We start from the raw sequence: 143,553 nt of genomic DNA, 5'->3' as shown, positions 1-143,553 counted from the left end.
ACCTTATTGTACATAGGTTGGATTGATTATGATCTATTAGTGGTGTACTTGTATGGATCATATTGCATTACTTCATACAAATTGGATTGATTCAATTTAGTAATCGAGACGTAACGTTGATTGATGGATCTAATTGTTAAGAAAAGAGATAACATTACACTATATGATTTGGATTGAATTAATTAAACTATGATATAAAGTTGGGACGAATATAATATTTTACAAAATAGTAAGATTTATGCAAATTATATGTAAAATTTGTCCATAAATCACTCCTCAATGTAATAAAAAGAGACAAAAGACAGAACATGAGTATGAAGTGTGTAGTAAAAAAAAAAGTAAATCCCAAGACAAAACACATAAAAAGCAGGATCAACTTGAGAGTTTCCTCACCTTTTTCACCTTGTTATGTTCCAAAAGAAAATACAAAGAACACATTTTTACGCTCAAAGATTCAACTTTCAAAGCTCTTTGATTTGAGGCGCCAACTCAAAAAGTAAAATCCAAACCCCCCCACCCCCTCGAAAAAAAAAAAAAAAAAAAAAAACCCTAATGAGTCAGTGAGTGTGTGAAGAAGAAAATATTACTTGAGTTGAGCCCCACTGTGTCAGTTTCTCCGCAGACTCTTAATCTGAATCTGTGAAAAGAGTCTTTGCTTCCCATCTGAACAAACCTTTTAAACTCAATAAATGTCTCTGCTTGTTCTTGATTAAAGTTTCAATTTTGAATGATTTTGTGTGTCTGATTGATGAAATGGGAATGTGGGTATTGTTGTGAGGTGAGTTTTGGTTAGTGGGTAGTTTTTGATCTTTTGTTGGTTTGAGATTAAGAATGGCTGAAATGAGAGGCAGGATTCAGTTGAGGAGAGAGCTGACTCAAATAAAGAAAGCATCCAGGGTTTTGCGTGATCCGGGGACAACTTCATCTTGGAAGTCACCATTGAGTTCATCCAGATCTATAGCAGCAGCAGTAGCAGCAGCTTCGGGGTCTGGTTCTTCTGGTTGGAAGAACAACAAGCAATTGGTTGATGAAAACACCAATGTGAATGTGAATGGGAGTGGGAGAGAGAAGAAGGTGTTTCTGTATAATTGGAAGAATCACAAGTCCTCAAGTGAAACAAGTGTAATTGCAAGAAATGATGAAGAAGAAGATGATGTTGATGAGGACGATGAGGATGAAGGGTCTTCTTCAGTTATTGAGAGTTTTGATGATAGTTTGAGTGATGCAAGAAATGGTGGTGGTGGTGGTGGCGGCATTGATTCAAAGAGTGACACTTATTTGGGCGATAAGAGGTATTCTTCAATGATTTTCAGGTGTAGAGATGTAAATCTTGTCTCTTTGGCAACTCCATCTATGAGAAGAGCTATGGGAGCTAAGAGGAAGAGTAAGATAACTAATTCCCATTTAGATTCTTTATCTAGATATCATAAAAAACAACTTGTTCTTGCTAGGAATTCAGTTAATTCTAATTCAAGACTGCGAGCAGATCATCCTTCAATGGCATTAGGTTTAGGCAGGGATGAATCTGTTGAGCAATCTGATGATACTGAAGACTATTGTAATTCGGAAGACTTACGTAAATATAAATATTCGGGGGCTTCCCCATTTCTTTTAAAACTTAAGCATAAGAATTGGTCACATTCATCATCTAAATTTTTGAGAAGTAGCAGGAGAGAAGACTCTTCTTATTCTTATAGTACACCTGCATTGTCAACTAGTTCTTATAGTAGGTATGTTAATCGAAATCCAAGCGCTATTGGATCTTGGGATGCCACAACAGCATCATTGAATGATAATGATGATGAAGTGGATGATCATTTGGATTTTCCGGGTCGTCAAGGATGTGGGATTCCCTGCTATTGGTCTAAGAGGACGCCGAAACATAGAGGGGTCTGTGGGAGTTGTTGCTCTCCTTCCCTTTCAGATACTTTACGGAGGAAAGGGAGTAGCATATTCTGTGGGAGTCAGAGTATGTATCATGGAAGAAGACGTTTGTCATCCATTTCTAATAAACGGAGAATGGCTTCTAGAAGCGCTCAAGGTATTCTGCCATTACTTACCAACAGTGGTGATAGGAGAGCAGGGTCATCCATAGGAACTGGGCATAGTGATGACGAGCTCTCAATGAACTATGGGGAGCTGGATTTGGAAGCATTAAGTAGACTGGATGGAAGGAGGTGGTCATCAAGCTGTAGGAGTCAAGATGGGCTTGAGATTGTGGCCCTAAATGGAGGAGGAGAAGAGGATGGTACACTGGAAAACATAAGGAGTCTGAGCCAGAAATATAAGCCAATGTTCTTTGATGAATTGATTGGACAGAGTATTGTGGTTCAATCGCTTGCAAATGCTGTTTTAAGGGGAAGAATTGCTCCTGTTTATCTATTTCAAGGTCCTCGAGGGACTGGGAAAACATCAACAGCTAAGATCTTTGCTGCAGCTCTAAATTGTCTGGCTACTGAAGAAACAAAGCCATGTGGGTTCTGTAGAGAATGCACAGATTTCATCTCTGGAAAAAGCAGGGATTTCTTTGAAGTTGATGGCACTAATAAGAAAGGAATTGATAGAGTTAGGTTCCTTTTGAAAAACCTGTCAATTGAGCCCCCATTGGCCTCTTCACGGTATAGGGTTTTTGTTATTGATGAGTGTCACTTGTTGCCCTCTAAGACATGGCTGGCATTTCTCAAATTTCTTGAAGAACCACCACAGCGAGTTGTGTTCATATTCATAACAACTGATATTGACAATGTGCCCCGAACCATACAATCACGGTGTCAGAAGTACCTTTTCAACAAAATAAAAGATGGTGACATTGTAACCAGGTTGAGGAAAATTTCTGCTGAAGAGAATCTGGATGTTGAATTGGACGCATTGAATTTGATTGCTTTGAATGCTGATGGTTCTCTTCGAGATGCAGAAACAATGTTAGACCAGCTGAGTTTGCTGGGAAAAAGAATAACTACATCTCTTGTAAACGAACTTGTGAGTTTCTCAACATTCCTCTTTTGACACGTTTTGCTTCAGTTTTTGTTTTTAACTTTTCTGCAAAAAGATCAGTTGAAGAAACAATAACTATTTCATCAGTTGAAGAAACAATAACTATTTATGAGAAAAATAAAAGCAACTCTAATGTATAAAAATGCTTTTCTTTTCGTAGTCATTTAGTTGTACATTTAAATGGTTTGAACTTAGTAATCTGTTGTCTTCTCTACAGGTCGGGGTTGTTTCAGATGAGAAGTTACTGGAACTTTTGGAATTGGCAATGTCATCTGACACTGCTGAAACGGTAAAAAGAGCCAGAGAGTTGATGGACTCTGGGGTCGATCCAATGGTTTTGATGTCTCAACTGGCCAGCCTTATAATGGATATCATTGCTGGAACTTACAACATTGGTGGAAGGAGTTGTGAGTATCATCCACTTTAGCTATTTTACTTTTGTTTCTGATAGAGGACAAGCTCTCAAGAGATAGCTAATTCATTCTCTAATAGGATCAATCTGTTGCGTTTGAGATGGCATTTAAAACAATTTATGTAAGGTAATATGGAATCACCATGAACAACAGGATATCATTAATGTCATAAATTGATAACCTGCGTTCAGACAAGGAGAAACATTTGATTCCTTATTAATAGGGTCTAAACTTTTAGGGACTCAGATACTGGCAAACCATATTGTTTTGTGTCTGTAAATAACTTTAGAAGGTGAGTTTTAAGTTATAACAATTTGCCTAAATGTATATCTTCCTTAATAATTTTCATGGACTTGTAGTCAATTAAGCTTAAAATCTAGTGTTCATCAACATTGCTTTTAGAACCTTGGATTGTTGGCTATGATTTTATATATTGTATTAACAGTACCCACCTTCCATCTGTGCTACACTATTTTCTTTTCTTTTTTTGATTTAGCCTCAATTGGAACACGGCATTTCTGATGTAATTTAAACCACCAACATTAAAGAGTCATGCCCTGCTGCAAAGTTAGATTTATATTTTAGTGCTGCTGAAGGTTCTTTCATTCTCAACTCAATTGAGGTTTCTCCAAACTTTTATGTGATAGTCCATTTGTGAATCTTGGAGAAAAAGATAATGATCTCTCCTCATTTCATCCTTTTTGGGAACTCCTTGAGTTTGCTAACTTGTCTCTATTCTAATGCCTGTACATCCGTATAGTTCTGATTTGAATGGTTGGCGTCATTTTCCAGTAACTGAAGCGGAGTTGGAGAGGTTAAAGCATGCTCTGAAGCTTCTTTCAGAGGCTGAGAAACAGCTAAGGGTTTCAAGTGAACGCTCGACATGGTTCACAGCAACTTTATTGCAGCTTGGTTCAGTGCCTTCTCCAGAACTCTCTCTGTCGGGTAGCAGCAGGAGGCAGAGCTCTAAAACAACTGAGGAAGATCCATCAAGCACTTCAAGAGAAGCTACTGTTTACCAGCGGAAATCAGGTGGTGCTCAATATATGCATTGTGGTTCAGCTTCTCCTGCTTCTGTGCAAGAACTATTAAATGGAAATCGCATCCATCAAGGGGAATTATTATCACGGATTGATGATCATAATTCTTATTCCAAGCCATCACATAGCCAATTGAAGGACAGTGGTGCCTTGGCTGCTTCAAATGATAATAGTACAGTTGGCAATAATATTATTACATGCAGAAATTCAGAAAAGCTTGGAGTTATCTGGGCTAAGTGTATCGAAAGGTGCCACTCAAAGACACTGAAGCAGCTATTGTGGGCCCATGGAAAGCTTTTGTCTATCTCTGAAGTCGATGGTAAGCCCATAACTATTCCAGTGAGATTAAATTACAAAAATGCAAAAGAATTTAATATGTAGATGTATGTATGTATCCATACTCTTTTTATTTTAATTAAACCCATTTCTCTTGAACCTCAAGTAGCCGCCTAGGTGCTTCCAGGAAATTTTGATGAAAAGATATGCCTTTGGGCTAAAGATTTTATATATTGGTGAAAGCATTGTAGTTCTGTTGTCTATGCAGTCACTATCTACCAATTTATTTTAGTTCTGTAGATAACTGAATTAAAGATGGGTTCTGGCTAAAATATCACCTCTGTATTGTTTACCGTTCCCTGTAAAGAAAACTTGTCATCAAGCTTACTATCTGGAGTAATACCCTTTAGGTTTTTCCCATCGTTTTCAATTCTTTTTGTAAATGAAGATGGGATCTCACGATTATTAAGTGTAAAATTTCAACTAATATGGCTTCTAATTTGTAGAGTAACATGAGCCATGGTGTACACTGCTTTATCAATTGTAATATCGCCAACTCTTATTTATTGTTTAAATGCAACTTTTAACTGTCATATAATGCTTCACATAGTTCAAATCAGCAAAACTGCAGATAGTGTTGTACAAGAAATTAATCTTGAAGGACAATATTTATGGTCCCCAAAGTTTAATAAAACACTCGGGCTGCAATTGTTTGCAAGGATTTACACATCTGACTTTCAAAAGATTTTTTTGTCATTTGTACATTTCATATCTTTATCCATTTCTGATTCCCTCTTAATGGTTCTCCTTGCAGGTGTTTTAGTTGCCTTCGTTGCGTTTGGAAACAGGGATATTAAATCTAGAGTAGAAAGATTTTTGAGCAGCATTACCAATTCAATCGAAATTGTTCTGAGACGAAATGTAGAGGTTAGAATAGTCCTTTTGCCAGATGGTGAGGTTTCTATAAATGGTGGAATTTTGAGTGATCTACCAAAAGGTCTGAAGCAGACACAAAAAGCGGTAGCAGTTGAGAGAGAAAGAAAGGCAATTTGTTCAAATGCAAACGACAACTATTCTGATTCGGACTCACAACCGATGCCCCGCAAATTATCGAGAGGAAGTTTTAATGAGTTGGAAGGTAAACTTAAAGGATCAGAAGATTATTCTAATTGTTCTCCATTTCAAGCTGGAAATTTTCAATCTACTGGTGGATCATTGGAGTTTCTGGCTGGGGGCAATTGTGAACTTAGTTGTACAAAGGAGAGGAGGCCGGAGATTCCAATGCAGAGAATAGAATCCATTATCCGTGAGCAGAGGTTAGAAACCGCTTGGTTACAGACTGCAGAGAAAGGCACACCTGGATCATTGAGTCATTTGAGACCTGAGAAGAATCAAGTACTGCCTCAGGAGGGTATCTATCAACAAAATCATATAGAATCCATTCTTTCATCAGGATTGCCGTCACAGCAATGGGAAGATGAACTAAATCAGGAACTCAAAGCATTGAAGCTTGAAGATGAAAGAGTGCTTCAAAAGGACCAGAATGGTAAAAGGAGTGATCATTACCCTATGTCGCCAAGCTTATTGCATGATAGCAGCTTTATGGGCAATTTCAGCAAAGAGAGCCTGTAAGTATTTCACTGTTCTATATACTAATTGTATTCTTACGTTTTTTGCTATCCTCTACAAACTCCTATAGGCCTCAAATGATTCGAATGACGTAAGTCTAGAAATTGACCACAGTTAGCTTCCTTGAAAACTTGTTGAACTACTTGCTAGTTTGTTTCCAATATCTAGTTTAAGTTTAGTTCTGCATTCTTGCTTCTTTCTGTTAGATTATTGCATAACACCGTGGATTAGTGTTCCATGTATGGTAATAATTTCTCCCAAATGCTTAATAGCCTTGGGAGAAGCACATTTAAGTTTTAGAAAAAAATTCTTAATAATGTCATCCAAAATAATTGTTTCTTGTGTTCATAAACTCTAAATAATATGGCATGGTCTTTTTCTTTAGAATTTAAGAAAAAAAATTAACTTGTATCGAAAGATAATAGTCGCGGGTTTTTCATTTAGGCTGTATTCAGTTTACGCTAAATCCTGGTGTTTCTTTTAGGGGATATGAATCAGGCTCAGCAGCTGGAGGTTGCAGTGGGCTTTTCTGTTGGAATAATGGCAAACCTTATAAGAGGGGAAAGGTAAGCTATCCCTATCCCCATAATTCCCTCCTTTTTTTTTTTCATTCCCTCCTTCTTAGTACTTTGAATAGCTTGCAGAATGTGTTATTGCTGTTTGTGAATTAATAGGTCAAAGGAACCCCTGTTCGAGCACGCAAAGGTGGGCGATTTTCATTATTTGGTGAGTGTGCAAAGGGAAAGAAAAGTGAGAGCAGACTTAGAAGATAAATGGAAAGTTTCAATAGTTTGGAGTCAAAAGGCCTTCTTGTTTCATTACCTATATATAATAATTTTCTGTGTATTCTAGTTAAGTCATTCTTCAAGAAATGAAAAGCTTATGTGGTTGGACTTCTGCATTTCTTTAGCTCCAGCCAATACTTGTGCAATGAATAAAAGAAATGTGGGGTTAAGTTGAATATACAAATGGGAACTTTACTTTGTTGGGGCATTTGGGGTGCTTTGCTTTGAAAGGGTGGTGCTGAGTTGCATTCTTTGGGATGATAAGGGACTGTGATGAGACCTCCCATTAATAAAGTCTATCAATATAAAGGGCAGTAGGGTGCTGGGTGTGTGAGTGGACATGTGTGCTTGTGGGAGTTGGTTGGGAAATATTCGCGTGTTGGGGAATCAAGTTGTTAGTGGGAGGAATATTCTAGTTAAGGGATTAGTATATAAAGGGAGGGGACTTTAGGGAAGGAGAGGCATATTTTCAAAGGGTCATTAAGGGAGGTCCCTAGCTCCTCAAACTACTGGGAATTATCTATTCTTTTGGCTTGTTACTATTTCTATTTTGTTTTGTTAAAATCTCATTTCTATTTGATCAATACAATACAATTTTAATTCTAGAATTGGATTGCCATATTTTGCATTTTGGACTATTTTGTGGTTGGGTTTGTTTTAAATTGACAGAGGTTCCCATCAGACTGCTCACTGCTCATGCAGACTTGTAATACTTAGGATGCTTATCTAGCTCTTGTTGCTTAGATCTCTTTATGGGACACTAGAAGCACTGTTTTAAAAATTGACCCGATGAGAGACCCGGCAAGACGACCGGGTCTTGGGTCAATCGATTGGACCAGTTGGTTGGACCGATGACATCAGCATACTGATATCATGCTCAGATAAGAAATAAAAGATGAACCTGGAAATTTTAAATCCATTTTTATTATTCAATATAAAGTTAGGAAATTAAATTAAATAGAAGAAAAAACAAGAAGAAAGACACGAATTTACAATCCAAAACAGCCACCTAAACTAACCTCAAAGAGGTCTATACCAAAAAGATGGCAGCACAAGACCTTTGGAGGACTTCAGGAGAACAAAAAAAAACTGCACATGCTATACACAAACAACAAAGCCCCCAAAAAAGAGCCCAACACCAGCACCACAAAAGCAAACTCCAACAAAGGGTTGCAACTCCAAACCGAAGGAATCCTAAAGCCACAATTGCAGACTTCCAACAGCAGAGAGCTTGGCACCACAACGGCAAAAATCCGCAAAGAATTGCAGCCCCCAACAAACGCAAAGATCAACACCACAATTGCATGAATCTAGAGCAGAGAGCTACAGAATTGAAGACTCCAGACACGCAAAAGAAGAAGAAGCTGAGGGGAAAAGCCAATACAACCAGCATACCCAAACAGAAAACTCTTAACCAAGAGGGGAACATACCCAGGCATCAGCACAAAGAAAAATCCAAAAAGCTATTGATGTTGGATGGGTGTTCTGGTGTTTGTTTCTTTGCTTGTTACTCTACCAGTCTTTGAACTTAAAGAAAAACTGACCTTGATGAGTTTGATCTCCTTCCTAGTTCGTTCTCCCTACTCGCGTGGTGTCGGTATTGCCAAAGTCACGATGAAAGAGGATGCTGCACTTTGGAGATGAAAATGGAAGCTGCAGTTTGCGGTTTGGAGAAGAGAAGAACGAAATGAAGCAAATTAAGTTTAGGAATTGGTTTTTTAGGGATTAGATTTGCTAGTTGGTGAACCGGTTTAAGCCCTAGGCCGGTCGGACCAGCGGATTGACACTATTCATCCAGTCACCAGAGTTAAGACCGGGTCCCAATCGAACCAGTCGAATCGGACGGTCCGGTCCGGCTTTTAAAACAGTGACTAGAAGTTGAATTTTTTGGTTTCATTACATTTAACAGCTATGCTTACATGTGTATATTACTAAAATGATACGTACAATTCATTTTGTGTTACTATTACATTGATTGTATACCCCGTCCTTATTGGGATCCTGACTATATTGAATGGATGACGTGGTACAAATAGTTGTACTTCAGAGTTTCCTGGAATTACCCAATGGATTTACTCACTTTATATGGTGCTGTTGGTTGGATGGACTTTTGACCCTCAAAAGAAAAACAGAAGGATGAAGTGTATGTTCAATGAAATGATCTGCAAGACTAGAAGTGCTGAAAGTGGATTTGCATTAATATTCAAACTTTTGCATGAATCTTTTCTCTCCTTATTTCCCTTCTTTTCATCGTCTTACTACATCTTTCTCTATGCTTGCCAAGGGAGAATTTTGCACATATGTATCCTAATACAAGGCTTACGGATTCAAAATTATTCTAATATGTAGTTCAAACTGAATGGAAACGTGAATACAAAAAGATAGAGAATGAACTAAACTTTATTTGCAGGCTCCAACCTCATATTCAAGATTCTCTCTGCAAGTAACAAATCATCGGGGGTTGTAACCTGCATGCCAGAAACACAAAATCAATGTGATTACTTTTTTCATGCATAGTGTGAATTGATACATGTTTTGGAAACTAATATATAGAATAGAGCTCCCCCTTCCTTGATGTTTGTGTAAGATCCTTCAGTGATGTATACAGGATGTTTAAGATGCTCTACGATTGACACATCATCGGTAACTTCAAGACCTTCGCTGTAATTAAGTAGAAATTCTAAGAACTTATTTTAGTTTAGGATGTGATTATAGAATTCATAAACTTCCATTTATAACTATTATTTCTAGGTATAAATTTAATGAAACGAGTTAAACACTAGCAGTCTGAACAGGGAAACCAAGAATCATTAGTACCTATTAACAAGTTCAAAACCTTTTTTAAGCAATTCAGGTTTAATCACCTGCACATAAAGACTTAACAGAAGTTACCACAAAGACATATTGGATACAGTGAATGATGAAGTGTGTAACAAGAATATGAATAATATATTATTTCTTTCAACAGCAAACCTGAGGCGTTTGCATTTCCCAAAGTGTTTTCCGGTCAAGGGTTCTGACTACAAATGATTCACTGTTTGCCTGCGCATGGGCCAGGATATAAATTTTTTATCTATAATAACAATGAATCAAGAAAGTTTAAACATTATACTGTATTACAAAATTATGTATCAAAGAAGATCAATCTAGCTGACAGTACATCCTATAGAATATGCAACTGCTTTTATGATGGTATATCACAGGGCTAAAGGAAAAGAAAAGAATTTCTTGTCTAGCAGATTTGCAATTTCACTTAAATCAGAACAAAAAGAAAACCGTGGTGTTTGAATATCTACAGAAGTCCTGAATATGACAACGAAAATCCCTTGCCGAAAAGAGCGAACAACAAGAGTGTGGCATCAACCATCCAAACTTCCTGGCGGCCCCAAAAATATTGTGACATCAACAAGAATGCAAGACTTATATCTACCTCTTTAATTGTAGCTTTGGAAGGAACACCAAGCGCAGCTGCTCCAATCAGCCATCCATCCTTAAGGACCTAATAAGCAGTTGAACACAATAAGCCTCTTACACAGAAAGTCCTAAGGAACAAAGATGAAATAGTAACAACCCGTTGTCCAGTCCAACATAACCATCTCTTTTTTCCATTTTTTAACATCCCTCGCTACTAGAATTGTAAATGGACAGTGATTATCATCAATGACTATAAATTCAGCATATAAAATGTAAAATTAATAAACAACTAAAGCCCTTGTAGCACAAAGTTTTCCAATTCATACCTTTTCTACATCACCAGATGTTACCAGAGGTCTTGCAGAATCATGGATACAAACAAGCTCAGAATTCGAATCAATTGCCTGGAAACAAAAGTATCATATTTTGGTTTGAGCATATTTTATCATCAAGAATAATACTGTGTATATCAGTCACTAATAGCACAGCAAGCCATCGAGTAAAGGAAAAAAATAAATAGATAAGGTACAATGGTACGATAATATGATCATGGAAATTGGTCCACAAGGCAACCGAAAAAGCAAGTACATATTATGACCAAAACAAACTTTTCTTAATCAATGAGCATAATTCATGCACCTGAAATCCACTGTATACAGAATCCTGCCTCTCCTTCCCAGGCAGTGAGAATTTAAGGTCTACACTGATATTTTCTTTGGAGTCTAAGAACAAAATGAACACATTAGTTTATACATCTCCTGCAGTACTGCTACAAATTCAAAGCAATGTTACAGAGAGGAATACAAACTTGTCTGAGCATGCATACACAGATGAGTGCAGTGTGCTCAAGTGGGAGTATACACACACACACACACACACACACACACACAATGAGATAGAGAGAGAGAAAGATAGACAGACAGACAGAGATGAAACCTTCAAAGATATCTTGGTAGGATGGATCACAAACTACAACAATTTCCTTCACTTCAGGCATGTGTGAGAAAGTATAGAAACTAGACAGAAAAAGAAAAATAAAGCATGTATTAGTTTCAGCATCAAATGAACAACATATCCTAGACTTCACCTAATAAAATTGGGAACACTGACGTAACAAAGTAATGCCACTTCTATGTCAGATCCCAATGTCTGTGGTCCCAGTAAGGACACCTCTCACATAATATTTGATTCTTCATATTAACTATAACCAACAGATAATTTACTGTAATCAAGTGGTATAAGAATAATGCATCAATTGAATGTTCTATCTACAGGCCATACAACATTTATCTGTTTTCTAATCAAAATAGATCTTCCAATTGTGACCTCTTGAACCATGAATCGAATATAATTTGTTGGCCTGTTTTATGATTGCCAGATATTTGGTTACCAAGTCTTGCAAGTAAAAGTAGCTAATGCAAAGATACATGGTCCAGCAAATGCAATAATGTTGTATAGTTGGTTCAATTTATTGCTATTTACCTATACAATGCAATAGGTTGGCCCAAGAGTGGTAGATACTGCTTTGGCATGTTCGCCTATTTGAACAAACATAACAAAACCATCATCTGGAAGAAGAAAACAGAGAACTATAGATAATGAAGTAAATGGAAAACTTGAGCCTATAATATGCATATGCATACTGGTTGTGCAAAACACCAACATTAAGAATATACATATAGAGATACCAAAACGTTAATGCATGAATACAGAAAATAACAATCAATTAAACAAAGAGATAACACTTGACACATAAATGTGCACTCTTGATACCAATAGCATACATAAATTTTGTTGGGTAAACTTTTGCGACAAAGAAAAAAGAAATGAATCCAGAAAGTGGAACAACAACTTATTAAGTAAGGTCCTGTGAAAGCTTAAAGCTATCTGCATTGCATCATCATGATTACTTTATGAAGAGTCAAATTGTCCAAATTTATGTCAAATTGCATTGACCTAATAACTCTGACTTAATAGATAAATTATCCTTTGTTGGTTGCTATAACCAACCATCTTACATATCTAATCCAATTAAACAAAGAATTTGCATGAAAATAACAACTTATAAACATGCAATTTCCAAACAACTTAAGAGGAAACAATTATTGAATATGACCTTTGAATTCAAACAAGATTTAACATATTAAAAGAAGTAAACAAATGAAAATAATATGAGCATTAAATTGACATATGCAATAATAAATCAAACGACAATGGAATATTCCGATGATATATCGAATGCTAAAACACCCTTTTCTTCGTGCAATACAAGAATAAAAATTCAAACAAGATGAGACTTACACCCATTCTCTTGCCCTTCCCTCCAGCCAAAAGAACAACTGAGACACTTTTCTTTTTCACGACAACAGAACTCTGTCACAGAACAACACAACCAAAGTTACTCAATATAAAAAACATAATTCAGTAAGTATTATCTGCTTATTTTTTTACAATATTACACATTTTGGTTATATGTTAAATTGTTTAAGGTAACCAAAACATTGTACGCGTAACGTTACTGGGCTGGTATTGTAGCAAAACCCCATTATCAAGAGAATTAAACAAGCCAAACCCACTTTGCATATACGCTTCTAATTTCGATAAAACTACTCAAAATCAAGTAATCCCACTTACATTATCAAGCTTTGCAGAACAACTAATCCTGGATGGCGCAATTTTTGCCTTCCTTGGAAAGCCAAAGATTTGCTTTTTATGGCCTGAAACAACACCAAATTCAATAAAAATCAAACATGTTATGACACACACAAAGTACAGAATCCTCGTTTAAATGGATACCAGATTTGGTGAGAGATGGATGAGGTTTTGGAAAGAGTGAAAGAGAAGGAGAAGTGAAGTTGAGTTGAAGAAGCCCCATGTTCTTCGTTTGTTTGTGAACTTCAACTCACTCACTCCGTGAGTCAGACTTAAATCAGAGAGCCAAAAAAATACAGAAATTGAAACGTGAAAAGGGTATTTAGAAGGTGTTGATTCTGTGGAGAATCAGACAAAACATAAGGATCATGTTACACGTAACAACGAAGTCGTGTAACATGTTTGTTTATCGAAAACTCATTTTTGGATTTATAAATGTTTTTTTTTTTTTTTTGGATTAAAATCTTTTTCTTTCTTTATTTTTTTCTTCAATTTTGATACCTTCTTCAATAACTTTTGAGTGATCAAAACGTTTAGGTAGAAAAAAAGGTTAAAAATGATCAAATACTTCACTTGGCTTGTGTCGGATGGCAAAACCTGGTCTTGTGTTCGAATTTCACTTAATACCACCGATCTTAGGGATGGACATTTGATCCACTAAGTTCTATAACCATTTGGAGAAAAAAAAGCATCAAAATCATACGGGGAATTAGTGGGTGGGATGGGGACGGGTGATCCGCCAAGGTCGAGGATGTGGTTGAAGAGTTGGGTCCCTACCCTCAACCTATCTTGCGCCCATCTTGACCAATCATATTTGTGAATTGGCTCCGACTCGACCATAAAAAAAGAAAAAAGAAAATTTATCAAATACTTAACTTTTTTTTTTTTTTTTTTTTTTTTTTTTTTTTTTCTAATGATATTGTTATCATATATAACTCATTATTCATTCGTCAATCAAATAAATAAACTGTACTATTTTAATTTAACCATAAATTAATTATTTATAGGTAAAATATGTATATAAGAGAGAATTACATTTTTGAACGAATTTATTAGTAATTCATGTTATTAATATAATATTATTGGATATAACCCGATATTGAGTCTTATAAACTCTTTTCAGCTTTTAAGCATCATGTATTAGAATTAAGACACTATTTAAACTAAAACCACAGGTAATTATTTTGAGCAAAAAATTGGATTAAGATAAAGATAGCATCAAGTGTGGTCCTTTTGCAAGTGTATCTGGTTTGATATTTGTATTTGTATAAATTCAGATAATGAAAACTCATATAATCTATACAAAGAGACAAAGACAGTTGATCAGTTAATATCAAAATCATAATTCTTGCTGAGACAATCCTAACCCTAATCCTAATCCTAATCCAAAACCTAGTTAGTAAAAACGCGTATTAGACGCGAATTATACGGACAACTGTATAATTCGTGTATAAAACGTACGTATACGTATTTTATAAAATCTATCGTATAATTTTCGTATAATAAAGCTTCTTGTATAATTCACGAATTATTCGAGAATAAATCGCGAACTATTGAAAAAAAAACAAAATCTCACCCTCAAAACGATGTCGTTTTAGTGGGTTTTTTACTAAAATTTAAAACAGATCACAAAACCTCCTCTTTTTCGCTCAAATTGGAAACCCAAAACAGTTGACAAACTCCCACAAATTTCCACAAGTAATCAACTTCCACAATCAACACACAACAATCAACTCCAACAAACAAGCTATCAACTCCCACAACCGACTCTAACAAACAAATTTTCATAAGACAGAAGAAAAGGGAGAGAAGCGAAGGGAAAAGAAACAAAATAGACATAAGTTTATACAAAAGAGACGAAGGTTTAAGAAGGAAGCGAAGAGAAGGCAGAGAAATCAAAGAGACAAAAGAGATGAAACTTACACAAAAAAGAGAAAACAAAGAAGAAAGTTTTGAAAAGAAGAAAGAGAGAAGAAAGTTTTGAAAAAAACGAGAAAATGAAAGAGAAGAGAAAGGAGAGAGAAAATTTAATAAAATATATAGTTTTACTTTTAGTTGGTAGTTTGTAATTTTTGTAAATTGACTATGTGTGTATTTGTAATTTTTGTAAATAATTAGTTTTGTTATAACTGTGTTTGATTTGAGATTATAGTTAAATTTTGATTAAATATTATGTTTGAGTTTGGAGATTATAATTTTGAATATCAGTTATATTTATATATTGTGTATTTGTGTTATTGGTTAATTGAATACTTTATATTTGAAATGTTATATTGATTTTAACCAGGTAGTCCATAAAAATATTAAAACTAAGATTGATATTGCTGTATTTTTCAAAACGTATTAGTAATAATGTACTATATTAAACCCGTATATGCCCGTTCTATATTTTTCCCGTATCTAAATTTTATGACCAAATTTTTATAAACGTATTTTTTACTGTTTATCATATTATACTCATAAAATTTTCCTACCCTTTTTTTACCGTACCCATATTTCATATTTACTAATTAGGATCTAAAATATCTTTATCCATTAAAATAATATATTAATATCATACTCTAATAATACATTGCCAAAATACAGCCACAGTCAAAACTAGAGCCAGTAATGACTGAGCCAAGCAAGGAAGCAGTGTGTGTGACTGGAGCCAACGGGTTCATTGGCTCATGGCTGGTCCAGACCCTTTTGACCACCGGCTACACTACTATTCAAGCCACCATCTACCCTGGCTCTGACCCATCTCATCTCTTTACTCTCCAAGCTGCCTCCAAAGCCAACCTCAAAGTCTTCGAGGCTGACATTCTGGATGACGTGGCAGTTTCAAGGGCAGTGGAGGGCTGCACGGGGGTCTTCCACGTGGCATCTCCTTGAGCCAAAAAATTGATTAAGATAGCATCAAGTGTCCTTTTGCAAGTGTACTGGTTTGATATTGTTATTTGATAAATTCAGATAATGAAAACTCATATAATCTTACAAGAGACAAAGACAGTTGATCAGTTAATATCAAATCATAATTCTCGCTAGACAATCCTAATCCCTAATCCAAATATCCTATCCATATTAGTAAAAACGCGTATTAACGCGAATTATAATTTGATTATTTATATCACTTAATCGATTTTCTTTAAATTAAATTAGTTCTTTTACATCTATATTAAACATATATGATGTAGAATGTTTACGTCTATATTAAACATATATGGTGTACAATTAGTTCAATGGACCATGACCATGATTATATTTTAATTAAATTAGTTCTTTTACATCTATATTAAACATGATCCATAAACTTTGAAAAGAAATATTGAAGTAAATTACCCTTAATTGCTTAAGCGATATAAGGTGTCGCTTAAGCGATCCCGTCTATTTAGCCTTGGTTGCTTAAGCGATATGGAGATCCTGTATATTTAGCCTTAGTTGCTTAAGCAATAATAAATCGCTTAAGTGATTTTGTCAAAGGCAGAATAAAGGTCATCCGAGTACAGTGGATCGTTTAAGCGATCCTAGGTCTCTCTTAAGCGATCCAATATGTTCAGAATTAGTTGCTTAAGCGATCACGTCCAATCGCTTAAGTGATTACGTACAAGCGAGGATCAGGATCACTTAAGCGACGCTTCACTTTTACCCTTGGTCATGTAAAAGGCAGAATCAATAAGTGTCCAGATGCACGATCACTTAAGCAATTTACTTTGTCGCTTAAGCGATTTACGCTTTTACCCTTGGTCGCTTAGGCGATATAAAATCGCTTAAGCGATCAAGTCCGATGCAGAATCAAGATTTGCCCAGATGCACAATCGCTTAAGTGATTTATGGTCTCGCTTCGCTTAAATGATCTACGATCACTTAAGCGATCAAGTCTGAGGCATAATCAAGATCTGCCCAGTTGCACGATCGCTTAAGCGATTTACGATCTCGCTTAGGCAATTCTTCGCTTTTACCCTTGGTCGCTTAATCGATTATAGCTATTAAGTCCGAGGCAGAATCAATATCTACCTAGATGCACAATCGCTTAAGCAATTTATGTTATCGCTTAAGCGATTATTTGCTTTTACCCTTGGTCGCTTAAGCGATACAAAATCGGTTAAGCAATCAAGTCCATGACAGTATAAACATTTGTCCAGATGCACCATCACTTAAGCGATTTATTTTCTTGCTTAAGCGATCCTTTATGAAAAACCTTTTGTCGCTTAAGCGATATATGTAGTCGCTTATATATCGCTTAAGCGATCATGGGCAATAAATATTTTTTTCCAGCTTTTCTCCTGAATTTTAACAAACTAAAATCACCAAAACATATTAATTCCATACTTTCTCTTGAATTTGACAACCTAATTGCATCAACATATTAACGCCATGTAACAAGAATACTAAATATAATTGATGATTTATTCAAGGTAACAATAAAATTTAAAACATAAAAAATTGAAAACAACAACTCTTCAACAGTTGGCCTTGGCAACTCTCTCGATTTCATTCTTCTTCGAACCTAATTTTCTAAATCTACATGTGATTGATTCTGGCAACTGCTTCTTTTGTGGCCAGATTGCTTGCAAATTGAGCACTTATTCATCCTCCAGGGAACCTCAGAGGCTGATAGAATACGCTTAACTCTTTTTGTCTCATTTTCTGTCTTCTTGAATGGCAAATGTATGATAATGTCAGCCAACTCTAGCGGCACCACCCACTGCTCTTCCGGAGGAACTGAATATATTGTTTCTGAATAAGTCAGCATGTAGTGATTTGCCATATAGAGAGGGGAGCAAAGTTCTATGTAAATTCTTGAACCAAAATCTGGCTTCTGTTAGTGTTTTAGTGCTGCTAATGCATGAGGACAAGGTAAACGTTGAATGTCAAGTACTTTACAACTGCAAGTTTTACTAACAAGGTTAACTAGGGCATCTAGACCATTGTCGCACACGGTGAACTCTTGAACATTAAGAGGATAGGCAAACAATGTATTTAACAGTTACATACGTTCTCGTAATAATTTTTCAGCTGATGGAACAAGGGTTGTAGCAAAATTATCTGATTTTGTATGACTCTCATGGAACCACTGTAACAATGTCCTTTGGATTGCATCAAAAAGGGTAACTATTGGAAACTCTCTTTCTATTAACAACTTCGAATTTATAGATTTGACTATGTTCGTGGTCATGACATCAAACATTGTTTCAGGAAAGTAAGCTCTACTCCATCGCTCGAAACCAACATCATGCTCAAGATACTTAGCAATTCTATCATCCTTGATTCGAATTTGCCGGAACTGTTCCTCTAACTCATCAATTCGATAAGCTTTTGTTGTCATGTACGTAGTATGTCTGAAGGAGGCCGATACACTTAAACTTTTGTTTTATGTTCTCACCAAGGTGTCTCGTACATAATGATATAACCCTGATATTGATCTTATTAAACTTTTTTTTTTTGAAAGAATTTTATTAGTAATTCATGTTATTAATATAATATTATTGGATATAACCCCGATATTGATCTTATTAAACTCTTTTCAGCTTTTAAGCATCATGTATTAGAATTAAGACCCTATTTAAACTAAAACCATAGGTAATTATTTTGAGCAAAAAATTGGATTAAGATAGCATCATGATCCTTTTGCAAGTGTATCTGGTTTGATATTTGTATTTGGATAAATTCAGATAATGAAAACTCATCTAATCTATACTAAGAGACAAAGACAGTTCATCAGTTAATATCAAAATCATAATTCTCACGTAAGACAATCCTAATCCTAATCCAAAATATCTTTATCCATTAAAATAATATATTAATATCACTAATAGTCTAATAATACATTGCCAAAATACAGCCAGAGCCAAAACTAGAGCCAGTAATGGCTGAGCCAAGCAAGGAAGCAGTGTGTGTGACTGGAGCCAACGGGTTCATCGGCTCATGGCTGGTCCAGACCCTTTTGACCACCGGCTACACTACCATTCACGCCACCATCTACCCTGGCTCTGACCCATCTCATCTCTTTACTCTCCAAGCTGCTTCCAAAGCCAACCTCAAAGTCTTCGAGGCTGACATTCTAGATGACGTGGCAGTTTCAAGGGCAGTGGAGGGCTGCACGGGGGTCTTCCACGTGGCATCTCCTTGTACCTTGGAAGATCCCCAGGATCCACAAAAGGAACTTGTGTTGCCTGCTGTACAAGGTACTCTTAATGTGTTGGAGGCTGCTAAGAAGTTCAAGGTGAGGCGTGTGGTGCTCACGAGCTCTATTTCTGCTCTTGTGCCTAACCCCGGTTGGCCTCAAGATAAAGTGTTTGATGAGACTTCGTGGACTGACCTTGATTATTGCAAGTCTCGTCAGGTATTCTTACAAACTGGGTAACCGTTTCTTTAATTGATTTTGGCTTAAAGTTGTGTTTTTTTTCAATGAATACTGGATAAAGTTTTGATTTTTATCTGTTTTAGTACGAGATTGCTGATTATCTTTTGATTGATCTAGTATTTAATTTAATTCTTGCTCTGTGAGATTATTGAAAGAAGTAAAGTTCTCTTTTTTTTTTTTTTTAATGGAGTAATGGTTAAAGTTCTGATTTTTATATTTTTGAAATGAGATAGCTGATTATGATTTGTTTTGGCTTGGTAGAAGTTCAAATGGGAATTCAATAGCAATGTATCACTTTTCTAAGCTTCTATGCTTTTGGTTTAGTGGTTACTTAAAATGATAACTCGGACCTGTCATTTGTCTTAATGTGCATCTGCATTGTATATTGGTGTCTCTGTTGTTTTGGTCTTCGTTAAGAAACGTTATACCATGTATATACTTCTTTGTGTGATTAAAACTACCCTGTCGGATTATAAGCTCCACTTTGTGAGGGTGTTTTATGCATGAACTGAGGTTGGCTTTGTGCTGCATTTGTTTTAATGTTGTTTGGCTATGGCAGAAATGGTATCCAGTGTCAAAGACATTGGCAGAGAAAGCAGCATGGGAATTTGCTGAGAAGAATGGGATTGATGTTGTGGCTATCCACCCAGCTACATGTCTAGGTCCACTTCTGCAACCTTATTTGAATGCGAGCTGTGCTGTGTTACAGCAGTTGTTGCAGGGTTCAAAAGATACTCAAGAGTATCACTGGTTAGGAGCTGTGCATGTCAAAGATGTTGCAAAGGCGCAAGTGTTGCTATTTGAGTCTCCTGCTGCTTCTGGTAGATATCTTTGCACCAATGGTATCTATCAGTTTGGTGAATTTGCTGAAAGAGTCTCCAAACTCTTCCCTAAATTTCCGGTTCACAGGTTTGTATCTCGTACAACCTTATGCTATGTATCTAGGCTTGCTGTATCAAAATACAATATCCTAGTTACTTGTAATACAGACAAACAACACATGCATCCATATCTGAAAAGGTGCTATTCCCACTATATAATTTAGTGGCTGCTTGATGTGAAGTTTTGTAGTTGCCATTTCCAACTGCAAGAAAAGATCCCAATCAAATCTAATCAGAACAGCCTACATTAAAGCTGATCTGGTAACCAACGTCTATAATTTGACCTGCTAGCACTTTTAATCTATGTTTGAATTATGATAATTTAGTCATAATAGTTTTTAGATACATTCTCTGATGTACTTGGATATGGTTAATTGTTGGTGGTGGTAACCCGGGAAAAGTGTCACTAATGGCGGGAGAGATCATGAGAATAGTTGAAGCTTCATTCTTTGTTTTTAAGTCAGTGACATGGATTGGTATATATCCCTTGTCAGGGCCACATGCTTCAATTATATTGTTAACTTTTCAGATTCCTTGTCCAGAATGTTACTTTGTAGGAATTTAGGTTTGCTGCCTATTTAGTGGTCGCTTACCCTCATCATCTCTTCAACATTGAGACTATTGACAAGACCATCTTAAGCGTCTAATAGGGGAAATTAAATTTTTTTGTTCTTTTTTTGATGGTAAAACAAAAGTGGGGGAGAATTGAAAAATAATATAATTTGGAAAGCAACACTAAAGTGCTCATTTATAAAGGCCTTGGTGGAGAATTAGTCATATATTTTGAGCTTTAGATAATCTATAGATTCAAACATGGTGACCCTAGTTGGGGGTCATTATTGCACTCTATGTGGTGCATAGGTTGACAGAAATTCAAGTTTTATCACTTAAATGATCATGACTTTCTAGTGCCGCCTATCTTGTCATCTTGCTTCCTACTCTTTGTAATTGTCCTGTCATGGTGGCTCCCCTGCAGAAAGATAGGAGCTTCTTTAGTTGGAAGTTTGTTTCTTTCAAATATAATGTACCTCAAGTATTTTCACTTAATTTTTTCAACACGGTTTCTTTTTCTAGGATTTAAAGAGTCTCCCTTTATTGCTTATACGTGTCCACTTAAACTTGGTGGAGCTTTTCTTTTACTTCTGGTCCAATGGAGCTCCACTTCAGTTTTGAATGGCTATCATACAACAAAAGATTCCTCTTCAGATAATTCTGCCAGATTTTTTATTTTGTGTAGTATCGGATGCTCTCTATTTGGCCTTGTTGAACAAGCTTTACATTCTAGATGTGGTCCTGGAGTTCTTTTGAAGCTTCGATGTGTTATTATACTTTCATGATTTTTATTGATCCATCATAGTTCAGATTGATAGATCACATAAAGATACTGCTTTTTACAAAGTTAAAGAAGACAAACCTAAAGATAAATTGTTCCGTATACTATTTCTTGCTTTAATACTCATTACACGGGTATTACTTGAATACGCAAATTACTCTACACACTGTTACTGTTCGTGTCTCAAGTAATTCCTTGTTACCATTGGCTTCCTCTCTGGATTTTTGCTGCTGGTGAATAGTGAATGAGCTATAGAATGTTTAAATTTTAAACATGATGTGCATCAAATCAATGATTTTCTTCCTTTTGCTTCTTGTGGGCCTCCTTATGGTTCCAAATTGGATTAATCTTATCATTATTAATCATTGAATGTATTTTCAACTAATTTGTTGATTCATTACTTGTCATTTATCATTGTTTTGAGATGAAGTTTCATTATTTTCAAAAAAATGCTTCCATGATCTGTTGTTGTATAGATTGACATGAGAATAAATTCCTTTATATCTCAAGGAATTCAAGAGAAATGCCAGTTGCTGATGTGTGTCTCAAAGAAACAGGACAGCCTGGAGGTCTAGTTATACATGAACCAAAACATAAAGAAATAATGTATGGAGCATCTAGAAGTTATCATTGTTATTATTGGCCATTTTGAACTTTCTCATTCTTTGTTAGGACCTTTATAACTTTCTTGATTTTAATAATAATTTCTTCCTCTTTTGCCTTCAATTGCAAAGGCGTTGCGAGACTCTTCTTTTTTTCTTTATACATCTTAATTTGTATGAACATATAATTTTTGTCGAGAGAGAGGAGGGTACTTGCCCCTCCTTTGAGTTTATGCGCACACTGATATTCCTGTTCACTCTTGTAACTTTATATCGTGTAGTATTCCAAAATTTATATCCTAACTGATGTATATTTTTTTCTGGCATTTATGTGTAGGTATGTATATTTTTCTTTTGTTTCTTTTAATATGAAATCATTGTACAATGCAGATCACTGAGTTCCTTAAGAGAAATTTTTTCACCTAAAGATTTGACAACATGCTGTAAGAACTGGCTATTATTACCGGTGAGGATTAAATCATCAACGTACACCAGCACATATAGTAAAACTCCATCCTGATTAAAGATAAATAAGGAGTTGTCAGACTTGGAATTACAGAAACCCAACTCAAGAACGCTGGAGTGCAATGCATTGTACCAGGCTCTAGGCGCCTGCTTGAGACCATAAATGGATTTCTGGAGAGAACAAACATGATGAGGGTGGGACTGATCGATGAAGCCTGTAGGTTGCTGCATAAATACTTGCTCAGTTAACTGGCCATAAACAAACACGTTATTGACGTCAATTTGCTTGAGGGGCCAATTTTTTGACAGAGCCAGTGAGAGAATGAGTCGAATGGTGGTTGGTTTTATAACAAGGCTGAAAGTCTCAGCATAATCGACACCTGGGCGTTGATTGAACCCCTTTGCTACAAGACGGGCCTTAAACCGATCCATTGTACCATCTGGATGACGCTTAATCCGAAACACCCATTTAGAGTCAATTAAATTGGAAGCTGAAGGCTTAGGAACCAGTTTCCAAGTACCATGTGAGATTAATGCAGTAAATTCATCTGCCATGGCTTTACGCCACTTGGGGTCCTTGAGAGCCTAGGAGACACAAGTTGGTTCCAACGGTGGTGCAAGAGGATGCTTGGGATAGAAAATATTATTCTGAGCCCGAGTGACCATGGGATGAGTGCGAGTAGGAGGTGTAGGTGCTATGGGCAAAGGCGACTCCGAGGAAGGTGGATTACTAGTAGGAGAAGATGAGACCATACCTGGTGTAGGAGACGAAGTCACGGTTGCCGTGTCATCAGGCGCTGTAGGTGTAACAGGGTGATCATCCAATGGAACCATGCAAACCGGGGGAATAGGAGTGGGATTGGAAGAAGGAGGACACGGTGTAGCAACTGTTGTAGGAACAGAGGTAGTCGCTTTTGTGAAGGGAAAAATGTTTTCAACAAAAGTGACATGACGAGAGAGATAAATCTTACCCGTGTGAAGGTCCAGACATTGAAAAGCATGTTGAGACAGGGAGTAACCGAGAAAAACACAAGGTTGGGACTTGGGTTGAAATTTATTTGCATGATAGGGAACAAGCCAAGGGTAGCATTGACAGCCAAAGGTGCGCAACTTATGATAGTCGGGAACCCGTCCAAATAACACTTCAAAGGGACTTTGACGTGAGTGTAATTGAGTAGGAAGACGATTAATAAGGTAAACTGCTGTGGCCAAGGCATATGACCAATAAGTGGAAGGAGCCGAGGCATGATGTAAAAGGGTCATTCCCGTTTCAACGATATGGCGATGGCGACGTTCGACAATGCCATTTTGCTGGGGAGTATGCAGGGTTGTGGTGAAATGGCTAATGCCACGAGCAGCCAGAAGTGGTCTGAGTTTGATAAATTCACCACCGTTGTCGGAATAAAATTTTTTAATTTTTCCGGCGAATTGGTTTTCAACCATGGCAATAAATTGGTCAAAAATAGAAGACACATCCGACTTATTACGCATAGGATAAAACCAACAGTACTTTGTGAAATGATCAACAAGAAGTACATAATAGCGGTAGCCATCAACAGAAGGAACCGGGGATAGTCCCCAAACATCGGCATATAAATATTCAAGAGGAGCATGGCTCGTAAGGGAAGTGACACTAAAGGGCAATCGATGCGACTTATTACAATGACATGAAATACAGGACAATAAGGACTTAGAGGAGGACACATGCAAGTTATAGCTACGGAGAAGAAATGATAAAAGCTTTGGAGCAGGGTGACCCAGCCGATGATGCCAACGATCAACTGAAGTACGGGTTCCAGCTAAAGTGACAGCATGAGCTTGAGGTGAGGACCGACATAGTTCCATAGGATAAACACCACCTTCACATCTACCGCGCATGAGCACCGCTCCCGTCATCCGATCCTTCACAAGGTAAAAGGAGGGGTGAAATTCAACAATAACATTGTTATCATGAGTAAACTTGTGAACGGAGATTAAATTTTGGTGAATAAGAGGCACATGCAAAGTTTCTTTTAAAGTAAGTGAACAAGAAGGGGATGAAATGGTAGTGGAACCGATGTTAGCAACTTGCAAACCTGTACCATCTCCAAGAACAACCTTATCTTGTCCATCATATTTTGAATGAATGGAGAGATTAGCCAAATCAGACGCAATGTTATGAGAAGCAGTGGAATCAAGAAGCCATTTGCCATTCGATGGAGTTGTAGAAGTAGTGTAGTTGGCAACAGGTCGAGACTGCAGTTTGACACAATTCTTTGCAGTGTGACCGGGGTGATTGCAGATTTGGCACACAACAGAGGACTTCTTTGAAGGAGCTTTGTTGGAGAAATTTTGTTTGGGATGATTCTTCTTGTTTTTGGACCGAGGATTTGATGGCTTCTGTTGGGAGGAATTTGCAGTGACAACCAGGGTTGAAGAATTTCCGTCCATGCGTTTGAGATAGTGTTCATGACCGAGTAATAGATCATGCAACTCTGCAAAAGACAAGGCAGTTTCTCTCGTACAGATGGGAGCCACCATATCTCGAAACTCAGAGCCAAGGCCATTAAGCACATATAACGTCAAATCATCATTTGAAATAGGTGCATCAATCAACGAAAGTTCATCAGCAATTACCTTAACTGCATGAAGGAACTCAGACACCGTTAGGGAACCCCTTTGAATAAGGGTAAGATCTTCCTTCAACTGCATGATCCGGGCTCGAGATTTGCTAGCAAACAAGCGGGCGAGATGCTGCCAGGCATCACGACTTGTAGTTGCCATAGCAATAAGGGGCATAACTGCTTCAGAAACTGAAGCAAAAATGGCATTCAGCAATAACTGATCCTGTCGGTACCAGTGCGCATAGAGTGCCACAGCAGAGGTAGAAGAATCCGCAGTAGGTGGAGGAGGACGCCTAAGGGTGCCGTCCACATTTCATTAGATCATATCCAATGAGAATGGTGAGGAAAGTTGCACGCCAGGAAGGATAATTTGAGGAAGTGAGTTTGTAGGGCAATTGGCTGGAAGTGTTGATCGTAACGAGAGGAAGTGTAGATGCAGAGTTGGAGCCAGTGGGCTCTGGGGTAGGAGAGTTAACACCAGACGACATGGATTTGGAAGAGGTTTCTAGTCTCGTGGGAGAAGAATGCTTTGATACCATATAGAGATTACGCAAGTGATTTGGTAAAATTCAGAATAATACTTTGCATTACAACGAGTCTTAATATATTACAAGACTACGGCTAATTAAGGAATGTACAACCATAAACAGAGCTACAGCCATTTAAGGTAGGGGTGTTCAAAAGCGGTTAACCGAACCGGTTTTTCGGTTCGGGAAAATTCCCGAACCGAAACCGAACCGATTTGGAGGGACGGTTTTCCCTTTTTTTTTATAAAACTTATTTTTTTTATTTTTTCCTAAATTAAATTATAAATATAAATAATACATATCCAAATAAAAATTAGACATTCATATATATCTATTGACCACTACTAACAATACATTAAAAATATTATTATTTTTTATTTAATATATAATATTTATTTTTATTTAATATATAATATATATATATTTTTGTAAAACCGGTTCAAAAAATCGGTTTCGGTTAATCGCTTTTTATTTTTTTCCGAACTGGTAACCGAACAGAAATTCGGTTTTTTGAATTTTTCGAACTGTAACCGAACCGTTTTTTCGGTTAACTGGTTTTTCGGTTCGGTTATCAGTTCAGTTACTGGTTCGGTTCGGTTTTTGCATTTTTTTGAACATCCTTAATTTAAGGAATATAGCATCAAAGAATATAGGGTTGCTATACAAAGGTATTGACAGAGAGGAAATCACGGATAAACGTGATTTATGTAGGTTCCCTTATAGAAGATGCTGTTTCTGAGACGGTTGAAAGTCTTAAAGCTAAAGGCTGCCTGGTGCAGAAAATGTCACATTCTTAAGCCATTTTCTCTTTTATTTTTGTGGTTTGAGGTGGGGACCTGTGTTTTGATTACTCAAGATCTTTTCTGATTCATTTCACAATGTAATTAGTTGTCAGCAATAATGAAAACAATAAAAACATGTCCGTTTTCTGATAAATTAATCCCTCTCTTTCATCATTCATCTCTCTTTAAATCTTCCAAAAGAAACTTTATTCCTTGATCTTATTATTGCTACTTAAAAAATAATGTAATATTTTATGTAATCTGATCATGAACCTTTGTTGTAACTTCTGCAATCCAATGAATCGTGAGTTCCAAGAAAATTAAACTCTCTTTTGTGTCTTCTAGTTTTCCATAACATTATCCTGCAACCATGTGAAATTCAGCAGAATGGGTCAAACATTCTGTTTGCCACTTTGTAGTAAACAATTAAAGATTAAATTTTCTTCTCAAATCAAATATGAATCTGTCTACTAGATATTGAGGATAAATCTGTGATTTCAGAATCACTCAACCTAATTTTATTAATCGAAATAACATGGTTTTACAAGAGATGCATCATTTGCGTAATTGGTTAAGCTTTATTCTTGGTTGTATAACACTCGGACCATTAAAGTTTTGGATTTACTCAATAATACTAGCTAAACCATTAAAGTGTATCAAAGTTATACATGCATATTATAGCGACTCATAGTTTCGGACCCATGCATGTGCCAACAAAGAGTCGATCCTATGTTAAAAACACTGTTAATACATGCATATATTTACATTTCACACCTTGAGGTCGTTCCAGTATCTTTAAAGTTCACACCTTTAGGTCGTCTCAATATATCTACAATTTACACTTTAAGGTCATCCCAGTTTATTTGCAATTCACATCTTGAGGTCATCGTAATATATTTACAATTTATACTTTGATGTTGTCCAGTGTATCTACAATTCACACCTTGAAGTCGTTCTATTATATTTAGTTATTTACAGTTCACATCTTCAAGTTGTCCTAATGAATTTACAGTTCACACGTTGAGATCGTCCATTCCAGATTAATGCTCTAGGGGAAATAATACTTTACTACTACTTGCACAGAGAGAGACGTCAAAAGCAAACAGGTTGAGGCCACCCTGATGCAAATAAAGAAAGCCACGGCACGTGATAAGGTGACCTTACGAAGCTGTTTGAATAGTCTTTGTAATCAGGCAAGTTTATTAGTTAATCCACTGAGTTGAAGCCCCTCTCTAATAGTCTTTGTATTGGTTCTCAGTTATTTTTCCATTCTCTCTTGTTTTAAAAAGCCACCAACACTCCATGTGCATCATCTTCCTGCTTTTTTCCAAGCAAAGAATCTCTCTTTTATCTCCAAACAGAAGAAAGAGACTCTTGTACTTCTAATCATGGACCTTCTTCTGGCATTCCATGTGCTACAATCACTTCACCCCACTTCCCACCTGTTGATGCGCGATTTGCAACACCAACTAATCGACACGTGTGTAGCATTGGTTGGTCAAGATACACACGTGATTATGGACAGAATGTAGAATAAATGCAATGAGAGCTTTTAAAGTGGTTCGGATGCTAAGGTAGCAAGTCCTACGTTCACTGATTTGTATTAGTATTGTGGGTCAGGTCGCAGCAGCGGGCTGACTTACAAGTGATAAGGGAAAAGTAAATACAAAGTTTACAAGAGAGAGAGAGGGGTAGCTCAGAGTGTAAAATGGCCGAATCCCTTCAATAAAGGGGTCTTCCTCTTTTTATAGCGAGATGAATGCAAGTAATCATCATTAAATCCATGGGTTGGTGTGGATGTCAGGACTAAATCCGGCTTTATGTCACATTGCCCACATTCCAAGCTGACTTCACGCGATTTGGAGCGGGTAGATGAACACGTGGGAGCCCCATAGCGTCTGGCAGGCCTGACGTGTGCTTAACGTTTTGACGGGAGTAGGTCACCCCCCATCACGTGATTTCCCACGTCAGCCCTTGAATTTCCCAAGCGTAACAGAAGTCCCCTAGTTTTTAAGGTTTGAGGATCGAACCTTGGAAACTAAGTCATGCCGTGATTGGGGGTCCTGATAATTTCGACCTGAATGGAAGAAGCTCGGGGCAAGGCCTGTTGCGAACACGACCTCGCACAAACTTTGGCCAAACGACCTGACAATCATCACCCTAATGACCTGGATTCATCAGGCGTTTCTTACCGTGCCTCAGGGTTGGAGATTTAATTAGCCTGTTTCCGCGCTGTCAGGCGCTCTGTACATGTTAAAGCGTCCGGCAGGCGCATTAAATGCGTTGTGTGCTGACCCAGCGTTGTTTTGACAGAGCATTAATTGCATGAGACACTCGAAACGACAACCCTCATCACAACATTGAATGCGACGTGGGGCGCATTTAATGCGGAGAGAGAGAAGGCTGTCGTTTCGATTCCGAGGGGTGGTAACCGTCAGTTCGTAGTCCATATAAAAGCCCAAATTTTTCAGATGATGCCACCAGAGTCCTTTCTGCCTCGAGCGGAAAATCTTTGCAACCCAAAAGTTCTTCTTTTCCGATTGGCATTTCTCCGATATCCGAAACAAAAACCGTCCTCGGCCACGCGCCCCAGAAGGTAAGGTTTTTTTTTTGTTTTTTTTTGGGGTGCAATGGCGTTGGGTCTCCTGGTGTTTCATCAGAGACGCGACGCCGGCGTCGGATTCGAGCCGTGGATGGCGGCTCGAGTTACTGTTAGGGTTTAAGGAATTTGTTCCATGCCGTCGTGCGAGGCAACGCACGATGGCTAAAATGACCTTCTGTCTGTCGGTGTTGCAGACTATGGAATGGAACCTTCAACGTCCAGACCTGAGGAAGGAGCCGGTTCGTCTTCGCGGGACGTTCCCGCAGATGCATCCCTGGATGTCTTCTCGGTTCTTACCCAAGAGGAGCTCGGAAGGATAAAAAGACAATACGACGTCCGCGCAGAGGTGTTCCTCGATGCCACTCGGTCGTCGCAGCATCCTTGCGATGGCCTAGCTGCGATCTCCGAAGAGATCTTTAAGGGTGGAGGGATGATTCCTTTCCACCCTTTCATTAGGTCGGTCCTGGATCACTTCGGGATCGCACCTATGCAGTTGACGCCAAACGCGTATGTCATCGCCGTTGTGATGTACATCGCGTGCCGCGAGAATGGCTTGGGCGAGCTAACGGCGGTGGAGCTTGGTGTCGCCTATTTTCTGAAGAAGAGTAAGGACAAGGACTCCTATTACTTGTCCCGACGACCTACCATCGCCGAAGGGATACACAGCTATCCTAGCAACGCGGGGGCCTACGAGACGAAGTTCTTCTTTTTCTGCTATGACGGCTACTGCCGCTTTCAGAAACCAAGTAGGTTCTTCTTCGCTAGGTTCATTGGCTGTACGTTTCCTTTATTATAACGACCTACGTTCTTTTGCAGTTAACAAGACGACCAGCCAAGACCTGCTCACCGACCCGGATAGGCTTGTGTCATTTGGAGTCCTTCTCGAGGAAAGTCGGGACGCGAGGAAGCTTGTGACGATCGCGAACTTACGGAAGTACGATTTTTTTAGTAACAACGCGTCTTTGGAGCCCCCAGAATGTAAGTTACACTGATTCACTCCTGGTCGTAGAATAATTTTTGTTTAGTTACTAATGTTCTTGCATGCAGTGACCATGCCTCCGAAAGAATCCGAGCAGCCTCGACGAGCGCCATGCAATTTTTCTCGCTCGAGGAGGGCCAGAGGAGCCGAGGCTGCCTCCCCCGCAGAGGCACAGCCGATGCGAGCTGTCCCGCCTCCCCAGCCTCGTCTTGAAGAGACGACCAGGACAGAACAGGTCGCTCAGCCATCGCCTGCTCGCCCGAGGCGTAAGGCAATTTCTCAGCGGTCGAAGAAGAGGAAGCAGATTCAGGTCGACGAGTTAGAGACCGAATCTGAGGACGAGCCTCTGAGGTCGCGAAGGAACGTCGGTAGGAGGTCGGACAAGGAATCCGAGGAAGAGGCGGTGGCTGTCGACCAGGTGAAGAGCACACCAGTGCGGGACGCGCTCGGAAACCTACCCGAATACTTGCAGCCGATAGTCTACTATCTACTTGAGTGTGGGCTATCGGAGTCATATGATCAGTTCGCCGGTTTGGGCGACGTTAACCTGATGACCACGTCGTTTCAACATTTGAGCAAGGTAAATGAATCGTCTTTGAAGAATGTCCGCTTTTTTTTTTTTTTTTTTTTTTCGATTTAACCATTTTTTGCTTGCAGGCTCTGCTCGCCATGAGAATGTCCCTAGAGAAAGCTCGGCTGAGGGCCGCGAAAGGGGAAAGCGACCTGAAAGATGAGATCACGAAGCTCAAACAGAGCCTAGAGGATGTCGAAGCGGAAAGAGCACTGTCCGCTAAGGCCGCGAACAGATATTTGAACCAAAAGACGGCCGCTCAGTGCACAGTTGACTTTCAAAAGACAGAGCTTGAGCGACGTGCTGAGGAAGTCAAAGAGCTTTAAAGGACAACCGCCAAACTTTCCAAGGAAGTCGGGGAGAAAGAGCAGGAGCTTCAAACGGCCTTAACACGGGCTCAGCGAGCAGAAGAAGAAAGGAAGGCCTCCGAAAAGGGAAGGCTGGACCTTGAGGCCGAACTCCAAGAGAGTCGGGGAAAAGTTGCTTCCCTGACTGAAAAAATTCGGGTCCAATCAGAGGAGATCGAGGATAAGGCCGCCGACTGGGCGATCGGGTCCATTTATGCCCTGCAACCAAAGAACCCAGATCTGGAAATGTTCGACCTCTCGAGGGATTGGCAGGAAGCCTTGCAGATCTTGGCGAGGGAAGACGATGAAGCAGCAGCCACCCGAGGATCTGACCAGGCAGGGGGTTCGGGTCTTGCTTCGGAAGATCCCCTCGACCAGGCATAGTGCAATGGGACTGACCCATTAGAACTAATGGGGTCTTAACAATTTTTGTTGTAAATAAATGGAGATACATTTTGCTTTCAATCGCTGTTCGCTTTTTCATACATAAGTGCAGTTTACAATTCAGTTTTACATGGGCAATATTACATTCGAATTGTTACAAGTGAACATAAAAAATGCGAACTGTTTTCAGCGAACAGAATAATACTTTACAACAAAGAGACTTAACAAAATCAAAAACTAATTTATAATGAGCTGAGTTCGGGCTTACTGGTAGTATGCCCTCATAAGTGCTTCGTTTTCAACCTCATCGTACAAGTCTCTCCGAAGAGAACCAGTTCCTACTTCCACAAAAATCATTGCTTCGCAGCCATAAGCTAGCAAAAAGGGCGTCTCTGAGGTGGAGGTTCTTGGAGTTGTCCTGTACGCCTATAAGACTCCGGAGAGATCGTCGACCCAATTTCCCTTGGCTGCCCCAAGTTTGGCCTTTAGAGTGTGCTTGATGGTCTTGTTGACAGCTTCAACTTGGCCATTCGCTTGCGGTCTAGCGACTGAGGCAAATTTTTTATGAATGCCTAGCTCGTCGCAGAAGTGCTTGAACTCCTTGTTGTCGAATTGCTTTCCATTATCCGAAATGAGGGTGTGAGGAATTCCGTAGCGGCACATTATGTTCTTGAAAACGAAGTCTTTCAGCTTTCTGGTTGTGATCGCAGCCAGCGGCTCAGCTTCCACCTATTTTGTGAATAGTCTACCGCGACCACGGCATACTTAACTCCCCCTTTTCCGACTGGCATGGGTCCGATAAGGTCGATCCCCCACATGGAAAATGGCCATGGGTTAGACATCGTTACCAGCTCGTGAGAGGGGGCTTGCGGAATGTTCGCGAACCGTTGACACTTGTCACATCTCTTAACAAAATTGCGAGTATCTTCTTGGATTTGGGGCCAATAATACTCTTGGCAAACAATCTTGTTCGCGAGAGATTGTGCGGCGGTGTGATTACCGCATATCCCTTCATGGATTTCTCTCATGATATAATCTGCCTCTTCACTGGTTACACATTGGAGGAGAGGGGTACTGAATCCCCTCCTGTACAACTGGTCCCTGATGAGTGTATAGCGAGCAGATCTTGTTTGCAGGACCCGTGCCTCGACCTTGTCATCGGGCAAGATCCCATCCTTGAGATACCTGTAAATGGGCGTCATCCAGGAGTTTGATTGCGTTACACTTACGGCCTGTTCGGTTGAACTGATGCTTGGGGTCTCGATGAACCGAACAGGAATGCTACCAGGTGCCTCTGAGTCCAACGATGAGGCTATCTTTGCCAAGGCGTCCGCCATAGAGTTACTATCTCTGGGGATCTGGGTGATCGTGAAATGCTTGAATGGCTCGAATGCGACCTTAGCTTCTTTTAGATAACGGATCATGATTTCTTCCTTGGCTTGGTATTCTCCCAAGATTTGATTGACGACCAGCATAGAGTCGCTGTGGACGCTGATCGCGGTTGCGCCCATTTCTCTGGCCAACCGTAGTCCGGCAAGCAGACCTTCGTACTCAGCTTCGTTATTGGTTGCCTTGAATCCGAACCGGAGAATGCCATGAATTCGAGCCCCCTCGGGGCTTACAAGGAGAAGACCCGTACCGGCTCTTTTTCTGTTTGATGACCCGTCGACGTAGAGGTTCCAAGTCAACATGTTCTGAATACTTTCCTGGATGACTTCGCTAGGCTGTTGCTTGCTTGGAAGATAGGAAAAGTCTAAGATGAAGTCGGCAACAACTTGCCCTTTGATGGTCGACCTGAACTTGTACTTCAGGTCGAACTGGCTTAATTCCATGGCCCACTTGAGCAGTTTACCTGAGGCTTCTGGCTTCTAGAGGACCTGCCTAAGGGGGTAATTAGTCATTACATGGATCGTATAGGCGTGGAAGTAAGGTCGCAGCTTTCTGGAGGCGATCAGTAGAGCATAGGCTAATCATTCCATTTCTGGATACCGCATCTCGGCATCCGACAGGCACTTGCTCGCATAGTATACTAGCTATTGTGCCTTATCCTCTTCTCGTACTAGAGCTGCACTGACCGCGAACTGAGAGACGGACAGATAGAGGAGCATGATTTCTTGTGGAAGGGGTTTAGAGAGAAGAGGTGGCCTCCCGAGGTGTTCTTTTATGCTCTGGAATGCCTGTTCGCATTTGAGAGTCCATTCGAATTTCTTATTAGCCTTCAAAACATTGAAAAATGGCAAGCAACGGTCTGTTAGCCTCGATATGAAGCGACTAAATGCTACTATTCGCCCATTTAGGCTCATGACCTGTTTTTTGCTGGTCGGGCTCTCCATATCCAGCAGAGCTTGAATCTTCTCGGGGTCTACTTCTATCCCTCGCTGATTAACCATGTACCCTAGGAACTTTCCTGACGATACTCCGAATGAACACTTGAGGGGATTCAACTTCATTCTGTACAGCCGAAGGATGTTAAACATCTCAGCGAGATGTGCGATGTGTTCTGAGGCGACCTGGGATTTGACCAGCATGTCATCCATATAGACCTCCATTATTCTTCCAATCTGGTCAGAGAGCATACGGTTGACCAGCCGCTGGTAGGTCGCGCCAGCATTCTTGAGGCCAAAAGGCATAACTTTGTAACAATACAGCCCCCGGTCTATAATGAAGGACGTATGCTCCTCGTCTGGGCCATACATAGGGATCTGATTGTATCCCGAGTATGCATCCATGAAACTTAGCAGCTCGTGCCCCGAGGTGGCATCCACGAGTTGGTCGATTCTCAACAGAGGGAAGCTATCTTTTGGGCAAGCCTTGTTGAGGTCACTGAAATCAATGCAGGTCTGCCACTTGCCGTTTGGCTTCTTTACCAGGACCAGATTGGCAACCCAGGTCGGGTAGAGTGCCTCTCGGATGGACCCGTTCCGGAGGAGGTTTTCCACTTCTGATTTTAATGCGGCATACCGTTCCAGATCCATTGCTCTTCTGTTTTGGCGAACTGGTTTTGCCTCGCTGTCGACGTTTAATGCATGGCAAATAACGTCCGGGCTGATCCCGACCATATCTGCATGCGACCAGGCAAACACGTCGATGTTTTCTCTTAAGAAGCTTATCAGTTCGGACGCGAGCTGAGGGTTGAGGCTGCTCCCAACCCTTAGTATCCGGCTTGGCTCTTTCGGGTCGACCGACACTTCAGACAAGTCCCCAACTGGGCCGCTGGAAGGGATCTCCTGAATACGAGGATCCAAATTATCCTCTACTGGGCCAGGCTGCGGCTCGATCCTGCTGATCGCCATAGCCTGGTGGGGCGCACTTCGCGGAATGCCCTTTCCTTTACTTGCCATCTGCACCGCTCTTACGTAGCAGTCTCGAGATGCGCTTTGCGATCCGTTCACCTCCCCTATTCCTGTTGGGGTGGGGAACTTCATCTTGAGGTGGTATATGGAAGTGACTGCCTTGAAGCTTCTCAAAAGAGGTCGCCCCAAGATTCCATTGAAGGCCGATGGGCAATCCACGACCAAGAATTCAGTAAGCCTAGTTACCTCGTCATAGTCACCGAGCGTGACTGGGAGCTGGATCGTTCCTTTAGGGATCAGGTGGTCTCCTGTAAAGCCATAGAGGGGGATCGAGGCGGGCTTCAGGTCGGCCTCATCCAGGTTCATTCTTTTGAAAGCGATTTAGAACAGGATGTTCACAGCGCTTCCGTTGTCCACAAGCATTCTGCAGACGTTACGGCGCCCTATGAGGGGCGTGATCACTAGGGCGTCGTAGTGAGGATGGTGCAGGCGGGCTGATTCCTTTTCATAGAAGGTGATCGGCTTATCTTTTCGAGCCTTTTGTGGTCGCTGCGACGTGTTCATTACCCTGATCGGTTAGTGATATGCTTCGCGAGTGCACCTTTCCTGCGCGCCTCGCGTGTTTCCCGCGAGGTGCGGGCCTTCGAAGATTATGTTAACACTACTATATCCACTGCGATCACGACGCTTCTTACTTGGCTCCCCCCGATCTTTCTCTTTTGAGGGGGCAGAGTCATCGATGTATTCCTTGAAGTGCCCCTTCTTGATAAGTTCTACGATTGCTTGTTTTAGGGCTCGGCACTCGTCAGTATGGTGCCCATTGTCCCGATGATAGCGACAATACTTTTTATTTTTTCTGGCTGTCATAGGGTTTTCATCGGTTCAGGTTTTCCGAGCAGATTGGCTTCTTCGGATTTATCAAGAATGGCAGATATAGAGGCGTTCAGCGGAGTATATTGGGGCCTGTCGTGGTCGCGACGAGGAACGAGAGCATAGGACTTTTTGTGCTCGTAGCGGGGTTTCTTCCTTTTTCACTGATTGTCAATGTCTCTTTTGCGATCAACTCTTCTAATTTCTCCTTGACCAGACATACTACCCGAAGAGCCGTGATCGCGACGACGTAGTGCCACCAATGAATTTTCTATACGGAGATACTTTTTCGCTGGGTTATAGAATCTGGTGAGGGAAACATCATCCTCAGCCTGTAATTCTTTCCACAGGTCGGTTTGCGGGCGAACTCCAGCTATTATGAGTGTTCGGATTGACTCTTCGGGGGTGTGAGCCACCTTGTTGAGTTCCCTGTGAAAACGGTCGATATAAGATTGTAGGGACTCGTCTCTTTCTTGCCTTATGTTGCTTAGATAGCTCAAAGGTATCGAGAACTTCCAATTTGCTTGGAAATGCCGTAGGAACGTCGTGCTCATCTGAGGCCACGAACTGATCGATCCCGCTGGGAGAGACCTTAACCACCGCTTGGCATGAGAAGTCAGCGTCACGGCCAAACAACGGCATTTTGCAAGATCCGAAACCTGGTGGAGCTCCATCAGGTTGTTGAACTCATACAAATGATCCTGCGGGTCATGGTTCCTATCGAACGACTGCATGTCGGGCATTTTGAAACCTGGTGGGAGTGGAGCAGCTAACACTTCGAGAGAGAAGGGGGATGTAGAGGCGACCTGGGTCTGCTCGTTTTGCTGCTCTCTCAGCTTGTCCAGAGCTCGCTGCAACTCCTCAATTTGTGGTAATGGAGCCAGTTGGGGATTGCTTTCACCCATGCGAGTCCGGCCCTCGCGATTACGGTTTAGGAGAGTCCGGAGGTCGGACCTTTCTTTGCCTCGGCCGGCACTTTCGGCCGCTCTCGACACACGCTGGCTAGAGGCGTGTGAAGGCGATGGACGGTGCGGGGTATTTTCACGACCCTCGCGGTGGTATGAACCGTCCCGCGAGGTGTAAGGATCACCCTCACGATGGCGATCATGTTCGCTCTGCTGGCGGTGATAAGAATCGCCCCGCCCAGCACTTTTGCTTGGGTTCACTTGCGACGTGGCATGGGACAGCTCGAGATTTATTTTTTCGCCGAGTCTCAGCTTTGCCGGCACCCTAGTCGGGGCACGGTTTGTGTTCGCTGGCCTTTTGGAGCCCGTAGGCTTGCTTTTTGCCACTTGCTTACCCTTACGTCTACGCGCTACAGTGCTCACGGCACGGCTATTTCCCTTTGCCGCGCTTTCGCGCGACCTGCAGGCGTTTTTGGCGGTTGCACCGCCCCAACTATTCTGAATGGCACGCTTTGGTCCAAACAGTCCAGCCTTTGGTTGACCGTCTGGAGGGTGTTGTCGAACCTCTCCAGGTAGCTTCTAATGGCGGGGTCAAGCTGCGAAGCGGCTGGGATATCTACCACAGCATTTTGCGGAACTGGAAGTATTCTGGAAGAGGTATCCCCTTGGGTCAAGGGGACTCCCTCAATGCACTGGTTGGCTTGCTCAGGTTCAGATAGGCGGGCCATTTGCTGCTGTAGGACCAGTAGGTTAGAGATTCTCCTGATGAAGGATGAACACTAAATCAGGCCCTCCTTCTAGCGCCAAACTGTTGATGCGCGATTTGCCACACCAACTAATCGACACGTGTGTAGCGTTGGTTGGTCAAGAGACACGTGATTATGGACAGAATGTAGAATAAATGCAATGAGAGCTTTTAAAGTGGTTTGGATGCGAAGGTAGCAAGTCCTACGTCCACTGATTTGTATTAGTATTGTGGGTCAGGTCGCAACAGCGGGCTGACTTACAAGTGATAAGGGAAAAGTAAATATAAAGTTTACAAGAGAGAGAGAGAGGGGTAGCTTAGAGTGTAAAATGGCCGAATCCCTTCAATAAAGGGGTCTTCCTCTTTTTATAGCGAGATGAATGCAAGTAATCATCATTAAATCCATGGGTTGGTGTAGATGTCAGGACTAAATCCGGCTTTATGTCACATTGCCCACATTCCAAGCTGACTTCATGCGATTTGGAGCGGGTGGATGAACACGTGGGAGCCCCATAGTGTCTGGCAGGCCAGACATGTGCTTAACGTTCTGACGGGAGCAGGTCACCCCCCATCACGTGATTTCCCACGTCAGCCCTTGAATTTCCCAGGCGTAACACCACCATTTTACTTCCCCTCCTTTTAACCATTCTTTAACCTCTCCTCTTCAATATATATGACGCCATCCAGGTTATGTCTCCTGACTAGGTGTCATCCTTATTATTATTATTATTTTTTTTTTTTCACAAAATAATTTTTCTTGTACCGTCGAGGCTCTCAAAATGAACAGTCCAACACCTTGCAGCAGGTCCTGGTGAGTATACATATATCTACACTTTTTAGTACTGTTTTAGGTTTTCATTCTTACTTGGCTTTGGAATTTGTGAAGGTCTATAAGTGAAGGTTCATTGAAAAGATATGTGCACTTTGCAAGCGAGAGTTGCATACAGGAGTCGCGATCAGCTTCAGACTCAAACAGGTTTGGAAATGGAAATGATGGGTGGAAAATTGTTACTCTTGACAATGGAGTTGAAATTTCCAAAAGAAGATCAGGGTCACTTCACACTTTTAGAAGCAGGTGGCTGCTGAAATCAGTCTCTCCCCAGCAATTCATCACCGTTGCAAATGCCATAGATGCTGCCAAGGTGACCAATTCATGCCCTTACGTATGAAAATTAATCAATAAAGGCTATTAATTTGTGGAGCTATAAAAATATTGAAAAAAATAAAAGTAAAAAGAATTAATCTGTCTGTTGGATATTGGTTATAGTACAATTATAGTTACATATAGATACAAAGTGAGTTGGATTATGGTCCAAGGCCTTGAAAAGATGAGTTTTGTCCTTAGCATTTATGTGATTCATTTCTTTTTATGTTTAGTTGTCTTTATCAGCATGACAAAATATACAGCTACGTTGATTCCATTGTGCAAAAATATTTATGGCATTTTATTTGTTCTGTATTAGCTCTTGGAATTATTCACAATCACAGTATGTTACAGGGATAACGCTTCCTATTCATCTGAACCATTAGATCATAATTTAACTGATTTCTGGATTATTATTCAAGGGTCCAGCTGAGGAAAATTTTAGCTTTATCGAAATATTCTTTTAACAAAGGAGTAATTTTTTTTGGGACCAGCAATGGGATGGTGATCCAGTGGAAGCAAAGTACATAAAAGATCTTGAAGATAATCTCAGTATAATTCGACTCAGATTCGGGGAGAATTCGAAACCTCTTTTCAGAAACAGAGAATTCATTGTCTATGAACGACGTGAAACGATGGAAGATGGCACTCTTGTAAGTACTAGACGCAGAATTTTAGTGCTTGATCATAGACAGAAGACTGGAAAAATGTTAAGGATTTAATTAGAGTGTGCTGAAATTGGGGGTTGCAGGTGGTTGCAGTAGCTTCACTGCCAAAAGAGATAGCTGCTGGATTGCATCTAAAGCAAAACAATGCAATAAGGGGACTTTTGCTTCAATCAGGATGGGTTGTGGAGAAGCTTGAAGATGACTCATGTATGGTCACTTACGTTGTTCAGGTATTAATAATTTAACCGAGCTTCATTAAATGATAATTGAGTTCATTGTGCTCGACATATTTGATGACATGATTATTCGGTGTACTGATTTATTGAGTACTATCAAACGCTATGCTGAAAAAAGATATAAGTAAGAGCGTTCAACAACACTCAACAATCTTGTTATCGAATATGTCAAACATCCTTTACTCAATAGTAAAGATAGTGTTAAAAAATACCACAAATTAAATGATTATTTTCAACCATTTTGTTTTTATTTGTCTAATGTGCTCGACACATTTGATGACATGATTGTTAAGGTGTATTGAACACCACAAAACGCTATGCTAAAAGAAGATATAAGAGTGAGCACTCAACAGTTATGTCATCGAGCATGTCGATCAAATTGTTAAGAAATATGGGTTATTTTGTTTTATTGTTTATTAAGGGTAGATTTGTCTTTTCATTATTTCCTTTATTTAGCCTATATATATATCTTTGTATTTAGGTTAAATCATACTTTTTGTATTCAATTGAATTGTGCAATATCAATGAAACCCTAGCCTCCTCTTTTTATTATTTTCTTTGGATTGTTTAACACAAATATCCAACTTAGTGGTAATTGATTAAACCAAAAGTTCTAATTTTGTTTTTGTTTTTTCAGTTAGATCCTGCAGGATGGGTGCCAAAGTGCTTTGTGAATCGGCTGAACACAAAACTTGTTATGATCATTGAAAACCTTAGGACGCTAGCAGAAGCTTGTCCAAAAAATGGTGTGACTGTGAGTACACAAGAATGAAACTCTGTAAAATTATGAAAAATTTCAAGATATAGTAATGTTGATAGTGATGAAAATGATTGAAACTCTATTAATTTCTCTCCAAGTTCTACCTACTTGGAATTATGCTTTGCTGGTATAAGTTAAGTGTGGTCCTAATTAATATTAATTATCATTAAACTCAACATGGTGAAGATCAAAATTAATGAATAATTTTAATATTTCAACCTCCATGTGTAAGTTGTAAAGCTGTCTATTTTATGTTGAAGATAAAGAATTGTGGTCAAACTGGGCTCTGAAGATTTTAATGTGTTGAAGGATCTGATCCCAAATTATTAAATGACCCTGAGATGATGCAGAGATCATACTCACCTAACACTATCTGTTTTAATGATCTTTCAGTAAGTGGACCTTTCTGATTTGGATCCTGGCATCATCCCCGGCCCCAAAAAATTAGGATTTTCGTCTGAAATGAGAAAATTTGATTGAATTTTTATCGTTTTGTATTAGATGACTTGTTATCAACATCATCTAAGAAGGTTTTGATCTTAATAAAACGTGAGTATGAACGTTTATGAGAGAGACAATACTTTTATCTCAAGGTTTGGATTGCGTTGAATCTGATAGAAAAGATGACAGCAGAAATGAAACTTACCAAAGTTCTGAGGAGCAAGTGATTAATGGAACTTATAATAATAACATTAAATTTCATGATGTGAACTTTCCATTGAAACATGACATGTGACAACAGCCAACATGGAGGAGGCAAGCTGCCTGCTTTGATTTGCTTGAAATGCAATGAAGAAATTTATATTTAATTCATAACCATTTATTAGATTTGTGCTCCATCTGCATTGAAAATTTATTAATTTTTCTAGCCTAGTTCCAATGTGTCAACCCTTATTATAATATTAAAATAAATAAATGCAAAAATCCCACAACTAGGGTTATGATCTTGATGACTATTGCAACTAACATCTTAATGACAAGCTGGATCTTTCACTAGAATGAATGGCTGAAATTCAAGGTTTGCCTTATCAAGTTCAGATCTTGTAAAAATTTTCAGGTGCAGATTTAAAGTTTGATCCTGTTTAAAAATAAGTGTACATAAAATCGTCTATAACATCTCAGCTTTAACTAAGTAAATATTATCCGGTTAAGTTTTAGATCACTACGAATTTGTTTATGAGTTTCATGTAAGATCTGGAAACACTTAATTTTTCAGTCACAATTTTAGTGAGATCCAAAGTACATAGGAAATAACTTGCTTGTAAAATCATCAAGAAGAAAAGAAGATATTTTTCTTGAGGTGAGAACTTTTGACTTAAGTCAAATGCCTTGCGTAATCAAACTTAGAATAGTATTTTTTGTCTCATCAGTTTCTTTTTAATTTCTTAAACCTTGACCAAATAACGAAAATTTTTAAGCAGATAAAGAAGAAAAAGTTCGAAAGTATGTCCATATAAATTTGATTTTAGAGCTTCATCAAGTGTTCATTTAAAACATAGTTTACTTAATTACGAGAACCTAAACTTTATAAATTGAATCTCAGACTCACTTGTTAACGATGTGAAATGTGACAAAAGAACTAAAAAATACAGACATGCAGAAGAAGAAAGATTGTTGCATTCTACAGAGCTTGGCAACTTGCCAGAAATGAACTAAAATGCTGCAGTAGCCAAGTCACTGAAGATGACAAGAGTCAAGATCCAAAGAGTGTGCAAAGTTGACATTGTATTGCTTTGCATGTTCTGTAATAAAGTTCTTGAACGTCCAAACCGACGAATAACAATGGCCAAAGTCCCTTTTGAACATGAACTTCTGCCTTTCTCTTCACTTATCATTCCCTTTATAACTTTCAAACTTCATTCAATTCAATCTTTTTCTTGAGCACAAGATGGGAAATGAAGCCCATGACGATTATGCTAAAAAGCAGGCACAACAACAGCCCCATAACAAGTACAAGCTCAAGATTCTTTTGTTTGTTATTGTTACAAATATTCCCACAATCTACATCTTCTGTGGCTCTTCTTTGAATTTGAATTTAACTGGGCACAACAACCATTTGTCTCTCCCTCTTTGGGACTCTCCCACTCTTGTGCATGAGCTCAACTCTACTAAATTTGAGCTTGCAGCTAGTCATTCCTTCTTTGTTGAGTTGCAGCAGCAGCTTAACTCTACTAATTTGTTGGTAGATGCCTTGTTGATTGAGCTTATAAGAGAACATGAACGCTTGACTCAGAAGGTAGCGAGTGTGCCTGGTGGAAAGTTCAATGCTGACTTGAGCATCAGATTGTCTGATGAAATGAGGGTTGCATTAGGCCCTCACAAGCTTCCCTTAGGAAAGTCCCCAATGACGGGATTGGATGAAGTAATCGCGCCGGTTGGGGTAGGCTGCTTCAAGTTGCAAGAGGAGTTGGTTCAGTATATGACATATGAGATTGGTGCAGAGTGTCTTGTGGATGATGTATTTGCGCAGAGGCTTTTGCTTAAAGGGTGTGAACCGTTGCCTCGTTGGAGATGCCATCCAAAGTCCACCTCTGAATTATGTTGAGCCAACACCATTTCCATTTTTGTATGGTACTTTTCAGCTCTGCTGGAGAAACCAATGACCTGAGGTATGCATTTATATACTAAAATGGCAAGATGAACACTTTGTGTAACAAAGGCAAGAGACTTCAATACACATCTTTAATGGTTTTTGTATAATGTATTATACAGTTTATTATGGTGCATGTTACAAATGAATTCAGATATGTGTTCCCGCTTCTCCTAGGAAGTAAGAAATAGAGAAATGGAAAGTTTACCAAAAAGAATCGAAAAATGGAAGAGGAGAATTATATTTTCAATAATAGAATACAATCAATTTAATCAAAAGATGTTGAAATGTTGGCAAATCAGGTGCCAAAAGACCAGGTCAAAATCAGTTGGAATAACTGCAAATTGCAGCAGACTTATTCATCAATCTACATATATGATTTTGCTTGATTTTAGCTATAATTTATTTATGATTTTTCAGCTGTAACAGCCCTTGATCTTTGCATCTAGCTTAGGCTAATTTGTTATCTAATGAACACCCAACCTGCAAATCCACAACAAAACCAACAATCTACCCACAACAAAGCCAATACACATACTCAAATGAGAAAATACCCTATTATATTACCAATCACACAGCACATTACATTCAGATAGATACACCCAGTAGCAATGTCCTATCAGTACTCAGATAGCAATTAACACAAATAAAATAACAAAGTATACTAAGAAAATGGTAAACATAAGACTGACTTTGAGGGTTAGCCACCTCCACATTTACTGACTTTGAGGGTCAGCAACCTCCCTTCCAAAATGACTCAATAATTGTCAATGTCCTCTCTTTCGTTCCTGCCCTTTTTATTCTCTCCTGACACCTTTTGATTTCTAACATAATTCTCTTCTCTCCTACTCTTATCAAGCCACCTGTCCCCTCATAACAAATTCTAACCTCCTGCCTAACAAATATTCCCCTGCTTCTTACCACTTTTCTTCCTACGGTATACCATTCCCCTTAGTTGCTCATCATTACCCTCCTTAAGGAGAGCCACCTTGTCCTCAAGGTGGAAAGAAGGAAACTGACAGCGGATAGTTTCAAAGTCTTCTCAAGTGTTTTCAAATGGGGGAAGGCCTTTCCATTGAATGAGCACCTCCTACTGTCCATTAAGGAGTTTACTTTTTTGGAGTACTGCTTCCGGTTCAAGTTGTAATATGAGATCTTCATTGAGAGCTACCGGTAGAGGTTGACTATTGGGAATTGGAAAAGTTGCCTTTTTTAATTGTGAAACATGAAAAACATCATGAATACGAGATGAGGGTGGAAGTGCCAGCCGGTATGCAACTGCCCCAATTCTGTCTGTGATGACAAATGGACCGTAAAACCGCGGGCTAAGTTTCTCATTAAGTCGACGAGCGAGAGATCGCAATCTGTATGGCTACAACTTTAAATAAACATAGTCCCCAACCTCAAACGTAATTTCCCGGCGATGACGATCAGCATAAGACTTCATGCGGTGTTGAGCCTTGAGGAGATGCTCTTTTAAATGATCTAAAACACCGTTGCGTTGCTGAAGTTGCTGGTCCACTTCTTTGACTGAAGAGGTATGGTCCGAATAATGCAAAACTGTGGGGGGATCACGACCATAGAGGGCCTTAAAAGGACACATTCCTGTGGAGCGGTTATAAGTAGTGTTGAACCAAAATTCCGCCCATGGAATCCATTTGGGCCACAACTATGGCTGTCCACTGACAAAACATCGAAGATAAGTCTCTAGGCAACAGTTTACTACCTCTGTCTGACCATCTGTCCGCGGATGGTATGCGGAACTCATATGTAAGTGGGTACCCGATTGTTTAAATAGTTCGCTCCAAAAGTTGCTCATGAAAATCCTATCTTGATCGGAAACAATGGTACGGGGAAACCCATGCAAGCGAACCACTTATTTGATAAACAGATCCGCTACTACTTGGCTGTGTACGGATGCTTGAGAGGTAAAAAATGGCTATATTTAGTCAGACGATCCACAACTATCAAAATTGTATCGACCCTTTTTGCTTTGGGAAGGCCTATGATGAAGTCCATATAAATGTCTTCCCACACTTAGTGAGGGATGGGTAACGGCTGAAGCAAACCCGCTGAACTCATGGCGTCATATTTATTCTGTTGGCAAACAGGGCAAGCAGCCACAAATTCTTTGATGTCGTGTTTCATGCCCTCCCAAAATACCACATTTGTGAGACGCTTATACGTCCGAAAGAACCCCGAATGGCCCCCAATGGGCGATGCATGAAATTCCTATAAAATTTGTTTGGTGTGAGGCCCGGACTTAGGTAGCACCAACCTGTTATGTTACAGCAGATGGCGGCCCACCAATCTGAAGGGATAATGACTGTTGGGGTTGATTAGGAGCTGTTGCATGATCCCACGTAATCTGTCATCACTCTGAATAACATCTTCCAAACTATCCAGCCCAGAAAAATAGCCCACCAAGATAGCATAAAGGTCTACCACATCTAGCATCCTAGAAAGAGCATCTGTTGCCCTGTTCTACGGTCTTGGTTTATACTGAATCATGAAGTCGAACCCCAGCAACTTGATAACCAATTTTTGTTGATTCTCACTCAATAATTTCTGATCAGTTAGAAAATGAAGACTGCGCTGATCCGTTCGAATAACAAAACGTCTACCCAACAAACAATGGCGCCACTTTTGCACTGCCAGAACTACGGCCATTAATTCCGTTTCATAGACTGACTTCAGCTTTGAATTGAGGGACAAACCTTTGTTGAGAAAAGCAATCGATTGTCCTTTTTGCATTAGCACCGCACCCAACCCACTTCCGGAATCATCAGTTTCTATGACAAACTCTTGAGTGAAGTTAGGCATCCGGAGAACTAGAACGCTGGTCATGATCTGTTTTAGTTCGTCAAAAGCCCCTTGAGCTGCTGCATTCCACACAAACAAGTCCTTCTTTAACAAGGCAATGAGTGGAAGGGCGATTTTTCCGTAATCGCGAACAAATATGCGATAGTATCCTATCAGCCCGAGGAACCCTCTTAGTGCCCTGATGTCTCTCGGTGCTGGCCATTTGACAATACTCTCAATCTTTGAAGGGTCAACGAACACCCCTTCAACTGAAACCACGTGCCTCAAATATTCCAATTGTGACTGCCCAAAATTACACTTTTTTTTATTGACCACTAGCTGATTGTCTAAGAGCACTTGCAAGGTAATGCGTAGATGCTTCGTGTGCTCGCCCATCCCTTACTATATATTAGGATATCGTCAAAGAAAACCAACAAAAATTTCCTTAGATAAGGCTTGAAAACGTCATTCATGACTGCTTGGAAGGTAGCCAGTGCATTGGTGAGGCCGAAGGGCATTACCATAAACTCATAGTGCCCTTCGTGCGTCTGGAAGGCCGTTTTAAGGGTGTCCTCTGGTTTTACTCGGATTTGGTGATAGCCCGATTTCAAATCAAGCTTAGAAAATACTGTCACACCGTCTAACTCATCAAATAATTCGTCGATGGCTGGAATCGGAAACTGATCCGGAACCATCACTTTGTTAACTGCCCTATAATCAACACAGAATCTCCACCCCTATCCTTTTTTTTCACCAACAAAACTGGACTTGAGAATGGACTGATGCTGGGCTTTATTATTCCCGAAGCTAGCATTTCCTTGACGATACGCTCTATTTCGTTTTTCTGGTAGTAAGGGTACTTATAAGGTCGGAGATTTGGTGGTTGAGTCCCTGGCACTAACTGAATGGCATGGTCTCTGGTTCTGGCGGGTGGTAATCCAGGGAGTGGATCAAAAACTCTACTAAATTTTTGCAATACTTCCAACAACCAATCATCCACATCCTCACTATTAGCACTCTGTTTCTGAGTCTGTCCAAACTCTATTAAACACTCCTGTCCCTCACTCTGCAATGCCTTGATCATAGCCTTGAGTGAAACCATGGTTTTGCTGAGAGATGGGTCCCCGCGCAAACACACAATATGGTCTCCCAATTTAAACCTCATGGTTTGCTTCCTCCAGTCCGTGGTCGTTTCACCTAAAGTCTCCAGCCATGCAATCCCCAAAACAACGTTAGCACTGCTCATATCAAATGGAAAGAAATTTTGGATAATCGTTACCCCTTATAGTTCCATGCAAACATCTCTACATTCTCCCTCACATCTCACACTATACCCATCACCTACTTGGACCCCAAAGGACTGAGTTCCCACCACAGAAATACCCAAACACTCCACCACCTTTGAACTAATAAAATTGTGGGAAGCCCCACTATCAATCAACACTATCAGCTCCTTACCACGGACTCTGCCCTTGAGCTTCATGGTCTTTGGACCGTGAATCCCCACAACGGAGCTAAGCGAAATCTCAACCTGTTCCTGCTGTGGCTCCATTCCAGATTCGATGGACTCTCCTCCACCAATTGGATTTGGATCCTCCTCCTCTTCATCGATTAAGATAATCTGAAACTGCTTTTCCCCACATTTGTGACCAAATGAAAACTTACCATCACATATGAAGCAAAGACCTTTCTCTTTTTTCTTTTGGATTTCCGCATCTGTCATTCGACGGAATGGGAACTCGCATTGTTAGAAGTTTGGTCGTTCGTAGGGCCGAAAGGACGATGGTGTTTGGTCACGATTGGAAGAGTTGGTCGACGAGCCACGGATTGATGATTCTGGCGATTGTCGATTGAAAAAGGAATTAGGATTTGATTTTAGGGATTCTCCGTTATTTGGGAATTTTGAGTTTGGGTGAGTATCGGGTCGGGTCAAGTTTCTGGATCCATAGGAATACCCCGACCCATTAACATGTGAATGTCTAATTGTTCCCACGTGGGATTCTTCAATCACGTTATTTCTCTCCTCAATGCGTTGGGCCAGATCGATTATTTGAGTTAAAGATGTGGGCTGGGCTAAACGGACTTCAGCCCTCACCTCCACTTTCAGCCCATTGATAAAGGCTGCTCGTAAAATCTCCTCCTTCTCCCTTACCAGCAGAGCAGCGATGGCTTCAAATTGACGTCAAAACTCCATTACTGACCCAGTCTGCTTCATGGCCCTTAACGACTCATAGGGGTTGAGTTCTTGAGATCCACTAAACCTTTGAAGGAGTGCCAGCTTAAACATGGCCCACGACGTCGCCAGAGTTCTGGATTCCGTCCACTGGAACCAGTTTATGGCTTCACCCTCCATACAAACAACTGTTGCTGTTAATTTCCCTTCCTCAGTTATTCCATTGAGGTGAAAATAACGCTCAACCCTAAAGATCCATCCATAAGGATCTTCGCCAGAAAATATCGGCATCTCTAATTTTCTCTCACTCATTTCACTGCGACTTTGGTTACTGGTGCCGGACCCACTCACCCCATTTGGATTTTCTTCCTGGTGAGATCGGACATTTTCAAATGAACGCATCTCGGTTCTACCTGCTTCTTCTTCATCCTTTCTTCGCACCCATGACTATAATTCAACCAGACACTCTCGAATAGTACCCATCTCCACTCCCAACTTCGTAACCTCTCTTTCCACATTATCCAGTATAGAGTCCATTCTCGTCAATACCATAACCCAGAACGCAAGGCTCTGATACTAATTGATGAACACCCAACCTACAAATCCACAACAAAACCAACAATCTACCCACAACAAAGCCAATACGCACACTCAAATGAGAAAATACCCTGTTGTATTACCAATCACACAGCACATTACATTCAGATAGATACACCCAGTAGTAATGTCCTATCAGTACTCAGATAGCAATTAACACAGATAAAATAACAAAGTATACTAAGAAAATGGTAAACATAAGACTGACTTCGAGGGTCAGCCACCTCCACATTTACTGACTTCGAGGGTCAGCAACCTCCCTTCCAAAATGACTCGATAATTCTCAATGTCATCTCTTTCGTTCCTGCCCTTTTTATTCTCTCCTGACACCTTTTGATTTCTAACAGAATTCTCTTCTCTCCTACTCTTATCAAACCACCTATCCCCTCATAACAAATTCTAACCTCCTGCCTAACAAATATTCCCCTGCTTCTTACCACTCTTCTTCCTACGGTATACCATTCCCCTTAGTTGCTCATCATTATCTCAAACATGTATAAATAGCTTGATGTGGATGAAGCAAATAAGAATAGTTTTTCAGCTTCAATTCATTTGCTTCACATTATATTAGCTTTGCCTATTGTCTACTTTCAATCTAGAAACACTCTTAACTTTAGCAAAGCAATATTAACTACCCAGAAATTCCAAAAAAAGAGCCTATATCAGATTTACACCAAGTTTCTGCAGTCTCCCTTTCGGCAAAAGAAGCAAAAATCATATGCTTAGTGTAATAGAGAAGGCTACTCCAATAGAAGTACAAATGCTCTTCTTATACACAGTTTTTTCTGTCATATATTCACAGCCAAAGATCTAAAATTGCATTTCTAGCCATTTAGTACAAACAACAATGTTGATCCAAACCTCTACCCAAAGTAAATACCAAACATAGGGACATCCATTTCTTACCAAGTTCAACATTGAAAACTTCAAGTGATACTCATTTAGGCTCAACCTTTGAAGGTGGAAAGCCACCACTATATTGGAAAGCCTCGTCGTCATTGCCATATGGGTGCTTCAAAGTATCTTTACTTGCATTGTTGTAACTCGCTGAACTGGATGCTGATGCTGCATTGGGATTCAGACCAGCAATCTGCACAATATTCTCAATCTCCTTCAGCAATTCACTCATTGTAGGTCTGTCAGCTCCGGATTCTTGGACATCATTGCCAAATCCACATACTGCGCAAAACCTTTCAGTGTTGTACCCAAACCAATGGTTGGGTCAAGAAGTTCATATAGGTTATACAGATCTTTTTTCTTGTCCATTGCAGTCTTTCCCTCTCTTACAATGTACTTGCCTCGCTTTATCGGCCTTCTTCTGGTTATTAGCTCCAACATCAGCACTCCAAAACTATAAACATCACTCTTTTCAGTCAATTGTTGTGTCAAGATACAAGTAACCCTGCATACAAAAAAAAAAGAATCCATACTTAGGATATATAGCATCGGTTTAGAATATTCAGTGAACTTTTCAGGGATTCACATAAAACTATTAAACTAAACATCCTTAGTGGTATCAAGTTGCATACTTGTTTCACTAAAATAATCTAGATTAAGCAGTTTCCGTAATTTTCGCAGCAGAGATCAACAAAAAGGGGTAATGAAATGATATTCTTCTAGAGCAAGTGTATGCATGGAGGTATTTACCATTGTCCCCTTAACTTGAGTAGAGACATGACCCTTATCACTATCAATCATAGCTCTAGACAGACCAAAATCAGCAACTTTTGCATTTAAGCTTTCATGTAGTAGTATGTTTGTTGATTTGATATCCCTGTGTATGATTGGAGGGTTCGCAAGCTCATGCAGATAGGCCAGCCCTCTGGCTGCTTCAAGGCTTATTTTATGTCTTCTTAACCAATCCATTCTGATGCCAGTCTTTCCTGCAAATATAGCATGTAATTTTTTCAGAAATCAGACAGAGCATGATATAAACAGGGAAGAATTTTGATTTTTCTAACAATAGATGGTCTGTTCCATTTAGAGGGTAGCTCATTGTGCATCAAAGCTTGAAAAGAATAATTTGTCAGCTCTATAATATTCATTGTTTTTACAACATAGCTTGATGATATTCACTATGTTTTGCCATGGTTCTTTGGAGACTGAATATTAATATTGTGGACACTGAAAATTGTCATATCATTAAATAAGAAGAGTGCAATTTAAGAATCAAAGTGTACAAGAATTCTTGCATTGGTGGAGAAGGTGAAGAAACGGAGGCGAATACCTGATAGACTATCTGTTGCGAATCTACCCAGATTTCTCAATCATTCACACATACAATAGCTCATAACAGAAACAAACAACAGTTGTTGGCAACCTCAAGAATTCCAAATAACAGAAGAGTTGTATTTCATTGATAACTCAGTTTACACCACTCTAGATAGTATCTCAATTATAAGAACTACTGGATTAATTAACGACAATGAAAATAAGAGAAACCAAGACTAGAACATAATAGAAACCGATATGCTGGACTTCGAGGGCCAGCTACCTCCCCTTTTCCTAACTTCTTTCTCGATGCCTCTTTTCTCCTCTGCTGCTCCCTTTATTCATTTCTTCTATTAATAGAATTTATCCCTCCTCCAGTAATCTTTCGCCACCTGTCCTACTACCTTCAATTCACACTTTAGTTGCTTCTTTTAATACTATTGATCCCCTGGTGCTCCTTCCCACGCCTCTTGTACACCCGCACTTCGCGTGTTGTATCAATACCCTTCCGAAGGAGAGCCACCTTGTCCTCAAGGTGGAATGAAGGAAATTGCAGTTTCAGGGTGTCATATTCTTCCCAAGTTTTCTCATGGTGGGGTAACCCCGTCCACTTAACAAGAACCTCCCTTTCCCCATTGAGTAACCTGCGGAGCTTAAGCACTTCTTCTGGTTCAACAACTAAGACCAAGTCCTCATTCAGTGAATCCGGAAGAGGCTGAATATGTGGTGATGGAAAATTGACCTTTTTGAGTTGAGACACATGAAATACATTATGGATAAGGGCAGTTTCTGGTAGGTCTAACCTGTAAGCGGCTGAACCAATTTTCTCAAGGACTTGGAAGGGGCCATAAAACCTGGAACTTAGCTTTTCATTGCTGCGGAAAGCTAGAGATTTCAGACGGTAAGGCTGTAGCTTCAGGTAGGCAGATTCCCCAACTTCAAACTGGACATCCATTCTCTTTGCATTGGCAGAAGTTGTCATGCGGTTTTGAGCTTTGTGCAGGTTCTCCTTAAGCTCAAGTAAAATGCTGTTGCGGGTCTGCATTTGCTGATTAACTTCATCCACCGGAGAGTTATGGTATGTGTATTTCAGCAAAGCTGGAGGATCTCGTCCATGTAAAGCTTTGAAAGGGCTCATGCCTGTGGAGCTGCTATATGTAGTGTTGAACCAGAATTCTGCCGACGGAATCCAGTGAGGCCACTTCCGAGGCTGATTTCCCACAAAACAGCAGAGATAAGTTTCTAAACACCTATTAACAACCTCCGTTTGCCCATCCGTCTGCGGATGATAAGCCGAGCTCATAAAAAGTTTAGTTCCAGCCTGCTTGAACCATTCTCCCCAAAAATGGCTCATGAACACCCGATCGCGATCCGACACAATCGTTCGTGGAAACCCATGAAGCTTAACTACATCTTTAATGAAGGCTGCTGCCACTTCCTTTGCTGTAAAAGGGTGTTTGAGTGTGAGGAAATGACTGTATTTAGTGAGTCTGTCAACCACCACCAGGATAGTATCCACATTGTGCACTTTTGGGAGTCCCACTATAAAGTCATGGAGATGTCTTCCCAAACCTGAACGGGAATAAGGAGAGGTTGTAATAATTCGACTGGCCGTAGTGCTTCATATTTATTCTGTTGACACACACTGCAGGAGTTCACATACGTCTGGATATCCCTCTTCATTCCATCCCAATAAAACACATTCATCAGCCTTTTGTAAGTTCTGAAAAATCCAGAGTGACCTCCAATCGGGGATGAATGGAATTCATGCAAAAGTTTTTGAATATGGGGGCCTTGTTTCGGAACAACCAACCTGTTATGATACATAAGGTGTCTACCCATTAGCTTGAAAGGAGGATGACAATGAGGGTCGACCATAAGCTGCTGGGTGAGCTGCCGCAACTTGTCATCTTTCTGGATGGTCTCTTCTAATTCATCCAACCCTCTGAAAAAGCCCATTGAGATGGCGTTAATTTCCACACTCTCAGGCCGCCTGGATAAGGCATCAGCAACTTTGTTCTCTGGTCCGGGTCGATACTGTATTTCAAATTGTAACCCGAGCAGTTTTAACACCCATTTCTGTTGGTCTTCATTCAGCAACCTCTGTTCAGTAAGGAAATGAAGGTTTTTCTGGTCAGTTCTGATAAGGAAACGTCGGCCTAACAAATAATGTCTCCACTTCTGTACTGCTAATACAATAGCCATCAATTCTCTTTCATAAACTGATTTGAGTTTCGAATTGGTTGACAGTCCTTTACTATGAAATGCAAGAGGCCTCCCTTCCTGCATTAAGACAGCTCCCAACCCACACCCTGATGCGTCAGTTTCAATAACAAACTGTTTAGAGAAATCCGGCATTCGGAGCACTGGTACACTGGTCAGGGCAGATTTTAGAGCTTCAAATGCGGCCTGCGGTTGCTCACCCCAAATGAAGGCATATTTTTTTAACAGGTTAGTCAGGGGAAGTGCGATTTTACCGTACCCTTTGACAAACCATCTGTAGTACCCGATCAGTCCAAGGAACCCTCTAAGTGTTTTAAGATCTTTCGGGCGGGGCCAGTCGACAATTCTCTCAATTTTAGAGGGATCCACAGCCAATCCGTCTGCTGAAATAAAATGGCCCAAATATTCTAATTGGGGTTGCCCAAAGGAACATTTTTTTCGGTTGGCCACTAATTGGTGTTCCTGTAGCTTCTGAAATGTGAGACTGAGGTGCTGCATGTGGTCTTCCATTGACTTGCTGTACACAAGAATATCATAAAAAAAAACCAGAATAAATTTCCCAAGGTAAGACCTGAATACCTCGTTCATCAAGGCTTGGAATGTGGATGGGGCGTTGGTCAATCCGAAGGGCATAACTAGGAATTCGTAATGCCATTCATGAGTGCGGAAAGCCGTCTTGTGCGTGTCTTCAGAGCGCACTCTGATTTGATGCTACCCAGACTTTAAGTCCAGCTTGGAAATACCTCAGCTCCCCCAAGTTCATCGAACAATTCATCAATGGTCGGAATGGGAAATCGGTCGGGAATGGTTAGTTTATTGAGTGCCCTATAGTCTACACAAAACCTCCAACCACCATCCTTTTTCTTAACCAACAACACTGGATTGGAAAAAGGACTAATACTAGGCTTAATAATTCCTGAGGCTAACATCTCCCCAATGATTTTCTCAATTTCGTTTTTCTGGTAAAACGGATATCTATAAGGCCTAAGGTTTGGGGGTTGGGCATTTGGTAGTAACCTAATTGCATGGTCCTGGGGTCTGCTGGGGGGCAAATCCGGTAGAGGCTCAAATACGGATCTGAATGTTTCTAACACTGGAAACAGCTTGCTACTGACATTGGCCTCTTCATCTGACTGTTTCTGCAGGTGCCCAAATTCAACCATGTATCCATTTCCCTCACTCCTCAACGCTCTGATCATGGTTTTCAAGGAAACCATTGTTTTGCTAAGTGCAGGATCCCCTACAACTGTCACCGTTTCCTCACCCAATTTAAATTTCATCACCTGCTGCCTCCAATTCATTGTAGTTTCCCCTAATGTTTCTAACCAAGCATGCCTAGCACTACATCTGCACTACTCATTTCCAAGGGAAAAAAATCTTGAATTATTTGTACCTTCTGGACTCCCAAACATACTGCATTACACTCTCCCTCACATCGGACTTTATATCCATCTCCAACTCTCACTCCAAACGCTCGTGTTCTTTCTACAGCAATACCCAGCTTCTCTACCAACTCTCAGCTAATGAAATTGTGGGAAGCCCCACTGTCAATCAAATAATAACCTCCTGACCCATAATACTGCCCTCTACCTTCATCGTTTTTGGGCCATTGATTCCCACAACCGAGCTAAGGGAAAGTTTAACATTACCTTGGATTTGTTCTGTCGTCGCTCCTTCACTAGTTTCCACGTCCCCCGGATCCAAATCTTCTTCTTCTTCTTCATCAACAAGGATTACTTGAAATTGCTTCTCACCACACTTATGGCCAAAGGAATACTTCCCATCACACTTGAAGCACAACCCTTTCTCTCTTTTCCTCTGTATTTCGGCCTCCGTCATTTTTCGAAAGGGAAATTCACGTCGCGATGGATGGTTTCTATCAAAGGATCTGAAGTTTGTAGAGGTGTATTCGCGAGGAGAGGAATTCATGGATGAACCCACGGCAGTACCCTCTGTGTTTCTTCGCCCGAAATTTGAGAATGAATTGGAGAATGAATTTGAGAAGGAGTTCGATTTTAGGGATTTAGTCAGATTTGGGGCTTTAAGTGAATCTCCTGGTCTGGTGGATATCGGGTTGGAGCTCCTGGACTCAATATTGTTTGACCCGACATTTAATCCAGGCCCATTCCACCTGTTGGCTCTTGCTGGACCTGTCTTAAGTTCTTCTAAAGCCCAGTTACGTTCCTCTACTCTGTGGGCTCTTTCTATTGTTTGGAGAAGAGAAATGGGCTGGATCAACCTCAGCTCAGCCCGAATTTCTACCTTTAACCCATTCAAAAACGCAGCGTTTAGGATCTCTTCCTTCTCTTCCACCAGCAAAGCAGCTACAGCTTCGAATCTTCTTCTGTAATCAGCGACTGTACTGTTTTCAGGGCCATTAGAGTTTCATAAGGTTTACTCTCTTGAGATCCGCTGAATCTCTAAATTAAAGCAAGTTTAAACGATGGTCACGAGGTTACAGGTGCTCTAACTTCCATCCATTGATACCAGTTAATGGCTTCCCCTTCCATGCACACTGCCGCAGCTGTTAGCTTACCTTCGTCAGGGATTCCATTCAGAGAAAAATACCTTTCAATTCTAAAGATCCACCCGTAAGGATCGTCACCCACGAAAATGGGTAATTCCAGTTTTCTTCCTCCAACTCACTTTGACTTTGTCCCAAACTCCCTGATCCACTTACTCTGTTTTGATTCTCCCCTTCCTGATTTCTCACGTTTCTGGATGAATTCTGTTCCCCATGTCCAGCTTCTTCTTCATCCTTTCTCCTCATCCAACTCTGTATCTCCACCATGCATTCACGAATCGTCCCCATATCTACGCCCAATTTCGTTACCTCCCGTTCCACATTTTCAAGCTTAGATTCCATTCTTGTTGCTACCATAACCCACACACACACCTACTCTGATACCAATTTGTTGTGAACCTACCCAGATTTCTGAATCATTCATACATACAATAGCTCATAACAGAAACAAACAACAGTTCTTGGCAACCTCAAGAATTCCAAAATAACAGAAGAGGTGTATTTCATTGATAACTCAGTTTTACACCACTCTAGATAGTATCTCAAATATAAGAACTACTGGATTTAATTAACGACAATGAAAATAAGAGAAACCAAGACTAGAACATAATAGAAACCGATATGCTGGACTTCAAGGGCTAGCTACCTCCCCTTTTCCTAACTTCTTTCTCGATGCCTATTTCTCCTCTGCTGCTCCCTTTATTCATTTCTTCTACTAACAGAATTTATCCCTCCACCAGTAATCTTTTGCCACTTGTCCCACTACCTTCCATTCACACTTTAGTTGCTTCTTTTAATACTATTGATCCCCTGGTGCTCCTTCCCACGCCTCTTGTACACCCGCACTTCGCGTGTTGTATCACTATCCCTTAGAGAGCCATTTGCAACATACTCATATACCAGCATTTGTTCACCTCGTTCGAAGCAAAATCCATATAGGCCAACAAGATTTTTATGGTGGACTCTTGATAGAAGTTCAATCTCAGTTTTGAATTCCTGTCCACCTTGCATAGATCCTTGTTGAGCTCGTTTAATGGCAACCAGTTCTCCAGTGGGGAGAGTTCCTTTATAAACCTGCCAACATGTTGACAAAATCAAAATTTGGGAATCATTGACAACAATTTTGTTACAGAACTGAACACTATAAGACAAATTTAGAAACAAAAATAACAACAAGAAAAACTAAACCATAAACGGGGAATAAAAGTATGTTGTTTTGGTAAAGACTTGGAAGGCTCATAAAATAATGACTTGATATTCTGCAAAATATACAATTATTCTTTTCAACCGCGTGTTTGTTTTTAACAATTTTGGAGTTCTGGTATATCCAGATCATTTCAAACATTAATTCAAGCACATTGGAGCTGACAGGCCAACATGTTCTGCTGAATGAGCAGCCGAACCAACTATGCAAAGTGATGAGAAATGGGATCAAGAGGGGAGAGAGAAAATCAAACCTTTCCATAACCCCCAGATCCGATATCGTTGGCTTCTGAAAAATGGTTTGTGTATTTATTAACCTCTTCAAAGGAGAAGCATCTTGCTCCTTTCAGTTGAGGAATGTTACCACTGCTCTTGTTTTGGTCCCAGTGTGCTGCATGTGTTTGTACAACATAAATACATATGACAATCCATAAACTGAAGAACATTAGGTTAGATAAAATCCTATCATACCAAAAGGGTTCTGCTCATTTGCTTTCTGTGCTATCTTCTTTTGATGATGTGCATAAACCCCAGCAAAGATTAATAATAACAGAAGGACACAACCACCAGCTGCTGCTCCAATGATAATGCCAAAGTTTGTCGAATTTTTCGATGACGATCCTCCTAAAAGATGGCACATAAACATATTTGCATCAAACTTCAAATAAAGCACATTGCAACAATTCATTTAAGTTCTATGAGAATAGCAGAATTACCAGCAAAATGCCCATACAGATCACCAATAAAGAAGTAAGGTCCAAAATCATGTGGAGGCTTGTAAGTCTGGTTGCTGAGGACAAATCCAAGACTAGAAATTCCTGTTCGATTGAAACTATCTTCACCAGATGGGGGAAATACTTGAACGTTCAAATTGAGGTACTCATTTGAATCCTTTCGTGGGTTACTCAGAGAAATTGAATCTACAGGAAGTTGATAAGACCGAAAAGCCCGTGTCATATCTCCCTCTAGTGTTGTAAAATAAGTGATGTTTCCCAAGCCTGAAAAGGATGGAGCTCTGAAGACTAGAGTTCCTGTATATGGGTAAGCACACTGACAGCTGGGGCTAGAAATCTGATCTGAGCTGCAGGGACCGTGCATACAATTGTTGGATGGTGTTGAATAAGTGGAACTCTCTTCCTCGGGTGTGCAGTAATCTTTCGGTTCACTTGACTCCTCACAAATAGGGTTACTCGCAAGTCTGCAAAAATCAGAAAAAAAAAGGCCAGTAAGTGAAAGAACACAGTTTTTTTTTTTTTTTTCTCTTTGAAGTACCTTGAATTCATATCCAGGATCTCTAAGGCCCAAGAAGTTATTAGTTACACTTTTTTAGCAAACTATTGGAGAACAAATTCTAGGAGAATGAAAGAATTAAGCTTCACATGAAGTCAACACTGTCTGCTCCTGTTGTTGTCGTGAAAGATTTCCTGTTAAATCAACTAATTCCAGCTGGTTGCTATGGCTGCTGCCAATGTCCATGGTGCCATTAAGCTGGTTGTTTCTCATTACCCTGTCACCATCTGTCAATAAAATTAGAAAATATTGCCATTGCCCAGGGAGTTTTCACTAACTCCTGTTAGGAGTCAGGGAATCTGTTTTTGTGCTTCAGTTGGAATTTTTGATACCAATGAACGTGGTATTACTTGAAATTTATGCTGACACTTACACTGTCTGTAGATGGGGACGGCTGAAAAATTCAGGAGGAACTTCACCTTGCAGTTGAGTAGTGTCCATCATCCTGCCACATGAAGTAGTTGATTATTGTCCTTCTAGTGTGACTGAACTTCATGAGACCAAACACACACAGAGTACCGGGGAGAGGGAGGGACAGAAGTTCCACAAGATTTGTTTCCAGAAGATACATTAGAAAGACAGTCCTTACATGAAGACTAATAATGCAGCACAGGAAGTGGTAAAATTTCCTAGAGTATTTTGTGATCAGTGCATTTGTAATCTAATATGTCCATGATTAAACAGAATATATGGCTAGATAAAACGAACGGTGAACAGAAATTGTTACTCTGGACACAAAATGGTGCGGGTGGTGCACTGTTGACTCAAAATTAACATGTCTGCGTTGCATCATAGGGAAAGAGTGAGAAATACAGGTGAAAGAACAGAGAGACATACACTGTTGTTAACGACTGCAACATTGAAAACCATGTAGGAAAATCAGATGCATCAAAACTGTTATTACTCATGTCCCTGCAAATCATACCATAGAATGAAAATTGATATCAAATGAGAATGATAGATATAAACAGAGCTAGTTAACCTATTCTACTTACAAGTAGCTAAGGGAGTCCAAGCCAATAAGGTTAGGCATGGGACCAGCCAGTCTATTGTTGGACAAAAACCTGAAAAATTTATCAACAAACACTAAGAGGTTTTTCATGCAAGAGGGTGATGCCTTCCGAAAACAAGTATTAAAGCTTATTTGCGAAGTCTCTTTTGTCAGCTCACAGCTCATTAACATATGAAAGATTGTTGAGGTTTGAAGGAATAGATCCACTCAATCGATTCCTATCAAAGCATCTGTAATTAGCACCCAAAATTCATCAGAAAAAAAATTCAGAGAACCTCAGTGTTGGTAATCTATTAATTCATTTGAATTTGAGATGCAGATACTCACACAACCTCCAAAGTTTGCACAAGTCCAAGGGAGACAGGAAGTCTACCAGTGAGGCTGTTGCTTTCAAATAGCCTGTCACAAGGTGGGGAAAAGTTAGAGGTAAAGAAAAGAATAAGTATTATCTAAATGTAATAAAGACTTCATTAAACTTACACATGTATCAGAACCATGTTTGAGCCGAAAAGTTGTTCTGGGATGGTGCCTGAGAGTTGATTCTTTCCAAAATGACTGTAGGTGATAGAGAGGGTGTTAGAAATAAAGCAAAGAAGAAAAGGCAGTAGTAAGCAAGGGAAACAAAAAAATCAAATTCATTTGACATACAGGTGCTTGGTATGAACTAGCATATCCAGGCCAGGTGAATCTCCACTTGAGACTGGGATTGTCCCGGTAAGTTTGTTGTCAGCTAGATCAAGCCAATAAAGTTCAGACAGACTAACTATAGAAGGAGGAATTTGTCCAGAGAAACCATTTGAATTTAAAGATCTGCACATAGTAAACTTGTAAGCAGTGACCTATGACGAGATATTCATACACCAGACCCCTCAAGTATAACATATAACTGAAAATTGTGATAGCGTAAGCGAATCATCTTACAGATAGACCAGCTTCGATAGAGATCCAATTGAGTCAGGAATTGGCCCAGAAAAACCGCAACCTACCAAGATTCTGCCAAGAAAATAAACACAACATATTTGTAATGAGGACTCTAACCACAGAAGTTCCTATCAGCTAATGGTTTGACAAAGATTTTATATCCTTACAAGGTTGTTAGCTTCTTCAAATCCCCAATTGTTGCTGGAAGAGATCCTCGCAGATTCGTGTTATAGGATAAATCCCTACATGAAGAGTTCATAATCAAATAGAGAGAAGTATAAAGGAAAAAAGTTTCCAACAAACACATAACAATCAAATGAAAGGCTCGACTTAAAACCAAATGAATAGACAAAACAGATGTAGCATTCTCTATTCACATTATCAGTAATTTTAAAAGACAGATGTATGATAATGAAAGTGCAAATAGAAGACATACAGAGTTTGTAACTCCGATAAGTTGTGATGTCTCCGGTTAGAGTACCTGACAATCCCATGCCTGATAATGTTCTGAAAGACAGAATGGTTTAGCTTTAAAAGGCCAAAGAAGCAACTTATTGATAAGTATTCAACATGTAAAAAAACTTGCTAAAAACTTTACATGGAAATCACACGTGAGTTGCTGCACCGAATTCCTTCCCAATTTTCACCACAAGGATCTGAGCCCTGCCAACTAGGTGGAAAATTCTCCCATATATCCTTGAGAGAATTTAAAGCAGCAGCTGCATCAAAATCCAGGAAACAAAAGGAAAAATGTTGAAATGGTCAGCACCAAAACCTTATAATTTGAGACAAACAGAATTTACAGATGATTCGAAAATTAGTTTTAGCTCTGAAATTGTATAATGTTAAAATGGTCAGCTCCAAAACCTTATAATTTGAGACAGAAGTAGGATTTATAGATTACTCGAAAAACAAGTAACATAATTATAGAAGTGAGAGAATATGAGATAATATCATTCGCCACCGCTAAATATGTAATGCAAATCAACAAAAACACTCTTTTAACTTTCTACGCTCTTGATTGCATCATCTCATAAAATACCAAACATTGATAAGTTCCATCTCTCTTTACTGAGTTGTTGGATTAGACACGGTCATAATCTAATTCATTATTTATTAAATAACCTAGGATATGATCTCTAGATTCAAAGTAACAAAAGCACTAAGATGTGATAGACCTACTAAATCATGACCAAACTCATATGGTTGATTTAGTTATCTTGAGTAATAATGTAGGTTTATGGATCAAGTGAACGCAGTAGAAATTAAAAATTTTCCTAATCCACAAACCAAAAACCCTAACATCCTTATACTGTTTTACATTGTTTACATATTAAATAAATATTAAACAATTAATAATAGTTTCATATCAGTGTTTGGAGGCTCCTTCTATTGATTTCATACCTCTCATGTCGAGCATTCTTTTGATATAGCTCATTGAGGTGCAGAATTATGCCATGTGCATCCATAATCTCATGCTGTTTTTGTAGTTCAGATGCTAGCATAATGCATTGAACATTATCAGCATCATCAAGGAACTTTTGATAAGTATCCTTAGCTTCCTAAGTGGCATCATGTGCAGACTCAGTCGGATAAGGCTTATCAAGGACATACAATTTCTTTTCAGACTTAAGTATAATCTGAAGATTTCGATACCAATATGAGAAATTAGATCATCCAGCATGTTGTCTTTCTTGGTTACAGTGATAGGTTATTATTGCTCATTTTAATGAATCTACAAATGCAGAAAAACAAATGTTATTATAATGTTTATTATTATTTAACAAGGTATTTTATTAAATAATTGCTCCCACTATTTTCCTCAAGTTAATAGCCCTCACTATTAACCCGAGAAAACCCGTTGACTTTCCTGGTGGACCAAAATCCCATCTAGCCCATTTAAAACCTTAGCTTTAGTGAACAAGCCAAAATGGGTTGATTAGGTAGGTCAACAAACTTTATTCACACTAGTGATAGCTCCAACTACCAACCTCAAATAAAAAATAAGCCAACAAACAGTTACACAATTCAATGGTGTTAGGAAACAATCATACATGGCAGCGAAAACAAAAATTATTTAAACATCATAGATCGTTCCTTAGAACCAAGATCAGGGACAAAAATTATAGTTTATACTGTATAATAGAATCTGTAGAAAAATCAGTTTAAAGTTTAGAAACCATACCCACGTCTGGAGGCTCCTCCAACTTGTCTCGGAATGGGTTTCGCTACCGACCTAAGTATAGGATCGAACCGATGTAGTCCACATGAAGATAACCTCAATGAGGGATTTGCTAGATCCTCTTTAGTCTTTAAGAACCAAGATGAAAATCAAATAAAATATTTGATTGGAGAAGAAAACGGGCTAGAACTTTTTGGTCTAAATGATTGAATGAATGAATTAATTATTTCTCACAAAGTGTTGCACTTATATAGTGCACACTTTGCCCTATTCCAACATGGAATAGGCTTGGGCTCCAACCCAAACACCCCTTGTATCCAAATAGCCCCTTTAAGATATTTTAATTTTAATTATTATTGTTATTTCAATTAAATTCAATTAATATATATATTTCATATATTAACATTTAACAATAACAATAATTCATTTAAATATATGCGAACACATATTAAATAATAATTTCACTTATTTAATTTAATTAACAAATTAAATATAGGCTATGACCTCAGCAAATTTAATTGCACTGTGAAATTACCAAAATACCCTTTTGCCTAAAAAGATGAAAACGCCCTTCTTCCAAAGTGGTTCTTAAATTATCTTCTATGTGTGTAACCCGTAGACTTCTTATCATACCGACAGTGTGTAGTATCACGATTAACACCAATTAATCGTCTCACTACACATAGACCAAGATTGGCCCTAGCAAGGCATTATGGCCACCCGATAGATTTGGATTCATCGAAGCAGCTACCTATCAATAATATGGTTACCGTACAATCCAATCCTTTCATCAATCGTTATCTCGACAAGACCAAAGCATAAAAATAGTGTCAACCTCGGTTACTCTTGATATTATGTATTTAGTTACTGGACCAATGACTTGAATTATAAACTGGATAGAGTAACAACTCAATCCCACTGTGGCCACAGTTTTAGTGTCATTGCCCTTTACTGAATTGCGTTGTTAGATAACTTCTCCCGTACCCAGGAGTGATGAATCCTCTGTCGATCCATCATAGTCTTGATACACTCCTTTATGCACCCAATCACTACCGTATTGACAGCTCTGAATAGAACTGTGTTGGGCTAGTGTCAAACTGCACTAATCGGTGCACAAGGCACTCCGGTGATCTCAAGTCTAAGGATCACATGTACCACCATTCGTTAGAGGATTTCCATAAACACTAGGGTTAACATCCATATGGAATCCTCTAGTGGGTTAGTCCAATGAACTTGCCTACAGCAAGCACCTATGTGTTACACCAGGTTGTCACCAAACAACCTTGATAAGTGAGATCAGTCATTGCCTTTCGGCACAGTCATTCAACACTATGATAGCCTTACCGTATTGTCTATGCCCTTACTTCAGAATAATACTGGGGCTACGATCGTTTCTAGAATGGCTACCTATGCGCTTATAGGGTTCTCACTATCAAGATTTGAAACACTTGATACCCTTGTCACGGTTCTACCATTCTAAGGACATATATCAATGCATACAATGATGATTTACACGATATAGAATAAAATGCCTTTTATTGATCAATGAAGATTATTACAAAGAGTCAATTCTACAATAATTGATTGGCTCTAGGGCACCTACTCTAATAAATGGCCTAAACCATTATCCTTAAGTGTAATTCTCAGTATTAGTCGAGTGGACATTACATGTCACCACATCCACATAACAAGTGTACTTTTCTACCATGTCCATGACGTGTTTATCAACCTTAACTTTGGTGAACAAGCAAAATACATCATTTAACTCGACGCATCACAATTAAGGAAAACTCCAATGATGTTTGACCTCTCACTAGTAGAAGTGTACCCTTCGCTTTAGTGAGCAAGGTTCCAACGAACCATGGTTTGATGGAAGGCCTTTTAATTAATTGACTTAATATACTTTTGTTGAGGGGTTTTTATTTTATGTCTCACCAATTTTATCTTCATTAGCATGTTATAGTCATAACATACACCTTTAGCATGCATACTAAGCATTAAGGAAATGTGTTGGTGTATAGCCTTAACTAAAACCGATTTCCTCAAGCCTTGAGGAATTGGTAAGTCAACCTAGGTAAAGAGGAATAGATGAATTCTTCAAGTAATTTGCCTTCTTCTTTTCATCGCTTTTTCTTCTCGAACATTACACAACTTTCAAAATAAAATTACGTTTTACATAATTGAAAAGAAACCTCAAGTTACATTTGAGGGGGGTGAGATGAGAAAGGGAAGTTACATCGGAGTGTATAGAGAAAGGTAAGGCATTTAGGCCCCATATTAAAATTACATAATCCAAATAATTTTTAAACTAGGTTCATAGGCTTATGCACCAAACACCATGCATATTCACAAACAAGAAGATACATAAAACAAATCAAAATTAAATTTTGATTGGACTGGTAAAATTATGATTACCCTTTGATGTTTAACAGAGTTTTTTTAGTCTATCAAGTTTAAAATTTTTCATTTTAGTCCCTTGTCATCAGGCCTCACTCAATTTGGAGTCTAGAATGTTTCTAACATGCAATAGAAAATTATGGATTAATTTCAACGCGTATTAATGCGAAGACGGCCCAAAATTTTGCCCATTGCATCATTACGCAGGCTGCCTAAATTTTCCAAATTTGGTGTGCGTTTTAACGGCACCAGATCAAGCATTTGGTTGAAAAACCAAGTGCTGGTCAATCCCAAGTGCGGGGAGCACTTGGCCACCATAGGGCAGCAACACAAGGCAAGATTTCGGGAAGACAACAACAGCACACTTGCATCGCTGTTGTGCATAAAAGCAACCTTTGTGCTATCACACAAGGCTGCTGATGTGCTGTTTGTGGATGGTACTGCCCATACAATTAACAATTTTCAGATTTTATTCCATATATTAAAACCCTAATCAACTATCATCAAAACCATATCATCCAAACAATATTTAAAACAATGTAATTAGGCATAAGAGACTTTGATACCACTGTAGGTTTATGGATCAAGTGAACGCTGCAGAAATTAAAAATTTTCCCGATCCACAAACCAAAAACCCTAAGATCCTTTACCGTTTTACATTGTTTACATATGAAATAAATATTAATCAATTAATAATAATTTCATACCAGCATTTGCAGGCTCCTTCTATTGATTTGGGTTCGCTTCCACTCCAAGATAGGAATGCACGATCGGTATCCACTCAAAGACAGGACTACAATCACCAATTGAGTTTATTTGCTAGTTAACTCAATTGGTTTTAAGGAACAAAAGGTGCAGAATTTTTATTCAAAAATTCTTCTCCCATTTTATGATGAACACGTTGGGAGAGAGAGTGAGGGTGGCTAGGGTTTTTCTTTTAACAAAAAGTTATATATATTTTAATTTTAAGTTGCCTTTAAATAGGCAACAGTTAAACCAATTAGGAATAGCCATCAACTTATTCCTAATTGGAATAGATTTACTCTACTACCAAACAAGGTAATAGTTGTATTTTAATTAATATTATTAGTTCCATTTAATATTAACATTATTTCAAATATTAATATTAAATATTATATATATGCACACCTAATCTCACTAATTTTAATTCTCATATGAAATTAAATATAGGCAACGATCTTAGCAAATTTAATTGCATTGTGAGATTACTAAAATACCTTTTCCTCTTAAAAGATGAAAATACCTTTTTCACATATTTATCCTTAATTTGTCTTCCATGTGTGCGACCTGAAGGCTCCTCATCTTATCCATAGTGAATACTATCATAATTGAAACTTAATTAATCATCTCACTAAACACAAACCAAGATTGACCTCTATCAAGGCATCATGGCCACTCGATATATTCGGATTCAGCAAAATAACTACCGATCAATGATCTGGTTACTATGCAATCAAATCCTCTCATCATCCATTATCTCATCAAGACTGGGGTACAAAATTAGTGTCAACCTTAGATATCATTGATCTCTTTGTATTTGGTTATTAGACCAACGACCATAATATATTGGATTGAGCTATAACTCAATCCCACTTTGGCTACAGATTTAGTGTCGTTGCCACTTACCGAATTGCTCAGTGAGATAATTTCTCCATTACCCATGAGTGATGAATCCTCTATTAATTTACCATAGTCTTGATACACTTCTCAATGTAGCCAATTTCTACCATTCTAATAGTCTTGAATAGAACTACATTGGCTATTGTCAAACTACACCAATTGGTGCACAAGGCATTCCAGTGATCTCAAGTCTAAGGATCCAATGCACCACCATCCATTAGAGGATTTATTCTATAGACAGTAAGGTTACCACCTATGTGGAATCCTCTGGTGGGTCTGTCCGGTGAACTAGTTTATGGCAAGCACCCATGTGTTGCATCAGGTTGTCGGCAAACAACCTTGACAAGTGAGATCAATCACTGTCTTTCGACAAGGTCATTCAACACTATGATAGTCTTATCATATTATTTGTGTCCTTAGTCAGGATAATACTGGGGCTATGAACATTTCTAGAATGGCCACCATATGTGATCATAAGGTCCTCATTATCAAGAATTGAAACACTTGATACTTTCATCACGGTTTTACCATTCTAAAGACATACATCACAACATACAATGAATATGAATTACATGATGTAGAAAAAACATTTTATTAATTATAAACATTCTTACAAAGAGTCAATATTACATTAACAGACTGGCTCTCGGGCACCTACTCTAACAGATTACCCCCAACGCATGCAAGCATACACTTTACCACTAGTTATTTAATTAGGTTAACAAAGCGATTTTGTAATAAACAACCTAAATTGGCAATAATAGATTAATCCTAATGATTTATTGTGCACTTAAACAATTAAGACAAACTATTTAAACCCTATTCTCAAAGAATAAACTACATAATCAAGAGGGACCAAAAGATAAAAAGATGTAGATTTTATTAATTACAAGACATATCTAGGGTTTTGAAGTCACTCTCAATCACCAAACAGTTAGTTATCCATGAAGATAAACAAAAACGTCATTGTATTTTTGATAACAAATAATAACAAAGAAGAAGGAAATTTTAGTAAAACTTGGATGGATTAATGGAGTTGATGATGATCTCCTCCAATTTTTTTTCTCCAAGCTTCTTTCAATCTCTCTTCCTCTCTATATTATTCTGTATTTTTGTTTCTCTCGATTCTCTCTCTCCTTAAAATACCTAAAAACATCATTTTATAGTATTAGGGTTGTGGCAAAGATGATGGGAAAGTCTTATTTAGAAAAGGAGAATCAAATTTGAATTAGGCTAGGTAGACTCCATGTGGAATTGGGATTCATGCGGTGACCCTCTAGTACTAAAACTGGAATATCTTCCTCTAGAAAACTTAGAATAACAAACCGTAAAATATTATATAAACTAGACTCCCAGAGCTTCGCAACATAAATGGCACAACTTCCGAATTGTTCTAAGGAATTTATGGTCGCTTCATGAAATTTCCATTTCCTGTTGCGATGCCAAAATTCTTCTATCGCAACGCCGAAAAAGCTTCCAATTTGAACACAGAAAAGTTAGAATATGAAGAAGTCATAAACATAAGAATTGTATCCTTCAATTTAACTTTCAAATGGTCCAAGAATTATCCAAATTGAATGTTTACAGATCAAATTATTGTTGAAATACCGAAGCATGCTCAAAACTGGAGCATTTTCTAGATTTTGTGATCCATGCTAAATACGCCATATCTTCCTCATTTCAACTCTGATTCTCGAATCGTTTGTTTCTAGTCATCACAAATTCTCTTGCCAGCATTGTCTTTCATCTGAATATTATTTTTAAGCTTTTATTCCCTAAAAACACAACAAAAATACCCCTGATCCCAAAAAGTGCATTTATGAAACAATTAAGTTAGTTCATGCAAATTAACTAATTTCCCACAAGCAATACCTATAAACCATTACGTATAAGTGAATTTTCAAGAGCCTATCACTCTTTGTTTTGGATTGCATTAAAGATCCCTACTCTGAACTTCTCCACCTCCACTTGGTAATAGTTTAGAAGGTGCGAGAAGTCAAAACTGGGATCTTGCCTCTAGGTCTCTCTGATCAGGTGTAGCGACGTCCTCGAAGCATATAGGTCACCCTTATGCTTCTCTTGGGCAACAACCTTTTCTATAGTAGCCACCTCCTCCTTAAGAATGAGGATCCCAGCTTTGTACTCTTTCTTTTAGGACTCGAGAACCTTAACCTTTGATCAGAAATTAGAGATTTGAAACTTCAGAGAGTCCCTCTCTAACTTGATCTCTTCCTTATTAGCCACCTCTTCTCGAAGCCCTTGAAGCTCGCAATCCCTCGGCAACAAAAGCACCTTAAAAACCTCTATTTTCTTAGCAATCTCGACTTTGGCAACACCGAGCTCATCCTTCATTTTGTTGGCTTGGTTTGCCATAACCTCCTTAACCCGTTCAAGCTCTCCAATAATCTTGTCAGTACCGTCGATCCTTGGACTCGCCTTCTGCTAAAACATCGCCAGGGTGTTATAACCTTGTGCCCAAGAATCAAAGGTTAGATAGGCTCTAAATATAAAACAAAACAAAAAAATACGAGAAGGCCAAAGCGAAAACTCATCGCATAACTTCGTAATATCATTCACTACGATGGCCAGCTTCTCAATGAGAGACATTTTCTACTTCTCTTCATACGCCTCATCGGTAATGATCTGATGAAGGATCATTGCCCCTAGAGCAATTTAAGCTAGGACTTTCATGCCCCCAATCTCCTCTTGATCCTTGCCGCCCAAGAAGGCCACACACCACTCATCTTGAACCTGGAAGAAGGATCGTTCATCACCTAAGAATGTAATAGTGGGCCCAAAATAAATTTGGCAAGACATCTAACTTATTTCCTTTGCACCTCTCTTCAGCCTCGGGGTAGTGACGTCTAGTGCCTTCTGCGTCCTTTTTGGGGAAACCCCGCATCACTCCCTTCTAAAGTCTTGTCATGAAGACTCTTGTACCTGCCCCTTGTATCTCGAGGTCATTTGCCTCAGAACCTGGCGCATAGGACCAGCACTAGTCTCAAGCTTCTTGGCCCATACCCCTAGAACCACAAACGATAGTTAATAAATCTCCCACAAATAATGTAATATTCCTTCTAGCTAGTATGTTCTTTGGAAAAGTATAAGTAAAACTCACTAACATGTTATAGAAAATATATATGTATATAAGAATGTAATAGTAGGCCCAAAATAAATTTGAATTTATATACAAATCTCTATATTAAGTAACAAGATAACAAAAATAAGTACAAAGTATTCTCAGACAGTGGTGCCATTCTCCTCTGCTACTTGATGTTCCTCCCGACCGCATCTCATCTATTACCTGGAAAAACAGTGAAATCAATAGAGTGAGCACTAATTGCTCAGTAAGTAAACCCATAATACTTTTATTGTTTTTCCGTTACTCAGATCCTGGATTTTCTTTCCTTATACCAAACTTCTCAATTCTTCTATGCCCTTTGTAAGATTCTAGTTTCTCACTTACCGATATGTAAGCACAAATAGGGAGACTAACTCGGGATAGTAGAAATGGCATGATGCATATGCACAAATGCATACACTTTTTTATGCAATGCAATGCATTTTCTTTTCTATTTTCTTATTCTGTTTTCTTTCTTTTTCTGTGTTTGTTTCTTTTTCTGTTTCTCTTCTTTCTTTTCTATTTCTCTTTTTTCTTTTTTGTTTCTCTTCTTTCTTTTCTACTTTTCTTGCTTTTCTATTCTTTCTTTCTTTTCTTTTCCTTCTTTCTTTTCTTTTCTTTTCTTTCTTTTCTTTTCTTTTCTATTCTTTTCTTTTCTATTCTTTTCTTTTCTATTCTTTCTTTGCCGATCGGACTTGGTTGAGACATGGATTTGGAACTCTGGTCGTGTGAGTGGGTACAGTCCTCATCTACATGGACTTCTAACAGACTGTAGAAATCCTTCTTTCTTATTCTAAGGCCGCTCACTAAAGGTGGCATGCATGTAGGTATGCTCTACTGGGTACAGTCCTCATCCACATGCACTTCTAACGGACTGTACAAATTCTTCTTTCTTATTCTGAGGCCGCTCACTAAAGGCGACGTGCATATGGGCTATTCTTCTTCTTGGTCACTCACGGGTTCCCCATCGCAACAACCTTCTCTTCTCTTATCTTTTTACATTTCTTTAAATAAAATTTCAGATTTGAACTTCTTTAATTATATTCTTTAAAGGATGATTCTACAATTTATTTATTTTCTTTCTTTCTCTTTATTCTTTAATGTTCTCATATATGTGTATGTGCATGGAAATATGCTCATTTTTTGCTATTCTTTCTAAATGCAAATGTGAGAATGTGAGAATGCATTATGGCATATAAAGATATCATTAGGAAACTAGTATTCTCTACCAACAATATTCCCATACTTGAAATCAATCATAGATTATTAGACTAAAAATAAACTAATAAATTGGAAGCATTCTTGAGGTAGTCATACTACACAAGTCATATTCAAAAAGGCATATCTCGAGTTACACACATAAGATTGCTATGATCTTAGTCTTATTTTAAAACTTAGAGAAAGGGCTACAACTTTTATATTTAGATCTCAACCCAGTTCGATAGGTAAGATGCCCAAAAATCACTTAGAAGGTTACATATTTGACAGGGCAACCTTGGTAACATGCCTACTTTAAGGCTTTTCCATACCTATTTATCTCCACTTACTCCCTAACCTTTCCTAACCATTCTCCCCTGTGAAAACCTGTTAAAAGATCAATAATAGACAATCAAACTTCAATTCTTGCCTTTCTTTAACCCTTTCTTCATTAGGGTTTAGCCAACTCATGCATTCAATTTCTCTTTGTATTTTCATCAAACACTCATATGCACATGCAACTACCATGTTGGCTACCCTTACACAACTCTCTAATTCAACTGAATTGTGAGCCAAAAAATCACTAAATTTAGCATCAAACCTGGCCAAATTTCTCACTTCTCTATACTCCAAAAATTTCAACACAAAATCTTCCGCAACTTCATCAAATCATTGCATAACCATACATTACTTCTCATGGCTAGAATTTATACATCAATAAACATAAAAAACAGCCCATAATTCTCTCATACCATCACATACAAACATACAAAAATTCATTCAACACAAGTCCTTCTCAAATTAAGGTTCAATTAGGTTTACTTACCTTGAATATGTGAGATCACTTCTCTTTTTCTCAAAATCTCTTCCTCTTGGACCTAGATCATATAAAAACCATAAAAAATTAAAACATTAAAGTGTAAGCACACTCTTTTTGCTAGAATCTTAACTTAGGATGTCTTAGGATTTAAAATCTGTGAAAATCCAAGCCAAATCCTATGATTTCCCTTTGAAATTTAGGGAAGAAAATTGAGAGAAAATGGGGAGAAGATGGCGTGAACAAGGGCTGCATTTTGGTTAGGGTTTCTTCAAATGAAACCTTATATCAAATAATATAAGCATGTATTCCCATTTTGCCATTTCACTTTCTATGAAATTCCATCTATGTCCTTTAGTCAATTACAAAAATGCCTTCATTTTTATTATCTTCTTCACATTATTTTGCTTCCTTTCACTTCCCACTTTTTCATCTAATTAGGAGTGAAAAGACTATTTTACCCCTAATGAACTTTTAAGGAATTTTCTTCACATTTGTCTAAGGTAACTTCAAAGAAATCCAACTAAGGGTATTAGGGCATAAGTAAAATTACGTACCTTGATGTGGGTGTTACCAATAAGGAGTTTAGTGAAACAAATTCTACTTACTCTTCCTCATAGCCTTAATGAAAATGGTTTGAAACGTTGCCGACAAAGGACAAAACTCGAAGGCAATCAGATTCTTGAGAGTAATCAACTTACTCAGGTCGTGATCCACTTCTAGCAATAGGCTCAAATCAGCAAGGAGAGTTTGGGACTCAATTGACAAGAAGCACTAGTCGCGATTGACTAAAAACAAAAAAGGGAGAAAAAGTAAAGGCATTAGCAAACCAACGGTGCTGCAACAATAAACAAACAGCAAGGAGACCTACCAGCATCCCCAAAAGACATGTCCCCCTCACATAAAGTTAAACTCTTCTATCCCCGCAGTTGTAATAGCTTCTTTCTTAAATAGTATACTTGGAAATTATACTATGATAAACATACATACAAATAACTGAAAAGTAATGGGCCCAAAAACTTTCTTTACTTAATATGTAATTCTTTACATAATACAAAATAGCATATACAATAACTTTAATACAAGGGATAGTAAATGCCATTTCTCTCCGCTTCTCGACGTCCATCTGACCACTTCTCACCTGTTTCCTGCAAAACATAAAGAAACAACGGGGTGATCACTAATTGCTCAGTAAGTAAATCCTCTACTCTTCTATCCCCACGGCTTACTCTTGAGTTCTTTCCTTACTTTATTCTTCTCTTCTTCATTCTCCCTTGTTCTTTCTCTTTTCTTTCACTGTTTCTAGTTCTTACGGTTCTTTCTAATTCTCTCTATTCTTTCTTTCTTTCTTGTCTCTCACTAACCATGATAAGAATCATGATAACATGCATGGATGAGATGCAAATACATAAGTGTATAGAAATGCATCTTCTTTTCTTCTTTTTTATTTCTTATTCTGTTTCTTTCTCTTTTCTATGTTTCTTTTCTTTCTTTCTTTTTTCTTTTCTTGCTTGCTCAAGCTTTTCTTTTCTTTTCTTTCTTCTCTTTTCTTTTCTTTCTTGCTTGCTCATGCTTTCTCATGCTTTCTCTTCTTTCTTATTCTTACTCTTATTCTTATTCTTTCTTATTCTTTGCCGATCGGACTTGGTTGATGCATGGATTCGGAACCCTAACTGTGTGAGTGAGTATAGTCCTCATCTACACGCACTCTTGCGGACTGTGCAAATTCTTTCTTCTTCTTAGGCCACTCAATTAAGGTGGCGTGCATGTAGTAATTTCTTCTTGGTACAGCCCTCATCCACATACACTCTTATGGGCCGTACAAATTCTTCTTTTTCTTAGGCCGTTCACTTAAGGCGGCCTGTATGTGGGAATTTCTTCTTACTCCCACGGGTTCCCCATCGTAACAACCTATTCATTTGTCTTCTTTAGCACTCTTCTTTCTTTCTTTTATTCTTTAGTACTCTTCTTCCTTTTCTTTATTCTTTAAGTTCTTTATTCTTTAAATTCCTATGCATATGCAAATATATGCATGCGGATGTGGGAATTTCTTCTTCTTATCTCCCACGGGTTCCCCATCGCAACAACCTATTCATTTCTCTTCTTTAGCACTCTTCTTTCTTTCTTTTATTCTTTAGTACTCTTCTTATTTTTCTTTATTCTTTAAATTCTTATGCATATGCAAATATATGCATGTGGATGTTTCATGCTTATAATTCTTTCTACGTGCAAACATGTAATGCAAAAATGCCATGTAGCACAAAAATAAGTTTTCTTTACTTATGCATACACTTCTCTTAGGCATTTCATCAAACAACATGCATGCATACTCAAATTCTTTCTTGGATATGTTTCTACTTCTTTCTTAAACCATCTATTTTTGGAGTATGTTTCTACTTCTTTCTTAAACCATCTATTTTTGGAGTAAAACTCCTCTATAACAAGATTAAACCTGACCAGGAAATACACTTTAAATATTCTACTCAAACTCTTTCTAAATTCAACCAAACCTCACTTGGTCACCACAATATCAACTCCACTTCTCATGGCTCAAATCTACTAATCAAGCCATCTACTCATCAATAGCATCATTCTCAACAATCAAACTCAAACTCATAAGCATATTCATGCATATAACAACTCTACACAAATTGATTACTTGAATCTTAGCTTGGGTTGGATTTATTTACCTTGTGCTTGAGTAGTTCCACTATAATTTCTCTATCCTTGGTAGGCTTGTTCTTTCTCAAAACCCTAAGCATAAACTATATATGTAGTACTTTCTTTCTAGCTAATATACTCGTAAAATAATCAATAAAACTCATAAAAATATATATAAGAAAATACACATATAAACGAGTAATAAAGTATGAGCCCATATTTAATTTTTTCTTTATATACAAATATTTACAAAATATACTAAAAATAGCAACTTGACAGTGTAGCCCAATCCCTTTCACTGCGTGACGTTTCGAGTGACCACAACTCACCTATTACGTAAAAAAACATTGAAAATAATGGAGTGAGCACTAATTGCTTAGTAAGTAAACCCGCTATGCTACCCTTCTCTCTCTGTTGCTTAAGTTCTGAATTTTCTTTCCTTACATCTCATTTCCTAATTATTCTCTATTCTTCTCTCTGTTCTTTCTCTATTCTTTCTCAATCTTTCTCTATTTTGTTCTCTGTTTTTCTCTTAATTTTCTAATTTTTCACCACTCATGATAATGAGCATGGTATTATGCATATTCATGATGCAAATGAACAAATGCATAAATTATACATTTTGTTTTCTATTTCCTTATTTTGTTTTCTATTTCTATTTCTTTATTTCTTTCTTTCTTTTCTAGTCTTTCTTTCTATTCTTTCTTTCTTTCTATTCTTTCTTTTCTTGCCGATCAGACTCAGTTGAGGCATGGATTTGAAGTCTTGGCAGTGTGAGTGAATTCTCTAATTCTGGGTACAGTCCTCATCCACACGCACTTTTAATGGACTGTACAATTCTTCTTTCTAAATTCTGAGGCTGCTCACTAAAGGCGACGTGCATGTGGGACTATGTCACTCACGAGCTCCCCATCGTAACAACCTTCTCTTCTTTTTATCTTTGTGTACTTCTTTAATTAAAAAATTCAGATTTGAATACCTTTACTATTCTCATTTCTTTCTATTTTCTCTTTAACATATTTTAGGGCTTTTTCATGCTCTTATGAATATGCATGCATATAGATGGTTTTATGCTTATAATTCTTTGTAAATTCACATGTTTAAAATGAAATTATGCATTATGGAATGCAAACATGTCATTCTCTACCATCTACAAACTCATCCCAAAATAATACATAATCATACTCATACATGCACTTCTCTTTGGCATTTCATCAAACAATTCATGTGCACAAATCAATACTAATTTAGCTACACTTCTATCTCTATTTTAGGCCACCAAGAATTTGGAATAAACTCCTCCATAATTAATGCCAAATCTATCCAAAATACACACTTCAAAATTTCACTTCAATTCTTCCAAATCTCATCCAAACATTCATCAAGCATCAAATACACCAACACAACTTCTCATGGATAGGTTCTAATCATTATTCAACACCAAATCCATCAACAATTCTACATATAACACACACACACACACACACACATATATATGCATAAAGAAAATTCTCTACACAACATAACTTAAATCATACTTAGGGTAGGATTTACTTACTTTTGATATGAGCAATCTAACCCTTTAAGAATTTTCTTTGATCAAACTCTCTTCCTCTTAAATCCTATGAACATAAACCATCAAAATCAACACTTCAAAAATTAAAAATCACTTCTTAGTGCAAGGATCTTACCTATAGATGCTTGAGATTGAAAATCCACTCAAAAATACCCAAGATCTATGAATTTCCTTTGAAAAAGAAGTGAAGAAATTGAGAGGATTTGGAGAAGAAGTGGCGTGAAAATGGGTTGAAGAGTGGCTAGGGTTTCACTCTTCAATCCTTGATATAACATAAAATTTCATATTAGTTTCCCATTTTGCCCTTGTACTTTCTTTAAAATTCCATCTATGTCCCTTAGTCAATTACCATAATGCCCTCATTTTATTGCATTCTCCATGAAATTCTATCTCTTTTCACTCCCCAAAATTTCAACTAATTTTGAGTGAAAAGACCATTTTAGCCTTAATGCAAGTTTAATGCATTTTCTTCACATTTTCCTTAAAAATAACTTTAGCAAAAATCGACTAAAGGTATAAGAGCATAAATTAAATTACGTATCTCCATGTGGGCGTTACAATATAAGAATTCCATACTTACACAAATTAATCTCATATTTACAGCAAGAATCCTTACCTTTTGATGCTTAGGATTGAATCTTTACCAAAATCTATCCAAAAGCCCTCTAATCGTCCTTGGAAATTTGATGAAGAGATGAGAGAATTGGGGGTAGAGGTGGCGTCTGGGATAATGAAAATGGGAGGGTTTGTGAGATTAAAGCCCTAATATCTCATATAAATACACATTCTTTCCCTTTTTGCCCTTACACTTTCTTGGAAATTCCATCTTTGCCCTTTAATTCTTTACAAATACACCCCCACCTCCAATGCATTCTCTATGAAATTTTCTTACTTTTCACTCCCCACTTTTCCTGCTAATTAGGGGTAGAATGTTCATTTTATCCTTATGGAAAAATCCTCTAGAAACTTCTCAAGAAATTCAACCAGCTCTTCGCCCCTCAGCGAAAAATTACAAAGCGTACGTCGACGCAGCGAGATTTATTCTTCGCCACGGCAAAGTCTACAATTCTCTAGTTTCGCCCATCCTTCACCAAACTCAGGGCAACCAAGAAACATTAACAACATACAAGCTTAACTAAGGGCCAACAAGCAACATTAAGGGCAAATAAACATGTAGAAGCTCGTACCTCAAAGTGGGCGTTACATCGGTGAACCCTGAATGTCCACCCAAAAAGCTCAGCACAGATCCTAGAAACTCTGGCAAAACACAAACCTAAACTAACCTCACACGCAACCAACCCTGAAAAAGCGACATGCAAAAGAGGGAAAGAGAGGAACTCACCAATGAGAAGCGATGCGAAGGGCTAGAGCATCACCACCAAAAAATGCAGCTGGAAAGCAAGAAGGGAGACATATCAGAAACCAATGATCTAGATGATGGTCGTTCTGTTGAGAAAATGTAAGTGAATTGAGGAAATCTAGGTCATAATCCACATGGCATCTTATTCAAATTCAAATATGATTTTAATATTCATATATTATCTTTACTAATATTAATATCATCAAATATTAATATTAAATAATATATATATAATATTTCAATAGATGAATATATTTAAATACATAATCTCACTAATTTTAATTTCAATATGAAATTAAATATAGGCAACGACCTCAGCAAATTTAATTGCATTGTGAAATTACCAAAATGTCCTTTCATTTCAAAAGACGAAAATATCATTTCCATCATAAATGACAAAAAATACCATTTCATCACAAATGATGAAAATACCTTTTCTCACAAATTCATCCTTAATCTATCTTTATGTGTATGACCCGAAGGCACCTTATTATATCGGCAGTGAGTAGTCTCGTGATTGACAACAATCAATCGTCTCACTAAACACAAATCAAGATTGGCCTCTAGTAAGGCATCATGGCCACTCGATAGATTTAGATTCAGTGGAATACCTTGCCTATCAACGATATGGTTACCGTGTAGCCGATCCTTTCATCATTTGTTATCTCATCGAGGTTGAGGTATATAAATAGTATCAACCTCAGTTATCTTTGATATCTTTGTATTCAGTTACTGGACCAATGACTAGAATAATAAATTGGATTGAGCAACAACTCAATCCCACTATGGCCACTACTTTAGTGTCATTGTCATTCATTGAATTGTGCTGTAAGATAACTTCTCCCATACCCGAAGTGATGAATCCTTTGTTGATCCACCATAGTCTTGATACACTTCTCAATGCAGCTAATCACTACCGTATTGATAGCTTTGAATAGAACTACGTTAGGCTGGTGTCAAACTGCACCAATCAGTGCACAAGGCGCTTTGGTGATCTCAAGTCTAAGTATCACATGCACCACCATTTGTTAGAGGATTTATTCCATAGACACTAGGGTTACCATCAATATGGAATCCTCTGGTGGGTCTGTCCAGTGAACTTGCCTACAGCAAGCACCCATGTGTCGCACCAGGTTGTTGGGAAACAAGCTTGACAAGTGAGATCAGTCACTATCTTTCGACAGGGTCATTCAACACTATAATAGGCTTACCGTATTATCTGCGTCCTTGGTCAGAATAATACTAGGGCTACAAACATTTCTAGAATGGCCACCATATGTGATCATAGGGTTCTCACTATCAAGATTTGAAACAGTTGATACCCTCATCACGATTCTACCATCCTAAGGACATATATTAATACACGTAATAATGATTTACATGATATAGAAGAAAATTTCCTTTTATTGATTAATAAACATTATTTCAGAAAGTCAATTCTACAATAATTGTTTGGCTCTAGGGCACCTACTCTAACAGTTGGTTCTAATCCTAGACTACATAATGTCAAGCAAGACCCACCAGCGGTAAAAACTGGGGTGGCTAGTGGCGATAGGAGGTTTTTGGCAATGCATTCCCCCAAGAGAAGAAGGAATACAAGGTAGTGGATACGCTCTTTATGAGGCTCGCTGCTGGAGGGTTGTCCTTTATTCATGTTGAGGTCACTCCTACGACTCCTAATGAGGCTATGGTGTCCTTCTTAGAGTATCTGCGCGAGCCCATGGGCACCCTTGTGGATTGTGTCATGGTGAGGGACTGGGATGAGAGCAAACAACTTAGCAAAGCTGACTTGCTGAAGAAGGTGCCTAGCGATCAAGCTCAGATGTGCTGTGTAGTAGCGAGATTCCTTTTGTTTGTGGGCTTAGTTCGTTGCTTATTCGCTTAGGGTGAATTTGTGCAATTGTTTTCATGGTCTACTCTTCTTTTCCAAGAGACCTACGGTGATATCCTAATGCTGGAAGAGAATGCCAAGAGACTTCGACGAGCTGAGGTAGAATTGGTCGAGTTGGAGATGATCTTGAAGGTCAATCGGATTACGCTTGACAGGGGAGCTGGCAGTGCAACACAACATGATTGAAAAAACAGGGAGTGGCAAATCGCCAAGCTTTGATTGGAAATGTCCACTCTCCAAGAGCAGACGCGTAGAGATCGACAAACCATTATGACCCTTTAGCAGCAGCAAGACAAGCTACGACACCAGGTTGTGGCTCACTAGAGTCTTGTGTGATGGCACTTTTCTAGCCAGATTTCCTTTACAAAGGTCATGTCTCCATTTGATGCAAGGATCATATCCATACTTGAGATATGTGTAAGTGGTTCATATGCACATGTCAATAGCTCATATGCTGTACTAGGAAATTTGTTTTAGCTTTTCAGTGGTCCCAAGGAAGTTTGGTAAAAACTTCCCTAAAATAGCTAAACATGAAAAGTGGTTGTTGGCTAGCTATCCTCTTGCATTGTTGTACAAGTTTCTTTATATTCGTCTTCAACAATGCATTTCATTTTGAGCCTAAATATCCCTCTGATAATTCTCTAATTATCCTTCGAGTTTTTTTTTTTTTTTTTTTTTTTTTTTTTTTTTTTTTTTTTTTTTTTTTTTTTTTTTTTTTTTTTTTTTTTTTTTTTTTTTAAATTTAGGTTTCATAATGCTTTGGTAAACTGCAAAATATGTTGTTTAATCTTTGTTTGTTTGAGTGCTTTGGAACGTGATTCCTTTGGTGCATGCTTAGAGGAGTTTCAAGCTGTTGGAGCTAAAGTACATCTTCAATATTGAATCTTGAGAAGAGCTCAAGGATGACCAGGTTGTCTTTTGGTGTGAAGCAAGCTGTGGTAGTTCAAAGTTCAACCAAAGGGTGAAGTTTGAAGTGTTGTCATAACAAGGAGTGTTTTACAAGGAATGCTTGTCTTTGGCTTTGTAATTGAACTATAAATGTTTATCATAGTGGATTTTCTTGTCTGGACTTAGTCTCATGGATGTAGGCAATTTGTCAAACCATGTAAAAATGATTTGTGTGCTTTACATTATGCCATGGGTGTTTAATTTTTGTTGATGATGAGCAAGCAAACCCATAAGCAAAAAATGAACAAGTTTTACATATTTTGCATAAGTTTTATAACTTGGTAATTGTATAAAACTTTCAAACCCGAGTGAGGATTAGTGTTGGCATTGGCATTGGCATATAGTTGCTCATTGTTGCTCTTTTTTCTCTTTCTCTTTTTTTTTTTTGTGTGTGTGTGTGTGTGTGTGTGTGTGTGTGTCCACACATGATATATTTGTGCGAATTATCATATAAAGAATAAAACCACTTTTTTTTTTGGAGCTTGCTTTTGTCGTAGAGAGCCTCCTTAGGCGACATTTGAACTTGTGCTATGTGACAAGGGTGTAGGTTGCCGTGTTTTGTACGGGCAGAATAGTATCTCTAACTTTTGGGATTTAGGATGCATTTAATGCAGGTGCATGGCCACGCCAATTGATTTGACAGTTTGTGATGCCTCACTTTTTTGAGGTGATGATTACGCTATCCCAGCCAATGAAGTGCACATGGCACTAGAGCAACGGTTTAGATTACTTCCCGCTCAAGTTGCATTGCTTATAAAAGTGGATTACTTCCCACTCAAGTTACATTGCTTATGAAGTGCACATGGCATTAGAGCAACGGTTTAGATTACTTCCTGCTCAAGTTGCATTTGAATAAGATGTTATATGAATTATTATTTTATTTTTCTAGTCATGAAATAAACTTATTCCTAACTAGATTAGGGTTTTAATTTTTGTTGCATATAAAAGACAACTTAAAATTAAAATAAAATGAAAAAACACATTAATTAAATCAAAGTCACTCACCTCACTCTCTCTCACGTTTTTCACTTAATTGAGAAGAAAATTTTTCTTGAAGAAAAATTATGTATCTTTTTTGGTTGTGTGTCTTGCTAGCACTTGAGACCGTAAGTTGATTGCCATCATGTCTTCGTGTAGATACTGAGAGTTCACTCTTATCTTAAAGTGGGAGCGATTCGTATCGATTAAAGGAGCCTCCAAACACTGGTATAAAATCTAGAAATTTTATATTCAATATTATTTCATATGTAAATAACGTAAATCAGGTATAAGGTTCTTGGGTTCAATATTATTGTTGGGGATTTTATTTTGTTTTCCATTGCGTAAACCCCATCAACGACTACCACTAACTTCATCCTCCTCTGTCGAAGGACAAGAAAGCCCGACTCCAAAGTGAAAGGTCTATTGGAACGCATGCAAATGGTCCGACCAAGTCGTCTCGCCGCTATGACCACCATTGCCAAGAAACTCGTGTCCACCAAAATACATCTACAAAACGACTTAAAAAAACCACTCACAACAACCAGCAAAGGTGGCGCAAATAACGAAAACAAAGGAAAAGCACTAACCTTGCAAAACCTGAAGACACAACAAAAAAAATTTCATAGAGATAATGTGCAAATCTGGCTAGATACGCAAGAAGCCAAGAAGTAGAAGAAGCACACGAGTAACCCTTCATAGAGGAACCTGTCATATTTATAGGCATTAAAGGATACCATCCGACTCACAATGATGTAAAAACCCAAATTCAAAAAGGCATGCCCTAGAGTTGAAAAGACATTACACAATCACAGCTCAGAATTTGCACCAAATTAACAATTGTGTTCATCAGAAATACTGCACAATTCATACCAAGCAAGTTTTGGAAGCCCGATTTTTCCCTTCTAAAAACTGGGGGGGTTAATGATTAATAGTGATGAATGATGTTATGCGATACCTACTGGTTAGAATTAACCTTTGGAAGATTGCAAATTTTCAAATTTTAAAAACCGGCATCAATCTGTGGAAATCAAAGAGTCCTCACAAGTAAAAATGCGCAGGAATGCAAAAAGTTATGCAAATGACAAATTACGAATATTTATGTATATATAAGAAGAGCCATCAGGCCAATTCATGCAAGCTAATTCAAACAGAAAAATCCAAAGTAGTAGAGGTGAAGAAAGATAAAATATAACAAACTTCGGTTCCTTCTCATCCACTTAAGGCCTATTACAAATCCCTAGGCCTCTATACATTTAGCAACCCACCAAGGTGAATAATAAGGAAGAAACGCCTAACAAAAACCACCAAGGTGACACATCGGAGACTTCACCAAAAATATCCGGAGAAAGAGATGCTGAATAGATCCCCTAAAAGCTCGAAAAAGATATAGGACCTGTCAAGAGGCTTATAGGAAACATAGAAAAAGGGGTAGGCCAAAATGAGTAGGAAGAGAACAGAGAAAAACAACCTTACCATTACCCGCCTCGCAAAAAAGACATCCCCGCATTAGTAGAACCAATATCCCTGCATGAAGAGGGCGTCTCCACACAATTTGCAAGCATAGTCACCCTTTATCTGAGGCAAGCTTGCACATATAAAGATGCTTCCCCTAATGCAAGGATAACATGGGCACATCTAGGAGGACACTAATCCTTGCTGAGGAAGGGAAAGCAATTGAACTGCATATCAGGGTGAACAGTAATCCTTATGGAGTCATCTTGATGCGCCTCGACCAGCCAGGTAAGCCTTGCAGCCTCCGTATTCAACTCTTCCCAAATTATGACAATGCGCCTATCCTTATCGTTAAGGGTGTGGCACGTTACGTCCAATTCCTTCTTATGGTCAACGTGAGTTGAAGCCACGGCCTCTTTCAACTCGCTACCCTTCTTCTGCTTTTTTAAATCATTTTAAAAGCGCAGCCTGGCCCTGAAAATTAGGATATGCCTCTTGGAAGAGAAAGGTCATTGTTAGGGCCAAAAATCGTCCTTGGCCCAAATAGGGAAATAGGACCATTAGCGAAGACGGACCAGGCCTAGTCCTGCAAAGGCCCAAGCCAGGTTAGTTTTATTTTGACATGAGGTATAAACCGGCCCAAATCACGCGGGCACGAGCCTCTCAAACCTAGTCCATTTCCTAGGTCCACGGACGAATCCAGAGCCCATAGCCCTTTCATAGTACTTTCCTACTCCTAATCAACCTCCTATTCAAGGACGCCTTCCTATTCCTGATCACTTTCCCACTTAGCAAATTCTCCTAAACAGGGTTACCTTCCTATTTGGACACTGGTAAGACAACTCACCACGACCCTAATTCTTCTAAGGTTTACATCGGAGTCACATTAGGACTCCTGCTCCCACCAGGATTGGGAGACCAGACGACCACTATATAAGCAGAGGCCAGCCCTCTCACAAAGGACATCGACATTACACCTTCACACCCAAGGCTCTTTACTTGAGAGTCTCGCTTATTCGCCGTAGTCACAGTCCCCGACTAGACTTCCGGTAATCTCTCATTCCCTAGCCCTCACTATATTAGCCTCTCGGCCTTGCTGACTTGAGCGTCGGAGTGCCTACGGCAAACACCACCCTGGTGTTTCCCGTTCGCTTCACGCGTGTGTTTCTCTACGTGTGCAGGTGCAGCAGATCGCTAGTGGCCTCAACCTCGCGGGATCAGACCCCCCTTTCCGTACAGGTAGATTTTTACGTCTACAGTTTGGCGCCCACCGTGGGGCCTCTAGCAATCATTCGGCGTGACGAACCTTGCTACGTGGAGGAATATTCCATGGCTGACAATCCAGACGACGTTAACTCAGGCCTCGAGGCCAGACTGAAGGCTTTGACCGCCCTCATGCAACAAAACTTAGACAAGGTGGCCGCACTGGAAGCCGAAAACACATCCATCAGGGTCGAGAACCAGTCGCTAAAAGAGAAAGTAAGTCGATTCTATGAACTCGAGTTTCTGCCCGACCAAGCACCCCCCAATCGATTCCGCACCATTATCCCATCCATGCAACCCCTCTCCACACCAGAGCATCAACCCTCGGATTCTGGTAAAGGGCCACGTCCGCTTAACGCATTGGTGCTCGACTACTCCGTTCTAACTAACGGAGATAAATATATAACAGGGCGCGGTCCAGTTGACCCATCCCAGCCTCATGATCAAAACGATCCAACAATAGAAAACCCAAAGGATCAACCCATCTCCACCATACCACTTCCCCTCCAGTCAACCCAAACACAAACCCCCTCCTGCCTGGCTCACCCTCGCGGGGTGAAAGGCCAAACCAAACCAATTCTAGCTCTTGAGCCCGTCCATCCCGAAAGACCGAACGACTACCAAACAACTCCCCTGACCGTTCATGTAGAGAAGAACAACAGAACAGTGACAATGGGAGTCATCCAACCAGAAGGGATGAACGAAGACACATGCTACCAAGGAGCGCACGACGGACTAATCTATTAGTCTACCCCCCGAGGGATGACCCCACGAGACGTACCAGACCCGGTAAGACGGGATGACCCGATAGTATCCCCTTCCCCTGTGGAACAGTTACTGGCCAAGAGACTGGCCGACGTTGAGGCAGTAATGAGGCGTATCCCAGGAATGCCGATCCCAAACAAGAAGAGCAGACCGAATTGTTAAGCCGATTCACCTTTTGCGGACGAGATCGCCCTGGCTGACATGCCCCAGAAATTCACTATCCCCAACATAAAACCATATGACGGTACCACTGACCCGGACGACCACATAGTCTCGTACAAGCAGCGGATGTTCACTGTTTCCATACCCCGACCGCTTAGAGAAGCCTGCATGTGCAAAAGTTTCGGTTCTAGTTTGTCCGGCCCGACGCTCCAATGGTACACGAACCTACCAAACGAGTCCATCGATTCATTCGCTCAACTTACTGACACCTTTGTGGAACAGTTCGCCAGCAGCAAGAAGCTAGAAAAGTTGTCGGCCGACTTGTACCGAGTATACCAACGAAGGGGGGAACCATTGAGAGAGTATGTTAGCAGATTCAACAAAGAGAAGATCTCTATTCCTTCCTGTAACCCCGAGACTGCTGTGGACGCTTTCAGAAAAGGCCTCCTCCTAGATGGAGAACTATACAAAGAGCTTACAAAGCTGGGCTGCACTACCATGGAAGACGCTCTGGCCCGAGCCGTGATCCGCCCATTCCAGATACGAACCAAGGCGGAACGACAGGAAGCTAGAGCCTAGACCGGTAGAACACCGCTACCAACCCCTCGCACGGAATATAGGCAGAGCCAGAAGACCATACGACCGCCAACCCTTGAGAAGTAATAACAGGAATTTGGGATCGAACCAGTTCAAAATACCAGAATACAGTCTCAGCATCGAACCAACCCAGGTCGTAGCAATAATGAAAGGAATGGGATCTACTGTCAAGTGGCCTGGTAAGCTCAATCCCGAGGCAAGGAGAGACACAACCAAGTGGTGCGAGTTCCACAACGATCATGGGCATAACACCGCAGACTGCATCGCCTTGCGGCTCGAGGTTGACGCACTTCTGAAGAGAGGACATCTCCGTGATCTACTCACTGACAAGGGGAAGAACAACATTAGCCAGAAAAGCTCCAACCAACAGTCGCCCCCTCCGCGAGAACCCACACCGAAGGGATTCTGCTCGCTAATCTCCGGAGGATCAGAAATCAGTAGGGTTAGTTACTCATCAGCGAAACGGCATGCTAGAACTAACCATCAGGAAGTCCAGTCCATCCACCTGGTCTCGAGGTCATACTCCCATCAGGTAATTCAGTTTGAGGATGACGAACCGATCACCCTAGCCGTTCCTCACCACGACGCTTTAGTCCTCTCCCTGCAAATAGCCAACATCCTAGTGAAAAGAGTGTTCATAGATGGAGGTTCGTCAGCAAATATTCTATTCCTTGAAGTGGTCAAAGCAATGGGACTGGAAGAAGCAAATATCAACAGGTGATCGACACTGCTAGTTGGATTCAGTTCGGAACAGAAATACACTATCGGGGAGATCATCCTTCCTATCTATGCCAGCGGAGTAAACAAGCAGACAGTCTTCCTGGTGATCGACTGCCCATCCCCTTACAACGTCATTTTAGGCCGCCCCTGGATCCACGACATGCAGGCAGTCCCATCTACCTTCCACCAGACAATCAGATTTCCGACCAAGTGGGGAGTACGGGAGATCAAGGGTGACCCTAAAGCTTCCAGGGACTGCTACAAAAACGCCTTCAAAGGCACGAGAAACTCTTCATAGCAATTACAGTCTCGTCCAACCCCTCGAGCAGAACCCGACCAACAGACCATGGAGGAGCTGGATGAAGTGCAGATACATCCGGATGACTTATGGAGAAAGACACACATAGGCTCCCGCCTCGACCCCGAGACAAGAGAGAAGCTGATAGGATTTCTAAAACGGAACGAAGACTGTTTCGCCTAGTCCTATGTCGACATGACCAGAATCAATCCAGACGCAATGGTCCACCAGCTCAAGGCAAATCCGGATCACCCGCCAGTCAAGCAGAAGAGGAGGAAATTCGCACCTGAACGGAACCAGATCATCAATGAAGAGATCGAAAAACTACTAAACAACGGCATGATCAGAGAGGTCCATTACCCCGAATGGCTGGCAAACGTCGTAGTCGTAAAGAAAAAGAACGGGAAGTGGAGAGTCTGCATCGACTTCACTGACTTGAACAAAGCCTGCCCCAAGGACTTTTTCCCCCTCCCACATATCGATATGATGGTAGACGCGACAGCAGGGCACGAACTCCTCAGTTTCATGGACGCCTTCTCGGGATACAATCAGATTCTGATGCATGCAGACGACCAGGAAAAGACAGCTTTCATCACAGAGAGGGGAACCTATTGTTACAAAGTGATGCCGTTTGGACTGAAAAACGCCGGAGCCACCTACCAACGTCTGGTCAACAAAATGTTCTCTGACCACTTAGGGAAGACCATGGAAGTTTACATCGACGACATGCTCGTCAAATCCCTGATTGCCGAACAACACCTTGACCACCTTAGCCAGGCATTCGCCATTCTCCGGAAGTACAACATGAAACTGAACCCAGAAAAGTGCTCATTCGGCGTCTCATCAGGTAAATTCTTAGGCTATATGGTTACTCAGCGAGGAATAGAAGCAAACCCCGACCAGATCAGAGCGGTTCTCAGCATACCATCCCCAACTTGCGTCAGAGACGTCCAGCGTCTTGCAGGACGAGTGGCCGCCCTGAGCCGCTTCATCTCCAGGTCCGCTGACAAGTGCCACCTCTTCTTCCACGCCCTCAAAAAATCCAACAGGTTCGACTGGACCCCCTCATGCGAAGAAGCCCTACAACAGCTGAAGAGGTATCTGACTACACCCCCGCTGCTGTCCAAACCCATGAACGGAGAGAAGCTCTACGCTTACCTAGCGGTCTCAGAGACGGCCATATCAGCAGTACTAGTCCGAGAAGAAGAAACGAAGCAGTCACCGGTCTACTACATTAGCAAGTCGCTCCTCGACGCAGAAACTCGATACAGCCAACTGGAAAAGCTTGCCCTTTCCCTCATCCATGCATCCAGGAAGCTCAGACCGTATTTCCAGTGCCATCCTATAGTTGTGATCACCTCATTCCCGCTCAAGAAAATATTGCACAAACCAGAGCTATCAGGCCGACTCATGCAATGGACAGTAGAACTCAGCGAGTACGACGTATCATACCAACCACGCACCGCCGTCAAGTCCCAGGCACTAGCAGATTTCATTGCCGACTTCACACCAAGCGAAACCACCCAGGCCGAGAAAGAATTACTATGCATGAACGGCGCACCACCTTCAAAGTGGACTCTCCTAGTAGACGGATCGAGTAATGTTAATGGAAGCAGACTTGGAATAGTACTGATCACACCAGCGGGAGACATCATCCAGCGAACAGTCCGCTGTGGGTTCAAGTGCATGAATAACGAGGCTAAATACGAAGCCCTCCTAGCTGGACTTACCTTGGCCAGAGAAATTGGCGCCAAGAGACTAGAAGTGAAGTCAGACTCCCAACTCGTGGTCAATCAACTACAAGGTACGTACCAAGCACGTGACTCAAAAATGACATCCTAACTAAGCATGGTCAAAGAGTTGCAGGCAAAATTCGAAGAGTTCTCAATAGTACAGATCCCCAGAGCTGAGAACAACCATGCCGACGCCCTCGCCAACCTTGGCTCAGCACTCCCATGTTCCTCTTAGTCATCCATCCCCCTCCTATTCATGCAGTGGTCAGCCAACTAGAAAGAACCGCCACCTAACAAGTCTTCTATAGAAACCATGGGCATTGAGCAAGCCGACTGTTGGATGACCCCGATAGTAAAGTACATGGAAGACGATGAGCTCCCGGCTGGCAAGAACGAAGCACTCCGATTGAAAGCAAAAGCCACCAGATTCACCCTACATGAGGGTCAACTCCTCAGAAAGTCGTTCTCAGGCCCCTACCTCAAATGCATAAGCCTAGAAGAGGCCCAAAGTGTTCTAGCCGAACTCCATGAAGGCGAATACGGCAACCATGCAGGGGGGCGTAGTCTGGCTCACCGGGTGATCACCGCAGGTTACTACTAGCCGACCATCCGCACCGACTCGATTGCTTACACAAAGAAATGCGACAGCTGTCAGTGGTTTGCTCACGTCTCACACCTCCCACCAGAACGACTCCATTCCATCCTAACACCGTGGCCATTCATGAAATGGGGAATGGACATCATGGGAAAGCTGCCTACTGCACCAGGGCAACGAGTCTTCATGTTGGCAGTAACAGACTACTTCACCAAGTGGATCGAAGCCGAAGCCTTTGCTCAAGTCAGAGACCGAGAAGTCAAAGCTTTTATCTGGAAGAACGTGATCTGTAGGTTCAGAATACCAAAGGAGATTGTCACCGATAATGGGTCCCAATTCATTAGTTCAGGCTTCAGGGATTTCTGTGACATGTGGGGAATAAAGTTAAGCTTCTCAACACCCCGCAACCCTCAGTCTAACGACCAGGCTGAGTCGTCAAACAAAACAATCATGCAGACACTGAAGAAGCGATTACAGAAAGCTAAGGGCGCATGGGCGGACGAGCTACACGGAGTCCTCTGGTCATACCGAACCACGGCTCGATCATCAACTGGTGAAACACCTTTCTCCCTGACATATGGTTCAGAAGCAGTCATTCCAGCCGAAATATCAGTTCCGTCCACCAGGCTCCAGTGGGCGGACGAGAAATCAAATAGCCAAAACCTTTGCCAGAACCTAGACACCGTGGACGATCTACGGGAACAAGCGAGCATCCGCAACGCAGTATACCAGCAACAGGCCGCCCGACATTATAACCGCAGCGTGAGGATCCACACTTTCAGGATAGGTGACTGGGTCCTTCGTAAGGTCTTCCAAAACACCAAGGAGATTAACTCTGGCAAACTCCGACCCACATGGGAAGGCCCCTACAAGATAATCAAAGAAGCATGGAAGGGCGCCTACAAACTCCAGACCCCCGAGGGCAAAGACATCAACAACAGTTGGAATGCCGTTCACCTCAAACGTTACTACTCGTAGGTGAACCCCGTCCTTGTTGGGAATTTTGTTTTTTTTTTTTTTTCATTTCTTTTCATTGTTAATAAAAAGGATGAGTGGGCCTACCCACCTCCTCTCAGACAGTCGGCCTCATGGCCAGATATTTAATGAAGTATTATTCAGTAATTTTCATCTTCGAATCAAATTACTTACACCTTCAAGTCGGCCATGCCCGACATACGTATGGACACCTTCAAATCGGCCCTGCCCGATATACATACGAACACCTCCAAATCGGCCCTGCCCGATATACATACGAACACCTCCAAATCGGTCATGCCCGATATACATACGAACACCTCCAAATCGGCCATGCCCAATATACGTACGAACACCTTCAAATCGGCCATGCCCGATATATATACGGACACATTCAAGTCAGCCCTGTCCGATGAACGTACAGACACCTTCAAATCGGCCATGCCCGATATACATACTGACACCCTCAAGTCGACCCGGGCGATGAATTACTCACGCTCGAATCCACCCCGCTCGACTCTCGAGAACACCTGAAGATCGGCCTGCCCGATCCAAGACTTGGCACCTTGGGACCGGCCCCGTCCAACCCAAAAACAAAACTCAAGATGCACCGCCATTCATCCAGGGGACTACACACTCGGTCAACCCTACCGAACGAACGAGTCCTATACCGATAAGCATAGCACCAACTCAGCCCGACATAAGGCCTACATGCCTTAGCCATCAGGCCACGCTGAGGTAACACACAAGAATAAGGAAGAGAAACAAAAGAACAGTTCATTCATCCAAGGAAACAACACGAGAAACCAGAAAAATCAGAAGTAACATATATACCAAACGCCTAAGTTCAGAATACAAAAAACGGCACAGACGCTAGACAAAAGGGCAGCGCAGGCCCCAAAATACAAAAAAAAAAAAGGGTGGAGAGCACTAAGCATCCTCGGCAGGAGTCTCATCCTTCGTCAAATCAGTCGCCACGCAAGCACCACTAGCGCTCGGCCCCGGAGCCAGGTCACTCACGTCCCCAACGACTGGCTGACTAAGCTCAGGCGCCTGCTCCTCGCCCTGTCCCACCGGATGACCAGTTTCCTCTTCTAACAACTCTTGCATAAGCAGAATGTCCTCATCCGGATCCCAGTGAGAGGTCCGCCCTTCTTTAAACTCCAGCATGAGCTCGCCTCGGGCCTTAATGATGACGTCATCAGCAATGGAGATGCACTGCTCCCTGAGGGACTCGACCTCCGCGGTCCTCTCGGCTAACTCACGCCGTAGTCTCTCGACCTCAGCCTCACTATCCCGTAGGCGCTGCTGACTCTCCTGTTCAACCTTCCGGGATGTTGCCTCCTTCTGCCGCAAACCAGTGTTGACCTTGGATATATCCTGTATCCCCTTCTCCTGCGCCACGACAGACCTCCTCAGATGGAGACTACTAGTGAGTACCTGCACAACAAAACTGAGCAATGAGAACAGAATCAAACAAGAAAAATAAACAAGTACTGCCATACCTGAACGGCGCGGGATACACCCCAATCAGCGACAGCAACCGCACCCATCTGGTTCAGACGCGCCTCATCCGCTGGGAACAAGAAAGAGTCGGCCAGCTTACTCATAGATGTCGCGTCCGAGTAAGTCGACGCAGTAGCCAGAATCGTAATGGTAATAGTCTCGGCCTCCTCATCCATAACGGCAACCTGGGACGACCCTACTCCCGTCGAAGGCTGTTGACTCGGTGGTTGCCGACTGGGCGGTGTCGCCAATACATCTTCAACCCTCGCATCCGCCCTTACCAACGACTCCCTCTTCCTCTTCTCCCGACGCCTGGCTATGGATTCACTCGCGCTCGGGACAGTTAATTTCTTCATCAGTGACTCTGCAAGTGCAAACTCTCCAACGGTTAGTGGGTTCAGCCCGGACTCACCAAAAATGATATGGTTGCAGTATCGACTAAGAAGCACATCCCAAGTCTGCTTCAGCGAAGGGAAAGGAGTACCTCTCTGAATAGCCTCTACTCCGGCCCAAAGAATACTGCTCCGCAGATTAGACTCTGCCAGCACCACTCGCCAATCCCTCTGCTCCAAGGGGATAGCTAACACCCTCTGGGTAGCTACGTCCAAGCCGTCCCCGCTCTGCCCAGCGCGATTGAAATCGAGCTCTGCAAACAAAAAACATAATCAAGATTTAGTAATCAAAAGTACGAAAGAAACAACGAAGTCCTCACCAGTGGCTCGCCAGCCGATTGGGATCTCGCCCGTGCTCCTGTCTCTAAAAACGGCCTGACCCTTCAAGAAAAAGTAGCGATCTTTCCAGTTTTTGTCACTAGATCGCAGGTTGGTCACCAGATGAGACCGGTTGTGCCTCAAGTTTAGCAGATATCGACCCTTCTCCTTATCGTTCTCCTTTAGGAAGTACGAGTACAACAGCTCGTGCAACCCAAACATAATTTGATGCCGAACACACAGATCCTCCAAAGCCATCAACAGTCTCCAGGTGTTCGGCATAAGTTGGGAAGGGGCGATAATGAAGTGATTCAGCACCTCCCAGACGAGGCGAGGCACAGGCAACCTCAGCCCATCATGAAACCATTTCTCGTACACGCAGACCCAACCTTCAGCCTCCCAATCAACCCGCTCGTACGACCGCGGGGAACAGACTTTAACAGAACCAGGGATATGATACAGTGTACGGATACGCCACACGTCACTATCCCTCAGCACGGGCGGATAATCCCTGGTCAGAATCCCACTACCCTGCTGGCTCGGCCCTTCCTCAGAGCTACTACAGGATGAAGAGGGACTACCAGCCTCTCCGGAGTCTTCCCCACTCCTACCATACCGACCCGAGCCACTCGGCCCAGCTCCACTCGACCCTGGGGCAGCCACACTAACTGCGGTCGGCACATCGATCGGAACGCTCCCTTCAGGCATCATCACCATAGTCGGGGCACGCTCATACTCGTCCCCGACGTCCACCACCTCTTGACTCGAACCTGCTGACGTATCGTCTGACATCGGATCACTCGCCCATTCCAACTAACCGACTCGTTCCTTAGGAGACTAGAACTGAAGCACAAGTGTCAACTAACCACAGGTCGCCCTTCAACACCGAACGATGCCCTCAAAACCGAACTCTTCAAACTCGGTCGACCCGTTCTACCGAAGTGGAATCCTAGCCAGTCGTCCCACCTAGCCGACCGATTGAAAGAATGAGAACTCGCAAATCAACCTGCCCGACAAAGAGCCTCTGCCTTGGGTTGACGCTTCCAACCGAACAACCCCAAGCCAAAATAACTAGAGCACCAACTCGTTCGCCCCAGACGACCGATCCACCTCCAATTTCAATCCTAGTCGTCTACTCACCTCGATCACTAATCCCTCAACCTAAACTCACTCGCCCTGAATGACCGATCTCCTAATCAACCACACGCCTCCTCGCCACTCGGTCAGGCGTACCGACCGACCCAAACAACGCCATAGTCGACTTCGTCTTCCAGACCCAATCCAAAAAACCCAGAAAAAATTCACCTACGACCAGATTCTTCCCGGATATCCACCGGAAAACTCAAACCCACGCCTATTCACCAAAATCCTAACACCAAAACGCTTGGAAACCCAGTTTAAACCCACTTAAAAACTCAAAACATCCTTATCTTGCTTCCAAGAAATTTTATCAAAAAGAAATCTACCTACAGAACAGCAAAACGACCTCAAAAGGAAAAATTACCTTGGATGATTGTAGAAAAGACCACCTTCGCTCAAGAAACTGGGACAAAAACGAAGAAAAGAAAGAAAAGAAAATTTTCAGATAAAAACCCAAAACCAACGCGAATGGAAGACGAACAGCCGATTCTCCAATTTTGTAAAGAAAGCATGAACACGTGGCAGGCTATGATTGGTCAGGTGTCAGGAGTCTCTTCGTTTTCCCGCTCTCGAAACGACGGACAAATCACCACCATACACGTGGCAGCAATCCGAATCACCTGGGAAATCGTTTGTTCCGTACGGAATCTGCGTCTCGATCGCCCGTTCCTTCCGACTGACTCCATTCGTACCGCCTGGAATGAATCCGACATGCGTCCAGTCTACACGCCCCAACAAATTCACTCGGCCACTCGATCCACCCGACTGACTTTTCGGTTCGGGGATCTTCCCAAGCATCCCATGCTCAGTCGGCCCGGAAGGCCTGGTTGACCGATGTACGAGTTGAGAATGGTCCGGGTCGAACAATCTTCGGAACGAGATTTGAATCTCGCCCAATCACCCGTCCGTAAAGAACGAGTGGACGACGTGCACTCGAGATGCCTCACCCGCTTAGTCGTCCCATCGTACCGACCGATCGAAGCTCTTAGCACTTCTTGAACCTGTCCGACCTGACATGACGAATGAGTGCCTCTTTAATAGTCTCCTGCTAGTCGTGCAGATGTACCGACCGATCGCATCTGGCTCCCTACTCTTCGGCTCGCCGAACCGACCAGGCGCCGCACAATGATAGAAAATTTTAGGACGGGAGGACATACCGAGCGGGATTCAACCAAGAATCACCTGCAATGGTCAGAATCACCTCAATGGTCGTTCGTCCATAAGGGAAGACCGAGCTCGCCTTCTACGTAACCTACTCTCTTACTTAAGTTACTCTCAACTCAAAGAGTGGGGGACAAACTGTTAGGGCCAAAAATCGTCCTCGGCCCAAATAGGGAAAACAAGATCACTGGTGAAGAATGACCAGACCCAATTAGGATTAGCCCTATCTCTCACGAAATATAATCTGCCCGAACTACATGTGCGCGAGCCTCTTAAGCTCTGTCCAATAACTAGGCCTATGGGTGAGCCCATAGCCCTTTCAACATTTTCCCATTCTTGATCAACCCCCTATTCAAGGTCGTCTTCCTCTTTCCTGGCGACTTTCCCACTTGAGGATCATTCTCCTAAATGGAGCTAACTTCCTATTTAGACACTGATAAGGACAGCTGATTACGGCCCTGATTCTTCTAGGGTTGGCATCACAGTCACACTAGGACTCCTGCTCCCACCAGGATTGGAAGACCAGACTACCACTATATAAGCAGAGGCCAGCCCTCTCACAAAGGACATCGACATTACACCTTCACACCCGACTCTTTACTCGAGAGTTTTACTTATTCGTCGTAGTCACAGTCCCCGACTAGACTTCCGGTAACCTCTTATTCCCTAGCCCTCACTATATTAGCCTTTCAGCCTTGCTGACTTGAGCGTCGGAGTGCCTACGGCAAACACCACCCTGGTGTTTTCCGTTCGCTTCACGCGTGCGTTTCTCTACGTGTGCAGATACAGCAGATCACTAGTGGCCTCAACCTCACGGGATCAGACCCCTCTTTCCGTACAAGTAGATTTTTACGTCTACAATAATCAAGCATCGAACATCAAGTAAATATAAACAAATATATTATTTAATGTTTTGCACTTAATTGTTAGGGGTGTAATTATAATTTTATAAGGGTTTATTTGTCATTTAAAAAAAAAAGGTGGGCAATTAATATTTTCCAAGGTACTCGGAACCGAAACCTGAACCTGTGTTACAGATTCCGGTTCCAAGTTTTTAGGAATTGGAACCGACGGTTCCTGTTCCAGTTCCAAATCAAAGGAACCGGCCGACTCCAGTTTTGGTTCCGGTTCCTTTGATTTTGGGCGGGTACCCGAACCCGCCTACCCCTAGTGACTAGTGAGAGACGCCGCCAATTTTGTGAGTGAGGGCAATTATATATAATAATAATAAATCAAAATATAAATATTAACTAATACATAATATTTTTCTTTCATTTTATATATAACAAATCAGTTTAATTTATTAATCTCATCTTCAATTAGTACTTAATTCATTAAACTATTTATGTTATATATTATGATATTTAATCATATATAGCATCAATACCGATATTAACGCTATAAGAGTGATATTACACATTCTACAGTATATTCGGAAAGTCACGTCCTTGGTGAAATTATATTTTATTCGACATTGTTGTATTATTTACCAAATCATCACTTCATTCATATCTCAATAATACCTAGAATTACACCATCACTTTGAAATAACAATTTTGGCATAACTTTTGCACCTGTAACATTTTTGTTTGATTAAATCGTGATCCAACCATCTACATGTAATTAGTGCCTTCACCAAATTACTGTAAGAGTAATACTAGGTCTACAATCCAATCTCACACCTTTTTTTTATAACCCTCAACGTAAGAACTTGCAATTGGTTAATTCACAAATGGGTTCCGTCTGCTTGCTATGGGTCTCACCCACTCAATTATAATTTAACAAATTATGAGTTGCGATATCAAAAGTTATAGGAGAGATTGTGGATATAACATCACTGTTCAGTAAATGATCCAATTACCACTCTTCAATTATGAGCTGAAGCCCATATCTTCGCATTTGAGATTTGGGTCCAATTGTATATTGCTTCATGTGAATGCCTTTGGGCTTATTACCCAGCGGGCACATGGAAACCTTAACAGCTAAGAAGAAAGCGGTAAGATCACCCTGAGTGCACGTCCAACCAAACTCTCCAAAGTCACATTTGAAATTTGGGTCCAATTGGCTGCGTATGACCGACTCTTAGGTTGCTTCCAGGTGACACAACCAAAGCTAACCCTACTTCTATAAATGCTCCACAACCCACGTCTTTCTATTCCTACCCTCTTCTATTTTTGGTCATCTTTCTTTCAAAACGTAACTCAATTCAGGTATTTTCTTTTCTTTGTTTTCTATGAAATTTGTGTGATCTTCTTGTAGTTTTGTTTCTTTTCATATTTAATTGTGTGCTGTTGAGATGTTCATCGACTGATCTTGTTTTGTTGTGTGATGTTAAAATTTTTGATCCAGTAACAGTTGTTTGTATTTTGTTTTGATTGAGTTGATGTCTGTGATGTTGCAGAAACCGATTCTGGAAATGGAATTATAGTTTGTGAAAATATTATATGATTAATGTCTAGATTTTAAGCCACATTTGGAGAATTATATTATCTTGATTGATGCATTTTTAATTTCTCTCTCCTCAGAGGAGTTAGGGAATCAAAGATAAAAGAGGGTTATAGTTATTTGGATTATTCATGATTGGATATTGATGTTCTTGCCAATGCTTTTTTTTTTTTTTTTTTGGTGCAACCTTCAATGTTTCTGATTTTTTTTGTAAATTTTGTAACTACTATCATACATAATTGGACTTAACATTTTCTAGAAGCCACAGGGGGATTTCAGTAGAGAGTTTTTGAATTAAAATTCTGACAGAATTGTTTTGTAAACAAAGTATTTGCTGCTTATTTTGGCCAAACTTGATTAGTTTTTTTGTCAAGTAAATTCTAGATCTTGTATTCTAAATTTTCCTGAAGAATAACATACTTAGAATATATGGTAGCATTTGTATTTGCATTTTTCCTGTTCTGCTTCTAATTTTCTACAAACAGAAGCATGCTATTTTTCCATTTGTTTGAAAGGAGAACATCAGTATAGTCATGTTCAAATACATACTTTGAATACAGTAATTTGGTGGAGGCACTAATAAAAATGAGTTGATAATGAAATGGTTTTAAAGCTATTTTATTGATTTTCTTGAAAAGTCATGCAACATTTGTACTCTGTTCCTCTTTTTTGTGTTACATGCTGACTCTTGATTTTCGCTCAATTCAAATCTTATTATGAATTTTTGCTCGTTTAAAATTTTTCTCCATGCTTAATCCCTATATTTGGTGGATGAAATTGTTCAGATACTGTGAAAAAATTTGTAGCGAGAGCTCATTGCGGTAGGGAACAATTTTTCCCATTTCAGTGCACTCTGGATACAGATAGTTTCTACCTATGCAGTACTAATTAGAGTGCAATATGTGTTGTTGGATCTATTTGTTTTTTATTTCAGAATCTGGTTTATGTATTCATTTCAAATTCTACCATTTGTTGTTTATCTAAAATGGTTTTTTGCTTCCTTGCCTACTACGCATTTGTTTCAGGTTACCTGACTTGAACAAAAAGGTTTATCTTGAACGTTTCAAGTTTTGATAAAGATTTGAAGATGGAAGACAAATCTGAATCCATTGTTGGTGGAGAAGATAAGTTCAAGAAGGAAGAACCGCATATCAAAGTTAAGACCAAAGATATAGAACCAAATGTTGAGAATGAAACGGAGACAGAGGTGGAGATTGAATTGAAGACCAAATCAGTGGAGAAGGAGAAGAAAAAACACAAGGGCGAGGAAGAGAAACATGAAGATAAGAATGAAAAGAAATCAAAGAAAAAGGATAAAGAATTGAAAGAGAAGGTAAAAGAGAAAGAGACGAAGGATGAAGATAAAGATCAGAAAAAGAAAGAGAAAGAAAAAGAAGACAAGAAAAAGGATAAAAAACAGAAGGATTTAAAGGAAGAGAAAAAGAAGAAGAAAGATGGACGGTCAAAGGAGAAGATAGAGGAAGAAACTGGGGGAAAAACTAAAAAGGAGGACAAGAGAAGTGAAGGTGAATGTGAGGAGAAAGAAGAGAAGAAAAAGAAGGAGAAAAAGCAGATGGATGAAGCTGAGGAAGAAGAGAAGAAGAAAAAGCACAAGGATGAAGATGAGGAGGAAGAGAAGAAGAAGAAAAAGGACGAGGATGAGGAGAAGAAGAAGGAAAGTAAGGAGAAAAAAGATAAAAAGCACAAGGATGAAGTGGTTGAAGGAGCCAGAAATGAAAATGGAGATGAAGAGAAGAAGAAAAAGAAAGATAAGGAGAAGAAAAAAGAGCACAAGGATGATGAGAGTGAGGGGAAAGATGGCAAAGATGAAGAGAAAGCAGAAAAGAAGAAAAAGAAAGGTAAAGAGGAGAAAGAGAAGAAAAAAGGCAAGGATGGGGTAAAGGGTGAGGTTGAGGCGACCTCCAGGGAGATTCAAATAGAAGAAAGTGAGAAAGAATTAGAAGCTGAAGGGGAGGAGAAGAAGCAGAAAGGAAAAGAAAAGACAAAGTCTGAGAAGAAAAGAAAACTTGACGGGAAGGGAAAGAGCAAGGGTATTGATAAGCTAAAACAGAAGTTGGAGAAAATCAATGGCAAAATAGAGGCTCTCATGGAGGAAAAAGCTGACATTCTGAGGCAGATTAAAGAAGCTGAGCATGAGAGTGGTGACATGACTCAGAAGCAAACAGATAAAGCTGGGACTGTGGCTGAGTAGCATCACACCATGGTACATGATTTGTACTTATCCTTTCACTTTTGTAGTATGAATGTTTCTGTAGATGTATATGTTTCTTTGTGTGAATAAAACACCTTTGTATTTGCTGTGATGAATAAATCAACATCTTACTTCTTACTCTGTTGAGTGAAGATCTACTGCTGGACCTCTTTTTTTATTGTACTGTTTATGTTCTGCCTTCCCTTTCTATTCCCAGGTGAATGTCAACAGTATTATTCCCTTTTAGGTTATCAAAAGAAATTCACTTTTTGGTGTCAATTGCATATTGCCGTTAGACCAGATGGCTGATATTATGCGGAATGGAAGGCAATTAACACTATCATTTACTCATGTTTTTCTTATGTACTTTCCTATTTGTTGTTCTGTTAATGACATTAAGCTTAGATCACTGTATCGCGGGAGTTAAACCTTCTGTTTCTGTCAAGGTCCTAGTAAAAGCATGATTAAGGAATATGCTCTATTAATTTTCACGTGGTTTTACTGTTTTGTATTGTATATCAAAAGTTGTAGATATGGCTCTCAGAAATTTCTTTTCATAAGAGGGAGATTCTTGAATTAGAAAATTACAACTCTTTAGTAGAAAAGAGAGAGAAAGAACGAAAATAAGAGTGTGATTGAGCGGTTGAGAAAATCAGAATGTAGATAAAATCACGGTGTAAAGATTATAACTGCGTACAATGTGCAATTGTTAGTCCCTAGGGATGTCAATGTTTTTAGGGAGAACCTTATAAAATCTCTTTTATGAAACTATTAATTTTTCACAGTTAGTTTGACTTTTATATTTCTTGCTTTGAAACAAAATATTAGAAGATGTTTGAATGTGTTTAGTTAAAAGGTCAACAAATATCTGATTAAGTTCCTTAATGATTACTGAAAGGATGCTAGATATAAAGCATTGCGTTAACTCCTTGCAACAACATTATCACATTTCTTAATGAGTACTGAAAGCATGCTAGATACAAAACTTATAAATATTAGTTAGATGACAATTACTATGTTTCCAAAATATATGAAAATCTTAAAAGTTGTTTGAAGGTAGATATACCATATAGATAAATAGCCTAGTTAGCCATGGTAGGTTTGGTAGCGAGGCCAAACCCGAATGGGAAGAGGGGATCATAATGTTCATCACCAACATTCATAGGCAGTTGATCAACAGTCTTGAACCATGTCCGGGGAAGCTTGCCAGTGAAACCATAGTCACCAAATAGAACATCAGAAACTCCTTGACCCTCTGATCCTGGAAGCCAGGCAGCTACAAGAGCATCCATTGAAGAAACATATGGTTCCAAAACGACCGGACGGCCGGAGATTACAACAACAACACATTTCACAGCTCCACAAACATTTGTGATGGTGCTTGGACCAGGATCAGGGATTGTCAAGTTCATGCTGTCACCCTTTGTCTCTGCATACGGATGTTCGCCAACTACAACTATGGCATAAGAGAAATTGTTGGACTTGACAAAGTTGGCATCTGGGTTCTCCTCAAAAACGACTTCAGTTTGTTGATCAATTGTATTCTTTATGGCAGTGAGGATAGTAGTACCTGCTCATTATATAGGTCATATCATGTTAGTTAGTATCATATAGTTGGAGATGCCCATGGTCTTATATGGTCAGGCTTTTGTGTTTCTCTATCAAAAGCTGTTTTTACGATCAGGAAGAATTCTTACCACTTGTCATGTTGTTGCCGCTAAGTCCTTGCCACTCAATTGTCCATCCACCACATTGATAACCAAGATTGTCAGCATGGGTGCCAGCAATTAGTATTTTTGATGCCTTTTTAGGAAGAGGTAGCAATGGCTGATCAGCTGATTCACGATTCTTTAGCAGCACAAGAGATTTCCTTACAGCTTCCCTAGCCAATTCTCTATGCTCCTATTCCAAGTAACAGGACCACATTAAGAATTTTTCAGTACTAGTTTTTGTAACATAAGAAGTAAATTTTGATTTACTACTGAATGACCTGACTTCCAAGCTGGTCAACCAAGCTGTCATCGGCTAAGGGATTCTCAAATAGACCCGTCACAAACTTGACTCTCAGAATTCTCTTCACTGCATCATCAATGCGACTCATGGGGATGACATTTTTCTTTGCCAGGGAAATTAGACCATCAATGAATTCTGTATAGTTCTCTGGGACCATGACCTGTCACACATACAGTTTCAGCATTAGAAGATAAAACGTTTCCGAAAATTTGATAGGAATCTGATAAAAGTACATATACTATGAGACTAACAACTCACCATATCAATGCCTGCATTGATTGCCATTTCAATGGAGTATGTGTAATTAGCATGTGGAGGACTTGTGATCCTGTCAATACCCTCCCAATCTGAGATGACAAAACCCTGAAAGAATTCACAATAGTCACTCTCAGTTACTTCACATAGATGTAGAAACTTAAATTACATAACAAAGAATCGATTATACCCTGAAGCGAAGAGTATTCTTCAAGAATCCGGTGACAAGATCACGGTTAGCATGCATCTTAACTCCATTCCAGCTAGAGTATGAAACCATGACAGTTGATACACCCTTGATAATGGAGTCATAGTAGGCTGGCATGTGTATGCTGAGCAAACCATGCCTATCTATCACAGTGTTGTTCTCATTTATGCCGTTAATTGTCCCACCATCACCCACAAAATGCTTGGCGCAAGCTGCAACCTTTGTCCTGTGCAAATAGAATCAAAAGTTTATTATTAGTTTGAAAGCGAGAATGCCACTAGTTTTGAATGTGCAATTCCAATCTTTTATAACCAGACAATTTATTACTAGAATGCAGATTAGAGACTGTTAATTTAATCTTGTTTCCGCTAGCGGAATAGTGGTCCACATCTCATAGTCCTTAGACAAGAATAAACAAACAGAAGTCCCATTTCCATCACTTTCTTTGACTATGACAGAGAGTTAGGTTGCAGAATTCTTGTCTCTACAGTTATCAGGAGTAGCAAAATTTGACCTTTACAGCTGAGGATAACCTTAATGGGACGGACAGGCACTTAAAGGGATAAATGCAGAATGCATTTGACTGATATTAGAGCTAAAACTACAGTTGTATAGGATTAACAAATATAAAATAATGACAAGAAAAGTTTCCTAATAATTGCCCGCAGTTTTGCAATGCTTCTATGGACGGTTACCCTTGTTGTGGAAAAATACAGGTTTAAATTTAATCATAAAATTGAACAGCAAAATTTCTCAATATGTTAATAGTTTTCTACGGAGATAATTTATTGTATATGTTGATAATTAGATTATTGTGATCATCCAGAATGCAAGAAAATAAATGAGCAAAAGACTGGTCAACATTCATCTTAAAATTTTGGATTGTATTTCTTACTTTCCAGAGACAAATGGGACAGCTCTTCGAGAACCGACAGGAACATCTCCTTGTAGTCCCGGTATAATCTCAGTCATTGCTCGAACAATCTTAGGATCTTCACTATAGCTTTCGTAGCATCGACCCCATCTCGGATCCCTGCAAACCTGTATAGATAGAAGATTTATCAGGAATCCTCAATTAAGCTAAAGAGTTCTATCCTGACATCCATTAGTTGTTGAATTTGATAATGTACCGCAATACAAGGTGCAAAAGCATATGGAATTCCTGTAGCTCTAACTTCAAGTGCAGTTGCAGCTCCAATCTTTTTCACCAGTTCAGGGTCCCTGATTAATAAGAATACACATCTCATAAAAAATGCCAGAAATTTTAGGCTAATGTTAAATCTTAGGATTCATTATATTTACTTACCTCGTAGCTCCGAGGCCAACATTATGAGGGAAGATTGTTGCATTATAAACATTGTTGTGGCCATGAACAGCATCAATACCATAAATCATCGGAATTCCAAGTCGGGTAGATAAAGCACCCTTTTGAAAACCATTGACCATCTCAATCCAAGCCCTTGCTGAAGCGTTTTTAGCTGGAACACTTCCTCCTCCACTCAGCAGGCTCCCTGCCAAAATGCTATATATATTTAGCTTAACTTGGAAAAACTCCATTTTGTGGCCAAAAGTGATGAGTGAACTTACCTATGAAGTAATTCTTGATCACATCAGCTGATGAAACATCACGTTCGATCTGTGTCATTTGGCCTATTTTTTCCTCCAAAGTCATCCTTTTCATTAAGTCTTTGATTCGAACATTTATGGGTTGTCTGGGGTCTTTATATTTCATATATTCTGCTTCAACTAAGCAACTCAGAAGCAGAAGCCCGATAAAGAAGACACAAATTCTACCCATATTTTTTCCAAATACCTGAATTTCCAAGAAACAACAAAAAAAAAAAAGGATCAATTAAACACCATTTAAATAGTTGTAAAGTTCATGGTGAACATTGAATGTTAATATAATTGCTCAACCTCAGAAAGCTCAACAAATAAAAAGTAACAAACACATATAAAAGAACTATTTTGGATTAAAAATCAACAGATTGAAATCAAATTTGAGAACATCATCAAGAAAGAAATAAATATATGGAAAATCCCCAAGAAAAGCTACCATTAAATTCTAAAGCAACCAAAGAAAAGTAAAAAGTTAGAAAAAGAAAATTGCAGAGAAGCAAACCTTACAACACGAACTCGAGTGGTTAATGCCGAAAATACTAAATTCCCAAAAGGATGTAATAAGAAATTTTATTGAGAACTTTGAATCAATAACTTGAAACATAACAAGGCTAATCATAATTCTTCCAAAATAAGAAATCTTAACACAGACTACCACATGAATAGGTATTCTAATACTACTAAAATAAAAAATCAAGTCATATTCCTACAAACAGTGTAAAGTTGCATTACATGAAAATAATACAAAATGAAACAAAATATTTCTCTAGACTTCCATTAAAAAGAGAATTTCAGAGCAGTCAATTATCAAAAAACAAAAATTGATTAAACTAAAAAAAAATTTCCAGAAAAAGTGAGGAAAGATTGCCGTCTGCATACATGTCATTGTTACGAGAATATTAAAGTGAAAGAAATATAACTACTATGATCTCTTTGTTTACGTATTTAAATAAAGATTGAAGAAGTGCTTTCTTTCATTCTTTGAAGTTTCAAGCTCTAATGTTATTCCTCCCGTTTCCACTTTTTTTCTCGGGAAACAAACAGAAATGGAATGAAAGTTGGAGTGCATGCTCTCAACAAAGACATATAAGAAAGTAAAGAGAGCTTAGAACTTACCGTAAGAACTCAGAGAGAAACAGTGACAGAACAGAGTTCTGCTTTGAAAGACAATGCAGGACGGAGGTGGTATTTAACTATTTATACAAACTTTTCTTTTTTATTTTAGAAAATTTTTGTTTTTCCTTTTTATCTTTTAATTTTTTTTATATTTGGTGTAACGTTACACTTAACCATGATATTATTTACGACTTTATTATTGTGTCTAAAAATAATAGTGAAGATGAACAGACATTTATCTAAATTCTTGAATTATCATCTTTATGGTTGTTTCACATATAACTAATGATTGTTTTAATTAAAACTAATTGGTTTTAACAAGTTTTGATAACAATAAATTGTTCAATTATTTATTTATTTTTTATTTTTTATTATTGGGGGTATCCGAGCCAGTTAACACGCACCTTAATTAATCTCTCAAACCCTAAAATTATTGGTCGAGTAAGAGCTATAGTGTATCCCTATTAACCATTGATGAATAACTCGAATTCAGAACCTCTTGAATAATACACCAAGAGTGCAGACTCGAACTCAAGATCTTCAAACTTATAACCTCTTAAGAATTTGTTCATTTTGATTGGTTATACTAATTTTGTCAATTAAATCTATACAAAATATTAAATAAATCAATTGAATTCTACTCAATTGGATTCCATTGTTTGAAATGGAAGAGTTAAATATATTTTCATTATAATTATAAGGTCCAAAGTAGAACATTTGGGTTCTTATAAATTAGTAATACAGAAGCTAATCTGTTTATTTTATTTTATTTTTTATAATTAAGAAAATATTCCTAAATTTTTAATTAAAAAATATATTTCTTTTAATTCTATTAAGTTTTACTGCCATTTACACAACATTTAATGGTATGGGTTGTATGTATGAGTTCTTAGAGTTGTTGCCCCAAGTCGAAACTTCACTTCCACTATGGGCCGTTAATTAGTAGCCCAGATACTCCTCTCCACCGTTAAATCAAAAATCCCTAATTCCCTCTATGTTATTCAAACCCTGACCGCCGCCAGCAAATGCCAATCTCAACGCGCTACTTAAATGGCGTCCAAAGCCTTCTTCTTCTGAAACGGTTACGAAAACCAAAATCTCATCTCTGTTCATAAATTCATGTAAAGTGACACCACAATATTCAGTACATAGCGTTGAAGAGGAAGGGAGGCTTGATAAATTCCTTCAAAAAGATTGTAAACAAGGTAATATCACTCTTGATGACGCATGCTATTTCGTTTGTTTAATGATTAATATGCAACCCAAACCACCAATTTCATCATTCAACTGGTTGTTTGGAGCTCTTGTATGATTTAATTACTTTGAATGTTTTGATTAATTGCTTTTGTAATTTTTTTTTTTTTTTTTTTTTTTTTTTTTTTTTTTTGTGGGGGGAGGATTTTGACTTGGGATTTTGACCCAAAACTTTGTAATTGTCGCACAGGTAACACAAGTGTTGCGATTAGATTGCATGAAGAAATTGTTGCTGGTATGGTAAAGCGGGTTATTTGTGAGCCTAGTATTTTTAGTATTATTGATGGTCAAAGAATTGTTTGTGGAAATGAAGGATAAGGAAAAGCATTTGGCTTAATTCCATTATTCTCATTTCCAAAACAATTCTTTCTTATCTACTAATCCCTCCTTAGTAGAAGCAGGAAAATACTACCATAAAAATCAATACTAGGCTTACAAATGACACCCCTTTCACCATTGTTGTGGAGATTCAAGAGGTAATGCGATAGAATCAGCAGACCAGTTGATGTGTGGTTTTGTATTTGATTTTAATTTATTTGTTTTGTGGTTTTGTAGCTGTGATTAGGTTTTAGATGTAAATTTGTTTGTGCTAAAGAAAAATTATATCAATGATGATAGATGCATAATCCCAGCTCTATAGGCCTTTGCATTAAAGGTCAGGGAATAGACTGTTTCCAACATTTATCTGAGCTATGTAAACTTTTTTATTTGTACCAGTTTAAGGAACTGTTTGTTTTTGCGATTATTGGATGTGCTTCTGTATCGTGGTATTCTTCATTTTGTATTTGTTCATCTGGGTTTGTTCATATTTGTTCCCTGAGATGGTTCAAATAATCATGCTAGTGTATATCTGATTGTTTTATGACTGAAAGATTACTTTTCCTGAGGGAACTTGAATGATTTGAATGTTCCCTCATGGGTTTTTTTGAAATCTTGAAAAAGTTGTTTTTGTTTGCTCACAATTGAGCTTGTTTCTTAGTTATAGTTATGCTGGGACAATGTGAAGAGAATCTGAAAAAATTGAATGTAATTTGTTACATGATTTTGCTTATGATTGAGTGTGAAAAGAATTGACATTTCTATTTCTTGTGAAGATTTATGTGCTTATGTGTTGAATTTTTGCATAATCTCCACTGAAGGAGGACTGTTCCCAGAGGTGTTTCATTACTGACCATGCTAATTCTGATAATTAGATGACTGAATACTTCTTTTGTTATGTTCTGAGGGAACTATTCTTCTCTTATGTGATTACATTTCGTTCCTTTTTGAGTTTTGTTTAGATTAAGTAAGATAACATTTTGTAATGGAGGTGTTATTATTGATTAAATTTGTTTCGCAGTTGTGGCACACTCTGACACTTAGTTGTGGATATTCCTGCATTCACGTATACAATTTATGGTATGTATACAAAATCTTAATTTTAGTACACAACTATTTTACTAGTTTATGACATTGTGATTGAATTTCTAATTATGAATGTTTAGTTTATGTTGATTGCTTAGTGCTTAGTGATTTCTGTAACGTTTAATAAATGACTTTTGTGTAACGATGCAACCTCTCTTAAATACTTATAATTTGACAGGGATTTCTAAAGAATTCTAATACTTGACTGGGGCAAACCATTTATGTTTGTAGATTCCTAAGTAACCGTCTAAATAAATGCCCTGGATGTTGATGGTCCTCCTTAATAGGAGCAGCTCCACTGTGGGCAGGTCTCATATTCCATCGCTTGTGGAGTGGCGTTGCTGCTTTTACCATTTGGGACTGGCCATGAGACATACATTTGTTATATCGTCATAGAAGAATAGACTTTACAGATTCTTTAATGCATTATTTAATGTTCTAGTTATGTAATTTCTGTTTTATGTTTAGTTGTGATGATGATTTCTATTTTGTATTTTTGCGACGGGGGATTACTCAAATCCTTTACTTTATTGGGGCTAACCAGCTATGTTTGTACATTCCAAAGTAAACGTCACAGATAAATGTCCATTGACGTTGATGGTCCTCCCTCTGAGGAGTTCCTCCGTTGATGGGTGGTCTCATATTCCATCGCCTTGTGGAGCAGCGTTGTTGCCTTTGCCATTTGGGACTGGCCATGAGACAAACATTTTCTCTGCATTTTTCTATTTTTCTTCTTTGTGTGTAGAAGAAATGTGGCCAAGGAGGAAATCATTCATAAAATACACCATCTTTCGGGACTGAATGGCTTGTTTAGCCTTGGTGACATTCTGCAATTCTGAGGCCGTATGTTTGTTTTGCTTTACTTGTGTTAGTTTTCGCTTTTCATATAGGACTGGTAGTAAAATTAAGTATTTTCCTTTTTTTCTGTTTTGATCTTTTGGTGTTGAGAAATGTGGCTCGGAGGATATCATTCACAAAATACCCTTTTTTGGGACTGAGTGGCTTGTTAAGCCTTTCTGACATTCTGCAATTCTGAGGCCCTAATGTTATTTATTTGATTTTCCTGTTAGAAGGGCTTTCAAAACCTGCATTAGATTTTGCCTTTTATGCTTTTAATTTTTTGATGCATTTTAATAATTCTCATGCAATTGACCTTGACCACCGAAATCTCTGACAACTAACGCCAAGAACTCTCAGCAATATCTCGGAAGTTGAAACAACCATCAGAATAGGTGTGGATCTTGTCTCGGCCACCAGGTGAAATATCAGGTTCTTGAGGACTGTCAACGAGTCCCAGTGGCTTCATGAGAGTGCTACCGTTGTTGAAGCCGTTTAGAAGGTGATAAACATTTGAACTTTTTATTATAATTTTATGTGTAATGAAAAAGTAAGTTGATGTTTAGGCATGGATTGAATTTTCAGGTTGCTGAACTTTTGATCACTTTTATTCTATTTAGTGTTTTTATTGGTAATTAAGAGTTTAATTAGAGCTTTAAGTATGTTGGTTTGTTCTTTGTACATATAGAAGCTCTCAGGATAACGGATTGATTCGCATTAATATTCAACTTCATACGAAATCAAAGCCTTGATAGAAGCTCATTTGATTTTAAGCTTAAAAGTAACAAATGCATGGTTTAGTAATTAAGAAAACAAGGGGCAATTTCATTCCCACTTGTCCTTTGCTTTTCTTATTATTTCCTCAGTAACCAAACACAATCTTGCACTCATTCAAAGATATTGAAGTTACCAATATTATTTTTCAGGTCAGTTACAGACAATACTGTGAGTCAAGGTTCTCAAAACTCATTGGAAAACCAGCGACTTTCTATGAACGAAACGAAGAGTATGCCTTAATGAGATGCAAAGAAATTTGGACCAACAGATTCCCAGCTGAGCCTGTTGAGAATATCAAAACAGGTCAGGTCAGTTTATGGTTTTTAATATATGGCTCATTTGGACCTTAGTAATTGTATTAATAACAGTTTCGACTGCTTACCTGGTATGAGTATCATCAACCACTATGTATTTTAAACTTTGCCCTTCATGCTTTTCTCTGAATTTGTATTTTCCAGAGATTCAACATCTATGTGTATTGAATCTAAATTGTGACTATGACCCCAACTTTTTTTATTCTACCCTTTTTTCAAATTTCTTGTTTTTATTTGTGATTATTGCAGGTTAGCTGCTTAAAGAGATTTGAATTACATTCCCAAATTTCATTTGGTTTCTATTGAGTAAAAAAATGCATTGTGGTTTGTGGTTTGAATTAAATTCCCAAATTTCATTTGGTTTAAATTGACAGAATTAATGTAATATAATATAAATACCAGCTTTGTTTGCAGCACATACAGTCAAATTTGTAATTTAATTTTTATACATTGTTGGAGATATGACGGTAATTTCATAATTAAAAAGAGTGGCATATAGGTAATTGAATCCATTGATTCGACAAATGATAATAAAAAAAAATTAAATTCTGTCAAGTGTATTTTTGTTTTCACAGTGAATATCACTGTTTTAAACGGAATTTGTTAACGAAATGTAACATTTGGGTATTTAAATGGAATTTTTAAAGTGGTGAGAATTGAGAAAGTGTTATTTTTGGGTTGGAAAAAGTTTTAACTCTTTTTATATTTNTGGTTTAAATTGACAGAATTAATGTAATATAATATAAATACCAGCTTTGTTTGCAGCACATACAGTCAAATTTGTAATTTAATTTTTATACATTGTTGGAGATATGACGGTAATTTCATAATTAAAAAGAGTGGCATATAGGTAATTGAATCCATTGATTAAACAAATGATAATAAAAAAAAATTAAATTCTGTCAAGTGTATTTTTGTTTTCACAGTGAATATCACTGTTTTAAACGGAATTTGTTAACGAAATGTAACATTTGGGTATTTAAATGGAATTTTTAAAGCGGTGAGGAAGTGTTATTTTTGGGTAGGAAAAAGTTTTAACTCTTTTTATAATGAACCATACTATACTTACTCACCATCTTACTATCCTTTGTAAATATAATGCATAGTATTGGTACTATACGCATAGTACGGGTACCATGTAAAATTTAAACAAAGGTTGTATGGCCGTTAGTACAAGTGGTGAGTAAGCATAGTGTTTTTCTTTTATAATTCTATTAGGTTTTCCTCAATTGTTTTAAAATCTGACTCGTTAAGGGACCAGTAAGGCCACCGGGTCTTGAGTTGATGGTCCTACCGATTAAATTGGTGGTTTTTGGTGATCTAAAAAGTTTAAAATCTTATAAACACACTTATAAAAAAATAAGAATCAGTTCTTACAAGTTTCAAATTTAGCAAATACACCTCTGCAATCTGCTTGGGTTTTACTTTTCTAGCCAAATTTCGAGGACAAAAATTTAATTTGACACCACCACTTGAACCATCGTCCCCTATTCTACAAAAACCCTCTAGCCCTGGAACTTGATATCCCCCCGTTCGTTGGCTATGACTTGTTCGTTGGCTATGACTTGTGTATACTATTATGATTGGGTTGATTTTTTCGGCCAAATTTTGATTGATTTCGGCATCCAAAATTCAATCAAACACCACAACCGCATCCAAAATTCAATCAAACACCACAACTAAACCACCGACCACCCCTTTACAAAACCCCTTTAAGCTCGACACTTGGTAGTCGCCCCATTCGTTGGTTGTGACTCACATATTAGGTTGAATTTTTCGGCCAAATTCTGGCTTATTTCGACATCCAAAATTCAATTCGACACCACTTCTTGAACCATCAACCTCCACTTTACAAAAGCCTTCTAATCCCGACACTTGGTAGCCTCTTATTCGCTGACAATCAAATTAGAGATTTTGGAAATAGTGAAAAATGGTAATCCGGATCGGAGAGGCTACCAGGTCCTTGTTGGACTAGTCCGATCTAGTTTTTAAAACAGTGGTTTTACTACCATAGTTGACAAAAACTTTTAATTTAGCTATATGAGTTCTTAAAGTTGGTGACCGAAATACAAACCATATATTTAATGTTATCACTTATAATACTTTTAAAATTACAAGGTCCAAACATTATTTGACTTAATTTTGTTTTCCTTTAAATAAAATAAAACAATCTATTAGTCTTTGTCCACAATTATTATTAGATAAGATTTTTGTTATTGAGAAAAAGGGAAAAAGAAAATTAGTGAATGAAAGAAAGTTGTGTATACAATTGAAGCTAGGTCGATTTTGTCAAACCCAATTTTTATAGGTAATATTATAATTACAGCGTAATCTCATAAAATTTCTCTTATAATCTCAACGTGATAATTCATAATTAATTTTTGATAAATTTTTTCGTTGGACTAATTATAAGTTAATAGATTACAAATTGTCACATCTGAATTATGAAAGAGTTTATAAGATTAGATTATAAGCCAATTTTTTTGAATTTGCATAACGTAAACCACACAAAATCGAGAAAAAAAAAATCTAATTTAAGGTTCGAAGGAGTTTCCCACGGACCCCACTTGGATCCACTCAGATTAAACTCAATATCACTTTGCTCTTTCACCGGCTGTGGTGGATCTTGTTCTTGAGCATTTTTTGGTGGTTCTTGATCTTTTGCTTCAGGAGGTTGCTCTTCTTGTGGTGGTGGTGGTGGTGCTGACGAGTCAGGTTGAGGTTTCTTTTCCCCTTCAGGCACCGCATTTTCTGGAGCTGGTGGTTGTGGTGCAACTTCAATTTCAGCTTTGGCACCTTCGAATGGTTCTTCAGCAGGTTTCTCATCAGCCGGCAGTGACGGTTCAGTGCTTGACGGAGCTTCAGCCTTTTCATCCGGCTTCCCCCCTTCAGGAACAGGTGGATCTTTTTCCGGCGGAGCAACGGGCGGCGCTGGAACAGCATCAACATAATAAATCTTCAACCCAATTTCACCTTGTATCCAACTCAGCAAACTCCTTTTCTCAAGAGGATAATAAATCAAAGCTTCTTCTCCTTTCTTAACAAAATGACTCGACTGAAGCCTCCCAAGAAAATTGTTTCTCCTCGCGGGGCCATAACTTTTATCGTGGTAGACGTCGACTTCAAGCATGTCACTGAAAACTTCCGTTGGCTTCTCCATGTTGAATTCAAGAACCTCGTTCCATGAGCGATTCAATTCACGAATGACAGTGTGGGTTTTTCTACGTTGGCCATAGTAGTCGATCACAACGTAAGGACTTGAAGAGTCGTGTTCATCTTTTATTTTTTCAGTATCGTTAAGTTAATGTTACCTTAAGCGTTTTCCCCTCTCTCTCTCTCTCTCTCTCTCTCTCTCTATATATATATATATATATAAAGAAGTGTTTTAGAATCAGGATTTTATTAACGGCTGCAAGTCTAAGGGGGCTATTTATAGTATTAAAAAAGTTAGGATCTTGAAAAATTTACCAAAAGGGTAATAAAAATTTTTACAAGACTAGTGAGGCCAAATCGTAAAGACGAGATTAATATTTTCCGTATATTAGAGAACCAAAATGGTGTAGATGTGAAGCCAGAAACGTCAAAGACCAAATCCATGGCCGTCAGCTGCCAAATCCCTGTAGATCTGGCAAAAAATGGTTAGAACCATTATGGTTGTTGCCGGCCAGATCCATAACCGTTAACGGCTGCTAGATGGGGAAAGGTCAGGATCTTTATTTAATTGACCAAAAGGTACTAAATACTTGATGAGGAAGCAGCTTTTAGACCATTTGTTGAAAACTAATATGAGCTTTGGATTGCTTCTTGTGAGAGATGATACTTTAATTATTTTATTTATTTTTAATAAGAAGACTGAAGATTCCTTCTTTCTTTAAGCCAGCTTTTGCTTTTTGGCCGTCCCTAACCTTACTATATACCAGTTAAGAAGCATTATAATGGATGAATAAGCAGAAGATATGATAACTTTTTTCAAAGACGACTCTCTTTTGAGTCACTGACCTGGATTTTTGGCTTGATTGGAACGTGTGGGGCAATAGTGCCATACAAGTGAGTCACCGGTGTTCTGTGATTTTCTGAGCTGAGTAAAAAGGGTTTTGTTTTGAAAATAAAGTGAACAAAACCTTTGTCATTAAGATTGTTGAAAGTGATCAACAAAACCTTGGTCATTAAGAGTTTTTGTGGCTGCTTGTATGAGTTAAACTTCAAATTTAATTATATTTCTTATGGCTGGCTTTACTTTATGATGGATGTAATTTCATATCTGTGCAAATCAGATTAATTTCTAGATGCCCTTATGAACTTTCGGAAAGTTTTGGGTGGATGAGAAGAATGATCATGAGCTTGTATTATGTATTTCTAGCTAATTATTATTTTTGAAATATTTAAAGAAAAATTCAACGTATATATCCTCAATAGACCTGGCAAAACAGGTCTGTATCTGCGGGTGGACCCGTTTTTGTCCAAAATATATAGGGTATAGGTCCACCCTCACAGACTCGTAAAAATTAGACTCATACCCGATTCTACCCTTTTTTTTGGTAGGTTTGCCGGGTATACCCGTTAGTACCCGCATAGTTTTAAAAAAAAACTAAAATTTTCTTAATCTATTATACAAATTCTTAGGGTGGGTTCCCTAGGCTTCCCACTGTAGAGGAAGAAAGGAGATGAAGACAAGAAATACAAGAGCAGATGAACAACAAAGGTGAAGCTTCATGAAGCAAATAACAACTTCAAAGCTGGAAATCAATCACAAGAAATTTAAAAATAAATTAATCGTCTGAAAACAAGAATTTTATGGTAACTTTTGATTTATAATTTTTGTATTATCTTCTTTCATTCTAATGATATGTAATTAAAATTAACAGATACTAGTTACATAATAGCTGTGTTTCTTAAACAAATATGAAAATCTTTGTAATGCTAAATAGCCTTGTTAGCCATGGTAGATTTGGTAGTGAGGCCAAAACCAAATGGGAAGAGTCGGTCATAATGTGAATCACCAACATTCATAGGCAGCTGATCAACAGTCTTGAACCATGTCCGGGGAAGCTTCCCAGTGAAACCATAGTCACCAAATAGAACATCGGTAACTCCTTGACCCTCGGATCCTGGCAGCCAGGCCCGTAACTAGAGAGTCAATGAAGAAAATATATGGTTCTAGCACGACTGGACGACCGGAGATTACGACAACAACACATTTCACAGCTCCGCAAACATTTGTGATGGTGCTCGGACCAGGATCAGGGATTGTCAAGTTCAAGCTGTCACCCTTTGTCTCTGTATATGGATGTTCACCGACTACAACAATTGCGTAAGCAAAATTGTTGGACTTGACAAAGTTGGCATCCGGATTCTCCTCAAAGATCACTTTAGTTTGTTGATCAACTGTATTCTTTATGGCAGTGAGGATAGTAGTACCTGCTCATTGTATAGGTCAAGTATCATATAGTTGGAGATGCCCATAATCTTATATAGTCTGGTTTCTGTGTTCTTCTATCAAAAGCTGTTTTTACTGATCAGGAAGGATAATTCTTACCACTTGTTATGTTGTTGCCGCTAAGTCCTTGCCACTCAATTGTCCATCCACCACATTGATAACCAAGATTGTCAGCATGGGTGCCAGCAACTAGTATTTTTGATGCCTTTTTAGGAAGAGGTAGCAATGGCTGATCAGCTGATTCACCATTCTTTAGCAGCACAAGAGATTTCCTTACAGCTTCCCTAGCCAATTCTCTGTGCTCCTGAACAGGACCACATTAAGAATTTTTCAATGCTAGTTCTTGTAACGTAAGAAGTAAAATTTGATTTTTTACTAACTGACCTGACTTCCAAGCTGGTCGACCAAGCTGTCATCGGCTAAGGGATTTTCAAATAGACCCATCATAAACTTGAATCTCAGAATTCTCTTCACTGCATCATCAATGCGACTCATGGGGATGACATTTTTCTTTACCAGGGAGATTAGACCATCAATGAATTCTGTATAGTTCTCTGGGACCATGACCTGGCACACATGCAGTTTCAGCATTAGAAGATAAAAAGTTCCCGAAATTTTTATAGGAATCTGAGAATAATAACTCACCATATCAACGCCTGCATTGATTGCCATTTCAATGGAGTATGTGTAGTTAGCATGTGGAGGACTTGTGATCCTATCAATACCCTCCCAATCTGAGATGACAAAACCCTGAAAGAGTTCACAAGATTCACTCTCAGTTACTTCACATAGATGTAGAAATCTCAATTACACAACAAGGAATCGATTATACCCTGAAGCGAAGAGTATTCTTCAAGAATCCGGTGACAAGATCGCGGTTAGCATGCATCTTAACTCCATTCCAGCTAGAGTATGAAACCATGGCAGTTGATACACCCTTGATAATGGCGTCATAGTAGGCTGGCATGTGTATGCTAAGCAAACCATGCCAATCTATCACAGTGTTGTTCTCATTTATGCCATTAATTGTCCCACCATCATCCACAAAATGCTTGGCGCAAGCTGCAACCTTTGTCCTGTGTAAATAGAATCAAATATATAATAATGACTTTCAACATGGAATGTTAGAAAGTTTCCTAATAATTGCCCGCAGCTTTGCAAAGTTTATACGGCCGGTTACAACTTTAAATTTAATCATAGAATTTAACAGGAAATTTTTTCAATATGTTAATAGTTTTCTACGAAGATAATTTATTGTATATGTTGATAATTAGATTATTGTGATCATTCAGAATACAAGAAGATAAATAAGCAAAAGATTGTTCAACATTCATCTTAAAATTTGAGATTGTATTTCTTACTTTCCAGAGACAAATGGGACACCCGTTCGAGAACCGACAGGAACATCTCCTCGTAGTCCCGGTATAATCTGAGTCATTGCTCGAACAATCTTAGGATCTTTGCTATAGCTTTCGTAGCATCGACCCCATCTTGGATCCCTGCAAACCTGTATAAATAGAAGATTTATCAAGAATCCTCTATTAAGCTAAAGAGTTCTATCCTGACATCCATTAGTTGTTGAATTTGATAATGTACCGAAATACAAGGTGCAAAATTATATGGAATTCCTGTAGCTCTAACTTCAAGTGCAGTTGCAGCTCTAATCTTTTTCACAAGTTCAGGGTCCCTGCTTGATAAGAATACAAATCTCATAAAAAAGTGCCAGAAATTTTAGGTTAATGTTAAATCTTAGGATTCCTTAAATTTACTTACCTTGTAGCTCCAAGGCCAACATTATGAGGGAAGATTGTTGCATTATAAACAGTGTTATGGCCATGAACAGCATCAATACCATAAATAATTGGAATTCCAAGTCGGGTAGATAAAGCACCCTTTTGAAAACCATTCACCATCTCAATCCAAGCCTTTGCTGAAGCGTTTTTAGCTGGAACACTTCCTCCTCCACTCACCAGGCTCCCTGCCAAAAGTTATATACGTCTAGCTTAACTGGAAAAGCTCCATTTTATGGACAAAAGTGATGAGTGAACTTACCTATGCAGTAATTCTTGATCACATCAGCTGATGAAACATCTCGTTCAATCTCTGTCATTTGCCCAATTTTTTCCTCCAAAGTCATCCTTTTCATTAAGTCTTTGATTCGAACATTTATGGGTTGTTTGGGGTCTTTATATTTCATATATTCTGCTTCAGCTAAGCAACTGATCAGAAGCAGAAGCCCCATCAAGAAGATGCAAATTCCAACCATTTTTTTTCTTCCAAATACCTGAATTTCCAAGAAACAACAAAAAAGGATCAATTAAGCACCATTTGAATTTCCAAGGATCAACAAAAAAGGATTTCTATTCATGTTTTATTAGTATCAGGATTTCTTATTTAGATGGATGGCTCCTAAGTCAAAGATGATAATTTCTGATCCTGAACACACAGATAGGCTTTGCTTTGCCAGCTTTGAAATGTGAAACTAGTCAACCATTGTTGCAGTGTTTAGGATGCTTATTATGCTCGGGTTAGAAGCCCAAGAAATCACAAAAATGGTGTTTCATGTGAAAATGATGAAGATGAAGTTGGATTTCTTAGGTTCAATCAAATCACAAAAATGCTCCACTTTCTTCTCTGCCACCATGTAACACTTTTCAGCACCCACCCACACCCACAACCACAACCACATCGTGGACATTTAACTTTATTTCCATTCACGCCTTGTCTCCGCTACAGTAGAATTATAACCTTGTATGGTCTCATCTCATGACAGCAGCTCGCATGTTAGAATGAATTTAGATCGCTCGCATTTCATTACTCCATAACCCATAAAAATGTAAGCAAAAGTTTTTCAATGTGCCATTAATGGGACAACTAGAAACTTCAAACAATTATTAGCACAACTTGAATGAATTTTATTTCATCTGCTAAATCATAGTTCTTGTTGGAAACTCAAGTCTTATTACTAAAATATGAATAGAAATCCTAATACAACTGTTATGCCTAAAAATAAAGGCTGACATGTGCTGACATTATCAAACACCAATCAGAATCTAGCAAACCATTCTACTGTTCTGTTTTGAAAGACAATGCAGGACGAAGGTGATATTTATATTTTCTACAAACTTTTCCTTTTTATTTTTAAAAAATTCTTGTTTTTCCTTTTTACACTTAACCACGATATTATTCACGACTTTATTATTGTGTGTAAAAATAATAGTGAACATGAACATATATTTATCTAAATTCTTGAATTATCATCTTTATATAACTAATGATTATTTTTATTAAAACTAATTGGTTTTAACAAGTTTTTATAATAATAAACTGTTCAAATTTTTTTTTTTTTTTTAATCATAGAGGGTGTTTGAGCTACCTAACGCGCACTTCAACTAATCATTCGGGACCTTGAAACAACTGGTCTAATAAGAGGCTATCTCTATAAACAACCAAGAAGGGATTCGAACTTAAGATCTCTTGTGTAATATACCCAAAAAAAAGGAACAAACTAAGGACCTCTTGAGAAATTTTTCAATTTTGATTGGTTCTACTAATTTTGTCAATTAAAAATATATTTATACACAATATTAAAAAAATCGATTGAATTCTATCCAATTGGATTCCATTGTTTCAAATAGAAGAGTTAAATATATTTTGGTTATAAGATTTGGCTTTAAGTATTATAAGGTCAAAAGTATAACTCCACATTATAATAAGTTATAATTTTTCTAATTTCCGTCTTAAGAAAGTGGCTTCCACTTAGTATTAATTATCTACATATTGCAAAAAAAAAAAATGTTATGTTATATTAAAGGTTTAAAATGAAATTAAATATATTTATTTAAAGCTTTTTTGAGATAATGATTTATGTTTTAGAGTTGTTACCACATCTTTTAACTTATGGGTACGTAATAACTGTTAAAGCCAAAATATTTCTAGTTTCTCAAGAATGTTTAGAAATTCCTGGCATGAAACTTTTTTTATTTCCGTACTATTATCCTTAGGATTATTAATTTTCTCTTCTTGTCTAATTACAGCAATGATTACTAAAATAATGAATTAAAATTCGAATACATACTATTAAAACGTAAATTATAAAATAAGAAATCAAAACAGCACCTCTATTAATTTATAACCTCTTTGTAGTTAAAAATTAGTTGGATCTCACCATTATTACTATAGAGAAGTTTTACTATATAACGAACAAAATAAAACATTTAGGTTCTTATAAATTAGTAATACAGTACCTAATCTATTTATTTTATTTTATATAAGTAAGAGAATATTCCTGAATATTTAATAAAAAAATTATTTCTTTTAATTCTATTAAGTTTTACTACCATTTACACAAGGAGTAATGCTATGTTTACTCACAATCTTACTAACCATCTTACAATCTTGGAAAATATAACGGCATAGTACGGGTACCATACGCATAGTACTCGTACTATGCCGTTATATTTATCAGAATAGTAAGATGGTTAGTAAGATTGTGAGTAAGCATAGTTTTATTGTTACACGAGATAATACGTAGCTGACAGAAACTTTAAATTTAGTTATGGGTTGTACATATGAGTTCTTAAAGTTGGTGGCCCAAGTCGAAACTTCACTTCCACTATGGGCCATTAAGTAATAGCCCAAATACTGCTCCCCACCACTAAAACAAACATCCCTAATTCCCCCTAAATTCAAGCCTTAACCACTGCCACCAAATAGCAATCTCAACGCGCAGCTCAAATGGCGTCCAAAACCTTCTTCTTCTGAAACGGTTACGAAAACCAAAATCTCATCTTTGTTCACAAATCCATGTGAAGTGACTATTACTACACCACAAGATTCAGTACATAGCGTTGAAGAGGAAGGGAGGCTTGCTAAATTCCTTTGAAAAGATTGTAAACAAGGTAATATCACTTGTGATGAAGCACGCTATTTCTTTTGTTTAATGATTCATATGCAACCCAAACCACCAATTTCATCATTCAACCGGTTGTTTGGAGCGCTTGCTCAGAAGAAGTTTTATGATTTAATTACTTTGAATATTTTGATTAATTGCTTTTGTAATATGTTTTGTTGTTTTTGGGAGGATTTTGAGGTGGGATTTTGACCCAAAACTTTTGTAATATATCGCACAGGTAACACGAGTGTTGCAATTGGATTGCATGAAGAAACTGTTGCTGGTAATGGTGAAGGGGGTGTTATTTGTGAGCCTAGTATTATTAGTAAGGAGGATTGGTAGATAAGGCGAAAGAATTGTTTCTGGAAATGACGTATAATGGAATTAAGCCAAATGTGGTTGTTTATATCTCTCTAATTTCCAAAAACAATTCTTTGGCCCTATCTACCAATCCTCCTTACTAAGACCATCCATAACATACTAGGCTTACAAATAACACCCATTTCATCATTGTTTGTACCTCTCTAATTTACAATTGGTGTCTTGTGGGAAATTTGGAGGAGGCTAAAGGCTTATTTATCGAGATGAGATGGCAGATCACGGTTCTGTGTTTTTTTTTTTTTCTCCTTTTTTTTTTTTTTGGTGTAACGTTACACTTAACTATGATATTAGTTACAAGTTCATTATTGTGTGTAAAAATAATAGTGAATATCTAAATTCTTGAATTATTGTTTTTTGACATATAACTAATGATTGGTTTTAACAAGTTTTGATAACGATAAACGGTTGGATTTTGATAGGTGCTAATAATTTTGTCAATAAAAAATATATCTATACACAATATTAGAAAAATCGATTGAATTCTAATCAGTTGGATTCCATTGTTTGAAGTGGAAGAGTAAAAACTATTTTGGTTATAAGATTTTGCTTAAATATTATAAGGTCGAAAGTAGAACATTTAACAGTATAAGAGTAAAGGAGAATCTAACATGGTCTCTTAAGTTTGAGTCCCCTTGATTAGGGGTGTTACGAAGTGGAAAACCGATTTTTTTGAAAACCGGTTTGGCTTCGGTTCACAATTTTTTGTTAACCAGTTTTTTTGTTCAGTTCCCAGTTTGGCTTATTTTGATTTTTGACAACTGGTTAACTGGTTTTTTTTAATAAAAATCCCAAATCCAATTTATAACAAAGCAAACCCTAAAGTACGCTATCTCTAATTCTCCATCATTCCTGTAGCCTCATCCACACTCACAGCTGCAGTCCCGCACTTGCAGCTCCGTCCACCGTGCTCCATCACTCCATTCTCTTCTTCAGTCCTCGTTGTCGTCGTCTCACTCTTTACTCTTCACTTTAGCTTCTTCAAGCTGTAACTGCCCATACCATTTTCTTCACATTTTTTCTTTTTTTAAATTTTCCCTTTGTGACTTGGGTCTGAACCCTGAGGCTCTGGCTGCTGTGATCAAGGAATTCTGACGAGAGCCCTCTCCCTCATCCACAATGCCTACTGCTCCATCATTTTGTCTGCATCACTACAGTGTTCTATGCTTGTGCGTGCATAACGTTTTTGTTGTGTCTTTTTTTAATCTGTGTTATTGCATTCTCTATTTTGAGTTTTGTTTAGTTTTTGTGGCTATGAATGAAGCCTGGGTTGGCTTATTTAATTTTTCATGTCAATTTTTGCGGTGTGATGTTGCATCATTTTGAAATTGTCTGGATCAGATGAAGAATTATTTTACATCATACAAGTGAACATTCATACAGTTGACTGTTAAGAATATGGTACTCATAGTGCACTTGATTTATTGGTAACTGATTCTCCTATAGTCTATGTCTAAAAACATGTTCCATCCACGGATAGACTATAGTTGACATGTTTTGCTGTTTGAAATTTTTCATAAATGGATTTGAGGTCGGGAAAGGAGGATTTTGGTATTGATTCTGTGGCCGTGTGAGTTAGGATTATGGTGTTGATTTAACCAAATTTTCATCCTATCTCTTATATATTATTGATATCTTATATCTGTTTTATTGGTGTTTCAATGATATGTTTTGGTTCTCTTATTTCCATCACCTGATTAATTTCATGTGAGTTAGGAGGAACCGGTTATGCTTCTAAACCGGTTATGGGATTTCCTGGAACCTGAAATCTGGTTTGGTTAAGAAAAAAAATCGTTTCGGGTCGGTTAACTGGTTTTGAACACCCCTACCTTATTAGTAAAAAAGCAAAAGAATGATCTAACATGTTTTTACAAGTTTGAGTTCTCATGGCCTTTAATAGGGGTGTTCGAGTTAGTATGCGCGTACTTCAACTAATCTCTCGAGACCTTAGAACTATCGATAGGGTAGGAGTTTTAGTGGCTAACATGGTCTCTCGAGTTCAAGTCCCCATTGCCCTTAATAGGGATGGTCATTGGAATTCTTAGTCAGTAGCTTTAAAGTCTCGAGGATTAATTGAGGTGCATGTAAGTTGGTCCAAATACCCTTGGTCATTAAAATAAAAAAAAAAAGTAGAATATTTAATGATGCGTTTGATTTATTATTTTGGGTAGGATTTTGGGGATAGTATTGAATAGTTGGATATGGGAGTATTACGGAATAAAATTTAAAAATTTATGAAAAAACCCCCAAGGTTTGCTAATTTAATAAACACCCCAATATATTAAAATATTGTAAAATGACAAAAACACCCATACCACCTGCAGTGCCAGATTCCGACCACCACTGTCGAAATCTGGCCGGAAAGTTGCGTTATGACATAGACCAGTCAAATATGTGTCGTAACGCATCGTTATGGCCTTTTCTGACCAGATCCACTACAGATCTGGTCGGAAAAGGCCAGATATAAGGCCGGTTGTGGCCTTCGACGGTTAGAAAAGGTCATCTTTAGTCATCAGCGACGGTCAGATCTGGAAATTATCGGCTATTTCTGGTAGTTGTGTGATTATTGTGATAGATTCTGGCAACCACCGCCGATGGTTGTCGGAATCTGGCAAGTATTGTGGGTGGGGATATTTTTATTAGTTTTTAAACTTTTTTTCTGGGGGGTATTTAATGAAATTAATAAACATCTGGGGTCTAAAAGTAATTAAAAATAGACTAATATTTTGGGAATAACGTGTCAAACAACATTTGAAGAATAAGATTAGGAATATGGATAAAAACAATAAGCCAAACGAACCCTAAGTTATGGGCCATTTAAACAGGATAATAAGTAACTTACAAAAAGTTTAAATTTACTTATGGGCTGTATATGTGAGTTGCTAAAAGTTGGTGGCCCAAGTAAAAACTTCACTTCCACTATGGGCCGTTAATAGGCCAAATACTAGAGGGCTTTCACAACATCATTACTATAATACCTTTCTAGTTTTAGGGAGAAATCTAATCAGAATAATTCTACATTAATAATCTTCTTTCACAATTCTGACGTGATAAATTATAATTAGTTAGTCCACAATTGGTCTTATATGGGTTTTACTAATTAATTGTAAACTAATTAGTTATGAGTTATCACGTCAGGATTGTGAAATAAAGTTTGTGAGCAAGTGTTGTTGGGATAGTATTACTCATCTAATTAATTACAATTAACTATAAAAAGTTAATAAAAGCATTTAAAAATTGTTTTTAATAAAAAAATATATTAATTATAACTTGTTGGTCTTCTTTCAAAGTCGGCAATGGATTACGGTCAACAAATTCCTTAAAATCTAGTGGGAGATATCCTTTTGTTTTTTTTTTTTTTTTAATTTATCCTTTCAACACGGATCCATTTGATGGATTGAAAATTTTCAACAATTTAATATAAGAATCTGGGGCCAAAAATTAGAAAATATGGAATAAAACTTAATAATTAATAAGCTTACACTAGCCAGTCGATTCTTCCGTAGGTTGAAGGCAACTTGAAGACAAGACCTAATATATAGTTAACTCAAAAGTGGTTAAAGGGTTTGTCGTTAGGTTATAAAATAATCTGATTTATTTTGTATCTAATTTAAAAACAAAACTTGAAGGTTTTTAGCTGGAACACTTACTCCTCCACTCACCTGGTTCCCTGCCAAAAGTTATATACATCTAGTTTTGGGTCTTTATATTTCATATATTCTGCTTCAGCTAAGCAACTGATCAGAAGCAGAAGCCCGTCAAGAAGATACAAATTCTACCCTTTTTTTTTTTTTTTTTTCCAAATACCTGAATTTCCAATAAACAACAAAAAAAAGGATCAATTAAACACCATTTGAATAGAAATCTTAATACTACTAAAACATAAATAAAGATTGAAGAAGTGCTTTCTTTCATTCTTTGAAGTTTCAAGCTCTAATTATTCCTCCCTTTCCCACTTTTTCTTAGGAAACAAACTGAAATGGAATGAAAGTTGGAGTGCATGCTTACAGCAAAGACATATAAGAAAGTAAAGAGAGCTTAGAACTTACAGCAAGAATTCAAAGAGAGAAACACTGACAGAACAGAATTCTGCTCCGAAGGACACTGCAGGACGGAGGTGGTATTTATATAAACTTTTCTTTTTTATTTTAGAAAATTTTTGTTTTTCCTTTTTATCTTTTAATTTTTTTTTATATTTGGTGTAACGTTACACTTAACCATGATATTATTTACGACTTTATTATTGTGTCTAAAAATAATAGTGAAGATGAACAGACATTTATCTAAATTCTTGAATTATCATCTTTATGGTTGTTTCACTTATAACTAATGATTGTTTTAATTAAAACTAATTGGTTCACGTCAGCCTTGATTTGTTAGGCATAACAGAAAATATTCCTGAATTTTTGATAAAAAAATTATTTCTTTTAATTTTATTAAATTTTACTGTCATTTACACAAGATGATACGTAGATGACAGAAACTTTAAATTTAGTTATGGGTTGTATATATGAGTGCGTAAAGTTGGTGGCTCAAGTCGAAAATTCACTTCCACTATGATAGCCCAAATACTCCTCCCCACCACTAAATAAAATCCCTAATTCCCTTTATATTAATTCAAACCCTAACCTCCTCCGCCACCGCCAAATTCTAATCTCAACGCGCTACTCCAAACGGCGTCCAAAACCTTTCTTCGTCGTTGTTCTTCTTCTTATGAATCGGTTATGAAAACCAAAATCTCATCTTTGTTCACAAATTCATGTGAAGTGACTACGACTAAACCACAAAATTCAGTACATAGCGTCGAAGAGGTAGGGAGGCTTGACAAATTCCTTCAAAAAGATTGTAAACCAGGTAATATCACTCTTGATGAAGCACGCTATTTCTTTTGTTTAATGATTCCTGTGCAACCCAAACCACCAATTTCATCATTTAACTGGTTGTTTGGAGCTCTTGCTAAGAAGAAGTTTTATGAAGACGTTATTTTGTTTTACAAGCAAGTGGGTTCAATGGGATTGTTGACAGATTTAATTACTTTGAATATTTTGATTAATTGTTTGTGTAATGTGGGTCGAGCTTGTGATGGTTTTGTTGTTTTTGGGAGGATTTTGAGGTGGACTTTTGACCCAAATGCGGTGACTTTTAATGCTTTGATTAAAGGTTTTGACACAAATGCGGTGACTTTTAATGTTTTTATTAAAAGTTTGTGTTTAGAGAATAGTGTTACGGAGGCTATTCAGAAACTGAAGAAAATGGTTGTATTTGCGGTTAGGCCATACGTGATTACTTTTAATGTTTTGATTAAAAGTTTGTGTTTAGAGAATAGTGTTACGGAGGCTATTCAGAAACTGAAGAAAATGGTTGTATTTGCGGTTAGGCCATACGTGATTACGTATGGGACTTTGATTAATGGGTTGTGCCGCACAGGGAACTGGAGTGTTCGTTAAGATTGCATGAAGAAATTGTTGCTGCTAATGGTGAAGGGGCTGTTATTTGTAAGCTTAGTATTAGTTGTATTATCGATGTTCTTAATAGGGAGAGATTAGTAGATAACTAGGTACAAATAACCTTTCTTTTCCATATGTAATAACAAATCATATGCCTTTTGTAGTTTCCCTTCTTTACAAAACCCATGGATTAAGATGTTATATATCACAACGTAGGCCTTTTTGCTTGGGAGATATTCCACAAGTTTCCTCAAAATGGCCTAATGTTAGACGTTAGTAATATATAACATCTTAATCCATGGGTGCGTTTTGTAAGGAAGGGAAACTACAAAAGGCATATGATTTGTTATCAGATATAGAAAAGAATGGTTGTGCTCCAAATGTTGTTACATTCAATACTCTTATGCGAGGTTTCTTACAAAATAATGAAGCAGCTACAGTGGTTGGACTTCTTCGCAAGGATAGAAATGTGATGCCAAATGTAACCACATTTTCCATAGTTGTAGATCTACTTGCAAAGGATGAAAAATATCCTGAATGTTTGAAGTTCCTTCCTTCATTTCTTGTCCAGATGTCAACAAGACTATAAAAACCTATGTTCCATGTTGTGTATGTCTGCAACTTTATGCTAACAGTGATAGTATTTTCTCTTTTTAATCTTTTATATTATTTTCAAGTCTTTTTTTGCTTATTTCAATTTGTTGTTGTTCACCTCAATTCCGATTCCTCTAATTATTTTAAACTCTTTGCAATGAGATCTGGATATTCTAAGGGTATATTGCCATGAGGCAAAGATGCACTTGATAGTTTAGGAATTGTATGTAGAAGTTGTTTTGAATTCATTTTTACCAAACTTAAAAGATAATAATAAAAATTGGTCTCTTATTATCATAAACAAAAAAATTTATCCAAATTCTAAACCAAAAGTTCTGTTAAACCTTCAGTTCCATTATTTATGATTATCACGATTAACTTTTATAGTTTTGTATCCCAATTTTGTACTGGCACTTAATAAGTGTATCGAAACTAATTATAGTTGAATTAGGTAGATAATAGATATGAGTTCAATATTGATTTTGATCTAATCCATAATTAGTTTGGATTGTATTTAATACGATTTGGCGATTGTGAGGTGTGGCGGCGTGGTGTGTAACAACAGTGTCACATTTCTTTTGTTCTATTGATTTATTGTTAAAAATTACAAATACTAGTTACACAATATGAAAATCTTTAAAATGGTTTCAAAATAGATAAATAGCTTAGTTAGCCATCGTCGGTTTGGTAGTGAGGCCGAACCCAAATGGGAAGAGGGGGTCATAATGTGAATCACCAACATTCATAGGCAGCTGATCAACAGTCTTGAACCATGTATGGGGAAGCTTCCCATTGAAACCATAGTCACCAAATAGAGCATCAGTAATTTCCTAGACCTCGGATCCCGGCAGCCAGGCGCAACAAGAGCATCCATGAAGAAACATATGGTTCTAGCACGACTGGACGGCCGGAGATTACGACAACAACGCATTTTACAGCTCCACAAACATTTGTGATGGTGCTTGGACCAGGATCAGGGATTGTCAAGTTCAAGCTGTCACCCTTTGTCTCTGCGTAGGGATGTCACCAACTACAACTATTGCATAAGAGAAATTGTTGGACTTGACAAGTTGGCATCTGGGTTCTCCTCAAAGACGACTTCAGTTTGTTGATCATTGTATTCTTTATGGCAGTGAGGATAGTAGTACCTGCTCATTATATAGTCATATCATGTTAGTTATATATAGTTGGAGATGCCCATGGTCTTATATAGTCTGGTTCTGTTCTGTTTCTTTATAAAAGCTGTTTTTACGATCAGGAAGAATTCTTACACATTGTCAGTTGCCGCTAAGTCCTTGCCACTCAATTGTCCATCCACCACATTGATAACCAAGATTGTCAGCATGGGTGCCAGCAACTAGTATTTTTGATGCCTTTTTAGGAAGAGGTAGCAATGGCTGATCAGCTGATTCACCGTTCTTTAGCAGCACAGAGATTTCTTACAGCTTCGCGAGCCAATTCTCTGTGCTCCTGTTAAATAACGGACCAAATAAGAATTTTCAATGCTAGGTCTTGTACATTTAAATTAGATTTAAATAACCACTGACTGAATGACTCCAAGCTGGTCGACAAAGCTCTCATCAGCTAGTGGATTCTCAAAAGACCCCTCACAAACTTAACTCTTAGAATTCTCTTCACTGCATCATCAATGCGGGTCATGGGGATGACATTTTCTTTACTAGGGAGGTTAGACCATCAATGAATTCTGTATAGTTTTCTGGAACCATGATCTGGCACAAAACATTTCAGAATTGGAAAATAAAACTTTTCCAAAATTTGATAGGAATCTGATAAAGTAAATATAATCTTGCGACAAACATCTCACCCTATCAATGCCAGCATGATGGCTTCAATGGAATATGTTTAGTTAGCATGTGGAGGACTTGTGATCCTGTCAATACCCTCCCAGTCTGAGATGACAAAACCTGAAGCAATCCAAAAGATTCATTCTCATTTTCAGTTACTTCGCATAGATGTGAAAAACCTCAATTACACATCAAAATAATCGATTTTACCCGAATCGAAGAGTTTTCTTCAAGAATCCAGTTACAAGATCGCGGTTAGCATGCATCTTAACTCCGTTCCAGCTAGAGTATGAGACCATGACAGTTGACACACCTAATAATGGAGGCATAGTAGGCTGGCATGTGTATGCTGAGCAAACCATGTCTGTCTATCACAGTGTGTTTTCATTTATGCCATTGGTTGTCCACCATCAACACAAAATGCTTAGCACAAGCTGCAACCTTTGTTCTGTATAAAAGTCGAAATTAGAATTCAAATTTAGAGGCCATTAATTATCTTATTTCATCAGTTCATATAACTGGTGGAACAGTGGTCCAAAGCACAAAGTTCGCAATACAAGTCTAAACAAACAAAAGTCCAATACCATAGCCTTCTTTGACCATGACAGCAGACAAGTCAAAACAATTTGTGCGAAATATCTATCCACTTCCGGATAAAACAGAGAATTAGATTGCCAGAAACTCGTCTCTAGCAGAAGTTGCAAAATTTGACGTTTACAGCCATTGATTACATAAATGGACAAGCACTTGAAGGAATAAAGGCAGATGCATTTGACTGATAATTAAAGGTAAATCTACAGTTTTATATCTAAAAAAATATACTTATGTTGACTTTGAACGTTTAAAAGTTTCCTTAAAAATGCCCACAGTTTCGCAAATGTGTATACGGAGGTTTCTCGTAGAGGAAATATACAACTGTAAATTAATCTCACAATGATACAGCACAATGTTTCAATATGTTAACATCTTCTAAGAAAGGAAGAAGATAAATGAGCAAAAGCTTGGCAACATTCATCTTAAACTATATTGCAAAAAAAATTACTTACTTCCTGAGACATACGGGACACCCTGAGAGCCAGCAGGAAAATCTCCTGTAGTCCGGTATAATCAGTCATTGCTCGAACAATCTTAGGATCTTCACTGTAGCTTCGAAGCATCGACCCCATCTCGGATCCCTGCAAACCTGTTATACGGAAGATTTATCAGGATTCCATAATTAATCTGAAGAATGCAACCTGAAATTCACAGCTGTTGAATTTGATAATCTACCGCGATCAAGGTGCAAAAGTATATGGAATTCCTGTAGCTCTGACTTCAAGTGCGTTGCAGCTCCAATCCTTTTAATAAGTTCAGGGTCCCTGATTGATAAGAAAGAAAATCTCATCACACTGACAGATATTTAGGATAATGTTAAATTTAGGATTCATTAAATTAACTTGCTTGTAGCTCCAAGGCCAACATATGAGGAAAGAGAGTTGCATTGTAAACATTGTTGTGGCATGAACAGCATCAATACCATAAATCATCGGAATTCCAAGTCGGGTAGATAAAGCACCCTTTTGAAAACCGTTCACCATCTCAATCCAATCCTTTGCTGAAGCCTTTTTAGCTGGAACACTCCCCCTCCACTCAAGACACTCCCTGTAAAAAATGAAGTTTAGCTTAAGCAGATGCCTCGATCTTTTTGGATTATCTCTTAACCGGGAAAACTCCATTTTATGGACAAAAGTAAGGAGAGGATTTACCTATGAAGTAATTCTGATCACATCAGCGATGAAACATCGCGTTCAATCTGTGTCATTTGGCCTATTTTTTCCTCCAAAGTCATTTTTCATTAAGTCTTTGATTCGAAACATATCGGTTGTTTGGGGTTTATATTTCATATATCTGCTTCTGCTAAACAACACAGAAGCATAAGCCCCATCAAGAAGACCCAATTTCTGCCATTTTTCAAAACACCTGAATTCCAAGAAACATCAAAAGATAATCAATTAAAACACCATTTGAATAATTGTAAAGTTATTGGTGAGCAGTGAATGCGGTATAAGAGCTGAACCTCGGAAACAGATAGCTTAAAGAACTCATATAAAGGAACAATTATGGAATATAAAAACAACAATAGATTGAAATCAAATTTAAGAATCATCCAAGAAAGAACTGAATATAGCAAATCCACAAGTAAAGCTACCACAAAATTCTGAAGTAACCAAAGAAATAGTGAAAAGCTAGAAAAAAGATGCTGATTCTCAAGAATTCTAGTATTCATACTCCACTAACAGTGTAGACTTGCATACAGGAAAATAAAACATAACAAAGTAAAATACTCCGCCACACTTTCCTCAATGCATAAAATCAAATCCCTCTTCATGAAAAAGATAATTTCAGCGAAAACTAAATTATCGAAAAACCAAAACTTGATAAAAGACTGTTGTAATTTGTTATTAATGCACGTCATCATTGTGGCCTAATGTTATTTTTTCCTTTCCTACACTTTCTCAGGAAACAAACAGAAGATGAATGAAAGTAGCAGTGCATGCATACACCAAAACTATAAGAAATAGAGAGAGCTTAGAACTTACAATAAGAAATCAGAAACAGAAATACAGAGAAACAGAGTTCTCCTTTGAAAGACAATGCAGGATGGAGGTGGGATTTATAGAAAGTTCTGTTTTTTATTTTAGAAATTTTCTTTTCCTTTTTATTTTTAATTATATTATTATTGGTGTAACGTTTCAGTTACGATTTGGATAAGAAATACAAAACACTAATTTATTTTTTATTCATATGACTTATTATAGCGTGTATAAACAATAATAAAAAAAAACATTAAATTTAATTAAAACAAATTAGTTTTAACAAGTTTTAATTTTTGATAAAATCAACTCAATTGGATTTTAATTTACTTAAAATTAAATTAGATATTTTTTTCTGGATTTTGTTTCGTTTCTATATATGGAAATTAGGTTTGACAAAATGGCGTGGCTTCAACCGTATACACAACTTGCTTTAATTCACCAATTTTCTTTTTCTTCAATAATAATAATATATTGTGGACAGAGACAAAAATTAATGCAGGTTGCACGTGGGCTACTAAATTATATTAATTTATTTAAGAAAAACAAAATTTTAGTCGAATACTTTTTTGGACCTTTTGGTCCATCTACCTAAGCATATATATTACTATATTTTAATCAAAAATATTTAGTTAAGATTTAATGAAAGGAAAAGTCATTGATTAAAGTGATCACGCAATTCAAAAGTCTATTCAACTTCCGTACTGTTATAATTATCGAAAGACGTTATTAATTTTTATTATGATATAACCTTAATCGTCGATTAATATTAATTTATAATTAATCAATAATTAAGATTATACTAAGTTATTCAGTGTACGAATTCGATGTGTATCCTTCTACTAAATTTTTTTCTTAAAATTTTTACTCATTCGATAGTTCCAGAATCTTAGGAAATTATTTGAGGTTGTTAATAAGGTCATATAACTCTTATCCAAAAGATAGTTTTAAGGTTTCAAGGATGATAATTTCAGAGTCCTGAGATTAGATAAGATTACTAATAAAAATAATCACTAAAACTTTACCTGATCGTAGTTCTAAAGTCTTGAAGGTTAGTTGAGGAGTTCTAAGGTTTATGAGGTTGATAGTTCTAGAGTTCTAAGAGATTAATTAAAGTTACTAATAAGGATGACATATGAAACTCTTATTCGATTGATATTTTAAATTTTAAGGGATTAATTAGGTATACATAAACTAATAATAATACCTTAGTCATAAGACTCTAACCTTCTAAAAAAAAAAAAATTATTGATTAGATAAAGATAAGACGATAAACAACGTGGCCTAAAAGTTGTGCAAACTTATGGTCAAAAAGTTGTCAATTCTTCCAATCCAATCTGCCTAACTAATTCACACAAAACAATTTAATCTTTCTTTATGAACAAATAAATACGGAGAAATAAATTTCAATAAACCTATTATAAAAAAAAATATTTATTATATTTGCAAGGTCTTAGTTGTCTGCTATGCAGCCTATAAAATAAAGTCGAGAAAACTTTATTTAAAATCAAAAGTAATATTGAGTCATCATAAGACGTATTGTTCAGTACAAAAATAATACTTTCCATATTCAGCTCCACTGACTATAAGACATTTTAACATTCATATCCATGTAATCTTAAATTTAAAGCCTCCAATATATTAATTAATAATTATATTATTTAAATCATTTCAATAATGTAGTGTTTGAAAAGTGATTTATCGTTTGATATTTGTACCAGACAAGTACTAGAGCCACCAACGACATTATTTTGATGAATGGGTTGATATGATATTTTGCCATTACTTATTGTCAACTATTATTACAATTACAATTTAATTATAAAACTTCTCTCAAAATCTCGATATTGCTGTTTGCAATTGATCAGTTCACAATAAGTTATTTGTTTAATTGCGAGTTAATCACGTAAGTTGTAAGAGAAAATTTGTGAAATTATATTATTTATTTAGATTGATCACAAAATTAAAGTTTTGTTTTTAATTTAGAGACAAAAATAATCGGATATTTTGACCGAAACCACTTGAGTTAACTATATATTGTTCTTGTCTTTAAGTTGCCTTCAACCCCAAGAAAAATCGGTTGGCTAGTGTGAGTTATTAATATTAAGTTTTGTTTCATATTTTCTAATTTTGCGACTCAGATTCTTATATTAAATGTTGTGAAATATTCAATCCATCTGGATGCGTGGTGAAAGGATAAATTTAAAAAAAATAAAAAAAATTGACCGTAATCCATTGCAGACTTTGAAAGAAGAGCAATAAGTATAATAATATACTTTTATTAAAAATAATTTTAAATGCTTTTTAACTTTTTATAGTTACTTGTAATATTAGATGAGTAATACTATCATAATAATATTTTCTCAAAAACTTTATCTCATAATATGATGTGATAATTCGTAATGAGTTAGTACACAATTAATTAATAGGAACCATAATAATTAGTGTGAACTAATCAATTATAAATTGTTACGTCAGAATGTGAAAGAAGATTGTTAGTGTAATATTACTCTAATTAGATTTTTCCAAAATTAGAAAGGTATTATAGTAATGCTGTTGTAAAAGCCCTCTAGTGTTTGGGCTATTATAACGGCCATAGTGGAAGTGAAGCTTTTACTTGGGCCACCAACTTTAAGAACTCACATATGCAAATCATAACTAAATTAAAGTTTTTGTAAGCTACTTATTATCCTGTTTAAATGGCAGTAAAGCTTAAAAGAATTATAAAAAAATATTTTTATTAAAAGTTCAGGACTATTTTCTTTATTATTAAAAAAAAAAAAAAAAAAAACAAAATTATGTACTTAATGTTCTACTTTTTTTTTTTTTTTTTTTTCCTTTAATGACCAAAGGTGTTTAGACCAACTTGCACACACTTCAATTAATCCTCTAGACTTGAAGTTATCGACTGAGTAAGAACTCTAATGACCACCCTACTAGGGGCGATGGGGACTTGAACTCGAGAGACCATATTTACCCTGAAACTCCTACCCTATCGATAGTTTCAAAATCTTTGAGATTAGTTAAAGTACGTGCATACTAACCCGAACACCTCCTTAAAGGTCATGAGAACTCAAACTTGGAAAAACACTATTAGATCATTCTCTTGCCTTTCACCAATAAGGGTAGGGGTTCCAAACCAGTTAACGATCCGAAACGATTTTTATTTTTTTAACCAAACTAGATTTCAGTTCAAGGGCATTATCAGTGCTATATTCTTAACAGTCAACTGTATGAATGTTCACGAGATGATTTAAAATAATTCTTCATCAATCTAGACAGTTTCAAATGATGCAATATCACACGCAAAAATTGAACATGGAAAATTAAATAAGCCAACCCAAGCTTCATTCATAGCCACAAAACTAAAAAAAACTCAAAATAGAGAATACAATAGCACAGATTAAAAAAAGACACAACAAAAACGTTATGCACGTAGAAGCATGGGACACTGTAGTGATGCAGACAAAATGATGAAGCAGTAGGCAGTGGCGGAGCCAGGATTTTTGCCCAGGGAGGCCTCCACGGCTCCGCCCTTGTTGCCAAATACCTAGTAAAAACTTTTAAAAAATCACCAAACCTTAAGCAAAAGAGTTTACAACAACACAATCCAACAAAATATTCCACACAAATTTAGAGGTCATCACAACTCTAACACAAGTAAATACATAAAGTTTACAAAAAGATAGATTAAAACACACAGAGAAGCAGTCAAACTTCATGTTGTATAACTCTAAATCCAAACGTAATATCAAAACTCTACCGTCTAGATTAAAGATCCACACATCCTCTGTGTATTGACACAAAAAATCAAGTAGAATAGTATACATGAAGATTAAAATATTGAATATTGATTGTTTAAATATGAAAGCAAGTTAGAATGGTATACTTGAAGATTTGGAGGCATTACCTTTATGGTGCCAAGAGTAATATGGCATATACAAACTTTACTTTAATTATATCTCTTTGTTTCTTTAACCATCCAAAATGAGAACCAACCTCCTATGTATCTCGTAATCCCTTAGGGCAAAACACTCCCAAAATTCTTTCAATTCCAACAGATTTCAACCCATCATCATACAATCAAAAAAAACTTCTCATACTCAAATATATCCAACAACACAATAAGTAATCAACAATCTCATCTCAATTTCTCAATAATCAAACATAACATGCTTAAAGAAATCTCTACTCAATTGATTTCAACCTTAACTTGAGTTGGAGTTTTAGTGGAATTATTTACCTTATACTTGAATGTTCCACTAAAGCTCTCTACTCTTGTTGGATTCAAACTTCTCTTAACCCTAAGCATAAACTTAATAAGAATTCAACTTTAACAAATAAATCATATATATAAATACCAGCTTTGTCCCTCTATGTGCTGCAAACAAAGCTGGTATTTATATTATATTACATTAATTCTGTCAATTTAAACCAAATGAAATTTGGGAATTTAATTCAAATCACAATGCATTTTACTCAATAGAAACCAAATGAAATTTGGGAATGTAATTTTAAATCTCTTTAAGCAGCTAACCTGCAGTAATCACAGATAAAAACAAGAAATTTGAAAAAACGGTAGAACCAAAAGTTGGAGAAAAAATAACATCATTGTAATAGTCGCAATTTAGATTCAATACACATAGATGTTGAATCTCTGGAAAATACAAATTCAGAGAAAAGCAGGGAGGGCAAAGTTTAAAATACATGGTGGCTGATGGTACTCATACCAGATAAGTAGTCGAAACTGTTATTAATACAATTACTAAGGTCCAAATAAGCCATATATTAAAAACCATAAACTGAACTGACCTGTTTTGATATTCTCAACAGGCTCAGCTGGGAATCTTTTGGTCCAAATTTCTTTGCATCTCATCAAGGCATACTCTTCGTTTCGTTCATAGAAACTAGAAAGTCGCTGGTTTTCCAATGTGTTTTGAGAACCTTGACTCACAGTATTGTCTGTAACTGACCCGAAAAATAATATTGGTAACTTCTATATCATTAAATGAGTGCAAGATTGTGTTTGGTTGCTGAGGAAATACCAAGAAAAACAAAGGACAAGTGGGAATGACATTGCCCCCTGTTTTCTTAATTACTAAACCATGCATTTGTTACCGTAAGCTTAAAATCAAATGAGCTTCTATCAAGGCTTTGATTTCGTATGAAGTTGAATATTAATGCGAATCAATCCGGTATCCTGAGAGAGCTTCTATATCAACAAAGAACAAACCAACATACTTAAAACCCTTAAAAGCTCTAATTAACTCTTTAATTAATATCAACAAAGAATAAACCAACATACTTAAAGCTCTAATTAACTCTTAATTACCAATAAAAACATTAAATAGAATAAAAGTGATCAAAAGTTCAGCAACCATTAACTCTAATTAACCATAAGTGACCGAAAAATAGAGCTTTACACAGATTTTCCCACATATTCTCGGCAACCAAACAGAAAGTTGTCAGAAAATATTAGAGTGTAGGCATCTGGCTAGTTTCCCGGATTCAAGGGGGGACAAAACCAAACCCACTCAATATCAAACGGAGGAAGAATCCTACAAGGCATGGACCCCACTGTTAGATCACAAATCAAATGTATCCACAGCTCATCATACCTGAAAATTCAACCCTAAGACAATCTCCAACCTATTGCACCAATTTGGTGCAAAATTACACCAAATTGGTGCAAATTTTGGTACAAAACACTATTCCATCTCCAACCCACAATACCAAATATTACACCAAAAAGAATATTACTTAAAATATTCTTTTTTTTTTTCTTTTATTGTAATAACCAATAATTAATCTATTTCATTCATTATTTTTGTATATATTAATTAAATATTAGAAATGATATTTTTATTAAATAATAAATAATAATCAAATTAAATTAAATATAAATACTCAAATTTGACGTGATTTTTAGTGTAAAATTTAATACTCAAATTAACTTAACAAAATTAAAACAAAAAAACAAAAAAACCAAAATTAAAAAAAATATATATTTTTTTATTTGCGCTACAGTGTTACGCCATTTTGGTGCAGTGCTACAGTGCCGCGCCAAATTTGGCACGGCACTGTAACACTACGCCAAAATGGCGCAGTATTTAGTGTCGGTTGGAGTACCAACCCACGCCAATTTGGTGTTTTTTGCGCCATTTTGACGTAGGTTGGAGATGCCCTAAACATCAACTTACTTTTTTCATCACACATAAAATTATAATAAAAAGTTCAAATGTCTGTCATCCTCTAAATAGCTTCAACAACGGTTGCGCTCTCATGAAGCCACTGGGACTCGTTGACAGTCCTCAAGAACCTAATATTTCGCCTGGTGGCCGAGACAAGATCCACACCTATTCTGATGGTTGTTTCAACTTCCGAGATATCGCTTAGAGTTCTTGGCGTTGTTTGTCAGAGATTTCGGTGGTCAAGGTCATTGCATGAGATTTATTTAAATGCATCAAAAAATTACAAGCATAAAAAGCAAAATCTAATGCAGGTTTTGAAAGCCCTTATAACAGGAAAATCAAATAAATAACATTAGGGCCTCAGAATTGCAGAGTGTCAGAAAGGCTTAACAAGCCACTCAGTCCCAAAAGACGGTATTTTGTGAATGATATCCTCCAAGCCACATTTCTCAACACCAAAAGATTAAAACAGGAAAAAAGGAAAATACTTAATTTTACTACCAGTCCTATATGAAAGGCATGAACTAACACAAGTAAAGCAAAACAAACATACAGCCTCAGAATTGCAGAATGTCACCAAGGCTAAACAAGCCATTCAGTCCCGAAAGATGGTGTATTTTATGAATGATTTCCTCCTTGGCCACATTTCTTCTACACACAAAGAAGAAAAATAGAAACATGCAGAGAAAATATTTGTTTCATGGCCAGTCCCAAATGGTAAAGGCAACAATGCTGCTCCACAAGGCGATGGAATATGAGACCGCCCATCCACAGAGGAACTCCCCAGAGGGAGGACCATCAACGTCAATGGACATTTATCTGTGACGTTTACTTTGGAATGTACAAGCATGGCTGGTTAGCCCCAATAAACAATAAAGTAAAGGATTTGAGTAATCCCCCGTCGCAAAAATACAAAATAGAAATCATTATCACAACTAAACATATAACAGATATTACATAACTAGAACATTAAATAATGCATTAAAGAATATGTAAAATCTATTCTTCTATGATGATATAACAAATGTATGTCTCATGGCCAGTCCCAAATGGTAAAAGCAGCAATGCCACTCCACAAGGCAATGGAATATGAGAACTACCAACAGATGGAGGAGCTCCCATTAAGGAGGACCATCAACATCTAGGGCATTTATTTATGACGGTTACTTAGGAATCTACAAACATAAATGGCTTGCCCCAGTCAAGTATTGGAATTCTTTAGAAATCCCCATAAATTATAAGTATTTTAAGACAGGTTTGCATCATTACACAAAAGTCATTTATTAAACAGCTTAAAGAAATCACTAAGTACTAAGCAATCAACATATACTAAACATTCATAATTAGAAATTCAATCACAATGTCATAAACTAGTAAACTAAGTTGAGTACTAAAATTAAGATTTTGTAAACATACCATAAATTGTATACGTGAATGCAGGAATATCCACAACTAAGTGTCAGAATGCTTGCCACAACTATGCAACAAATTTAATCAATAATAACACCTCCATTACAAAATGTTGTCTTACTTAATATTAAACAAAACTCAAAAAAGAACAAAATGTAATCACATAAGAGAAGAATAGTTCCCTCAGAACATAACAAAAGAAGAATTCAGTCATCTAATTATCAGAATTAGCATGGTCAGTAATGAAACATCTCTGGGAACAGTCCTTCAGTGGAGATTATGCAAAAATTCAACAACCTAAGCACATAAATCTTCACAAGAAATAGAAATATCAATTCTTTTCACACTCAATCACGAACAAAATCATGTAACAACCTACATTCAATTTTTTCAGATTCTCTTCACATTGTCCAACAGTATACCTATAGCACAAAATAAACAAAACTAAGAAACAAGCTCAATTGTGAGCAAACAAAAACAACTTTTTTAAGATTTCAAATAAACCCATGAAGGAACACTCAAATCATTCAAGTTCCCTCAGGAAAAAGTAAATCTTTCAGTCATAAAACAATCAGATATACACTAGCATGATTATTGTGAACCGTCTCAGGAAACAAATATGAAACAAACCCAGATAAACAAACACAAAATAAAGAATACCCAGACACAGAAACACATCAAATAATCACAAAAACAAACAGCTCATTAAACTGGTACTAATAAAAAAGTTTTATGTAGCTCAGACAAATGTTGGAAACAGTCTATTCCCTGACCTTTGAATAACAAAGGTCTCATAGAGCTGGGATTATGCATTTATCATCATTGACATAAATTTTCTTTAGTTCAGACAAAACTGAACACCTAAAACCTAATCACAGCTACAAAACCACACATCAAATAAATTACGATCAAATACAAAACCTCACATCAAATCAATTAAAATCAAATACAAAACCACACATCAACTGCTCGGCTAGATTCGATCATGTTAGCCTCCTCCAAATATCCCACAACAATGGTGAAAGGGGTGTTATTTGTAAGCCTAGTATTGATTTTTATGGTAGTATTGTCCTTGGTCTTAGTAAGGAGGGATTAGTAGATAAGAAAGAATTGTTTGTGGAAATGAAGAATAATGGAATTCAGCAAAATGTTTTTCCCTTATCCTTCATTTCCACAAACAATTCTGTCGACCATCAATAATACTAAAAAATACTAGGCTCACAAATAGCACCCCCTTCACCATTACCAGCAACCATTTCTTCATGCAATCTAATCGCAACACTCGTGTTACCTGTGCCACATATTACAAAAGTTTTGGGTCAAAATCCTCCCAAAAACAACAAAACATATTACAAAAGCAATTAATCAAAATATTCAAAGTAATTAAATCATAAAACTTCTTCTGAGCAAGAGCTCCAAACAACCAATTGAATGATGAAATTGGTGGTTTGGGGTTGCATATGAATCATCAAACAAAAGAAATAGCCTGCTTCATCAAGAGTGATATCACCTTGTTTACAATCTTTTTGAAGGAATTGATCAAGCCTCTCTCCCTCTTCAACGCTATATACTGAATCTTTTTGTGCAGTAGTAGTCACTTTACATGAATTTGTGAACAGAGATGAGATTTTGGTTTTCGTAACCGTTTCAGAAGAAGAAGGTTTTGGACGCCATTTGAGTAGCGCGTTGAGATTGGCATTTGGTGGTGGTGGTTAGGGTTTGAATAAATATATAGGGAATTGGGGATTTTTGAGTTAGTGGTAGGGAGTAGTGGTACCGATACCCGCGGGTTCACAAGTACCCGGTCTAAACGGGCGGGTAAGAGTAATAGTACAAATTATCCATACCCGATCCGCCCATGAAAAAAGCGGATGGACAGGGTAATGCCCACGGGTACTCGCATTTTAATAAAAAAAATATAAGAAAATGTAAATTAAAATATTGCGAAAACAAAACCTTAAGCCTAAAGTGAACAGTGTTGTTCAAAAAAATTTGACTAAAACTCTCTCTCACACGTCGACGCCGACGACGACTGAAACTCTCTCACTCTCAGGCTGAATCTCACAAATCACAATCTCTTAAACTGAAACTCTCTCACTTTCAGGCTGAATCTCACAATCTCTGAAACTGAAACTCTTTCACTCTCACACCGACGACGCAAAGCAGCTCTGAGTCTCACAATCTCTCTCACATCGCCGCCTCAAGTTTTCTTATACTTTCTCAAGTTTCCATCTTTTTGATGGCTGAAGAGAGGCAGAGACAAGCAATGCCGAGAAGAGACCCAGAAAATTACCTCAGTGCCTCCATAGACGATCTCGACTCTGAAAGTGAAATCAACAACTCGGAATATTCTACTTACCAAGTTCACATACTGCCAACGCCAGATAACCAGCTCTATCCTTGGAGTTATCATCACAAAAATTCAATACTAATAGGCGGGTACGGGTCATACATATTTTTACTCGTTCCAAAATTTTACCCTTTAACTCGTACTCGTTTTGCCCATTACCCGCATATCCTCAACCCATACCCGCCCAGCCCACCCGTTTGCCAGGTCTAGTAGGGAGGAGTATTTAGCCTTTTACTTAACAACCCATAGTGGAAGTGAAGTTTCGACTTGGGCCACCAACTTTAAGAACTCATATATACAACCCATAACTAAATTTAAAGTTTCTATATATTGTGAAAAATAATACACAGAAACTTTAAATTTAGTAATTTATAAGATCCTAAATCTTATACTTTTGACCTTATAATACTTAAGCCAAATCGTATAACCAAAATATATTTAACTCTTCTATTTCAAACAATGGAATCCAATTAAATAGAATTCAATCGATTTTTCTAATATTGGTGACAAAATTATTAGAACCCTTCAAAATTGAACAGTTTATTGTTAAAACCAATTAGTTTTAATTAAATTAATCATTAGTTTATATAAATACCTCTTCTGTCTTGTGTTGTCTTTCAAAGGAGAACTTTGTTTCTCTGTTTTTCTCTTTCTAAGTTTTTACTGTAAGTTCTAAGCTCTCTTTTCTTTCTTCTATGTCTTTGTTGTATGCATGCACTCCAATTTTCACCCCATTTCTGTTTGTTTCTTGAGAAAATGTTGGAAAACGGAAGAATAGTGTTACAAGCTGTTATGCCTAAAAAGTTAGGGCTGAAGTGGACTCTCATCAACAAGAGTCAATCAAGATTCAGGAAGGTTTTGTGCCGTCCAGACGTTGCCACGTCACTGGAGGTGTGGTTCTTGTCAATGCAGTAGGTGAACACTAGGCTTGCGAGTGGCCAAGGATCATCCACCTGCCCAAGCCCTACGCAATTTGAGGATATTTTTCGTGCAGATAACCAATGGGATGCAAGGAAGGACTTGCATGGCACCTACCCACTTGCAGACTTGTAATCATTACCTTGAATTCTCCCACTATAAATAGAGGACTCCCCTCTCATTTACGGGATTAGTTTATCTTAGTCTAAAATAGCATACATATTCTCTCTCTTTGTCTCTCTTTGTCTCTCTCTCTCTCTCTCTCTCTCTCTCTCTCTCTGTGCGTATTCTCTCTAGATTGTAACTCAGCTTGCCACACATGACCTGACTGTATCCACCTATTAATACTACAGTAATGGACGTAGGATTCGCTTTTGAGCATCCAAACCACTTTAAAAACTGCTTCTCATTTATTCTCTCATTTCATGTTTTCATATCACGTGTAATTTCTAAGCCCGCTTAGCACTTTGCACGTGTGAGTCGTTGGTGTCAAAATCCAGCATCAATAGTTTGACGCTAAAATAAGGGCCTGATTTAGTATCTGCTCTTCATCAGAAACCTTTGACTAATCGGTCCAACCAATCAGCAAATGGCTCGCGGTTTCAAACCTAAGCTAACCGACTTTGACAATGAGGAAATCCCCCAGGTACAGGATGACACTTCTCCCGAAGTGTCGCCAGTCCAACAGAGTATCATGGCAGATATTCCTTCAAGCTCACGGCTCGACCCAGCCATAATGAGTTACCTGGAGAGGTTCAATAATACTCTCCAGACGGTTAGCCAAATGCTGAACCGTTTGGATCAGGTCGTGCCACCAAAACCCAATGAAATGGTGCCACCGCCAAAAACACCTGTAGGTCGCTCGAAAGCATAGAAAAGGGCCCTTATCGTGTGCACTCTGGTATGCAAAAGTAGGGGAAAGCAAGTGGCAAACAGCGGACCAAATGGCTTTGAGGGACCAGCGAACATCAGTCGTGCAACGGGTAGAATACCTGTGGCACTACGACTCGACGACATGTCGCAGTATAAGTCATCCCACGCCACGTCGCACGGGCACTCCCACAAAAGTGTAAGGCAGGGAATTCCCACTGTCGCTAAAATGACGACCTTGACCGTCGTCATGCAAGAAATCCCTATTGTCTGCAGGTCTGTTCGGACCACCGCGAAGATCAGAAAAATTCCCCAAGTCATTAAATGCCTTCACACGGCTCCAGTTGGAGCCAGCGTGTGTCAAGGTTTGCCAGAGCTTTCGACCAAGTTAAGGAAGAGCCCAATTTGCGGTCTTTCCTCAACCGCAACCGTGAGGGTTGAACCCACATTGCGGAAAGTGATCCCTAGGCAGCTCTGCTGCCTCAGATTTAGGAACTACATCAAGCTTTGGATCAGCTTAAGGCTCAACATAATGAGCGTGGGAAGGTCGCAGAGGCGTCTCCCTTTTCTCCAGTAGTTTTAGTTGCTCTTCTCTCATCGTGATTCAGAATGTCTGACATGCGAGCATTCGATGGGAATTCAGATCCGCAGGATCACCTTTACGAGTTCAATAACCTCAAAGAACTCCACCAAGTCTCCGACTTGGCCAAATGTTGCTACTTAGCAGTAACCCTAACTGCCCATGCCAAACGCTGGTTCAGGTTGCTTCCCGCGGGATCAATCCACTCATGGCATCAAATGAGCACATCATTTTTAAGACACTTCTAGGAGAATAAGAAGTTCTCAACGCCATTGAGCTCTCTGAGCAATATACGGTAGGAGGGGGATGAATCCCTCAAGTCTTACATAGACAGGGTCTACAAAGAACTCCACAAAGTGGCTCACATTCTCGAGGAGTCCGTTCAGACTCTCATTATCACAAGGGTTCACCCGTAGACAGATTTGTGGAAAGAACTGCAATCCGAGGATGATGTTTCTCTCATTCGCTTCTACAACCTCACCGAGAAATACCTCCAAATTGAAAATTATGTGGCCGCTCTCAATCGCCACGACCCCTGCCCCTCGAGTAGTGCTCCCAGCCAGGGGAAGAATAGTAAAAGGGCTGATCGCAGATGGGCTAATGACAATCTGCGGAAAGGAAAGAAGCAGCGGTTTGAGCCCAACAAATCTTATGCCCCAATTCCTTATCGCGATCGCGACAAGAATCAATATACTTCTTTGAATGCCTCAGTGTCGGCCATCCTAGATAAGTCAGACGAGGCCAGCCTGCTCAACGAGTCAGAGCCTATGAAGAATCCCCCTTCAGTCAGAAACAACAAAAAATATTGCTGCTATCATCAGGATAATGGGCATCACACCGATGAGTGTCGGACTCTCAAGCAGACAATCAAAAACCTCATCAAGTAAGGGCGCTTCAAAGAATATGTTGATGGCCTAACTCCCGTCTGGGAGAAGGATCAAGAAGAACCAAGGACGAAGCACTATGGTCACAAGGGACTCTACTATGTAGGGATCATCTTCGGAGGACCAAACCTCATAGGGAATTCTCGAGGTGCCTAGGAGAGGTATGCTTAGGAAGCCCGTCATAACCTCGTGAGTGTAATAAGCATGACGCCGCGACCTACTAAGGTTTGTAGGGAGGAAGAGATCACCTTCTTTAAGAAAGACGTGGTATGATTACATCATCCCCATGAGGATGCACTCGTCATCGCGCCTGAAATAGGCTGGTGCGAAGTCCACAAAATGTTGTTGGACAATAGGAGCGTCATGAATATCCTGTTTCAGCAAGCTTTTGACAAAATGCAATTGGACGAGGCAGACCTGAAGCCTGCCTCCATCCCTCTCTATGGTTTTACTAGGGATCATCTGATTCCTAGGGGAACGATCTCACTCTATATCATGTTGGGTGAAACTGACGAAGTGACCAAAATGACAGAATTTTTGGTGGTAGACTGTCTGTCCGCCTTCAATGGCATTTTGGGACAACCTCTACTGAGAAATTTCAAGACAGTCACCTCCATCTACGATCTAAAATGAAGTTCCCCACCCCAACGAGGATAGGGGAAGTAAACGGATCTCAACGCAAATCTCGCGACTACTACATAAGAGCAATGCAGATGGAAGGCCAGTAGGCATCCCCGAACAGGCAATGGCGATCAACAACATCGAATCACAGCCCGACCCAATCAAGGATAACATGGGTCCTCGCATCCAACTCGCATCCAAGAATGCCCTCACAGTGGGCTAGTTGAGGACTTATCTGAGGTATCAATCGATCAAAATGAGCCGACCCGAGTGTTGAGAATCGGGGGTAATCTCAACCCTCAGCTCGCCAAAGACCTAACAAGCTTCCTTAGAGAGAATGTCGACGTTTTTGCATGGACTCATGCTGACATGATCGGGATCAGCCCGAATGTCATATGTCATGCACTAAACATTGGCAGTGTAGTCAAGCCGGTTCGCCAAAAGAGAAGAGCAATGGACCCTGAACGCTATGCTGCCTTGAAAATCGAGGTAGATAAGCTCATTT

At 38.5% G+C, this 143,553-nt stretch overlaps 11 protein-coding genes, 8 non-coding genes and 1 pseudogene across 21 annotated transcripts; 10 read left to right on the top strand and 10 right to left on the bottom strand.

The window, feature by feature from the left end:
- The first annotated feature begins 429 nt into the window (after nt 1–429).
- Nucleotides 430–7,443, top strand: LOC116112479 (protein STICHEL-like). The gene is made up of 6 exons (XM_031398614.1): nt 430–2,979; nt 3,212–3,401; nt 4,200–4,766; nt 5,538–6,351; nt 6,837–6,918; nt 7,027–7,443. Exons 1-6 carry the CDS (start codon nt 832–834, stop codon nt 7,123–7,125), a joined length of 3,900 nt encoding a protein of 1,299 aa, XP_031254474.1. The 5' UTR covers nt 430–831; the 3' UTR covers nt 7,126–7,443.
- Nucleotides 7,444–9,396: 1,953 nt separating this feature from the next.
- Nucleotides 9,397–13,647, bottom strand: LOC116112478 (2-C-methyl-D-erythritol 4-phosphate cytidylyltransferase, chloroplastic-like). The gene is made up of 12 exons (XM_031398613.1): nt 13,348–13,647; nt 13,186–13,268; nt 12,853–12,924; nt 12,034–12,089; nt 11,488–11,567; nt 11,191–11,273; nt 10,878–10,955; nt 10,568–10,636; nt 10,111–10,179; nt 9,955–10,001; nt 9,708–9,798; nt 9,397–9,605 (listed from the first exon to the last, which is right to left on the bottom strand). The coding sequence occupies exons 1-12, from the start codon at nt 13,424–13,426 to the stop codon at nt 9,531–9,533; spliced, it is 882 nt and encodes a 293-aa protein (XP_031254473.1). The 5' UTR covers nt 13,427–13,647; the 3' UTR covers nt 9,397–9,530.
- Nucleotides 13,648–19,036: 5,389 nt separating this feature from the next.
- Nucleotides 19,037–21,484, top strand: LOC116112477 (cinnamoyl-CoA reductase 1-like). The gene is made up of 2 exons (XM_031398612.1): nt 19,037–19,528; nt 20,109–21,484. Exons 1-2 carry the CDS (start codon nt 19,052–19,054, stop codon nt 20,592–20,594), a joined length of 963 nt encoding a protein of 320 aa, XP_031254472.1. The 5' UTR covers nt 19,037–19,051; the 3' UTR covers nt 20,595–21,484.
- Nucleotides 21,485–38,181: 16,697 nt separating this feature from the next.
- LOC116112473 (START domain-containing protein 10-like) lies at nt 38,182–40,258 on the top strand. Its single transcript, XM_031398606.1, has 5 exons — nt 38,182–38,249; nt 38,325–38,580; nt 39,077–39,235; nt 39,334–39,480; nt 40,124–40,258. The coding sequence occupies exons 1-5, from the start codon at nt 38,218–38,220 to the stop codon at nt 40,256–40,258; spliced, it is 729 nt and encodes a 242-aa protein (XP_031254466.1). The 5' UTR covers nt 38,182–38,217.
- A 1,876-nt stretch (nt 40,259–42,134) lies between these two features.
- On the top strand, nt 42,135–42,791 carry LOC116112472. Its single transcript, XM_031398605.1, has one exon. It carries the CDS (start codon nt 42,135–42,137, stop codon nt 42,789–42,791), a length of 657 nt encoding a protein of 218 aa, XP_031254465.1.
- Nucleotides 42,792–49,295: 6,504 nt separating this feature from the next.
- LOC116112471 (probable leucine-rich repeat receptor-like protein kinase At5g49770) lies at nt 49,296–61,203 on the bottom strand. The gene is given in 23 exon segments (XM_031398604.1): nt 49,296–49,569; nt 49,572–49,801; nt 49,803–49,810; nt 50,056–50,291; nt 54,169–54,177; nt 56,230–56,440; nt 56,824–56,960; nt 57,041–57,193; nt 57,286–57,767; nt 57,960–58,076; nt 58,233–58,304; nt 58,697–58,771; nt 58,855–58,923; nt 59,030–59,101; nt 59,199–59,270; nt 59,352–59,426; nt 59,520–59,681; nt 59,793–59,864; nt 59,960–60,034; nt 60,229–60,247; nt 60,250–60,299; nt 60,391–60,511; nt 61,197–61,203. Coding segments are annotated over 23 exon segments (2,748 nt in total). The 3' UTR covers nt 49,296–49,345.
- A 34,498-nt stretch (nt 61,204–95,701) lies between these two features.
- On the top strand, nt 95,702–98,450 carry LOC116112484 (DNA ligase 1). The gene is made up of 2 exons (XM_031398623.1): nt 95,702–95,851; nt 97,112–98,450. Exon 2 carries the CDS (start codon nt 97,174–97,176, stop codon nt 98,296–98,298), a length of 1,125 nt encoding a protein of 374 aa, XP_031254483.1. The 5' UTR covers nt 95,702–95,851; nt 97,112–97,173; the 3' UTR covers nt 98,299–98,450.
- Nucleotides 98,451–99,246: 796 nt separating this feature from the next.
- Nucleotides 99,247–102,572, bottom strand: LOC116112486 (beta-glucosidase BoGH3B-like). The gene is made up of 9 exons (XM_031398625.1): nt 102,362–102,572; nt 102,081–102,285; nt 101,905–101,995; nt 101,670–101,815; nt 100,757–101,000; nt 100,570–100,674; nt 100,289–100,471; nt 99,996–100,200; nt 99,247–99,868 (listed from the first exon to the last, which is right to left on the bottom strand). The coding sequence occupies exons 1-9, from the start codon at nt 102,570–102,572 to the stop codon at nt 99,381–99,383; spliced, it is 1,878 nt and encodes a 625-aa protein (XP_031254485.1). The 3' UTR covers nt 99,247–99,380.
- Nucleotides 102,573–105,365: 2,793 nt separating this feature from the next.
- Nucleotides 105,366–105,461, top strand: LOC116112496. The gene has a single exon (XR_004125261.1). It is a non-coding gene; the product is annotated as a small nucleolar RNA snoR69Y (small nucleolar RNA).
- Nucleotides 105,462–105,575: 114 nt separating this feature from the next.
- Nucleotides 105,576–105,657, top strand: LOC116112491. Its single transcript, XR_004125256.1, has one exon. It is a non-coding gene; the product is annotated as a small nucleolar RNA snoR53Y (small nucleolar RNA).
- A 253-nt stretch (nt 105,658–105,910) lies between these two features.
- LOC116112490 lies at nt 105,911–105,995 on the top strand. The gene has a single exon (XR_004125255.1). It is a non-coding gene; the product is annotated as a small nucleolar RNA snoR53Y (small nucleolar RNA).
- Nucleotides 105,996–106,921: 926 nt separating this feature from the next.
- LOC116112488 lies at nt 106,922–107,012 on the top strand. Its single transcript, XR_004125253.1, has one exon. It is a non-coding gene; the product is annotated as a small nucleolar RNA SNORD96 family (small nucleolar RNA).
- Nucleotides 107,013–110,563: 3,551 nt separating this feature from the next.
- LOC116112470 (protein QUIRKY-like) lies at nt 110,564–111,375 on the bottom strand. Its single transcript, XM_031398602.1, has 2 exons — nt 110,989–111,375; nt 110,564–110,883 (listed from the first exon to the last, which is right to left on the bottom strand). The coding sequence occupies exons 1-2, from the start codon at nt 111,254–111,256 to the stop codon at nt 110,564–110,566; spliced, it is 588 nt and encodes a 195-aa protein (XP_031254462.1). The 5' UTR covers nt 111,257–111,375.
- A 1,641-nt stretch (nt 111,376–113,016) lies between these two features.
- Nucleotides 113,017–116,222, bottom strand: LOC116112485 (beta-glucosidase BoGH3B-like). The gene is given in 11 exon segments (XM_031398624.1): nt 113,017–113,217; nt 113,219–113,517; nt 113,636–113,837; nt 113,918–114,100; nt 114,179–114,283; nt 114,366–114,609; nt 114,895–115,040; nt 115,130–115,220; nt 115,307–115,511; nt 115,586–115,752; nt 116,203–116,222. Coding segments are annotated over 11 exon segments (1,863 nt in total).
- Nucleotides 116,223–123,407: 7,185 nt separating this feature from the next.
- LOC116112476 (pentatricopeptide repeat-containing protein At1g12300, mitochondrial-like) lies at nt 123,408–124,859 on the top strand. Of its 3 annotated transcripts, none has more exons than XM_031398607.1 (2): nt 123,408–123,935; nt 123,978–124,859. In XM_031398607.1, exons 1-2 carry the CDS (start codon nt 123,530–123,532, stop codon nt 124,250–124,252), a joined length of 681 nt encoding a protein of 226 aa, XP_031254467.1. In that variant the 5' UTR covers nt 123,408–123,529; the 3' UTR covers nt 124,253–124,859. The 3 variants fall into 3 exon arrangements, with proteins under 3 accessions (XP_031254467.1, XP_031254469.1, XP_031254468.1); XM_031398609.1 differs by having other exon boundaries at nt 123,408–124,008; nt 124,114–124,859; XM_031398608.1 differs by having other exon boundaries at nt 123,410–124,077; nt 124,183–124,858.
- A 541-nt stretch (nt 124,860–125,400) lies between these two features.
- LOC116112474 lies at nt 125,401–128,434 on the bottom strand (annotated as a pseudogene).
- Nucleotides 128,435–135,967: 7,533 nt separating this feature from the next.
- LOC116112493 lies at nt 135,968–136,058 on the bottom strand. Its single transcript, XR_004125258.1, has one exon. It is a non-coding gene; the product is annotated as a small nucleolar RNA SNORD96 family (small nucleolar RNA).
- Nucleotides 136,059–137,001: 943 nt separating this feature from the next.
- LOC116112489 lies at nt 137,002–137,086 on the bottom strand. The gene has a single exon (XR_004125254.1). It is a non-coding gene; the product is annotated as a small nucleolar RNA snoR53Y (small nucleolar RNA).
- Nucleotides 137,087–137,355: 269 nt separating this feature from the next.
- On the bottom strand, nt 137,356–137,440 carry LOC116112492. Its single transcript, XR_004125257.1, has one exon. It is a non-coding gene; the product is annotated as a small nucleolar RNA snoR53Y (small nucleolar RNA).
- Nucleotides 137,441–137,556: 116 nt separating this feature from the next.
- On the bottom strand, nt 137,557–137,655 carry LOC116112495. The gene has a single exon (XR_004125260.1). It is a non-coding gene; the product is annotated as a small nucleolar RNA snoR69Y (small nucleolar RNA).
- Nucleotides 137,656–143,553: the final 5,898 nt, after the last annotated feature.

The sequence above is a fragment of the Pistacia vera genome, unplaced genomic scaffold (genome assembly GCF_008641045.1).
Source record: "Pistacia vera cultivar Batoury unplaced genomic scaffold, PisVer_v2 Contig662, whole genome shotgun sequence".
Lineage (NCBI taxonomy): Eukaryota > Viridiplantae > Streptophyta > Magnoliopsida > Sapindales > Anacardiaceae > Pistacia > Pistacia vera.
Note: the sequence above shows the minus strand (reverse complement) of the source record. Positions and strands in the feature narration are given on the sequence as shown.

Bases quoted from the DNA above. Each gene is read 5' to 3' on its own strand.
- LOC116112479 (XM_031398614.1), top strand. From the start codon at position 832: ATGGCTGAAATGAGAGGCAGGATTCAGTTGAGGAGAGAGCTGACTCAA. The intron at 6,352-6,836 runs GTAAGTATTTCA...TGTTTCTTTTAG, and splicing joins AATTTCAGCAAAGAGAGCCT to GGGATATGAATCAGGCTCAG. The intron at 6,919-7,026 runs GTAAGCTATCCC...GTGAATTAATAG, and splicing joins AACCTTATAAGAGGGGAAAG to GTCAAAGGAACCCCTGTTCG.
- LOC116112478 (XM_031398613.1), bottom strand. From the start codon at position 13,426: ATGGGGCTTCTTCAACTCAACTTCACTTCTCCTTCTCTTTCACTCTTT. The intron at 13,269-13,347 runs GTATCCATTTAA...GTGTTGTTTCAG, and splicing joins TCCATCTCTCACCAAATCTG to GCCATAAAAAGCAAATCTTT. The intron at 11,568-12,033 runs GTAAATAGCAAT...TTTTCTGTCTAG, and splicing joins CAACCTATTGCATTGTATAG to TTTCTATACTTTCTCACACA.
- LOC116112477 (XM_031398612.1), top strand. From the start codon at position 19,052: ATGGCTGAGCCAAGCAAGGAAGCAGTGTGTGTGACTGGAGCCAACGGG. The intron at 19,529-20,108 runs GTATTCTTACAA...TGGCTATGGCAG, and splicing joins ATTATTGCAAGTCTCGTCAG to AAATGGTATCCAGTGTCAAA.
- LOC116112473 (XM_031398606.1), top strand. From the start codon at position 38,218: ATGAACAGTCCAACACCTTGCAGCAGGTCCTG. The intron at 38,250-38,324 runs GTGAGTATACAT...GAATTTGTGAAG, and splicing joins ACACCTTGCAGCAGGTCCTG to GTCTATAAGTGAAGGTTCAT. The intron at 39,236-39,333 runs GTAAGTACTAGA...TGGGGGTTGCAG, and splicing joins CGATGGAAGATGGCACTCTT to GTGGTTGCAGTAGCTTCACT.
- LOC116112472 (XM_031398605.1), top strand. From the start codon at position 42,135: ATGGGAAATGAAGCCCATGACGATTATGCTAAAAAGCAGGCACAACAA.
- LOC116112484 (XM_031398623.1), top strand. From the start codon at position 97,174: ATGGAAGACAAATCTGAATCCATTGTTGGTGGAGAAGATAAGTTCAAG.
- LOC116112486 (XM_031398625.1), bottom strand. From the start codon at position 102,572: ATGGGTAGAATTTGTGTCTTCTTTATCGGGCTTCTGCTTCTGAGTTGC. The intron at 102,286-102,361 runs GTAAGTTCACTC...GCATTTTGGCAG, and splicing joins GATCAAGAATTACTTCATAG to GGAGCCTGCTGAGTGGAGGA. The intron at 100,201-100,288 runs GTCATTCAGTAG...TACTTGGAATAG, and splicing joins TTGACCAGCTTGGAAGTCAG to GAGCATAGAGAATTGGCTAG.
- LOC116112470 (XM_031398602.1), bottom strand. From the start codon at position 111,256: ATGGAGAAGCCAACGGAAGTTTTCAGTGACATGCTTGAAGTCGACGTC. The intron at 110,884-110,988 runs CTGAAGGGGGGA...AAGGTGCCAAAG, and splicing joins GGAAAAAGATCCACCTGTTC to CTGAAATTGAAGTTGCACCA.
- LOC116112476 (XM_031398607.1), top strand. From the start codon at position 123,530: ATGAAAACCAAAATCTCATCTTTGTTCACAAATTCATGTGAAGTGACT. The intron at 123,936-123,977 runs ATGCGGTGACTT...GTTTTGACACAA, and splicing joins GAGGTGGACTTTTGACCCAA to ATGCGGTGACTTTTAATGTT.